This window comes from Telmatherina bonti, assembly GCF_933228915.1.
Source record: "Telmatherina bonti genome assembly, chromosome: 11".
Taxonomy (NCBI): Eukaryota; Metazoa; Chordata; class Actinopteri; order Atheriniformes; family Telmatherinidae; genus Telmatherina; species Telmatherina bonti.
The window spans coordinates 21,102,766-21,246,944 of record NC_136629.1 but is presented as its reverse complement, the minus strand read 5'-3'; the positions used below and the strand labels follow the sequence as shown (position 1 = coordinate 21,246,944).

Genomic DNA, 144,179 nt, shown 5'->3' with positions numbered 1-144,179 from the left:
CTTAAAAAAGAAGCTTTGACAACAACAAACACTGAAGAATCGTGACTATGTTCTCTGGGCACTATTACACCACCGTAAACGCTTTTATCTATTACGTAGTTTGCCTTTTTGGTGTTGAGTATCTTATATTTGAAACTTTTAAGAGTTTTCTTTATCAACGTTTCATCCCATTTTATGGTTGTTGCTTCACAGCCAGAACATCACACACAGCTCTCAGTCTTTCAATGATAAATGTAATGCCCTGCTCTCTGGTCTTCCCAAAAAGAGTATTTCTAGTTTACAACTACTGCAGAACTCGGCGGCACGAGTTCTGACAAGGACCAGGGGGCGGGAACACATTACACCAGTTTTAAAGTCGCTGCATTGGCTCCCCGTGCATTTCAGGATTGATTTTAAGGTTCTTTTAGTGGTTTATAAATGTCTTAATGGTCTTGGGCCTTCTTATTTATCTGATCTGTTTTTAAGGTATGAACCCTCGCGGACCCTGAGGTCCTCAGGTACCGGCCTTTTAGTTCTTCCTAAAGTTCGTACCAAAACATATGGTGAGGCCACATTTCAGTCTTACGGGCCTCGCCTATGGAACAGCCTGCCTGAGGGCCTCAGGGCTGCAGAGACTGTTGATGTTTTTAAAAAAAAACGCTCAAGACCTACCTTTTTAGTTTAGCTTATAACTAAGTTTTAACATTCTTATATTAACCCATATTTATTCTTCTTTTTAGTTAATTTTATTTATTTATATATTTTATATATTGATTGATCTTTTTAGTTAATTTTATTTAATTATATATTTATTTACATATTAGTATAGATTTTATTTATTTATTTATTTTTTTTTAATGGATTGGGGTCCTCTTCACCAAGGGCTGCCCCTGCTCTGACTGCATGGGTGTTGCTGTGGGGGCTGTCCCTGTCTGGTGGGTTGGGATCCAGCGCTGCAGCCTTACGGTTGTGGCGTGGGTCCTGTCTGCCCGGACCCGGGTGGCCCCCATGGTGATGGCCTGGGTGGTCTTGGTTGGGGGTAGCCCTTTGTGTAGAGGCTCCCTGAGAATATCGTTTCCTTATCTGGTGCACATCTGGTGCAAATGCACCTGGCCATTCAACTTCTTTTAACTGTTAAGGGCAAATAGGGCATAGGTGAGGGTGGTTGTGGGTGGGTAAAAGGGGATGTGCATGTGTGTTAGTGTTTTATCTATTTTTATCTATTTTGATGTAAATTGTTTTATAATGTAAAGCACTTTGTATAGTATTTAAGCACGAAAAGTGCTATACAAATAAAGTTTGATTTGATTTGAAAAGTTGTGTTATGATAAGATACCAGTGTCATTACATGAAAAAAAGCTTCTCACAGTTACCAGAACTAATACACGTATAACTGAAGCATGAATTTAGCTTAAAGTGGAACTATTATGTGCATTTCAGGCTAATTTATTTTTATTTCTGAGCCCAGAAGGGCTGGGATTGATCGAGTTATTGCCACAAATCGCTTTATTTACTTCAGACCGACCCTCTCCGTAGGCTGTCAGATCAGCCTGCGGGCAAAACGAGTGGATTGAGACTCTTCCGCATTAAGCCCCGCCTCCCGCCACTGCGCTACATCGCGAGCGCGTACCACACCTGCTTTCGCCGTCAGTGTAACGTCTCATAAACATAAGGATTAGGCTAATATGAACTCAATAAAAAACACAAAATACAATGTCAACACACAGCATACAGCCCTACATGTTGGAACCTGAATCAGACCCTGAAAACAAAGTGGAAAACAGCAACCCACAGCAACGAATGCAGCAGGATGTCTCTCTTTGGTAAACTCACCAGCCATCGTTGGAAATAACTTTATCCAACATTTTCCACCCACCTGATGTATTTGTACATGCCCTTGTTAACCAGTAGAAGGTAACCAGTCACCGAACCTTATCCCCTGGGACGTCACAAGGATTTCCAAGTAGAAAAAACTCAAACGATGCGTTTTTCGTTGCCATGGAAACCGAACGGAGCACGCGCTGGAACTCAAACTCAAACATGCGTTTAGGTGATAAAAAAAACAGTGCCGTTCACATGTCTGATGAGGATTCAACACTGTAACACTGTAGAAAGCTCAGAAAACTTGAAATACCATAATAGCACCCCTTTAAATCCTACCACTGCTCAGTTTGGTAATGTCTTCCTCTTGCCCCCACCCCACACCAGACACACACACACACTCAGTATGCACTCCACTACTACCTTGTCCCCCAGCTGTTATGTTTCTGTACCAAAAGCCCAAAAAGTTATTTTACTTTTATCTTTGGCATCTCTTTGAACTGAAATAACAGTTTTCTTTGTTTATTCTGCAAAGAAATATTTTTGATTTAAAAATGTTAAACCAGAGCTCAAGTCATGGGCTTCTTTCAAACACGAATCAGTAAAAATATTGAAGGGTAAATAAAGTCTTAAGTATTTCTCATAATAGATACCACCCATTTAATAGAATTAAAAATCCAATGCCTGTCCACTGTAAACTGTCAACATAGTAATTAAAATTTACCACTTTACGCCTGTTTGTCTCTGCTGAGTGAGGCATGTGTGTGTGTAGCACATCCGACGACAGTAACTTGCTCTTCTCAGTCAGATGCACCAGCTGCTGAAGAAGGCAATCTGACAAAGGAATCATAAATTGCCTGAAATCCCTGGAGATACCTTATGATAACACAAGATATCATTTTTCAATCCCATCTCTGGGCAAAATCAGAAATAATTCAAGTCCTTACAAGTCTAATTTTTTTTGGGTACTAATAGATAACTTCAGCTGTGTCAGTCTAAAATAAAATAAAAATAATTAGCCATTTCCAATGTTATCTCAGGCTGTCAGTAAGTAGAGAAAATACATGTTCAGTCAACACTTTATTGAATTAAAGAGTGTATTTTCCAACATATGAATATTATTTAAGGTAAAATAATTATATGTCTTTCACATAGAAATAGACACTGAGCCAATAGAAAATACTTAAGCAAGGTAGACAGCTTGTAATGGAAACCTTGTGGGGCTGCATCTGTGTGACAGGTTAATAAGGACCATCTTACAGAATTGCAAAAAAAAAAAAAAAAAGGCAATATGTGCCAAGCTTCATTGTGGCTGGCTCTGATTTATCCTCCATCCTTTAAATAAGTAAGACTAAGTAGTTTAAAACAAAACATTAAAGTCAGAATGAAATTTTATCCATTTGCTCATAAAGATGCCTTAAAAAAATCCCCAAAATGTGAATAAACTTCTTTTTTTAATCTGTCTAATAAGCTTTACCAGATAATCAATGTAAGAACACAACGACATGTTGATATAAAATGATTCTTGTGCCCTTTTTCTCCATTTGTGAAAAGTCAGTAATAAGGAGAGAATGTTTATTGTCATGCCTAATGTGGAAAAGCAATCGGTTTCTCATTATTAGGAAATATTCAGGGGGAAAAAAATCTGTTTTCCATTTAACATTAATGGAACAGTCTAAAATGTTATTAATGCTTAACGTTTCTCTTCTAACTAAATCAAAGTTGGACACCAAGAGAGAGACATTGAAGACAGACATTCTGTAAAACTATTGTGTTTGGCAAGAACACCCTTCTGCGCTGGTCATTCTTCTTCAGAGTGGAAGAAGCCTCGGGCAGTCAGCTCGAGGGGCTGTACAGAAGTCCCCTGAGCAAAGCCCTTCTTAATAATCTGATATATGTGTATGAATTTTTTTTTTAACAAGTCCTTTGCAACAAACAAAAAAGTCCCCTCAATTTAAATCAGGTCACAATATTTGCATACACTGAAGTAAAGCCTGCCAAGCGAGAGATTAAAGATCAGAGTTCTCTGCGAGTCTAAATATGGCTATTAAGGATTAAAACAGTTTCTGGGGAGACTCAAGTAAGCATAAAATGAGTGCCTTCATCTCCACCTGCCACAGATCTTATAATCAAGGAACAATCTGTGTAACCCCAGCGTCGACCTCCTCCACCCTGCTGTCACCACTTTTGTACACAACCATTTGACTAACACAGCAGCTGAGTTTAATGACTGGGCGGAAATCAGGATTTGAGCCTATCAGAAGTTAAAATATGCATGTGAGTTTCCAAACATCTTCTCTGTACATAGTTTTATTTAGGATCTCATTCAGAAACACCAAATATGTCCTGATATAAACCCAAGTTTCCAAACTAACATCCAACCATTTTCACATAATTCAGGTCTTTCTATTTATATGCAAAAGATCATAAAGAAAGTATCTAATTAGCACTCTACCATTAGGAGAGTAAATGAGTTGCAAAGCTTAATATCCAAGAATAAACCCACAAAAGTAAGGGGGAAATAACTTTCAACTGATGGCTAATATTTCTAACCAAAGTAGGTCACAAAGCTTGGATTTGTTAGTTAAAGGTTAGATGTAAGCCACTTGAAAAGCAACATGTCATAAAACAAAAACAGCTGAGTGGAAGAGCTCATTTCTTTGTCTAATGAGTCAGTATTGAAGTGGAAAGATTGGTGGCTGTTTCTGATTTAATACCTTGGAATGATTTTAGACTTTAATCTAACCTTCAAACAGGAGATAAAAACGGTGGTCAATACCGTCTGATTTAATTGAACTAATTTTAGACACATCACACCAGATTTAACAGAAGAGGCAGCTAATCTCTTTATGCATGCCGTGCTGTTTTCCCATATATTCTTCTACGTTACTAGCTGCTTTCAAACAAACAGGATAACTCTGAAACCAATAGAGAACCTTCATAAACAGATGCTGAGCTTTCTGGATCAAAAACCCACTTACCATCACTGCCATGGTGGAAAACGTTCATTTTGATCAAACTTTACAATTTATAAATGCTTGTCTTTGTCTTGTTATTTTAAGATATTACATAGGAATATATTATTGCAAAAATTTGGCGTGCTTGACCAATGTATAGCGTGAATGCAGCCTCGGTCTGAATGGATACACCCCCCTAAAACTGATTCGAGTCCTTAATCAGACAGAGTCTAGGGGTACTATCCTGATGTGAATGCACTCTAAAACCCAAAGATAGCAGCAATAGGGACACCAACAGAGGCCACAAGCTACTGGAAAAGTTTTCCCAGTGAATTAAGAAAAAGCACCAGCTATCTAGTTTTAAACACTAAACTTAAGAAATAGATTAAACCACAATTTCATTAGTGTCCCAGTGGTTTAAGAACAGAAGCAGTAAACAAGCATTTGCACCTCTCAACCACCGTCATATACAGCCAATTTGTTCTAACAGGCTAAATAAAGTGTTACAAAACAGAACATACACCACTAATTAACAGTGAAACTAGAATAAGAAAAAAAGAATCATACCTTTTGCATGGTCAAAGCATGAGTTTAAAACAGCCACACACAAGAAAAAAAAAAAAAAAACTAGTGCAATTTCATTTCTATACACATTCAAGGATTAAAGGAAGAAAATGAGCAAGAAAGAAGAGGATTTTGCGCATAAATTAAGGCAGCGTGGAAACAAAAAACACAGAGACTGTAAATGCACCTCAACAAGAAAGAGGCAAATTAACATGAAGCAAAATGAATGCAAATGTATGCAGATTTCTTCTATCAGCCTCTACGCTTTCCTTTTTTGAAAAAAAGAAGAAAAAAACCTTTGGTCTTTTAAAACTGCAGGCAGACAAACAGCAAGCTGTTTAAAATTCATGAAACATTTTTTTTTAATTTATCAGACAGAGACCTCTTCAGACAACCTTTTACTTCTCCCACTTGAGCTCTGCCAGGCTGACATTCGTCAGGACCACATTGGACAAAGATGTATCTTCCATGACAGATTGCTCTCTGGCAACAGTCCCATCAGTCTCTTGGGCCTGCTCTGATCTGGGGATAAGCATTAACATCACCCGTATCACACCCTCCCCATTCAACACAACTTAGTGTTGGACAAATAAGACCACAGGAGTGACAGAGACATAAACGAAGACAACAGCAAACAGATTTGTGCACATATTAAGCAAAAATCACAGGCGTTTATCATTTCCTGGTAGGGTTTTGTCATCCAGTTTTTTTATTGCACATCTATCAATATCTCAACATCTACATAGCCGGACTTATTTGAAATGATATTCACTTCTTAATATTCTTCTAGTTTTGACCACACACCATGCTAGCTCATTAACACACATGCCAAAATGCTCTTTAGTGTATTCTATTCTATTTTATATGCACATCCCATTGTCAATACATGGAAATTGTGGAGCTCCACACCTTGCCCAAGTACGATTCAACTCTTGGACTGTAATTTGCATCTAATAAAACAGGATGTTAACATCCAGCCAAATCCACTTGGCATTCCGCTCACAGAAAAGTCCTTTTCTAGGGAAATATACTGTAAATCTATTGATTCGGCGCCTATCTTGCTCAAATGTTTTTTCAGCTAGATTTAATAAATTAAAGTGAATATCATTTCAAATAAGTCCAGCTATGTAGATGTTGAGAGTTAGAGTAACAGACCAAACTGAAGTTTTCCTTCTATAAATGTCTTCTAAATGGGTAGAAAGGTGAGTTTTGAAGATTAATACACTTTTCAGGAGTTGATCTTAATAAAAAAAAAAAAGTCTATTGTATGTAATTTTTTTTAAATAGATATAATAAATTTTCATACAATAGTTTTGTTTTGTTTTTGTTTTTTTTAAATAAGATCACCTCCTGAAAAGTGTATTAATCTTCAAAACTCACCTTTCTACCCATTTAGAAGACATTTACAGAAGGAAAGCTTAATTTTAGTCTGTTACTCTAACAATCAAAGCACCCTAAAATCAGAGGAAGCTAATTTGACTGTTTATTGAGCAAAGTCAGAGGTCAGAATGTCAGAGGTAAGAATAATCAAGATCAAGTACAAATGCAAGAGGCATACAATTCAGTTACTTGTGATGTAAATATGAAAAGCTGAAAATTTTAATAAAATAAAACATTAATAGTAAACAGGAAACATTTGATTGTCTCTGTGGGCAACGGGCTCTTCCTTAGAGGCACCGCAATCAGGGAAGAGAAAAAATAAATTAATAAAAACTGAAGCAACTCAAATATTAGTTTGGATTTGGTTTTATCTCTCATGGCTGACCTAGCCAAAATGGAGCTTGAGCTAACCTTATTAACAGGCCTTTTTTTGCACATTTTAGACAGACATTCCCAGTTACATGCCAGCTGTATTGATAAACAAAAGCATCCAAAAATGTAATGGATGACACTGCTACATGAAACCACACTCCAACAATACAAAACCCCAAGACAATGTGATTGATTTTGGACTCAGTTGGATGTCCAGTTAGAGGAACAAGTGAGATTCTGCTGTAGAATTGAGAGGGGATTATTGTATATCCAGGAGATCACTGTTGCAGTTGACTGAGTTACTTCAGCTATTATGGGATACACCTGCCAGTCCAACTAAGAAAATGTTGTGTGCACTGGGCTTTTTTTGTTTTTCAGGCAGAGGAGTTAAAAACTTTGTAAAAGAAAAAAGTGGTAATATCATTTATCCTGTAAACACATAAAAAAAAAAAAAAACTGCTTTTCTAATTAGGCACTTTTACTAATTTCCCTGTTCCTTATTGTTTCAGACTGATAAAAGTCCAATTATTGTTATTTGGGAAAGTCAAGTATAACTGCATTCAATACATCTTCTACTCATCTGTTTTCCCCCTGCAGCAGGATGACTCAGGTCATTGCTTCCACAGCCCATCTCATTCCCAGTGAATGGCTGAGTCTAAGCCCAGCTGTCTACCAACTTTTTGTGGAGTGTGAATGACTAGAATTTGCAATGAAAAGCACTGAACCACAGAAGGTTGAGGAGTTCCTTCAAAATCCTTCAGGTTCTTTTCTTTAAGCCTGGTATGTGTTAAGTCCCTCCACGCCCTCTGTGACTTCCCTCCACCCTTTTGCACTAACCCCCTAACTAGTTCCTATTCTTACTCTCTGAGGTGTTCACTCTTCCGTGCACCTCTCTTCTGTAAAGAGGAGGTGCTTTCCCACAATTCCCTGTGGGTAGCTTTCAAATTCCACAAGACTATAGGTGGTATTTAATGGGGGTACGAGCCATTCTCTAACTTATTTTTGTGGATTTAGCTTAAACGCTGCTCCCTGGCCATATGGCTCTAGAAATACAGACACGTGGAGATAAATGCCGAGATTAACTTGAGGCAGCAAAGTATTTACAAACATTCATCTTGTCAACAGTTTGACCCAATGTCATCAGCTTTCTGTAAAACTCAAATACTACTTAGGATACCTTCAATAAATAAAGAGGGTATTTAACCCTGAGTGTTGAGCAGATTTCAGCCATCTGTTTTGAAGAGCTTAACCTCAGACAGTCCTCCAAAGTGTGCATGAGTTTGATGACATGGAGAAAACCAAAGAAGTGCGCTCAGGCGGTGAACAATGACATGGCCAGCTCTTGCTCTAGTCTTTGCTTAGTGCATTCACCAGAGATGAGCCATATGTTTCTGTTTTATTTTACACCAAACAGGGTTGGACAGACCATCTGGGGTAGTGGGAGTTTCCCTGGTGAGCATCTGAACCAGTAAGGCTTGCAATGAGCCTAAAGAAATAAGGAAACACTTTTTTTAACCAGCTCTCTGCCTGAGTATGCCAGGTACGTTTTGGGTTTGTGTATTGCATCTAAGACATCTTTTTACGTAGCTGACTACTCTCCTCATCAATACAGAAAAAAAGCTTAATTTTACAGTACAGTAAGTCATTACTGCTTTACTTATCTTGAAGGTTGCATCACATATAATGCCACCATGTTTTGGACACCACTGACAGGTGTCAGAGAGATTGTGTGCCATGAATGGGAAATGCCATGGTTAAGTGAGGGATTACACTGTATTACTTTCTGAATAATTCTTCGGTGCCAGTAGCGTCTAGTGAAGGAGTGGTAATCATCTGTGGTCAGACCCCATCTGGACTGACTGAAAACCTGACCTACCATGTCACAGTCCATCAGACGCCTGAAATTTGGCTATTCGCCTCCACTAATGACAGCAGCTACACACACCATCACCACACCATCTCTGGCGCACAACCAAATAACACGGCTCCGTTCATTATGGGTGAATTAAAGGACCCCAAGTTTGAGACCTGCCATGCAAAGAGCAGCAGAGGCAAGCTTTCAAAGATAGGCCGCTTGTTATTTCTCTTCAATTTCAAAACCATCTAGAGCCTCGGGGACATAATAGCCATATATTTGATGTATCGTGCCTTTTTTTTCCCCCGCTGGTACAGATAAAAGAAAAGAAATAACATCCCTTTTCTAGCAGGCTTATTTATTCCACCGGTCACACAAATATTAAAATACATATATTTGTTAGATCCACAGTTTGTAGGCTGTGACTTTTAACATTGCTTTGTAATACTACTGTGCTGTTCATCACACTTTCCATTTTCCAAGCTCTCCGCAGAACAAATTGGTGTCATAATGACAGTTATCTTTTTAGCAAATATATCTAATCTGAAGCAAGCTGATTGTGTAATTAGGTTGGATAGTATAAAAGGATGTTTTATTGACCAAAGTGTCACATCAGCCTGACAAATGGAAACCTAAATTGGCAGCTTTGGAAGGTGGAATATTGACTCTAGTCAAATGGCTCATTGATTATTTGATTATAGCTCTCTGTTGTGATTAGTTGATAAGAGGAGTGGATATTGGACACTATCTGTGAGGGTGGCTGATTGACTACAAGAAAGTGGATTCATTTGATTAGGTAAGTGGTTGTGAGAAAAGTGATGGAAGAAGAGAACTCTTTTGGATCTTACAATAACCAATCATGCTATTTTTATTCATTTTTCAATTGCCTTTAACAATATTTCTCTATGTATCATGTAAAATTGCTGAATCTCAGACTCCATCTAAGAATGGCTACAATAAAAACAATATTCCTGAAAGGAGCTTTCCTCGGTTCATAATGAAATTGCCTGATTCATAGGAATCTCTTCTGTCTGTGCAATTGATGCGTGTTGACAGTCACAATATAAGTTGTAATAGCTGCACATTCAGAGATCAAATTAATGCACTCGTGAAAACTTTATGAATGCATTCTGAGGAACAGAATAAAACGTGCACATTCTGCAGAGGTAGTGCACAAAAGAAGCAGAGAAAAGCATCAGAGTACCAACACGGTTGGAAAATGCTCTGATTTTTTTTTTTTTTTTTTTTTTTAATATGAATGAAATAGTCATATCTGTATTATCTTCTAACACAATCCAAGCTAAAATGAAGAAATAAGTGTGTGTAATAGTATAGACCCTGATTTGATAGCTTATAGGACCACCAATATAACATTATTAGAAGCAATAGTGTTCTGTATCATGTTATCAGTTTCGCAATTGTTAGGAAAGAATTTGGTCCAAATCAGCTTCGAAAGGTTACTTCTGTTTGTTGAGGTTTACAGTAATTTGTTTATGCACACACGGCTCTGCTGACGTCCCACCACAGTACTTAAATCCAGTTGAGGTTTGGACTTTGTCAGGGTCACTGCCAACATCTTTTCTCCTCGCTTTCAGTCACTCTGTTGTAGATTTGTTGCTGTGCTCGGGATCATTGTCCTATTCCATGACCCAATTTCAGCCTAGCTTTAGATGGACAGATGGCTCCACATTTGACTCCAGAATACTTTCTAACGCAAAGGAGTTTATGGCAATGCAATCACTGCTAGAGCCTGTGGCTGCAAAGCAAACTCAAATAATCACCTCACCACCAATAAGGCGATTGAAACTAAAGACTGATGAGTAAATTGACAATCAGATCTGTTCTTTCAACAGACTGAACCAAGTAACACATACAACAAATCCTGATAAGTGAAAAAGTACTTGTTCAAATGTCAAGACTCCGTGTTGTTTTAGTGATGATTTACTGATGATTATAAGGTCCAAATAATAACTTCCTTTTTTTAACCAACAAATGTTATTGGAATTCATACTACATAATCAAAAGAGACATTTTTCTGAGCTGCAATTTATGTCAAAGTATCCTTCTGCCATCCTTCCTTGCTTATGAAAGCGTCCGTAAAACCAATTTAATATGTATGATTTAATTATATAGAAACTATTTAAAACTAGCCATTTCAGCGTGACTCATACAATTGGTTTCAACTTCTTTTACTTAAGATCCATTTAATCTAGTGACGACTTTAATATATGTACCAATGTAAAATTAGTTTGACGAGCCTAAATACGTTGAATTAAACCCCAGTGAATATGTTGAATCAAGCCTAAAAAATTATGCTGACCCAACTCAAGTGCCCTGAATTAAAACTGATTTATCTAATGCTGAGAGAAATCTAATAAACTGTGTGAAAATTGTTCCATATTTTATTTTCATGCTGACTTGGTTTTTGTTCCTCCTATGAGTCTCCAATAGATGACAGACAACAAAATGTATGAATGTATTAAAACCCTGGAAGACTGGTGGACAACTGACAACTGCTTCTCACCACTGCTGATGTCTTTCCTATTCAGTGTTGTTTAAACAGACACCTGATTGGTCCAGAGCAGCATAATGCCAGAATTTGTGACTCCACCAAAGGGCAAAGTGAACTTTCTGAACAATTCTGAATTCTGAGCAGGACCACATGGGAATAATCTAAATTAATGTACAATATAACTGAAGCCTTGGTGGATGCATTTTGTACAGCAGAGTTTTATTCACACTCAAGATGCTCAAATATTACAGACATCATGTCTTGTTAATAAAAAGGCAAGTTAAGATCACATTCCAGCTGTTAAAAGCAAACTTTAAGAGTTGGGTTATTTCCTGGTTTATACAAATACTCAAGTCCAATTACCGCTGCATTTAAGCACAATGTGATTTCCACTGTAATATTCTGATTTATGTAGAGGAATCCTACATTTAGCTGTGAAATTTATTACCAGGTGTCCCAAATATTTTTAAAGAGAAAGGCAGTGAGTATAGCAAAGATGCAGTAATTTATGCAAGATGTTTCCAAACTTATTTGGGAAATCTCTGTATGGAGCATGCACAAATCCATCGTGATGTTCTGCTTTAAAAACAGATTGTGTGCATGAAGCATTACACTAAAATCATACCGCTCCAGTTACAAAATTCATGGAATGAGCACAGGAGCAGTTTTGTCATTTATTTTAGCTGCTGAAACCCAGGGTGGAAAAAAAAAAAAAGGAAAACAGGTTATGGGGCATTAACCTCTTCATTCACAAGTGTCCGTCTGCCTCTCTCTGTCTCTCTCTCTCTCTCTCTCTCTCTCTCTCTCTCTCTCTCTCTGGTTCTCTGTCAGTCTCTCAGTCTTGTATTACAGACCACTTAATGGCACCAAACTGACCAACACTCCCTTGAGGGGTCCTCTGACAACCAAGTGCCTGATGGTATTTTTTCACAACACCCCTCTGAATCCTACGAGAGGGGGTAAAGAAGCACCCTGATGATATCACTGATATTCAGTTTCAGAGAAGTCATCGCTCACCGTGTGAGGGGCAGAGGATGGAGGTGAGTGAGGACGACGGCTGAGCTGATAAGCATCTCTTTGTTTCAAAGTGATGACCTGCACTGCTGGGTCAACATCCTGGGGAGCTAACTGGTGTGAGGTATTTTTCAACCTTGGAAAGGTGTTGAGACATTGAAGGGTGGTGTGGAGAGAGCTATTGAATTACTCTGATGCAGAGGGTTGGGGTGCATGTTTGCCTGATGGCCTAAGGCGTTTATAAGGCAGTAATAGGGCCAGCAGCTCTCGACTTTCGTCCAATGGTGCCTAGTCTGTACCTCTAGCGTGACACCTTCTCACTCACACTCGAGTCTGAGACAACAGTTAAGGATTGATGTCGATCAAAATCTCAGTCTTGAAACACATCATTACCTGTAGCACAGGCAAAGAGAGGCTCGTCGATGCTATAAAATGAGGTCTAAGAGTGCTTTTACAACTGGATAGTCTGCTAGACTGTCCGATCGGGGACTCCGTTCAGTTTACGTTGCACTTTGGTGCACTAAAGGTGGTCCTGCTCAGACCACTACTAAAGGTGGTGCTGCACTAGTATTTAGAAAAAGAGGATAAGATCCATGTGAAGAAGAAAACTGTGTTTCTTCCACTTGCGAGCTAAACATGGAGCATGAAACTTTTACTGTTTTGGGTGTGAGGGGCAGAGGATGGAGATGAATGAGGCCGCACTCTGCGCCGGTCTGTCGTGGTGAAAAAGGAGCTGAGCCAGAAGGCAAAGTTCTCGATATACCAGTCGATCTACGTTCCTACCCTCACCTGTGGGTCATGAGCTGTGGGTCGTGACCGAAAGAATGAGATCTCGTATACAGGCAGCTGAAATGAGTTTCCTCCGCAGGGTGGCTGGGCTCTCCCTTAGAGATAGGGTGAGAAGCTCGGTCATGTGGTAGGAGCTCAGAGTAGAGCCTCTGCTCTTCCACATCGAGAGGAACCAGTTGAGGTGGCTCGGGCATCTGGTTAGGATGCCTCCTGGACGCCTCCCTGGTGAGGTGTTCCAGGCACGTCCCTCTGGGAGGAGACCCTGGGGAAGACCCAGGACACGCTGGAGGGATTATATCTCTCAGCTGGCCTGGGAACGCCTCGGGATCCCCCCCGCAGAGTTGGCAAATGTGGCTGGGGAGAGGGAAGTCTGGGCTTCCCTGCTTAGGCTGCTGCCCCCGCGACCCGACCCCGGATAAGCGGCAAAAGATGGATTGATGGATGGGTTTTTTATTTTGTCTAATGTGAGTATACTGCAGAAATACACTGTGACAATGACCGCAGTATGAACAACAGACCAGGCAGAGAACTCAATGCAATCGCTATGTAATTACCAAGAGTGCAGTACGACGCCAAATGCAGAAAGTGACTTTTTTCTGACTCTGTAGTTTGTTTCCTGTATTTGGTCTGCTTGAAACAGAAACAGAATTTTTCTTTCACACTTTAATTCTGCACCTTTGAGCACCTTTCTTTTTTTCCCTCTTTTCCTACCTTCCCCTCACCTGCTAGGTTCAGCATTGCCATATAAGGACTGATGATAAAAATAAAAATAATAATAAAAAGATTCAGATAATCAGGGGCAGTCATACATAAGGCATGTCTACCTTGGTAGAGTAAATCTGCCTGGCTAAATATGGCACACAGACTGCCATTCTGTATGCTACTATGCTGGACAGGACAGGGTAAAAAAAAATGAATAAATAAAACTAACAGACCAAGACCTGCATTTGTAGACGGACCGAGTCCACTTCAGAATTTGTTTGGCCCATTCATAACCATAGTTTATGGTGCTCCTGACAGTTGATAGCTTAGTCCTCCGCAGGGGGACTATGAATCTAAAGTTGGCCTGTTTGTGTATATGTGTGTGTATGTGTATGTAGATGCGTTTATATAGGTGAATGCGTATGGGTGTATATACGTATGTATAGGCATATGTCTGTTTTTTGTTTTTTTTCCTCTCTTTATCTGTCTCTTTTCTTCCTTCTCTATGAGGTGTTTTCTTTCCCTTTCCCTTTGTCTTTGTCTTTCTGTCTCTCTTCTATCCTCTCCGGTCTGGTCCAGCAGTAGAAACTCTGTATTACAATTATGCAAAATGAACAGAGAAATAAAATAAGAATCCAGAAAATCAAGGGGATCACCATACCAGAAATGCTCCCCTTGGTAAAGTAAATTTGCTCAGCAGAACACAGCAACCAGACCATCATTTTGCTTGCTTAAATGCTGGAAAACATGCTAAAATGCTTCAGTTCCATTAAACTGGCAAACAATCTTTTCAGTTCTTTTCTGACACCTAAATCTGATAACACCAAGTTACAGTAGAAAGTCTTTTAACAAGTTGTTCAAGTTTCCATCTCCCTGCAGCCAAATAATTCCAAAAACTGATGAGCAATGTTAACGCTCAAGTGAGCCCCTTTGTGCTACCTGATTGCAAATTCTTTGCATGTCTCTTTGTCCACTTGAAGCTAAATCAGCGGTTCTCCGGCTGAAAGCTGCTGATGACCTTCCAATGGTTTAAAAAACAACTTAGTACAACCTTGTAATTTAGCTGGACACCTGTTGGAATGTAGGCAGGGTCAGTATGTGATGTTAAATGTTTATGTTAAATTATACCTCAGTTCAGTCTTTCTCCAACACTATGCTGAAGATATTTTTGTTTGTTTTGTTTTTCAGGTTTTTTTTATAATAATTCAGTTGGTAATATTGCTCTGTTAAAACTACTTTCTTCTTTATATGGAAACCTGTCACACAAGGCTACAATCTCTCCATTTACCCAAAAAATAAACGAATAAGTTTCGATTGACAGACCTCTTGCAGGGTTTTATGTTGCTTTCATTTTTCAGTCTTGAAATGAAAATGACTCGTCTGCTAACCAAGTCGAATGTGTGTCAAGTGTGTTGCAGCAGAGAAACATTTGCACAACTGCAGCCCTTGAGGACTGGAAATGCCCCCCAACCCTGCTCTATAACCTAAACTACTTGTAAACTATCAATCTTAACTATCACTGCTAGAGGCACAGAAAAATCAGGTGAGGTTATAGTGACAATAAAGGAAATTGTAACAGATGTGCATCAAGCCTCCACCATCAACAATTTGCCAACAACATATGAAACAAGCACAACAGTGTTCCAGTGAATAGAATAGTTAGGAGATTGAAGGCATTTACGTGTTTTTTTTCTCCCCTTTTAAAGCAGCACTCTTACTTTAATTGCTGTGTGAATCAAACCAGTGAAACATTTCTTCTGTTCTCTGATCAATTTGACTTATAGCTAATGAAGTAAAAGCTTCAACAGCCTCCCAAGCATTGTGCTATTCTCCCTTTAGCCTGTAAAAATAAAGTTGGTGAAATGTGCAATGACAAACACTCATAATGCACAGTCTCATTTTACTGAGAGACCATTATGGTTCCATCCTGAGAGGTGCTTTCATTCTCTGAGAGTTAGCGAGATTCCTCTCATCTATAAAACATGGAGATTACATTGAGGAGTAGCAGTAAACTGCAAGTTTGTTCATTTACTAATGTCTGGGTAGCACAGCTATCTGGCATTCATCTCCCACATCCTGGCCTCTTGCTGTGGCCCTGACTCGGAGGATGCTGCCTCACAATCACAAAAGCAAGAAAAGATGTGTGAAAATCACATAAGGCACAGTGCTTACAAATGGTGTTTTTAAAATTGCCACTTTTCTGTATAAACAACTTCCATTTAGCTTCTCGTGATCTGGAAGATTAAATAGTCATGGCAAAACTGTCAAGTGGTGTTAGTGTTAGCAAGTGCTAATTTATCACCTCGCTCTTCATGTCCGCTGCATGATATATTATTTAGAAATGAGAGCTGGTTAGATAGTAAATTGGTAAATTTGGTACTAAAAAGGCTGAAAAACCACAAAATCTTCAACTCCCCCTCCATCTCATCTTCATTTAGAGCATTCAGCATTTCGTCATTTAGAGTTCCTGTTAATGAATTTAAAGCTAACGAAGCCTTCTCAAGGTTGCCTTCCTTTTGCAGTGTGCTCGTGGGACACATAGCCACAGATCCAGAAAAGTTTGCTAATTGAAAAAGTAGTGTCAAACGCACCGATATCCATCTTGCCTTTGTACAATAACAATGCAATTAAAAGGGTAAGTGAACGGAAGAACATGTTTATTGCTAATTGCTACTGAGTGCATCTCCTTGATGAAGCAAAAGCTGACTGATGTTTGCCTATGCACAACAAACGGTGTGGGCTTGTTGGCTTTTCTGATAGGTGAACTGCTTCAATCTATTCCTTTGCACTGATCAGAAACATAATTCTTAGCAGACAAAACTGCTGCAGATACTTTTCCAAGAAAGATGAGAAGAAGTGTGTAAAATGTGCAGTCAGAAAAAAAAAATGCAGACAGACATTCTCTCATGCACCATTTGGCAGAATAAGGCACAGCCTCAATTTCTTTTATGAAGATTAATCTGCAAGCCCACGCATTTTTCAAGACTTTTCCATCATCTCCAAGGGTGAGGGAACACAAGAACAAGGCTGAAAAACAGTGCGTTCACATGTATCCTTCTCCCTTTTAACAGCATACCATGAAAAAGCACATCTCACAAGGGACAAGGCTCTATGGTGTATTGTTCAGGTGGAGGAGAGAATACATCCAAATTGCTCATTTATAAAAACTGCTTTTCATCTTAACATGTCTATTGCAGCTGGGACTCTTACAAGCCCATTGATTTTACAAGCATGGCTTACACAAGCTACTTCTATGGAAAATTGCAATGCATCATAAGGTTAGCAACAAGTTCTGTTGGACTTCTGTAGGGCACATTTCCAAAGAAAAAAAAAACAACAGGATATGATACTGATCATTTAAATCCAACAACAGGATTATTGTACCCGGCAGAACCACCATCATCAGATGACTGCTCAAACCATTACTCAGTGCTCACTTAGCTGTGTGAAATGAAAAGCAACGCAAGATGAGGTCAGAGCAGCGCAGAGATCGGAGTGACAGAAAACCGCAGACAAATGAAGGATATCAACTTAAATTTGATTGTGCTATGGCTTGCTTTTCATGCACAGCAAAACAGCTGGCTTCTGGCTACTCCGTAGAGGAGTAATTGTGCGGATTTGAACATTAACAACTATCATCATCATTTTTGTCAACCGTCCTGCCACAGGAATTCCTGAGCTCTGTCTGAAAAGAAATTTAATTTCCCATCAACGTCCAGGTCATGCTGACAAATCATCGCTGAAATAAAAGTTGGAGCACCAAATTATTTCCCAGCATATGAGGAAACAACTATCATCTAAAAGAAATATGCCAAGTGAAATTTGTGAAGCTGACAACATTTAACATTTTACACCAGGCATTTCTTGTTCTGGCAACGGAACGTAAGAAACGGTAATAAAAAAAAAAAAAAAAGAAAGTGTTAACATCTAAATATGTTGACATACCACAACAGACGGTTGCGATTGAGACACCAGCTGGTGTTTAGAGTGAAAGAGTTTACCCCAATGGTGCTTCAGGAGGGGAGACGACGACTCTGATCCTGATATTTTGCTTTATTTGAATTTTTAACATATCCAAACCTGAAACATACAACAGTTTTTAGGACGAATACAAGATCTCCCTAGTCGTCACGACAAAGTGGCACTCTGTGTATTTGCACAGCTTGAGAAAGCTCGGCTGAAAACAAATGAGAATTTGTCGCCAACCTGAATGTGTAAAAAAATAAACAAATAAATCTTCAGTTTAGGTTGCCAAAATGTCTGAGGATGGGTAAACATAATTGTGCCCTGTTTAGTTCGACATTTTTTGTTTTGTTTGTTTTGCCAGGAGAGAAAGTTTGCTCCAAGACCATTTAACATAAACAAAGGGGGGCTTTTACTGCAGTTAACATGACGTACAACGGTACTGGTTCCAAAATGATGATTTTTCCAACTTGCTCTTGACTGCTGATATCTGAATACAATTTCTATCACATTTTGAATTATGTTGCAATAACCAGGGCACCAGCACATTTAATCTATTAATTCTGAATCATATTGTTCAACTCATGTCTCAGCTGTATTGTTTTTACCATTTCAGCTAAGCTTCATCACTAACAGTCTAGGGGATGGCACACAAGGCCGAGCCTCTCGATTGGGGTATAACTCAAAATCCGTCAAAACTAGCTTCTTCCACAAAGTCTTCTATGAAATCAGCAAAAGCCAATAAGTTGTTGTATCCCAAGACACAAAATCTATATATCTCTGGTTTTTCATAGTGACGAATCCCAGAACTGCATTTCACAGAAGAGTTAGAAAGTTTGTCCTCGTGTTATCAGCTGCCTCAGGCAAACCAACAAGTCTTGTTTCTGAACCTGCACAAACTGACTGTTAAATCACTTTATTACCAGTTTAAGCAAAGAAAAAAAATAGGGATGTTTATTCTCATGTCTCACTCACATTCTGTACTATTCTTTTTACCATTGTCATTACTAGTCAGAGGAATTTCTGTCCAAAACATACTGCTTACATATATTAGTAAAATTTCATACATAATCCTCAAAGTTACTGCAAATGCCAGCTAACCCCCAGCTGGCCTGCACAGATATGTCTCTTCAATAACTTCAGCTACAAAGGAAGCAGCAGATAAAGTTTTCTTCTGAATGGAAATGAACATGAAGCCGTTTTCTGACTCCACTGCAGCAACATACTACTGCTATTCTAAAATGTAAAACACTTTACAGGAGCAGTTATTATACACTGACCTATTGAGTTCATATTACATAACTGTACAATGAAAATTAAATGATGTCTTATCTATCAAAATGTTTTGGGAATAAAAGTCACTGACATCAGCAAGCTGGACACACAAACTTTGTTGTATTACATTACTTTGTTGCAAAAAATTACAGCTGGATCTAAAAATATAATACAGCACGCTTCATGAAATAACTAAGTCAATAAAAACATTACTGAGAAAAGTATGAGGAATGTGCAGATTACTGTTTGCATGGTTACACCCGTACTCTACATGCCACATTGAAATTGATTAAATTCAACAAAACTGCTGGCACATGAACCACATTGTAGTTTTATCTTGATGAATTCATTTCTGGAGTCATGACAGTATGATTTGCTATTTCATACAAACAAACTTATGTCAGAAGGGTTGACATGAAAAAAAAAAAGATAAAGATGGGAATGAAAGATTTCAAGCCTCCTATTCAAGGTCAAAGTGTGGTCAAGTTTCAAAATATCTACCTGGCCTGTACTTTCAGTATATGAAGCTCCTTGCGTCAAGTAGCAAATAATAAGTATTAGTATTTTAGTAAAATTTTTTAGTATTTTTATATGTATAATACAGGGATTTATCAGGCATAACTTCATTCAAAACATATTTTGCAGCTGTAATAATCCCATTTGCAATTTATAAATAATCAAACTTTAGAGGACAGTTCAGGCAAAAAGCCAACAAAACAATGACAAGAGTAAAATATCTAAAGAGTAAAATGAAGAAACTTACAGTTAACTAGTAAACTTTGTGACTTAATACATATCCTTGCTTAATCTCACAAATAAAAAATTATCTTAGTATCATGTCCATTTGCAAAACTAGACATGTTAATACTTAAGTCTGTCATTTGAAATTGCATGGAAAGTTGAATGAATGCAGGCAAACTGTACTCATATAAGATTTATATTAAAATACAATAATAGACCATATTACACATACATTACAAAATCACTGATTTTATACAATAAGGCTGTAAAAGGTAGAATTTAGTTTAGCATTTTCCACTACGGTATGTGAACCTCTGTTCCTGTTAAACTCATCCATTAAGACTTGTAGTGTCTATTCTGAACAAACAGATTTATGCAGTGGAACTTAATCTATTTCTCCTATCTCTTATCGAGACATCCTCTAGCATAGACGCACTTCCATCAGCTGGCATGTGATTCATGTTATCAATGTAGATTAACTACTTGAAGACTCGTGGCTGGAAGATGGACGTGTGGTGCTCAATTAACCAGAGAACAGAGAAAAATTTAATCTGTTAGGAGTATCTAACATTCCCATTCGAGTCTCCTGTTTTTAATCATTTCTTTTTATCCCTTAATACCCATTTTACTTTAACATGGCAGTGTTCAATTGTTCCATAAATATACTGTATCTTGCTTGACTTTATGGACATCTACACTACAAAATCCATCAAAAATGCGTGCAAATGAGAAGCACAAGATCATCTTTGGTCAACTTTTCCCCCTTCCTCATTCATCCAAATAAAATTACATGCATACCGACCATCAAATCCTCATGGAAAGAGACACAAGAAGATGATAAAGGAAGAATACTTGCTTGTTTTACGCAATTGTGAAAGAGAAGCCACTTGGACGATAACCACTTCTGTTTCAGTCACTCAAAATATTATTAGCCTCAATATCAAGCTTCAGTACAACAATAATAATGTAACCTGCATTTTACAGTTGAGATAAGTTTAATTAAAAAAATTATTCTCTTTGTTTTAAAAGGGTAAAAATCTATGCTCTGATTCTACCTATTTTAACCCATCCCTTCTGTCTTTAACCTGCAGTTCATCTACCTGATCAGATATCCACTGTTCAGTTTAATTAAGCTAGGCTAAAGCTTGGATTTCATTTACTAAGTAACATATGCACAAGAGAACAGGACTGGAACATTGGCATTGTGTTCAAGCACTAACATTTTCACTAGTGTCTACCCACAACAGACAAAACCACAACGCCACCCACAGTACTGGGAACTCAGCTGCATCACAGCAAGCCTTCATCTTATTGGAAACCTTAATCTGCTTTATTTGAGCGTGGAAGAAGGACTAAGATTCTATTAAAGAGATAAAATTGTTTCCATAGCCAACGGATGCATCAAAGGCCAGCCAAATTGCAGCCCTTACTTGAGTGGGTTTCACTAAAGTCACTTATTTGTCCATTTCATCATGCTAATGGCAGAAGCCATCATCCCATTATAGATCCACAGCTGAGTGAGGTTAAACAAATGCAGTTTGTCTGAGGTCGCAATGCCTCCAAGTAAGGTCCCACTGTTCTCCCCCGTACATCACAACAAATCATCAGCTTGTCTATAACTACTCTATAAATGCAACCTCTTTGAACTGTGCTGCATTAACCACCTCTGCACTCCCCGACATAAAAACACAAGCATGTGCCAAGTCTCCCTTTGCTCTCTTTTCATAAAAAAAAATTCTTTCCTTACAAAATGACAATAAAATCCTACCAAATCTTAAAGCAAACCTCAACTTCTTTTTATCATTACACGTTTGTAATATTGCATATGCCCAGGAATCTGCCACCATTAGAAATAGCCAAGTGACTGTACCAAAAATCAGTAAAGCACAACTATAGTTTCCTGAAATATTTTGCAAAAAAAAAGAAAAGCATTGACTCCATTTTGGCACAGCAGGGTTTTGTAAAAGTGTTCATTAGTTCTTGTTGGCATTCATTAGTACACTGTGGCATGGTGGCTTCACAGCAAGAAGGTCGCTGGTTTGATCCTTGACTGTGACATGCATGTCCAAAGACATGCATGTCCAAAGACTGGTTACTCCCCATGGGAGTAAGTGTGAGCGTGAGTGGTTGTCTCTGTGTGTCCCTGCGATGGACTGGCGAGCTGTCCAGGGTGACTGCTGGGATAGGCTCCAGCTTCCCGGCAACCCTTCCTCAGACTAAGCTGTTAGGATAAAGGATGGATGGATAGATGGATTCTAGTTGTTTGCAGAGTTGTTACATCAAACACTGGCTTGTATGCTGTAAGCACTGTTAAAATAATAACTCAATAATACCTAATAAAATCATGTCTCCCGGACATTTCACATGCAGTTCACCATTTATCACAGTCAACAGAACCTAGCCTTGTTTCTATTACCATTCCACTGAACAAAGGTCTTTGTATATAATGAGTCCACATTCTCTAAGCCCTGCAGTAACCACACAATCACTTGTGTCAACACAAGGGAAATCCATTTCATCAGGATGTCCAGTCAGATCCTCATTACCATACACAGGGGCAACATCTGTGCAAACCACACAGCCCTTAAGAACTCGCCGACTGCTGGAGTTCAGTTTCCTGCACTTTTCAGTGTACCAAACATACGGCATATTTATTAAAAACATCATCACAGGTCAATTAAACACAATGACATTCTGAATTAGTTTGTTTTGTTTAAATTTAAACACTAGAGCATAATTAGGTGTGTAAGAGTTACACACTATCCTGTTATGACAGGACAGTTTTTTATTTCTGTAGCTTATCTTTATCTAACATTCAAAGTAATGGAAAACTCCAAAACATATACGAATCATTTGGTAATTCCAGAAACAAAAGCGACTGGCAGATTTTCCCCTAAATGAAATTCCTTTTTATTTCTGAACATTCAGCAATGTTTTTTTTAAAAGACAGAGTCCACTTCTGTTCACAGCCCCCTGACAATGTACGCTAACTTAACTTCTGTCTTTCTTCTGTTCAGGAAAGGCTGCCATTGTTGAGCAATGGCTTACTATAGAGAGGTAATGTAAGCATTGTTACCCTTTTTTTTTTTTTTTGAAAGGAAAAAAAAACCTTATACAGGTATGAACAGGTCACAGTTGACCTTCACACTGTCAAACTCAATTCTCCAAGATAATGGGCTCCGCATTTTAACAGACGGCTTCTGACTGACACGTTGCAGCTTTCACTGCCAATAATAATTAAGTGCTCACTTGTAAGTCTCCAAAGAATGAATGAAGATAACGTCAAATATGGAGAAAAAAAAAGAAAAAAAAAAGATGAAGCTATTGGTAGAGAACAAACAGACACTCTGCATTTGCAACTGATCAGATCTGTTATACAAATCAAAAAGATTATTTTCTTTGGAGGAGATACAACTAGTTTGTCTAATTGTTAACGATTATTACACAAGGCTGTAATGGAGAGATCATGACAGCAAGCAAAACACTTACATAAAAATAGTATAGCTTTACATTAAAACAAGTTAACCTGCAGCCAATAGAACTGAATAATCCTTGAAAGAAATTACACTCAAAATGGTCTTTAAAAATAAGATATGCTATTGCTTAATTTTCTATTAAAAAGAAGAAACCTTTGATATTTATATAAAAATTATTATCAGAAAAAAGTCTTGCAGGTTAACATCCTCCAGCATGGAGGTGCCTGAACGTCCACTGAAGCTTTTCAAGCAAAACACATTTATGGAAGTGGCTGCTCACTGCGGATGCACTGCTGCTGTGTTCATTTCTATTAAAACTTGTTATATAGACATGAACCTAATAACTAAACCGGCTCTTTTTACTAAACTCATTTATACTCTAACATGAGGTGAACTGTTACAGTCTACTCCGTCCTCCAGCCTGTTAATCAGGATTATATATAGTCATGGTTTTGATTATTCCCTAAAGGGTCATTTATCCAAACAGCCTATGGCCTCTCAGTTTGGCCTTACAGAACTTACAAAGAAGACCCTAAAAAATCTAAAGTCATCCCTTTGAGAATTAGTCCCAATAGTTATTTTAGGCAGCATAAAAATCAGCAGCTGAGAGATCCTTTTATGAACATGGCCCCTGGTTCCTCTTGAGAAATTTAAGCATGCTCACAAATATTGCATAAACTGCCAGGGGTTAAAGGAATTGTATTGTCATTTAAAGCTCCTCAAAAACATCCCAGTCTTTCATTTCCACTGCTCAGAGTCCCTCTCATATGGAGTCATTTTTGTGTTTAGCAAAAAGGAGAAATGGTGGGGAGGATATTTCATATCTCAATAAAGCGCTGATGTTCTCTGTGGAATTTTGACAGAGACTTAGTCACAGTAACGCTGCCTTGGATTGTTTTATTTGTGCTACAACATGGCAACACACTCTATGCTGAACAGCAGAAATCTATCTGAATGACTGCATCCCCACTGAGGAAACTTGGACTATAAAGCTCAAGCATGAAATTATCAAATTGAGTGTCTGCTGTAACAAAATTGCATCCCTTGCCAAAATATGTGCTTTATATTCCTTTACTTACTTGTAACATTATGTTGCTCATTACCTGGACCATTACCATTACCTTGCCATTATAGAAAACCTTGCCAGTGCAGGTCTGGAACCAAGCAGCTCATCAGTATTTCTGCTAAGGCGCACACTTTTAAAGGCCGGCTGTGTACATGGCTTGCATTTGTTTATGTCGGCAGAGATTCACAGCATTTTCAGGACTAACTGAGATTAACTCAAACTAAAATGAGGGAACAGGGGAAAATCCTGTGAAAGGAGGGGGGGAGAATGAACCGAAAATCAAAGTGGGGTATTGTGAAGACCAGTGAATCATGAGCTTGCAACAATAAAAAGGCACACTGCCTGGGGATGGTGCAGAAACCGTCAACAGTCTGGGGTTGATTTCTACAACGCTCTTCATTCATCCTTGCTTCAATCTATGCGTGAAGAGCGAATCTCATCCGGCATCTCAGTGTATTGTCTTATAAAGAAAGATGTCACACCCTCTTTTTAGCATATCAATTCACACATGCTATTTCTCAGCTTCAATTGCAGTCATACTCTCACTTCCGTAAAAACAAAAAAGGTATATCAGCTAAAACCTTGCAATGAGCATTTTGTTATAAAGAGCTTTAAGTTTCAGAAACAGCACAATATTGGACAGTTTAAGCGGCTTCAGAGGCAGATGTTGAAAATGTGCAGCATGCCTTGGAATTTCCAGTTGTTACCACAATCATTTCTAAAGAAACATCTGTGAAGGGAGGGCAGAAAAGGGGGATTTATACATCTAACATGCACAACCAGTACAGCTATTCCACCTCTAAAACTGGGTAACTCAGTGATAACTTAAGTGGAGCCACAGTGCCCCCTACAGGTGAACAGATACCAGTCTTGAGAAAATGAAATGCATTTTCTAGGAGTTCTGCCTGCAAAAATGCCCATTTAAATTGAGCCTGTGCCTGATTTACATCAATGGGGAAAAGCCAATCTACTTGAGAAACTCATACTCCAACTGAGCATTTAAAAATGGATAAATAATTTTTTTTTTTTTTTTTAAAACACACAGAGACTCAATGACAGACCACCTATATGAATGAGACAAGCCTCACAATGAGTTATTTTCTAAAACTATGACACTTTAGGATCCTTAAACTTATCATACTTTCTCAGTATAAATATAATGATCACTTTCATCATTCCCATCATCATCTTCAAGTTTCTTGCTGTACTCAAATGACCTCTACAGAAAAACATTTGTAGAGAAGCTTTACTTGTGTGGAGCACAGAAAAAGACAAAACCCTTCTCTATTTAGTGTCCACTAGTTACTCACAGGATTGATAGATGGGAGTAAGAGCATCATAAGGTTGGGTGTTTTGAGACATTTCAGGAGAGAGAGCAGCTGTCAGAAGAGTGGTGAAAGGAAGGAGGTGGGAACAAAAACAAGGATGCAAACACTGAGACATTCTGACCTTGACAACAATGACTCAAGTTTTCTGTCCACTAGGGAGACAAGTGAGGGCATGACCTGAGTGATGGGTCTCATCGTGAGCACTGACAACGCTCTCTAGAAAAACAGATTCAGTTTCACCGACTTTCCTCTCTGTCAGTGAGTGTGTTATTTATGTTGTCAAGAGAGTGTGTTAATGTAAAAAGAGGAGAAGTAGGCTGGGACTGAATGCGTAACAAGGAAGGAAAGGTTTAGGTTCATTCTCCCAAACACTCAATACTGTCACAGATCATTAGCAGTCCAAAACACAACAGATAGGTTCGGAGTACCCAAACAGTCACTCACAGTCAATATAATACAATTTAAAATATAATAACATAACATTCGGGGTGGGACTTTAGCACATTAATTATTAAATTAATCACAGAAAGAGTCATTATTAAGAAAATGAACATATTAATCATAGTTTGCATTCCAACAACGGGGAACATTTGTCACTGCACAATTTTCTGGTATGCCGTTTATCCTGGTGCACATGTTGGAACTGGAGGAATAACTCAGCAGCACGGATGCTTTATTTACAGAGTTTTTCAAATCACTCTAGTGGCTATTTAAAAATAAAAGAAGTAACTAGCGACATATCTAGTTTTGGAGACTTTTGGTGATTGATGTGTAAGCATGTATGATTTATTCTTCTTAATGAGCCACAGGTACAACCACATCCCCCTCCCCCATCCAAAAACCTTCACAAGAAGCTGTGAAGCGGCAGTCAGAGCAGATGATCGCCTCTGCTCCTTAACCAGACTTAAAGTGAAACAAGCAAAGCTGCCACTGTCTGATCCCACATAGGCTTACAGTCATATTAATGCCTATCATTGAAGAGCGTGGATGAAAACTAGGGTACCTTGAAATTGATGAGAAGAATATCATTAAGTTTATTTGCCTTTTACATTGCAAATATTGTGCAGCTCTACTGTAACATGTTGTAAAAACACACATTGTCACCAGTAACAGAGACTAAAAGACTGCCAACTGTAACTGCAGGACAGGAAGAAAACAATGAAATAAAGTGGATATCAGGATTGGAGAAAGTTCACCGGCAGGTTTGTCCCTTCAGCACACGTTTACAAAAGGGATGGCAGGGAAAACCATGTCCTTCTGGTGTACCCCTCCCAAAGGTGATCAGATTAGTGGGACCTTTTAGTGCAGGACCCAGTGCAGCCCACTCACCAGAGTCATTTCACTGTTCATCAGAGCAGCAAGTTCTCCCAGCCAGGGGCATTGATTTTCAGTCTCGATGTGGCACCGCAACAATCACAAGTTTGTTCAAGAAGTTACCAGTCGCTTGTCATGGTTTCTAACACATCTTGGTGTCTGTGCTTGTTTGTCTGCTTGTCAAGACCGATGTGTGTGTGAATTAATGTTTCTGTAAGAAAAATTATGGATATCACTGTTTAAAAAACAAATTTATGAAACCTGGTGAAGAGCTAAAAGTCAAGTATAACATTTAGGCTGGTTTTGGTTGCATGTGGTAAAAGTAAGTATATTCTGAACAAAAACAAGCAGAGAACCACATTTCATTGGCCAGTGGCCACCACAAACTCATCTGCAGACATATACAGTCTCATAAGGATGCAACGATTTGTCGACAAAGTTGACAACGTCGAAAATGAAAATTCGTCGACGCGAAATTTCATTGTCGAAGCGTCGCGTTATAAACGCCCGTAAGTGCTTTGCTAATAAAACGCTCCGCCAGGCAACTTAACGCCATTTACCAACCACGGCTTTTCAGACAGTATAAGAACTCTAAACACCAAGCCAATGACGCAAAGCATCACAGGAAGTGCTCAGGGCAATGTTGTCATTTTGTGGAAGAATCCAAACAAACTGACGTCGACAAACTGACGGCGGTGCAACATATTTCCATAGTTTGGGGATTTTTCATGCTAAACAAAGTGTCAAACAGGTGAAATGTGTAGTCTGCCACGCAGAGTTGGCGTACCATGGCAGCACGACAGTCATGCATTAGCATCTGAAACAAAAGCACCCCGGAGTCATGGTCTCCAGCATTCCGGATGGCATTAGCGAGTAGTGATGTGCTGTTGGTACCTCTGCCAAAGAGGTTATGTTTTTATCTGTTTGTTTGTGTTCAAGATAACTCAAAAAGTTATGGATAGATTTTCATGAAATTTTCAGGAGTTGTTGGAAATGTGAAATGGAAGAAGTGATTTAATTTTGGTGGTGATCTGGATCACCGTTTGGATTTAGGAATGTTTTAAAGGATTTTGGCCTTTGTTTACCTTACAAAACAGGGTTTTTCAAGATGTAAATAATCATTTTATTGCAATTGTATGAAAAGTAAGATGTTAAAATATTTTATTCATTTTGTTTTCCTTTTGAGGCAAATCCTATATAGCTTAGATATAACACTATAGCTAAGTTTGAATGTTTCAAAATATATTAGTAGTAAGCTGTTAAGCTTAAATTTAATATTCCACTGGTTCAGGAGTCATTCTTTTAACAAACTAAAGGACATTATGTTGTGACTGACTGGGAATCAGGGTGGCATTCATATAATGCAAATGAAGAGAGTGGGGTAAAACATATTGGAGCCTGTAAAAAGAGCTGCGTCAACTGGAAGCACAGATGGTGGGCCTGACAGAAATAATCGTGACTAATCAAAAAAATGTACATATTTGTCGACTATTTAAAGTAATCATTAGTTGTAGCCCTACAGTCTTATAAACATTATCTAAAATATCCACATATCAGAAGTCCTGAAATACCTCATTTAGACATTACAGGATGGGATTTTTAGAGTAAAGAGACCTTAGGTTTAGATTAGCATAAATTATGGTTAGGGCAGAAGGTACATTTTCAGGAAATGAATACAAGTTTATGCAAAGTTATCTTAAGTGATGGAAAGACAGTTGTGTGTATTTGGCAAGTGTACTTCTATGTACACTGGCAGCAGCGTGAAAGAACAAAAATATTGAGAGAATAAACTGCATATTGCTGGAAGCATGGCTGCATTTGTCAGGGAGGTTTTGGCAGAGGGTGTGAATCTCCCGAGAAAAAGATGGACTCATTGAGCCAGACTCTCCAGGGGATGAACATATTGTGTAGCATGTTCATGCCCCCACAGAAAAGTCTAATAAAGTCCCTGCACTGACAAGATCCTATAAGAAAAAGAAATTAAACCAGAAACTATAGTTTGGTTTTTGTTCACTCACTTTGGGAAATGAAGAAGTCAAAATTGTGTTGGAGGTTTGTCAGGAGTGAATCATGACATATGCAACCTATTACAGGGAGAAGAACTGAAAAATTATATGAACTATATAAAAGCCCTGGCCACCTGGCCATAACACCTAACATACATGCAAAAATGTAAGAAACTGCAGCAAATATATTTCACTCTGCTAAGGATAAGTGTTTTACAAGTCAACACTTTAAAACAACTTTCAAACTGGAGAAAGCAAGACTTTTTAAAAAAGTCAGATGTAATATTAATTCTAGAAAGCTGTGAAAGTTTGCCAGCTATAATATTACCAGGAAACTCGGTCTGTCTGCTATAAATAAAGTAGTACTCTCCATTATGGCTTCAGACTCAGAGAAGTAGATTTTCTCGGTATTACACACCATTACCTTGCAGTCTTTTTGTTCCCCCACAACGACACTTTCCAATAAGCTGGGAAGGCAAAGCCAGAACCATTACATACTTCCCTTCAACCTCAGGAATGAATAAATAAATAAATAAATTACAATCTGAAACGTCCTATTGGCTAAGGAGATCAAGATAATTACAATTTTGTGGTCATACAAGTAATTGTGACTGACTTTTTAACCATTAAATAACCATTTAACCATTTATTCAACCAGTCATTATTCAAAAAACATTTCACATAAGCCTATTATTAAAATCAATCATTTAATTTAATTCTTATAAAGAAAAAAATAAAGGAAACAAATACAGACAAAATCAAAGCATGCTTTTGTGGTTTATAAACAAAAATAGACATGTTTTTTTTTTTTATTATTTTGACAGGCACCAATTATCATTTAGCTTTTCCCACTTTGCACATTTTTCCAACCTCGACTCTTCTTGCATCCTAGTTGCTCCCGTTCCCATTTGTAGCTGACAAACTAAGACACTGTTGTTCAGAGGCATGATTTTAAATTTATTCAACTAAAACTTACTGCAGGTTTTTGCTACATTAGCACTAATAGTGTGTTGTGACAACATACATTTCTCCTTTAAAATCAATTTGCAATGTTTATTTGATGCGTCACACTCCCTTTAAGATGTTGCAGATGCTGAAAAGACAGCTGTACTGGTGCCTTTCGCCTCCTTACAGATACACTGTAGGAATACAGATGCCCTACCACAGGTTTACTTTAGATCATTTTCCAGGCCACATGCAGGAGAATGAAGGAGACAAAGGAAAAAAGGCACAAATTAGGCAAATGATATGAACTTTTGCTGCAATGGTGGAAGACAATGTGTTAATGTGACATTTCTGTTAGTGACACCCAGTAACTTTCTCACAGCTTAATTAAGAGTATTATACAGCCGTGATCATATTTAGTCCAAATGTGATTATATGATTAATTTATGCAAATAAGTGCCAAGCATTTCAACTCAACAGAGTTGTTTATTTGATATCCATACATTCCATTTAGTCAATGCTTTTTCCTCCATCATGCAAAAAAATAAAATAAAATCAGAAGTATGGGAGGCCTCGGCTTAACTAGAGACAATCCAACTAACTGAAGAGGATTGGCATCCATGTTTTCTCAACCGTTTTTTATAATTGATAAATTTGAAGTAGTCAGTTTTCCACAACATAAATAATGATGTCCTGCGACCCTGACTTGGACTAAGCAGTTTAGAAAATGGATGAATATATTAATGGTATGTGATTCAAGTTTGACATTTTATTGACTATTTGTTTTATTAAACCACAAAACAAAAAAAGGTAAAAGATGTTCACTTTCACTGTGCCTTGCTTTGACCACAGAATAACACTGCATTCAGTTTGGACCAGGGCAAGTAGGGCTCTGTACCATAAATTATGCATGACTGACCATGAAGGTAAACAATGCTGCATTTTTGCCAAACAACCCTGCAGGCAGCACTGTTTGAATTGACTGCATGTCAAAAACATACAAAAGTCAATCTCTACTGGATCATGGCATTCTTCCGTCTGCAGGTCAGTGCTCTCATCAAACTCATGATGACTGCACAACGAGAGGCTCCACTTGACTCAATACCAATTGAATGTGTTGAACTCATCTCAACCCCTACAGGTTCTTTACAGCATTCATAACCAGATTGACTGGGAAAAAGAAATTGTCTCTGGTAAAAGTAATTCAATACAGAAGATGAGAATAGTTTACAGAATGTAAAGGACTAGTCAACTGCTGGGCATAACTACCACAGAGAGCAATCTCCTTCCAGTTCACATCTCCATAACCTCATTCTTATCCAACTGGGATGGCAATACTCAAATGAACTATACACAAAGACAGCAGGGGAAAGGTAAGGCATCTTGTGTTTGTAATGTAAAAGCAAAAGCCCACTTTTAATTTCCCTTTAAATCTTAGTAATGCCTTTCAGTAGCTATGGCTCACAGAGAACTCTGTCATATCCTTCCATCAGTCTAATACCAAGCCAGTTCTGCTCAGACCAGGGCATGCCTGGTTTGATATGTATGCTTCATTCAAAAGGAAACATGTTGTCATTTTCTTCAGCCAACGCCCCAGAAACCTGTTCTAAACATCATTTAGGATAATTTAAGAATTACTGAACTTTTTTTTCTTAAAACTACATGACAAATCATTACAAATTGCAGTGTGTTGCTTGTCAGTGAAATGTAGCCTCTAAAGCATGAGTAGGCAACTCCAGACCTCAAGGGCTGCAGTCCTGCAGATGTTAGGAGTTTCTCTGCTGCAACGCACCTGACTCAGATCAATGGGTAATTAGCAGACAAGTGCAGAGTTTGATGTCAAGCTCTGCACCAGTCCTAAATAAGTCTGATGTGTGTCTGGTGTGTTGCAGGGCAGCAGAGAAACTCCTAACATTTGCAGGACTGTAGCCCTCGAGGACCAGAGTGGCCAACCCTGCTGAATACAGTGAAACTAGGTGGCTAAACACAAATATGTCATGGTATGTGCACCAATTAGTTGTAGCTTAAAATGATACATGAATGCAGCATTTTCACAGTAAACCCCCAATTTTCTTTTCTTTAATAAAAAGAAAAAAATGTGATTGTGATTCTTTTGAACCACTTAATCTTCCCCGCTGGCATTTTCATTATATAAATAGGTTAGAAAATGGTGGCAAAAAGCAGACAGTTTGAGATTGACAGCATGTTGTTACAGACCTAAGCCTTAACAGTACCATTTGTGGGAACTGGATGCTGCAGTTTGAGCTCCCTTATCATCAGTTTACTGCATGTCACCATAACCCCTCCTGTTCTGCTTTCTCCAGGCTCACCTAGGTGACAGTTTGAGCGCCTCTTGTGCAACCTCCTTAACAAAATTAAGAAAGAATTAAAAACTCAATGAGCCCAATAATTAAATTTTAATGGAGGGCATAAAGCAACCTGACAACCCCTTAAAGCTATAGGTTAAAACCATAACTGCAACACCAAGCTTGATCCCCATTTCCTCTGTATGTTACACTCAATGCACTTGATGAATGCTGGGGAGTGTAATACTAATGTAAAAAAAAAAAAAAAAACCCTGAATTATTAGTAACAGTAAATAAAACTAAGCTATGAAAAATAAATATAGAAAATTGTCAATAAAGAAATTACTGTGCAGTATGGTGTAACAATACCATGTCAGTGTGTTAAACTGACCTTACTCTGCCAACCTATTATAATTCATATCACATTTAAACTGAACATTCAGAAGGACATAACCTGTTTAAATTTGCGAAAAGTAAATGATTAGCTGCTTTTACAGTGTATGCACACCCACAATTTGTACAAACAAACATGCAATTCATGTTTGCTTCATATGAGGAACAAAAAGGCGTTTTAAAAGTTGATTAAGCTTTATACCAATACGGCCACAGTGCTGAAAAAGTCCCACAATTCATACACAGTGGTCTACTTCTGCCAAGCCTAAACAAAAAACAGCATGGGAAAATGGAAGTACTGCAGGCTAGAGATTGAAAGCAATGAATAGATGAAAGGCAAGAAGTCGAGCAAGCTATCCAAAGATCTTATCAGAGTCTGTTGCTCAACGTTCACAATGTCCGGTCCGAGCTGTGTTACTCATGACAATTTGGACAAGAGCCACAAAATCCAGCACATCCTGTTGACTAAGTAAATAGATTTTAAACATTCTGTATAAAACATAATGCTATAAGATGAAATTAAAGTCTTTTGTAGCCAATGACAAAACAACATGGCCTGGAACACAGCATCCTATTCACAAAATAGTAAAGTGCAGAGCTGGTAGACATGGTAAACAAAACTGGAAAACAAAGTCCCCCACTATATCTTCTTATCGCTTGTAACACCTGTAAAAAAAAATTGGCTGGTTGGGAAGTTTAAATAGAAAAACAGGGACCCATATGCTAAGAACTAAAATCATACAAACCTTTCTGTCCCTGACAGTCTGCCAAACAGAACAGTGGCCAGAATAATGCTGCATCACATCCTGACTGCTTGGAAGCATTAATAGGTTAAGTAAACTACATGTCGCAGTGCTTTCTTAATAATAATTTTAAAAAAAAAATTTTAAAAACCAATACATCTTCCATTTTGAATACTACTCCCCATCTCATGTGGAAATAAGTCCAAAATCTTCATTATTCTTCTTCTCTGATCAAAAGAAAACAGATACTATGACACACGCTTCACTTCAATAAAATAAAAGTTTCTGAAGTGTATATTTAAATTGCACCGAAAGTAATTCAGCCTCTATTATAAAGCTTATCAAACTATATATTAACTCTATTGTTTGTAAAGCCGTGTTAATTATATATTCTACATGACACTGAGGATTCTGAAAGCAATGTTACCCAGTCTGCTTCACAATATGCATTTACATATCAAATTTAATAAATAAGCCAGATCAAACAGAAAAGTCTTTTTTAACATGTTTTCATCTTGCATAATTTAAAAACCATTCATTTGACTCAAGATTTTCTACATAACTATACTGTAATGTGCAAATGTACATTCTTCCTCGTGTACAACATGAGGAAGAAAGACTTCAGTGACAAATACAGGGAGCCAGAGTAGAACACATTAATACAATGCGGCTACACAGCTATCTTGACATTTAATCAACTCTGTAGCTGCAATGTTGTCCTCAAGATCAGCTGGAGATCCAACAGGTAAAGCAATCTCATAGCTCCTATAACTATGTGTTTAGATTGTGGGCACACAGCAGAAAATTACATAGCAGTGGTGTGACACTGGGGAAAAAAAAAAACCACCCCTGCAAACCCTGCCTGCTGCTAATTTCATTCACCATGTGAAATCTCAATCTTTTTCTCCCTCACAGCAACAATGAATAATCATTAAAGAACATTTGCCACAGAGAGATAAATCTATTTAAAAACAATGCAGTCACAAAACTTGAGATTCCACTGTGCAAAGTAAGTGAAAGAAGACGTCTGTCATTGATCTGAATGTCAGATTAATGAGAAATGTCCACTTTCACATTTGTCACAGTCATACTCAGCACTTTCCTCAAGAACAGTCATTTCCTGAATCTGAACAGTAGAGGGCAGGCAAGGGTCACATAGTGGCTGAGCTGTCTTCAAATGGAGGGAAAATTCTCTAAACACACAGCACCAGTTTTCATAAGTTTAAAGTTCTTACCAGCATTGACTATGGCGTCCACTTCCAAGACAGTAATGTCCCCCTTGTAGAGAGATACTTTGTCACTCAGCGATCCTCCAGGAGTCAGCTCTTTCTCCTCTCCCTTGTCCTTGGCTAAAACAAAACATGATAATCAGTTACATCACTTTTTTTATGTAAGTATGAAACTGTCACTAAATAAAAATTAAGCTTATTTGTATAAAAGGGTCTATAGAAAGAGATCGATGATTTTTTCCCCCTTTTTATCAACTGTCCATCATCGTAGCAAGGAAATTGGTGGTAATAAAATAACAGCATGACCTGTTCAGTCTACACAGGGAGAGCCAGACAACCAGCTGTTACACCTTTAAGAAAATACAAAACCACCTTCAACATTATTAAGACAACAATACTGACAATCACCAGGAGCACCTACAAAAAGAAAGACAAGCTGGGGAAAAAAAACTTAATCACAATTAAAACATGAGAAAAACTATGTAACTGTAGTTTGGCCTCTCTTTCTGGTAGCGTGATCACTTTTGAACAGAGCTTTGTGGAAAAATGTAACGCTAGTAAGAGCTGACAAATGAGAATGTCAAAAAACTGAACACTGGTGACAGAAAATAATGTTGCAAGTTTACGATGAGATCTATCAAGTGAGACTGAGGATTTATAATCTGGAGTGCAAGACAATCATTCTTTTCTTGAAATCCATGCTAATAACAACAATACTGCTTCGCCTTGTTCATTACTGTTGACTGACAGACTAATCCTCCTGTGTTAGTATCCCCTGAACTTGTATCCAACCAGACCTGTCATGAAAATACAGAGAATCAGGTAGTCAGCTCTTTCACGCAAGGGCCAGGACACATGTCAACCACTCAGAGACATAAACACTATGCCATACTTTTCCCCAAGCAGTCCTAAAACCAGGACAAGATCGTTTGCCATCTGAAATCCAACAAGCCCTGCCAACAGAGTTTTTTCCTAGAACTGTTTCAGGATGCATGGTCTCAGATAGATGTGACAGATGTGTCAACATAGTTGTGAAGTGGCGCGATACAAATAAAAGCTGAATTGAAGCTACTCTACAGATTTTACAGATTAACATCTGTTTTCGGGTACCTTCCCTGGGACCCCACGATGAACGGCCATCATTAAGTCACAACTGAGAGAGAGGAAAAAAAAAAAAACATGCTGATATCAAACTTCCTCTTTCTTAGGAAGACTACAGAAAAGCTTTCTTTAAAAAAGTTGCTCAACTTCCTGCCACTAAAAACTATTTTTTCAGCCATGCCACAGCACTGAGACTGGTCTAGTTAAGGTTTAAAATGACATCTGCTTGAGCACATTTAGAGGCAACATTTCAGTCCTTGTACTGTTGGATCTCAGTACTGCATCATGGTTGTACATCACATCTTGCTAGACCGGCTGAAAAACTGGATGGGACTTTCTGGAACTGCACTTAATTGGTTGGAGTCAAACTAAAAAGACAGGGACTACTTTGTGTCTAAAGGCAATTATAGATCTGACTGAACTAAAATAACCTGTTAAGTTCTCCTGATGATGTCTCAGCAAGATTTACAAAATTTTGTCCATGCATTTATGTTTAGTGGACTAGACTACTGTAACACCGTCCTTAAAGGTCTCCCTAAAAAGTCCATCAGATGGCTGCAGTTAGTCCTGAAAGCTGCTGCTCACTTTGAAAGTGGACCATACAACTCCAATCCTCAGATCTTTCCACTGGCTTATTGACCATCAAAGGATTTACTTCAAAATTGTTGGTTTACAAACAACTGGATGATTTTAGAGCCATTTCATTTTGACTTTGTATTTGTCTGGTTTGTTATGACCAACCACATTCCTCAGGTCATCAGGGTCAAATCCACTTTCTGTTCCCGGAGTAAGAACTAAACATGGAGAGTACTGGTTCAGTTTTTAAATTCCTGACATGCAGAATAAACTCTCAGGAAACTGCAGATCTGCTGAAACTTTCTGCAGTTTTAAATTAACTTTTCTATTTGACACTTTTTATCAACACTGTAACGTTCATTCCATGCTTTTTATTTTTAACTTTTTCTGTTCTTGTTTCTTAAAGTTTGTTTTTAATGTACTTTTTTTGGTTCTTCACCCTGCTATGAAGTTTTTAATGCTTTACATAAAGTACTTTGAATTGTCCTGTACATGTAAATGTGCTATACATACAAACATGCCTTGCTTCAGTAATAAAACCTGCAATACAACACAGTAACGGTTTCAGCATGCATATAAGAAAAGTTGGGGCAAAATGTGATCAGCGATCATACAAATACAACTCAGTCACTGGAAAGATCAGAGGCAGACCAGGGTGGCCCTGGGACCCAGGGTCGCCAGCCTCCAGAGATCACACCCCAGCTAGCCTACCTCAGAGACGATTATGTATTGGCTCGGCAGGCGTCATATGAATGCTCCAGTCAAAGTGCCCTGTGGCCATGAAACAGATCCAAGAGGAGGCCAGAAACAGCAGTCACCAGCCATTCCAGATGGTGACCGCCAGAAGTGGACAGGCCAGAGAACCCAGAACCCAAAGAGCAGCCCACCCCGCAGGCTCAGGAGAATAGGTCCTCAAAGACAGCCATTCAACATGGGCCAGCTCCCACCCCAATGCCCAAGTCAGGCAACACCAAGGACCTCCTCACCACCACCAGACAGAGTCAACAAGAAGGTATTTCTGCTCAGCTGATGCATTGAGAACCAGTAGCAAGTTACATCCAAACACAAACGAGACACCAAAATAACCTCATTTTGTTTATTGAAGGAAAATGTTCTCACAGAGTAACTAACAGGCTTATGTCAAATGATATTAATGCTGTGCTTAAAATGATATCCTCCAAGGGCTTTATTCCTTTTTTGATCAGGATTTTATTTATTTTGCAGGATGTCAGGATTGTTCTAGATGGGTGTAAACTTACATGGGAAGAGTGCAGACTTTGCTATTTGAAGGAGTTCCCACCAAGCTGTCAGATTGAAGGTAAAAATGTTTTCAAATAATTATGATGTTTGATAGGCCTTATCCAGTTCATCAATGGTGATCCAAATCCAAATTTTGTGTAAAGTTGCGAATAAAAAATGACCAATTTACCCTGTGTCAAGTTTTGTTTGTTTTGTTTTTTTTTTTTTTTTTTTTTGCATTCAAAGAAAATACTAATTTCTCCTCATTTTTAATGGTGGAGTAGTTCATCATATGAATTTGTCCCTTTATGAAACCGACTGGTCAGGACGTATGATGGAAGAGGTTATCAGGTCTAATAGTCGAGAAAAAGCTTTGCAGATTATTTTGAGATCTACATTTACGGGTGATATTGGACGAGAGATGGATGGTAAAGTGGGTTTTTTGTCTGGCTTTAACAGGAGACTATTGTTAGTGGACTTCATATTTTGTGGTAATCTAACACACTGTGTTAAAAAAAAAATTCAAATCAACTACTTCATTTAATTCTTGCTTAAACTTTTTTTTCCTAATCAATCTGAGTTAATCTGAGGAGGCAACAGCACAAGCTGCCATGAGTAATTTGATTTCAATTTCAAACTAATGCTCATTATTTTGCCTTCTCTTTATTACAAGATGAATAATAGATCATTTTGTCTCCCACTATTGCTTATTCCTGCTTCTCACACAACACTTACTGATGTTCCTGGAAAGCCATTATTTGTGAAAATATATCACTGTTTTTTTTTTAAAGAAACAAAGTCAGTTTCTTTAAGTAATTATGTATCAAATCTCAAGTTTCTAGCTGTTGGTGTGACTTTCTAAGTCCCCAAACTGAAAGAAAACGGTGTGCTGATAGTGACTGGGTGGATTTTATTGAAATAATGCTTATCAGAGAGCTGCCAACTAAATAGAAACTCAACTTGGAATAAATTTGGTGAACTGAGAAGGTGTATTCTCGGGGAGTGTAGCTGTGAGAGCAGCATGCATCACAAAAACCAAATCCTTTATGAATAGTTTGACAGTAATAATTAGGGGTGTAGCAGAACCCCAAAAACCACTGTTCACACTTGTGTGCAAGTAACACTAGTGCGACTTGTTGCACTTGCTGCACTAGAGCAGATAAAACTTTGGAAATCTCCCACCAGTAAACTAGTAAGGAAATGTATTGGTTAAATTGCACTGGTGTGACTAGTCATATCAGTGCAGTTAAAATTTCCTGCACTTGTTTATCTCAAGGAGGGAATAGAGCCGTTCAAGGAAAGAAACTTGTTTCATTATTGCTTTAATCAACTTCTCAATGTGGGCTGTTTGTGAAGTGCACTGAGTATTTTACTGAAGATCGGAGCTGAACTCGACTTATAACTTCATGAAAACCACTTTTAGTTGTTCCTTCTTGATTCATTCAACTTTTGCATGTGATAATAAAGTAACTGAACAAGGTGGTGCCACCTCCTGGTCATATTAAAGTAAAATCAATGTAAAGATGGACTGAATACTGAAATAAAGATTAAACCACAAAAAATAAACAAGATGTTGCATTTAAAAAAAAAAAAAAAAAAAAAAAAAAAAAAAAAAAAAAAAGTACAGTACAATAAAATACCTTTGTAGGCTTTAGGTGAAAATTGCACATAAGGTAACTTTTTCCACCATATTTATTTTCATAATTTTATTTTTGTTTAGAAGTCTGCAGTTATCTTCCAGTTAATCTGTCAGTTTCTATTTAATTTGTTTTCATTTTGTAATAGAAAAAAAATCTAATTAGAAAAGGGCCCTTTAAGGCACGGAAGCGCAGTTTGATCACTGACCAATCAGAATCTCTCTCTCGCCTTTTTAATTTACAAGCATTATACAAACGAACCACGTGAAGTTTCATCTGAGAAACATCATGTCATTGCAGCAGAGTTTTGCTTCATGCTAGAAAACACATTGGCTGTTTTGAACACAAAACGTCGCCGATTCAGCAAAGAAATGCAAGAAGATTGAAAGAGAGAAAGGGACATAACGTGTCATCGTAAGATTGTCTTTTGCTGGCTGGAGAGAGCTAACAGGTCAGGATGCCATAGTTGACAGTGGTGTATAGCGGGGAAAATGGTAAAAGCTCTGTAGTGTGTCTTTAAGACTACACAGGTTAACTAGTGGCAGCTTTTTGCTGTTTCCATGTTAACGACAGAGAGAAAAATCCTCACTTATCACACTAGTTGTGGTCTTTTTAGACTGACCAACTAAAACGATTAAAGTGGAACTATTATGTGTATTTCAGGCTAATTTATTTTTATTTCTAAGCCCAGAAGGGCTGGGATTGATCGAGTTATTGCCACAAATCGCTTTATTTACTTCAGACCGACCCTCTCCGTAGACTGTCAGATCAGCCTGTGGGCAAAACGAGTGGATTGAGACTCTTCCGCATTAAGCTCCGCCTCCCGTCACATCGGGAGCGCGCACTACAATTGCTTTCGCCGTCATTGTAACATCTCATAAACAGAAAGATTAGGCTCATATGAACTCAATAAAAAAAATAAAATAAAATACAATGTCAGCACATAGCATACAGCCCTACATGTTGGAACCTGAATCAGACCCTGAAAACGAAGTGGAAAACAGCAACCCACAGCAAGGAATGCAGCAGGATGTCTCTCTTTGGTAAACTCACCAGCCATCGTTGGAAATAACTTCATCCGACGTTTTCCACCCGCCTGATGTATTTGTACATGCCCTTGTTAACCAGTAGAAGGTAACCAATCACCGAACCTTATCCCCTGGGACGTCACAAGGATTTCGAAGTAGAAAAAAACTCTCTAAAACGACAACGCGTTTTTCGTCGCCATGGAAACCGAATGGAGAGAGTGCTGGAACTCAAACTCAAACTCAAACATGCGTTTAGGTGATAAAAAAACAGTGCCGTTCAAATTTCTGATGAGGATTCAACACTGTAACACCGTGGAGAGCTCAGAAAACTCGAAATACCACGATAGCACCACTTTAAGTTTTTAAAGAGGTTATATGCCAACTTTTTTACCCGATTTGATGACACACCCGGTATGTGGGATTACCAACATAGCTATTTTTCTGTGTGTAGCGTTACAGTCGATCATCAGCAGCAATGTTAGATCTTGTTTCTGTGATCTACCTTTGATCTGAAACATGGTATCGAGGCACAAGTCATATTTTGATACTGGGTAGTATCTTTATATATATATTTTTTTTTTTTTTTTATTAAATATTCTAAGATAAAGAATTTCTTCCTTATGCCTGGCATGTGTCAAACCTTCAATTATGTTCAAGACAATGATGCATTACTATCATGACTCAAAAGACATTCAATTTCTAAAATAATTATTAGACTTACATATATTTTCTTCTCTCCAGGTGGGAATCTTGTCCAGAGGTATAAAGTCTTGGCGACGATAATCTTTGCGCCTCTCCTCCCGATCTAGACGGAGTAGTCTCTCTGTAGAAAAAAGCAAACACAAACATCTGAGAAAAATCTTCATCTTCTAATGAATAACGAGATCCATTAATTAAAAAGAAAGAAATACAACAGATAGTTTTAAGTAGAACATTTATTTCACTTAAAGGTACAAATGTTTTAATCCAGCTGTTGTTATAGAACACCCTTTCCTTCTCTTCATGTCATACCAAAGTTGTCTCCCTTTACCCTTTCCTTACTTTAAATACCCCCCACTTATTTCAACAGTTGGCTACACATTTCAGTTAAACTGTGGTTTCTTTCATTACTGTACTCCTACAAAACTACTCTAGTGATACTGCCAGTATCAGGCACGTCCTGTTCATGACTGATCCTGTACCAGTCCATCTTTTTTTTTTTTTTTTTTATTATCATACACTGCTCAAAAAAAATTAAAGGGAACACTAAAGTAACACATAGATCTGAATGAATAAAATATTTTTATTAAATACTTTGTTCTTTCCATCGTTGAATGTGCTGACAACAAAATCACACAAAAATGATCAATGAAAATCAAATGTATCAACCCATGGAGGTCTGGATTTGGAGTTATCCTCAAAATTAAAGTGGAAAAACACACTACAGGCTGATCCAACTTTGATGTAACTTTCACTTAACTTAAAATGAGGTTCAGTAGTGTGTGTGGCCTCCACGCCTGTATGACCTCCCTACAACGCCTGGGCATGCTCCTGATGAGGCGGCGGATGTTCTCCTGAGGGATCTCCTCCCAGACCTGGACTAAAGCATCCGCGAACTCCTGGACAATCTGTGGTGCAACTAGGCATTGGTGGATGGAGCGAGACATGATGTTCCAGATGTGCTCATTGGAATCAGGTCTGGGGAACGGGCGGGCCAGTCCATAACATCAATGCCTTCGTTTTGCAGGAACTGCTGAAACACTCCAGCCACATGAGGTCTAGCATTGTCTTGCATTAGAAGGAACCCAAGGCCAACCACACCAGCATATGGTCTCACAAGAGGTCTGAGGATCTCATCTCGGTACCTAATGGCAGTCAGGCTACCTCTGGTGAGAACATGGAGGGCTGTGCTGCCCTCCAAAGAAATGCCCCCCCCCCACACACCATTACTGACCAACTGCCAAACCGGTCATGCAGGAGGATGTTGCAGGCAGCAGAACGTTCTCCATGCCATCCCCAGACTCTGTCACATCTGTCACATGTGCTGTAATGTACTGGCCTGTCTCCTGGTAGAGGCCTCCATGCTATGGACACGACGCTGACAGACACAGCAAACCTTCTTGCCACAGCTTTCATTGATGTACCACCCTGGATGAGCTGCACTACCTGAGCCACTTGTGTGGGTTGTAGACTCCGTCTCATGCTACAACTAGAGTGAAAGCACCGCCAGCATTCAAAAGTGACTAAAACATCAGCCAGAAAGCATCGGAACTGAGAAGTGGTCTGTGGTCACCACCTGTAGAACCACACCTTCATTGGGTGTGTCTAGCCAATTGCCTAGAATTTCCAACTGTTGTCTATTCCATTTGCACAACGGCATGTGAAATTGATTGTCAATCAGTGTTGTTTCCTGAGTGGACAGTTCGATTTCACACAAGTGTGGTTGACTTGGAGTTACATTGTGTTGTTAAAGTGTTACCTTTATTTTTTTTTTAGCAGTGTATTTACTAATAAAAGAAAATAAAATAGCAACAGTGATAAATACTTTTTGCATCCTGAAAATTAGCCTATGCACTTTAGGCAAAGCAAGGCAAGTTTATCTGTATAGCACCTTTCATGTACAAGAAAATTTGATGTGCTTTACATGAAACATTGAAAGCTTTACAGATGGTGTAAAAACAAACAAAAAAAGCATAAAAGAAAACACAAATAGCAAAATCACAATAAAATCGTAAATTGTATTAAAATAATTAAAAGCAGAATTGGTTAAAGTTATTGTGCAGATGTTATGCGTAGGCGCATGAGAAAAGATATGTTTTTAACCTGGATTTAAAGTTTCTACATTTGGTGAGAGTTTAATCTCCACTGGCAGTTTGTCCACCTGTTTGCAGCAGAACAGCTAAATGCTGCTTCGCCATGTTTCGTCTGGACTCTGGTCTGGACTAATTGACCAGAGTCTTTGGATCAAAGAGCTCTGCTTGGTTTATATTCTCTGAACATATCACAGATATATTCTGGTCCTAAACCATTAAGGGATTTATAAACAATCAGCAGGGTTTTGAAATCTATCCTGTGATTGACTAGAAGCCAGTGTAAAGATTTTTAAATGGGTGTGATGTGTTCAGATGTAGCTCTAGCTACAGCGTTCTAGATGAGCTGCAGATGTTTAATGCTCTTTTTAGGAAGCTCTGTTAAAAGACAGTTACAGTAATCCAGTCTGCTAAAATGCATAGATAACCCATTTTTACATTTACTAGAGAGAAGTGGGGTGTCATATTTCAGGGGGTTAAAGGTCTTGCACAGGGCCAACAGTGGTCCACCTCTGTCATCAACCGAGGGACATGAACCTGGGTCATCCAGCCTCTTGGTCCACCTTTCCAACCATTCTACAAAATGGTATTCTTTAACCAAATAAATCATTCAGAATAAAGTGATTCTGCTTAATGCAGGGGTGCCCAAGTCCAGTCCTCGAGATCTACCATCCTGCAACCCAGATGCAACCCATGTCCAACACAGCTGGGTCAAATAGCTGAATTCCTCTTCTGCATGTCATTCAGCTCTGCAGAGGCCTGCTAACGAGCCACTTATTTGATTCAGGTGTGTTGGAGAATGGTTGCACCTAAAAACAGCAGGATGGTAGATCTCGAGGACCAGACTTGGGCACCCCTGGCTTAATGCAACAGGACTCTGAAAGTTTGTTCAGTAGGCATCTCTAAACCAAGTAGGGACTTTTAGCCCTATTGCAATGAGTTTAGTGCAGGGGTCACCAATGGCGGTCCTCGAGAGCTACCGACTTGCAGGTTTCCCTGATACAACACACTCATCTTCTGCACCTGCCTGTTAATGAGCCACTGATTTTGCTCAGGTGCATTGTACCAAAGGAACACTAAAGCCTGCAGGATGGGAGTCCTCAAGGACCGGAGTTGGTGACCCTTGGTTTAGAGCTGAGGTGACCAGCTCCAATCCTCGAGGGCCACAATCCTGCAGGTTTTCCATGTATCTCTGTTCCGACACACCTGATAATTCATTGTGCAAACTTCATAGGTTGCTGGATCCATTTACTGGAAGCCAGGTGTGTTGGAGCAGGGAAACACAAGGGCTGGAGTTGGTGACCACTGGTTTAGAGCAGCTTCTTGCAATCCAAGTCCTGGGACTAAATTCTCAGCTAAACACACACAGCATTACAGAGAATGATGTAAATCTCACACAACTGACTGATTTGGCTTCTCAGTACCTCTTTGTAAATAATAATTGTTGATGTCTACTTAGTTGTTGTCGGGACTGGATGAAGCAGAACCACAGAATCAAGACACCATTTTGCCTAAACTAGGTTAAAGCATGCATTTTTTCAGTTCTCTGGGAATGCAATGGGTTCTACTGACAGTCCAAAAGACACATGTAGGATTTATTAACAGACTGTAAGCCAGAACCTGCAGGTGTCTTAAAAAAAAAAGCTACACTGCAGGATGTGTCTTTTGCAGGGAGTTGGAGCTGAGGTCAGTTTGAGTGCTGGACAGTAAAAAGTTGGTATAAATGATTGCGTGATGAGCCGAACAAACAATTGGCTTTGCTGTATTTTTTTACATGAAAAGCCATCAATGCTAACTCCATTTAAACTCCTTCTGATCTGTGTTCAAGAACTTTGAGGGTTTTATTAAGAGATTCCTATGAACCAATACAAACTCCATGCTTACGTCACAAAGCTGTGGTATTCTTGGATACATGGTGTAAAATAGGTTCCCCTTGCAACTATTTCATGAGACAGCATCGGACTAGTTCCTAATCAGGCACTTCAATGTGAAATCATTTTCAGATAAATGCAATTTTCCCACAGACCTTCAAAAAATATCTCTGTAAAACCGTTTAAATGGACCTCCACCCCCACCCCCGATCATACATGTGATAGAAACTGACAAGTTTCCTCAAATGAGCTTTGAGTTATGAGACCTTCCTCTCATAAAAGTAAGGCCAGATCCCATTTTAGTAGGAAATGCAAGATTCCAGAAGTCATCCAATTGAAACATCTCAGAGTAAGTCAGGCTTGAATTATAGGCATTACTGTAATGTGGGATATCTATTGTACCCCTGATGTATTTTCCCACTTTTCTCCCACTTGCCCCCTTCTGTTATTACCAAAGCTGCTTTTATTCTACATGAATGAATACAAAAAGGGAATTGAACGCAGCTAAGCTCCCTGGTCTACATTAAAGTGCTCCATCCCGATGCTGAACTGTTAGTAAGTGAAAATTTCCAAAGCTCAGTTTAGCTACCATGAGAAGGGGATTGGCTTGAAATCTAATTTATGCTGGAAGGACATGCTCAAAGCGCCGGCTCAAATTTCCAATATTTTCTGAGTCCAAAATGGGATGGTCCGTCAGTAATTCTGCAGACATCCTTAAACCATTAAAGGTAGTTAATAAACTAAAAAGGAAAAAAATAAAGAAAAAGTACTTCCTGTCCCAAAACATGTGGTTAAATGAAAAGTCTCCAGCTGATCCAAAATGCTGCACCGAGAGTTCTGATTAGAACTAGCGGGAGATATATTTCTCCACTATTAGCATCTCTCCACTGGCTCCTTCTTACATCTAGTTTTTTACTTCTCCAGTCTCAGAATGGTCTGCATTCATGTTATAACTTCAAAATAATTAATAAAAACCTATGATTAAACAAATATCAATTACTTATAATACTAACTTTGGTGTTGCCAAGTCTACGAACACCCAGTCTACAGACCAGATCAAGGCTGAACCCACAACAGAAATATTCATTCATTCATTTTCCGAACCGCTTATTCCAATTCAGGGTCGCGGGGAAGCTGGAGCCTATCCCAGCCGGCTTTGGGCGACAGGCAGGGTACACCCTGGACAGCTCGCCAGTCCATCGCAGGGCCACACACAGAGAGATGAACAACCACACTCACGCTCACACTCACTCCTAGGGGCAATTTAGAGTGACCAATTAACCTATCATGCATGTCTTTGGATGGTGGGAGGAAGCCGGAGTACCCGGAGAGAACCCACGCATACACGGGGAGAACACGCAAACTCCACACAGAAAGGCCACTGACCAAACCAGCCAAGGATCGAACCAGCGACCTTCTTGCTGTGAGGCCACAGTGCTAACCACTGCTCCACCGTGCAGCCCACAACAGAAATATAACCATTTAAATTCTTCAAGTTTAAGAATATCTTTCACATTTTGATTTACCTTGATCTTCTCTTAAACCAATTGCACCTAGAGCGATAAACTGCCTGTTCAGAATATCAAATCCGATTTACTTTGATGTTTGCCCAGTGCTGCAACCTGCACACACTGAGCGTCTGAAATAAACTAATAATAATCTTGGCGAAGTTAACTTTAATAACCATTGAAATATTCCCACCAGCACCCCAAAAGAATCTGTCATAATTGCTTTAAGATGGGAGAAAACCTAAATAACTGACTAAATATATTAACAATAATGGGTTAGAAGCAGTGGAGTCATTTCAAAGACAGTCAGAGAGCAACAGGAATGTAACATAGTGATGAAAACAGTTTACATACATACATGCATGCATACATTCATACATACACATTTACTTTTGAAGACAACAGATATACTGTCTTAAAGGTGCAAAGCACAGGTGTGAAAAATATCTTTAACGGTGGCTGCATTCAGTTTGGTGTTTTCTTGTTTCAAAGACTCATAAGAGAATATATGCATTACTATTTAGTGTGATTTATTACACCTGTGCTGTAACTGTTATGACTAAACCCAAGAAAAGGTGGGGGTCTCCATAAAAAAGATAAAAGGCTCCTGTGTATATATGTGTGTGAAGAGGACAGTAGATTTAAAAAAAATAAAATAAAATAAAAAATTAAAAAAAAAACAATTTGAATTTTTCTAGCTGTTTAACAGTCAACAGGTCCTTGTACTGGGTGTCTGAGACTAAACGCACAAAATTAAATTCTCATAATATTGCACTTTTACTCAATAAAGACCATTATTTCAGCTTATATCGCTGTTAATTAAAAGTAGTCATGTTTTCTGGGAGATGTGACGAGTCTTTGTGCAGCGGAGGTGTAAAACAGGCTGCAGCTTAGTTGCAGAAAGCTATTTCCAACTCGCACAGAAACTGTTGGCGTATCATACAGGTGGGAAAACAAGTGCCCGGACAGGTACAGCAAGCTCCTGGGAACCTCTGTGAGTACGGCCAATGTGAGCTAACGAACAGGGAACACGCTCCAAGTGAACAGAGCTGCGAATGTCAAGCGTATATTACGGCATTCCTACAGAGGCGCGACGCGTAACATTTGCAGCTGCCACCGCATGGCACTGCCAAACAGTCTAGAAAAATATGTAGCATCAGAGATATGTGCAGAAAACAGTCAAAGTGTCTGTCAATCTTCTAGCATGCTCAGAATTCATGCTGTCTGCCACTGAGAGGATGATAGCCTCATTCCACCCCAAAACAACCCTTACCTTTTTCAGTCCTCCAATCCTTTTTCTTTTTGCTCATGCTGCCGGAGTGATCAGACTTCGGATGGCTGTTTTTTGACTGTGGCAACCCCAGGCTCACAGTGAATGGGGGTTCGGGGGGAAAAGAAACAGAAACGTAAAGCGAAACAGCCTCTGGACGGTTGTCTCACCTGTGAAGCTGTCAAAATTTCTATGGAGCTCAGTTGGTTCAACCTACCGTGATTGCACCGTAAATTATGTGTACAAATCCTAGCCAGACGATTGGCTCGCTGAAACAAGGAAGTGAGCGTATGATTGGTCAGGATTTTGAGTCAATCTAGAGAGGGGTCACACAGAGAGGAGTGAAGGTAGGTTGTTTTCCGGCAGTTCATGATCGTCCTCCTGTCGTGTGAGACTGTAGGCGTGTTAACCGGGCAACTCGAGTACGAGTCACATAGTTCAACATGATTAAAATCACAATTAAATAAGTAACCCTCTTAGTCTAAAATAAAAGTAGTGTTTAAGTAAAATACTTTGTCATAATTTGCAGGTCAGTACATGCAATTATAAAGTACACGTTGTTTGTCATGTAGCTGAAAACATCTAAAGCTTTCACTTTCACATACTGGCAGAATATGAAATATTTCCATAAATTTGAACCAAAACGACATTAAGTGATTAGTCAATTGAAAAATTATAATTAAACAAGTTAATTTCAGAAATGAAATCATTTAGGATAATATAGGTAAGGGTTTCTTCTCAGAGCTATGATTTTTATTCATTATAGTGAATGGATATAGAAGCTTCATATCCCAAATGGCAGAGGACAGTGTCTCACAGGATAGACCAGATCAAACCAAGTCAGGCTGTCATATGTGAGAGGCTGGTTCCAGAGACCACCGTCTGTCATCTGTTATGTTAGCACTGCTCTGGTCCAGACCCATCTGCTCCTAAAACTGCTGACATTATCTGAGAGTGGAAAATTTCTTTCATCCAAGCTGTAGCTACAATAAATCCCATCCAATTTTTTCTTACTGAAATATAGCCAGTATCTGAAGGTAAATTTTTCAATGAATACATTAACATCAAACCAGCATGCTGTGGTTCACTTTGAATCTAAAAGTTACAGTGAAAACTATTCCCTATACAGGCAAATTAAAAATGGTCACACTGAGCTGCTGCTTTTTTTTTTTTTTTGTTTTGTTTTGTTTTTCGTTTGTTTTTTTTTTTGTTTTTTTTAAATGAGGATATAAACACAAAGTAAACATGTCTCACATCTGGCCCAGAAATGAGTAATTCACCCATGTGAAATTATTTAGTTTCCACAATAGCTTACTCAAACTGGTTTCCAAGATGGTGAATAATATGAAAATAAGTAATTTTGAACCAGTTACTTTTCTATTCAAAACAGCAGTAAATCACCTAAATCATCATATTTTTGTGAAAAGGGGGGGGGGGGGTTATGTACATCCCCCCCCCCCCCTTTTCACATATGATTTGAATGAAAAGGCCTTTGCCTTTTTTCTTTTGTACTGGTCCCATCAAACCACTAGATGTCAGTCTTTTAGCACTTTAAGCTGTGGTTTACTCTACATTAAAAGTGATTCTGGATTTCAACCTGAGTGCTAAATTTAAAATCCTTTAACAAACATCCAGGATGAATTGGGTGAACCATGTCTCCCACCTGGTCTGGGAACCAGTTAGGATTCCCCTGGAAGAGATGGAATAAGCCTTCGTGGAAATGGAAATTTGGGCTTTATGCTTAAACTACTGCCCCTCCAACCCACCCCCAGATAATCAGTAGAAGATCCCTTTGAATTTATTACTACACAAATGTTACTAATAATTACAAGTGATTATTACTGTTCTGTCTTTCATTTCACACAACTGAATCAGCTCAAACTAAACAGCTTTCAGATGTTGTTTTGGGGCTTTTGTTTTCAACTGCTTTCAAAGTCATTTCTTGTTTTCTATGATAGGGTCACTGTTACAAAACAGCTGACTACAGTAATCAGTCACCTGTGTTGCTAGTTTTTGTCCTAATTCAGCATAATTTCACATAATTATATGCAGCTTTCCAGTTTCATTAAGTATATTTTGCAATTGTTTAATCCTTGTGTCCTAGTCATTTTTCAGTCAAGGACAAGGAAGACAATGTAAAGTCTTCATGAGAGCCACTGCAGAAAAAAAAAAAAGAAAAGAAAAACTTGGCTTGCCGGCTTCAGTGAGCTTGATTCTGCAGGGCAATCTGTATACTCCAGACAGAGGAGGATCTATTTGTGTAAGTTTGCGTAGGCTGTTGTTACTGTCATGGTTACAAGGAGATTAAGTCAATAGTTGTACCTACAAGTGACTAGCCAGAACATTGCCTCATTTAAGCTGTTTGCTTGATATGCATGTCTTTCATTCCCCACTTATGGTAATAGCAACATAATGCAATTATCTGCTCAGAAATGCACAAAATTATCCCAGACATAAAATGAGCCCTGAAGCGCTTGGAATAATAGTTCCAAAGTTAAGCAATTATATGTGTTCTTATGTCAATATCATAAGCACATTTATCATTTTTTAGACTGTTTGGGCTGCTTTCTTTAAAGACATTACACAATCGTGTATTTTACTAAGGCTGTGTATTATAATAACATCTATGTCTGGTAAAAAAAAAATTGAGTTTACACAAACAAAATACATGTATTTCTGTGAGATATTCAGTCAAAAACTTTAACTTAAAGCATCTCTAATATGCATAAGACCCTTGAGGCAAGTTTGCTGAGACTACTATACTTAACAAATTTTTCAGATGATGTGAAGAACAAAAAGGAATGTTGTAGGCAAACGTCTCTTACTGGCATCTGCGGATAAAGTTTAGGACAATGTCTATTGAATAAATAGAAGAAATTCAACCAAAAACAATTTGTCTTCCACATAGAAGTGTGATTGTACCATCTAAAATATTTCGTTAGAGGTAGAATGGTTCTGTAATCCCCGCGTCCGTCTTTCGCCTACACTGACCATGAAAATACAACATAGTGTGGTAGTTTTTCCAAACTTCTCAGTTTACAGCCCATACAGTCCAGTGACCTGTCATACATTACGCTCATCTGTTTCGCAAATGTGACGATCGACTTAATCAAAAAGAGCCTGAAATGTACATGAACTATGTAGAATTTATTCTTTTGTACACAGATATAGTTTTACACAAATCTGTACCCAGTTTTAAAATGTTGAGTTTCCACTTCTTCAACACACTTGCCAAAAACTCTAAGACTTGCTTGTTTCTGTTAAATATACACTTGAATATGAATAACTTAAGTATCCTAGATGAAAAACATAAAACACATGGCAGGAGAGATTTTTGAGTCATCTGGAAAGACTAACTTGTCCTTAAACAATACAGTCCCAAAATCTTTGCAGTAAAGTAGAACTTTTATTGAAAAAGAAATGGGATGCTGCATAAACTTTAAATAAAATCAGAACACCATACTGTGATTTCCAAATCTCATAAGCACATGCATAGATAAAATATATCATGAAATAAAAAAAACTTTATTCTTTCCTGAAGGAAACTGCAATCAGAGAGAAAGTGAAAAATATCGATGATATGGAAATGTTAAACATTTTACTATATAATGGAAAATATTTGCATATTTTGAATGTGATGGTGACACATCTGAAAAAAGTTGGAACAGGTTGATGTTTACCATGGTTTAAATCCTTTCTTCTTTATACAACTCTCTGTAACGTTCTGTGAAACAAGTAGACAATTTGGAGTTTCAGGAGATGACTGATGTCCCATTCTTGTCTAATGCAGGATTCTAGATGCTAAACAGTCCTGGAAGTTTGTAGCCATATTTCCCGTTTCATGATGTCCCAAAAGCTTTTTGTTGATGAAAGCTCTGCACTTCAGGTAGGTCAGTTCAGCTCTCAGTCTCTTTTCCTTTAGAAGCCATGCTGTTGTGGCGGATGCTGTAGGGGTTTAGCATTGTCTTGCTGTACCTTTCAGCGTTGATGGAGCCTGCAGATGGAATGGAAGTTGCCCCACTCTATAGGTATGAATGCAACCCCACACCATCAGAGATTTAGGCTTTTTGAACTGTCTGCTTATAACAAGCTAGATGGTCCCTCTCTTCTTCAGCGCACAGGACATGTCATCATCATGGTTTCCAAAAGAACCTTTCAAATTATTATTCATCTGATCACTGAAGGATTTTTTCACTTTCCATTTTAAACCAGCTTTGGCCAAGAGAGGACTGCAGCATTTGTTGATCATGTCACATATTTCTTCTTCTTTGTATGAGTTTTAAGCCGCATTTGTGGATAGCACAGCAAATCATGTTCACAGCCATGTCTATAAGTGTTCCTGAGCCCAAGCAGTAGATAATCGTGCCTATTTTTGATGCAGTGCTGCCTGATGAAGATCATCAGCGTTCAGTTTTGGGTTTTTTTTGGCCTTGTTTCATGCCAGAGATTCCTCCTGATTCTCTAAATCTTTCAGTAAGTTTTTACTCTGTAAATGATGGAATTTCAAAGTGTTTACAATTGTACATTGAGGAACATTTTTCTGAAATTGTTCCACAATTTTCTGACTTAGTTTGTCAAAAATTGATGAGTCTCTGTCCATCCTTACATTAGAGAGGTTTTCTGAAATGTCCATTTTATAGCCAGGCATGTTACTAACCTGTTGCCAGTTAACATAACTAGTTGTCACATGGTCTTCCAGGTGTTTTGATTTCCAATTTTCCAATCTTTTGTTGTCTTGTTCCGTGTTTTTTTTCTTTCTTTTTTTTTTTTTTTTTTTTGAGAAACATTGTCTCAAATTCAAAATGAGCATAAACGGTTCATTAAATGGTAAAAACAAAAATCTCAATTTCAACATCTATGATTTGTGCTTTGCTGGAAAATAAAATATGTGTGTATGTTATTTGCATAACATTGTGTTCTATTTTTACATTTCACACAGCATTCCAACTTTTTGGAAATTTCATAATAACCATGTAAATACATGTAAACCATGAAAATAGTGACAATATTTTTAATGTTACTCATGAAGATCTGGGATGCAGAACACACAGGCAACTTGTCAACTATTATTTATTTTAAAAAAAAGCGTGCAGCATTACAGTTTTACTGCTTCAGTAGTCATCTAATTCCCCACAGTATCTCCAGCTGCTTTAATAAATGTTTCATCCATAAATTCCCTGCTCATAAATGTCTTATATGTGTATTTGGTACCTGACTTGTTCGAGGTTAGTTATTCAACTGTTAAGTACAGTTTAGCATGAGAGTACACTCTCATATACTCAGGAGAACATGGTGGTTTACCGACTTGTACTCTGTTTAGTCTACATCCTCAGAACAAGTTTGAGGTTGAATTAAAAAAGTACCACACTGTGAGGATTCTTTTCCTGCAGAATTCTTGTGGGTTCCAGCTTTGGCAAAATATGAAGCAACTACTCCCTCTGTTTATTTTACTTCATTTAATAAAACCCCCATCCAGCGTGTCTCCTCGCAGCAGAGCGTGCCTCCTCCCTGCCTGCTCAAAGCAGCAGGAATTCCTTCTTGATCGCTGGTTGAACTCAAGTTGAATGGATTTGGAGTGGATTGATGTTCAGATGTCACAAAGCAGACATGCAGTAAAACCGCTCCAGATTGTTAAAGGTTTTATGCTCATACAATGTTGATCTGTTACTATGCATTTCCTTGCTTCCAACACAAAAGAACAAAAACCCTGTTGTGTTGTAAACTTTGATCATGCCCGCCTCTGAAACAAAAGTCTTAAGTTGAGAATCTCTTCAAACTTTTACTTTGTTCTAAAATAAGTTTTAAAAAAAAGAAAGAAAGAAAACAGCTCCCTTTGACTGTAAAAATGCTACCATTGCTCTTTCAAGCACACACCCTCCCTGCTAGAGGTCTGAAAAGAATGTTTTAAGAACAAATTAGAAAAGAAAAATACCATCGTCTAAATTATCCAGGATGTTTACCCAGCAAGACACTGGGTAGATATTGACCAATATTTTTGTCCTTTAGACCTAAGATAATGCAAAATAATGTGATATATCACAATCTGTTGACTCAATTAATGTGTTTATTTCTTTGTACTCAATCTACCCATTAAAGGTGCAATTGTTTTGGATTTTTTTTCTTCCAAGATTTCCTCTAGTTAATGTTTGACTCCCCCAGTGCAAGTGTGAGTCTGTCGAGAAAAAGCAGAGGAGGCATTGGATGAATCACATTTTTGCAGTCTATGGGGTCATAATAGAGAGCGCATCTTTTAAAATCAAACAGGCTGCTTCCCTCTACATATCATTAACAACAGCTTGAAGAAGTTTCCACAGAGATTTGATGGCATGCAATACAAAAGCCACCCCCTGAAGGCTGGTTGGCCCCCTCCTCAGCACTATGCACCCTGGCCCCAGCCCCTCTTTACATTAATTGGTCAACAGCACTCTTTCATCTCTCCTGACTTGATCCAAAGCAAACACTGCAAATAATGACTGAAGTACTGCGCCTCAACTTCTTTCGGCAAGCCCCTCTTCAGAAGCTGAAAATGTTCTAGTTAAAGAGAAATGGAGATGTCAAGAAAAATGAATGCACTTCTACTTTTGTGGACCTCCGGGGACAGATTAAGTGATCTGCCCTATCTGGAAGCTGGGAAATTTGGTACTTAAAGAGAAAGAAGATGTGCAGTTATGAGACTAATAAATCCTACAGGTTGAAAAGTGAGAAGCACAAAAGAAACATTGAATAGTTTAACAAGATTTCGTTGTTCCAGTCTTTGTGAAGCTTTTGCCTTAGTAAACTGGCAAAGCCATTTAGACAGTCAGTGATGGGGATATGTGACGTTTGCTTAATGGATGCATTGGTCCTGTGCTGTCATTAATGATATACTGTTCCTTGAAGTTGATACTCTGTCATTAAAACTTTAAAAACGTCAGCCATTAAGGCACAATTATTGGGAGGCCAAAAAGAAAAAACAAAGGAGATTTAATAGAAGGATAGATATAAATCTTCAAACAGGGTAAGTCCAATTAAATATTCCAACTGGGATTGATTCAACCAATAAACTAGCATTTGGTTTGCAGAAAATCTTCCCAAAAGTAACAGAAAACTGACCCAACAGGATTGGTAAATAGTGTCTTTTACTGAGTGCAACGTGGTTTCTCATAATTCCCTCTGCACAATATTCTGGTCCTCTTGTCTCAAACAGGTCGAATATCTTTCAACATTTGCTATGTCTATGAGGAGAGGGATGGGTAACGGTGTATATCAGGTACGAGTTATTATTTAGTGACATCAACAACTCATCCAAGCATCAAAGGTCCCATATTAGACCAAAATTCACTTTCAAAAGGTTTTCTAACAATCATACTTGTCCCCATAGCCTCTGTTTGATGCACAAAAATGAGAAATTTTTTTCATCTCTCTTACTTGCTTGCTCCACTTTTTAGTGAAAAATGTCCTCCTGTCAGAAGCAGTGGTCTGTAATGCTAACTGGGGAGGAAGAACACATCTGGCCTCATATACAAAGCTTTTTTTTTTTTCAGATAAATGGGTTTTTGGTGGATTCTGTTCGCCACTGTGAGCAGACACTCAGCCAAAATCAACTTCTCTCACTGATATAAGATCAAATTCAGATTTTTGAAATAGAAACATAAAGATATTTGTTTCTGGACACCCATGAAACCTGCTAGCATCTTCATAAATAAGGAAGACAAAGTGGTTCGGTGTATTTTCGGGGCCTAATTTGTCAATGAAGTGAGAAGAAACATAGCCAAGCCAGACGGTTTTTGAGATAATTGACCCCCATCTTCCCTAAGCTTATACTTTTACACAAATCATGTATTTTTGGGAGCAAATATTTGTATGAAAAAGCTGTTCACTACCATGATAAGTCAAAGAACAGGCTCAAATTTGTTGATCAACATATTTAATCTATACTGAGGATCTCAACTGCTTCCTACCTGAAGCAAAATAGGACCCAATTGTGTGAACAGTAATTAATGTCTTTTATATGGCTGTTTGAAGGGGCTAGCATCTAAGTTTTGATTTAAGAGTATAAAATTTTCATTTTTATATACAAATAGTGACATTTTGACATCTCAAATGATATTTCAAATAAAGTTAATTTTTCTTTTTTTTTTTTTTTTTTTTTTTTTAGCTTATATGAGTGTTTTGGTGTTCTTAACCATTCCATAAACTATAGTACACAGTGTGCAGTCCAATCTGACTGCCTCACATCTCGGTTATGTGACAGAATGGATATGTATGCTCATTACAGCATGTGAGGATTTATTTATCCATTTGTACTTTCTGGGTATTTGTCAAGCTTCTCTGCAGTGATGGTGATAGAACTCTTAAAAATTAAGACCATAATCACAAAGTGCTTCTTAGCATACACATACATGCACAGAGATAGAGAGAGACTTAAAGTAGTTGGTGAAATATAATCAGAAAACAAGGAGAAATAAGATATTACTTTCGCCATGTAGTGTCCTTTTTTCTCCCAGCAAGCGTACAAAATATCAAATGTTTGGCTGACTTTTATAGTCGTGGGAATGGTACAAGTGTATTGAGTTAGACATAATTTGGGTTTTCCCGCATAAACAATAATTTAGGTTATTAAATTGAAATCATATATAATTTGATTAAAGCAATCAGCATGGGAATAAATTAGAGATGGGTAGGGTTGAGCTGCTTCCAGCATTTTAAAATCACAATAACATGGCTGCCTCACAGTGCAAAACACATTTAAAAATGACCAAATATAAAACAACATTTAAAAAAGTTGTTTATAGAAATGAAGAAAAGTTTGAGCAACACATATATATTATGTAAATATATTAAAAACAAAATTCAGAAAACACACATTTCAGAACAGTTCTTTTTTTTCCCTTTCCTTTATTATTTAACATTGCATTTGTTGAAACAGCATGTTTTCTGTGGAATAATCTTGGAATTTTGGCTTTGTTTGGAAAGTTCTGGTTAGTTTTATGTTCTTATGCTGGTTCTCAAAATACTATTTTCTCAGATTGATTATAATATATTGTGAAAAGCCGTTTAATTTTTTTTCTTCTTTCCTCATCACTGCAGTCATTTCTGTTTTAGTTTCACTCAATGTGGTATTTCCCCTACTTAAATGACCTTAATATAATTTATCAGCAATGAATGAAAGAAAGAGAAAATGAAAAACATGGATAAATGAATAAATAGCAGTGATTTGTGTGTCTGGAAATCAGGCTGTTATGTTGAATAAAAATGAAATCCATTGGTCACTTTGGCTCAGCATCTTAATTTTGCATTTGAAACAGACACTATAGGGAAACCTCAACTTTCCTTATCTTCCCTTTCTTTACTCTGACTGTCAGAACCAGCAGCTTTAACACAGCCCTGATAAGAGAAGAAACATTACACCAATTACTGAGTAGCTTTGTGTTTTTGTCTTAAACAAATTAATGTGAAGGTTGCATTGGTTCTTATTTATAAACTCCTCAAAGGTTTTCTATCAAATGATGATCCAGGAAGGGGATGAGTTCAAAGAAGACACAATATAATGACCTATGCAGACACCAGGTCTCATATTAGAGACAATTACGTGCTGGGATGCTTTAAAGCAGGTTGTTGAATTTCCTTAAAACCACCATTATGACCACAGACTCTACACTTAGCCAAATATTGTTCAGAATTCATTGTAGTTTATAGGTTGCTAGTCTGTCTTTCTTTTGTTCTTATTTAAAGAAAACATTGGGTATTATTTTCATTATATAATAACAATAATAATAATAATAATAATAATAATAATAATAATAATAATAATAATAATTCTGACATTTTATGCACCTTTGTAATTCCCTTTTGTTCCATTGTAATTTTAATACCTTTAAGAAAAAAATATTTTTTGACTAGGTCTTATAGGTCTTCCTAATTTTTTTTTATTTTTTTTTTTTAATATTTGATAGATTATATTGACTTATCTAAAGAAAAAAAATCATACAAATTTCATTGAAGGTGTTTGCATCCGTTCCTCTGTATAATTGTGAGGTAAATTATCTACAAAAATATCTCTGTTTGATCTGTAGAAAAAAGAAAAGAAAGAAAAAAAAGAAAAAGAACTTTAGAAGTGGGGAAAATACACTTGACGTGTTTTCAGTCGTGTTTGTGTTTTGTTTTGTTTTGTTTGTTTTTTTTTCTTTCACGTAACGATACAATTTCACGTGTAGTCGTTTTGGCATTGAACGCACTTCCTTAGCAACGTGTTTCTGAACCAGGAAGTACTTGTGTATGCTATAGCTACCTAGCCGCTGATAGCACAGAGCAGTGAAAGTGTATGTCAGTCAAGTTTGTTTTTATTCAAAGTACAAGTGCAATTATAGTTTAGGTTCATTAGACACATGTCAGGGTGCGGGATAGTTAGCAAGCAGTTCTGTCGCTGTTAAATGAGGAGAGAGAACTGTAAGGTGGGAGGATTTTCTTCTCGTGTTAGCAAGCTTTTAGCTAGCAGGCTAACGAAAATACAACTAGCTAAACTTTAAATAACTTATTTGTACTTTACTTTTTGTATATTTACTTTCTATTAATCAAAATGGCATTTAACATAAAGTAACAAACACTGGTCGTGTTTGTAAAGTCCCTGTAATAAAAGCTATGATACAGGTAGTTACCTAAGCTTATCTGTTAGAATAGAAGCTATTAATTTGCCTATAAGTTATCCATAATATGAACTTTATTGTGTGTGTCTGTAATTAAGCAAACTTACGTTGGTAGTTATCTACTTCTTGTCTGCCGACCGTGACATATTTTAGACATTAAGTTTATGTTTCTGTGTGTGTGTGTGTGGTACCAGTAGTGTCATTTGCAGCATCTGTAATAAACAGAGAGGATAGAAATGCCTAATTGTAAATGACTATTTCTTTTCCCGACATAGGTATGCCAGGAAAATGATTTTCTTACTACTGTCTGTTAGGCAGTGAAAGGCTCGTTGAGTGATGCAGGGGTTATGGAAAGTCTAATGAATTCTGCTGAAGAGCTGCAACCCTCTTCCACCCTGACCAACTCTTGGCCCAAAAACCAAGATTCAAGCAAAAGTCAAAAGTCAAAATGTGTTGGTGGATTTGTTTTAGTGCATGCAGGTAAGGTAATAAAGTAAAGGAAAAATGTTTTGTTTAGTGTTTTGCTGCATTAACAGAACCATCCAGTATTATCAGTTCAGTAAACATAAGCTGAAAATTTCCTTCCGACGTGATATGATTGAAAAATGAGTAGAGTTGCACTATTTGAAATGGAAACTCAAAACAAAGTGCATTATTTTCAAATAACTTATGCTGAATATGCAATTAAAAACTGTACAAAGAGAATAAACTATGTTAATTGGATGTTATTTGTTACTGAAAAATATCAAATGATTTTGAACTTGATGCAAGCAAGACAATTGGAAAAATAGGCACTGACATGCCAGCACTATGTTTAACCGCTGCTTGTTTTAACAACACTGTGTTTGGGAACTTATAGTTTAGAAAGCTAACTATGCTATTATTCTTACTTGATGGCAGATTTAATTTGCTTATAGTTTGGAGCCTCCTTTGTTTTTACTTTTATATGTGGTTTTTTTTTTTTTTTTTTTGTTCATAATATCCCAGACTATTAAGTGAGCAGTGTACTTAAACTCTGGATGTTTTTCTCATGTGTAGTATAACATGCAGAATGTGTTTTAACACTGTTGTAAGGAATTAAGCCGTCTCTGAAAAAAGACATTATCTTAATACCAGCATATGTTTTTCCAAAACCTGCATACTCATTAAGCATCACTGATGCCTGTGCAGATTTTTGTGCTACCCTGACATGCTATGTGCATGAAGCCATACTAGGAAAGATTTTGGTTTTGAATTATGATCCTGTGGGTTTTCTTCGGCTTCCTCCCTCCATCCAAAGGCATTCATGTTTGGTTAGTTGGTCATAAAATAGGAATAATGGTGAGCACGAATGGTTGTTTGTCCACGGTTACTGGGCTGGCGACGGTCCATGGTGTAATCTGCCTCTCACCAGCTTCACTGTGACTCTGAATTGGACTCAGTGGTATACAAATTAAATGAATTAATTTCAACCAAGCAGAGGTTTTTACACTTTGGTTTAGTTAATCTTAGACGAGATTTACTGATGAACAGCATTCACTGAAGATGGCGCTGCTGAGCCCTTGCAGTGGTTTGTACAACACAATTGCATCTGGTAATGCCACACTGCCTGAAGATCAGTAGGTAACTGCTACTCATTATTGGTTTCAGCCTTATCCTTTGTAGACAGAAATTTCTCTGAATTCTCTCTTAGTCTGCAATAATGACAAAATCCAGATGCTCTTTGTAACCATGTTGATAAAAGCTATTCCTAAATTGTTGAGATGTTTTCTTACTAGCTTTGTCTTTCCAAGTATACTGAACATCCCCATCTTAATCTATGAAAGTCTCAGCCAGTATGGGATGCCCTTTTAAGAAACCAGTTATGTTAATCAGCTTTTACCAGTTAGTTTAAAGAAATTGGTGTTAATAAACTGTTTTTCTGTTGCTTATTTTCAGGAGCAGGATACCACTCTGAATCTAAGGCAAAGGAGTACAAGCATGTGTGCAAAAGGGCCTGTCAGCGAGTGAGTTATTTTAATAAATGTTATAGAGGACAACTTTACATACATTTGTACAAACTATTTACATTATCCTCCTTTTCTTCATGTAAAGTCTTTACATGTATTTCTTAAAGCTAAAGGATCTGCTTACTGGTAGTAATTACTGTGAAAGATTGAATATAAATCTAAAGATTTTTCTTTGAGAATAAAAGAATTATGCATATTTGCTAATTAAATATGAGTTAGTTTCTAACTAACCAATTTTTTATTACAAAATAATTATGCATAACAATAATGACATCCATGTAAAGAACAAATAATGAATATTGTCTTCTTTATGTGATGACATGTCAATAATACATTTAGTTTAGAGTTCATGTAATTAAGTCAGTTTATTTTGTTGGTGTGATAGTTCAGTTTATTCCAATTGCTTCGATGAAACAACAAATAACGCTGATTGCTAAAGACTGCTAAGGGCTGATGTATATCTAAGCTTCAGTTCATTAAATGTATGCACAATGTGATGTTCTATTGATCTATTAATGTTTTTTGAAAGTACATGAACACTTTTGGTGTTTGGTGCACAGAATATTTTGCAAACCTGTTTGTTTTTTGGCTTCACCTTTAGCTTGAAAAATCAAGATACTGGGATTTTGTTTAAGTTTTTTCTCAAGTTGACTCAGGTTAGATAGGGGAGCATTTGACGACAGCTGTCATCCCATATATATTCTTTGATATTCAAAATAAAGTTGTGGCTGCATTACTCAATCACTACCATGATTTTTTCTTTTTAAGTCATTTCAGTTGTCATTTGGCGGTATTGAATTAATTAGCTAAGATTTAATTGCAGGGTGTTTTAAACAACAAAATCATGTTTACCTTCACCCATCCCCACCACTGAAAACCAACCTCATGGCTACTATCTATGAAAAAAAATTAAAGTCTTTATTCTTGCATGTATTATGGAGTTTGTGAATAAAATCAGAATTGTTTTAACATGTTATATATGAGAAAAATATCTGTAAAGTCAATGTGGTCATGGTGTTTTCTGTCACAGAAACAATTAAAAATACTCTGTGACTCAATTCAACAAAAATATTTTCATATGTATTTTTCAAGATTGAATATGACGGAGAGAAAATACAAATTCTTTTTCACCTTTGCAATTTAAATGTTGTGTTGTAGCGATTAGCTAGCCTTTAACTATTAAACATGACTCAATTTCTTTAACTCCCTATAGTTTAGATCAACATTTTGGTGTATTTTCAAGGGAAGTGTTTATCCTGATTTAACTTTTTTTTTTTTTTAACTCTAAACATAAAAATCTGCCTATAATGTGAGCATCTGCATCACCCTGCTCTGCAATGGTTTTGCAACTTTTTTTTATGTGGGCTTCGTTATTTGACACGAAGGGTATATTTGGCTTAATTAACAAATTTTACCAACAAAAAATGATTATTCCTGTGCTTATGTTATCAGCTGCTGACACATTCAGGTGAAGTACAGTAATGATATCATTATTTTGACTGCGTATTTATAACTGTGTCTGTTTTCTGCAGGCTGTGGATCAACTCAAAGCTGGGGCACTTGCAGTGGAAGCAGTTACTGCAGCACTGGTTGAACTGGAGGTTGGTTGATCTTGAATCAGCGCCAGTTACTTTATTTATGCTATTAAGAATGTTATAATTTGGAGGGGGGTGTACAAATGCAAGATATGGGTAAGGATATGATAAACAGAAGACTTCAATTGAAGAACTTTTATGTGAAGGAAAATAGTTGAAAGAGTAATTAAGATAATCCTCAGACTTCAGACCACAAGAAAGTCAGTTTGAGATGTTTTTGCTTTAAAGTTATTGAGATGTATCAAAAATATTGTTTAATACTAGACTTTATGTATTTTAAATGTTCCCAGGACTCCCCCTTTACAAATGCTGGCATGGGTTCCAACCTGAATTTGTCTGGAGAAATTGAATGTGATGCGAGTATCATGGATGGAAAGTCTCTCCATTTTGGTGCAGTTGGAGCGATAAGTGGTGAGTTACTACACATATACTGGTACTTCTGGAATAATGTTAATTTCTACTGTTATCATTATTTTCTTTTAACTGAAGGACCACCAAGAAATGCAGTTTACATGTATTGATCAGCAGTTTGATTTCCTTCAGGGCGTTGAACCAAAGTGTTTTCTTGCCAGAGCTAATTTTATAAACAGGATTGAGAGCTAACTTTTATGTTTATTCCAAATGGGAACAAACTGTTCCCATTTAGGATGTCCACCATATAGGGCTGGGCGATATGACCTTTTAGTAATATCCCGATATTTTTATGCTATGTCACGATATTTACCTTAGCCTTGAATTAATGCTTTGGTGCATACAATCACATCAGTAAGATGATTTTGTGTCTCCATTAAAACATAATTGCTCATACTGTATTAAGATATGCTGATTTTAAACATTCATGCCAAAAGGATTAAATTGTAACGAAGCAAACTGATCAAAACCGTATTTATTGAACAGTTAACGCAGTGGCACAAACATGTCATTTTAAAACAAAATAAAGTGCCTTTGCATGATGTAATAAATGCAACGTATGAAAATAGGTGCTCTAGAGGGTGACTTTTCAAATGATGAACTATTATAAGGCTTTGCTTTATGGATACGTTTTTGAGTTGTCGTGTATTTTTTTTAATCGCAGAGTTTAGCATAGAAATCAGTCTTATAATACAGGCAGAATGTCCTCGTATCGTCTCCAATAAACGGTTTCAGACAGTTTTTAATTCAGGATTTGATTCCCACTCCTTTCTGTACTTTCTAGAGACATGACGAGCTAGATAAATATGCTTGTGTCACACACACAGTGGATGAGGTGAGTAAGTGACAGAGGTTGTGAATGTAATCAAATATAATGAATTATTTTTGCGTGACGTGAAAAACTTTGCAATTTACATCCCACTCTGTAATCCAGAACGGGATCAGTGGCGGATTTGGCTGTTCATTGTGACTGTAGGTGGAGTCGTGCAGGAGTCCTCTCTGCTCCTCTGACTGGCTGCAGCTGCAGCCGGAGCGACTGAGTGCTTTAGGACGTGGAGAGACTCTCGTTCTGACAATAACTTTACAATATGCGCTTTAAAGTCAGTCGCCAAAACACCAGGAAAGTCTCCAATAACTCCTGTAAAAGTTGCTAGATTTGTCGCTAGTCGCTTTTCACAAAAAGTCGCCAAATTTAGCGAGAAAGTGGCTACACGCTGCCTCTCATGACGTAGCACGTAGCTCACGTTATGTACGTAACTAGGTGCGCTTGCTTTAACTCACTGTGCAAAGCGGTGCAGTCAAGGAGGAGTGAGAAAACCCCGCCCACAGCTAAAAACAACTGCGTGACAACAGGATACTCGAATATGACGAATATAGGCATTTTCTATATTCGCACAGGGGACTAGCAACGATATATTGAGTATATTCGATATATCGCCCAGCCCTACCACCATATAATTTTTACACAATGATTTGCTTAGATACCAAATGTGTCTTTGCCAAACAAATATGAATTTTTAGTATGTTACAACATAATTTAGTTTTGGGGTCTTGATTTGTTTTCATTGTTATACCATATCTTGGAATAATCTTTTGGCTTTGTAACAATTCTGCCTCTTCCCTCAGGTATTAAGAACCCAGTCTTGATCGCAAACCGTCTGCTGAGTGAAGCACAGAAAGGGAAGCTATCAGCTGGCAGAATACCACCATGGTGACTAGCATGGTTAATAGCCCCTGGTGTTAATATTTCTGAGTCCCTTTGGCTAATTTTTTCTCTTTGCTTTTTAGCTTTTTAGTGGGGCGAGGTGCACATGATTGGGCAGTCAGTCATGGAATACCCCCATGCCCATCAGAGAAAATGACCACAAGTGAGTATTGTTGCACTAACTTACAAACATGCAACAGTTGAGTAATGAAACCGACACAAAATGTTTTAATAAGAAATATAGACATATATTTGGTAGACATGCTTTACATGATGTGGATGCAGTAGGACAAGAATATTTTGTCATACCCAGAGTTCAGTTTATCTGCGTACAAGAGGAACAAGCGAAAGATGGAGCTGGCAGAGAGAATGGACACAGGACATAATCAGACAAAGAAAAGACGACAATCAAGTGAAAATGTGAGTTCCATGTTATCAATTACAAAATAAATGATTATTATTCAAATGACAATGATGGAGTCCGCTTCACCTGTGTCGCCTCAGTGAGTATCTTTTTGCTAATTTTGAGGCATTTCCCTTTCAGCAAAGAACCATATTTTTCCTTCTTGGACAATAATAAGATATCAGAAAAAACAATCGCGTGAAGCAGTGAAGTGTGTTGTAACAGAATCAGACGCTACCAAATACACATTTAACATTGTAGAAAGGAACTAACCAGAAAGTAAGGAGACAATATGATGTCGTCTCATATGCTTCACTAAGAATTCAACATGAATGAGATAAAATGTCATGGTCTATCAAGCTCATTATTAATGATGAAATGCTTGCCGCTCAGTACACAATCTAGACCAGCTGTTGTGCATAGAGTTGCACCATATGGCATCAGTTGGAATTTAGTCAGACAACATCAGGTTTTTATACAGATAAATAAGTGTAAAAACCCAAATCCAAGACGAGACGTTTATTTCCAGTTAGTAATACCATCAGACGCATTACTCAAGGGTTACACAGAGTTCCATTTTCTGCACCCATAACAGCACACATGCAAAGTGGCCTCGTGATGACTTCAGCTGAATGCGTTCGAGAGCCAGCCGAGTTACTCTGCTATAAACTCGCTGGCAGTGAAAGCAGCACAGCAAGAGGGTGGGAAAGTTTATGTTAGTTTAAATAGGAATTTTGTTCAATGGGATTAAACGTAACCAGCCATACTTCATTTGATTGCATTTTGGGTAGTATTTTGTTTTGATTAGTTCAGCTACATGAATGCACAAAATTAATGATATATATATATCAAAAAGAAAGCAAACAACTGCATTGGACTGCTTGTTTACTCAAATGATTTATGATTCAGTGACGGAGATTTCTGTCAAATGACTGTTTCCCTTAATGAAACAGAAATAATTGTTTTTTTAAAAGGGCTTGGTGATATTTGACGATATGTTTTACCTTGTTCATAATCTTATCTTTGCATTTAAGATGTTGGATCATTTAAAAGGAAATAGCCCCATGTAGGATCAAGCTATTATAGTGTTGAGTTCAGTTTAAATAAGAAAAAAGAAACCCTATTATTGCTACCTGGTTCTAATTTTTTATACTCAATGTTCTTTTTATGTCTTTGTCATATTGCCAGGCAATGAAATGTTTCCATTCCTCTTTCAGTGCAGTGTAGACACCTGTACCCTAACTGTTGAAATATTTAAGGAAATTTAAAGCATATTAACATAACTTAAAAGACACCCCCATGGTTTCCAGGCATTTTTTCATTTAAAGGCTTCGTTAATATACAACGCCATGATTTTTCATTTCAAAATAGCTGGCTGTGTTCTCCTTGGCCTCAAAAACCTGGAGACAAGGCTGATTTGGGAGAGCAGAAGATGGATGCGAAACACTTTTTGCATTTGTTTTTTATTAATTTTTTTCACTTTGCCTTTTAAGTCCAAAGTTTAATCAAGGTCTTTAGTGTCTGCTACAAGTGGAGTTTTGATCATGCATCATCATGCCAATTTGCACATTTACCATCCAGATTTCTATTCATCATGCTGTCTGACTCACGATGGTTCACAAACAAATCACTTCCAACACAAACTGCAATCAGGGAAAGAAACAGCTGATTGAAATTACACTACATTTTTTTCTATGAAAAATGAAGGGCATGGAAGAGTGATTCATAATTTCATGCAGTACTTGTTAAATTGTATAAATATTCTTCGTCAAAGATGACATCTTTGGCTGGGTTTATATTTTGCAACTTGTGACTTTTCTTTCATTTTTTTCCCTCTTTTCACTGTGATGTAGGAAAATGGCTCAGGGTGCCTGGATACAGTCGGAGCTGTTGTGGTGGACTTGGAAGGAAATGTAGCTGCAGCAGTGTCCAGTGGAGGCCTAGCGATGAAACATCCCGGCAGAGTTGGCCAGGTATTGAGGCCTTCCTCTATGACTGATTGTTTTCTATTTTTTTTACTTTTAAATACATTCAAAACTTTTTTTAATGATACAGTTTCATGGTTCTGAAAGTGTGTCCTCTCTGTAAAGACATATTACAGTGCAATAAATTTTCATTACTTTATGACCTGTTTATTACTCTCCCTAATGAACAATAATTTGTTCACAGTTTAATTAAACTTAACTTAAAAGTGTGGAAGTTACATCTACATGCAGCTTGTGCCGAATTTAAAAGAATTTACTGCATGAATTTCATTCTTATTCAGACTAAATTATCAGAATATTGGGAGACAGTTGTGATATTATTCACAAACTTTAACCTTCAAATACAGGAACTATTTCACATTACCTTTGGGTTCAGGTTACTGGTGTCTGGTGGTGTCCACTAGGCCTCCATTGGACACCGCTGCAGCTACATTATTAATATGAATAAATCTCTTTTAAATTAGCAGCTTTTTCAAAATATAAATAGTTAATGATGTATTTTTTCCTCTTCAATTCACTGGTTACAAATTGATGTGGCATACTGCAACAGCACCACAAGAACAGTGACTGTTAAATTTCATGTCCCTGGGGAACAAGTACACTCTGGAGTTGTTTTTGAAACCTTCCATATACTATGCGGGTAGTGTAGATTATGCGATATATACTGCCTACTTCAATTGTTGCCCTAAAAGCAATAAACTTTTAGCCAGTTTCAGGTTTAGAAAACCTTAAGTAAACAATGACAGAGCTGCAGGTAGCGTGTCAAAAATCCCATAAAAGACTAAGAAATTGTCAGATGTGCTGTTTGCCATAGGAAATGATTTTCAGTGTAAAGACCAGTGTGGTCCATTGCATTATGGGGTACAGCATGTGCCTTAGATTAGCCATATACATGATAGAGGATTCTTCTGTATTGTATACTTTTTGCATTCTGCATAGTTTTGAGTACTTTTCCTAGTCTAGTTCATGCACAGTTGTCTGTCAGTCTCTGACATCAAGCTGCTGAAATATTTTTTTAACCTGTTTTCAGTGTGATTGTACTTTTAAACGGGCGAGTTAGAAAAAAATTCACAGTCATCATGAAGGCAAACCTGACCTATTAAACCGAAAATAGATTTTTGTACCAGGCTGTAAACATGTTTATTTCTGCCGTGAAGTTGGTCTTTTTAACATGGGAGTCTGTGGGGATTTGCTCTGTTTTGGAGCCAGCCCCTAGCGGATGAAGGGGGAACTACAGTTTTTTGCACTTCCACATTGGCTCCGTCCATCTTTCATATAGAGTCTATGGTGCCACTGCAATAGTAATCACTAGTGCCATTTTCATATAACGCATCATGTGTAGTTAAATGAGCCATCGCATGCTGGCTTGAACTGGTGGCAGCATAACCAGACATGTGGCCAAACAACTATCTTTGAACCATCCGTCCAGAGCATGTTATTTCTAAAGGTTTGATCTTTGCTTATATGTTCATTGGCAAACTGTTTTCCTCCATTGTTCTTTTTGGATGGCAAAGTTTTCATTGTTTTATTTCAGCTACACCTCAAATGCAGGTCAAATAGCTCAAATCTAGAATTTTTTATTTTTGACAGGGGTCTTCATTACAATTACCTACACTGAGCAAGAATGACATGAATTTCTTTATCTAATATGGCATGGAGATGTTTTGTAAAATCCCTTGCCCGGTTTAAAGGAATTCACTCTTTTTCTTGCTTAATAGCTCTTTAGGACTTGGCTAAATGACACCAAATACAGTAAAGGAACCAGAAAATCTAAAAGGTTTAAGTCAGAAAAGTTCCATCTTCAAAGCCCTAATATTTTCCATGCCGAGAGTTACTTTTATTTCTTTAGAACTATCTTTTGGTTTATGCAGGCTAACCTGCTTAATTCTAAAATAATCAGCTTAGGAAAAACACAGAGGTAAAAGGACGTAATCTAATAACGATTCATGGAAAAAAGTATTGACTTAGTTTGCTGCTCGAGTCCTTACTAAGACTAAGAAAGTGAACCACATCAGGCCAAGTCTTTACACTGGCTGCCTGTCTGTCTGGGGATAGACTTGCCGGTCTATAAAGCTCTGAATGGTTTATGACCAAAATACATCAGTGACCTCTTGACACATTGTACACTTATTGGTCTCCTCAGGTCATCTGCGTTTCGTCTTTCATTGGTTCCCAGAACCAGACATGAAGAATCTGCATTCAGCTGCTATGCTCCACATATCTGGAACAAACTGCCAGAAAGCCTCAGATCAGCTGAAACACTTGGTTTATTTAACAGGTTAAAGACTAACTTTTTCTCAGCTGCAATTCAATAGTTTGTATGTACAAGTCAAAATCTGCACTGTTCAGTTGATAACATTTTAAAAAAAATTTATTTAATGTTCTTTCTTTCTTTTCTCTTTTGTTTTCATTTTTAATTTAAATCCATCTTTTTATTTTCTAACATTTCATAGTCTCTGTAAAGCACTTTGAATCACCCTGTTGTTGAATTGTGCTATACAAATAAACCTGCCCTGCTAGAATCTAATGAAAGTAGTCGTTTTTTCAGTGGAAGTCACGAGTGTTTTTTTTATTACTTGTTAATGCTTTTGGATCCATCCCTTGGGGGTAATTAGGAGGGTTGTACTTCAAGGCACTCAAACAGAATAAGACTTCACTTTTCAGACGTTGTGTGATGTCAGACCTTTACACAGTCTCTGCCTGAAACGCATTACATGAGAGGAGAATGTGTCTGCTGGATGTGTAAATGGGTGAATACTTGCCAGTGCATTAGCCATTGAGCAAACAGCTGTTACCATTGAATCACAATGCTCATATTGAATCCCTCTGCTCACTAATGCTTAGTGTAATTAATCCAGCTAACCTCCTAGGTCTTAATACAACTAATCTTTATTAATGAGGCATCCTACAAACGAGGAATTCTGGACCCCAATATTAAAAGTTAATGCAGATGTCTGGGCAGAAAATAAACTTTGAGGTGGCTATGAGAGTTCTGGGTTTCTACAACATGGAACTGAAGATGATAAATGAATACCATCTACCGTCCTAATTTAAATAATCACTTTTAGTGTTAGGAAAAGGAAAACTTTATGCACACAGCAATATGCTGTGAGTTTTGCATGCCGCAACAAGTTGATTGAAGTTTTAAAAAATGTTAATTATGCTGAAACATCCAGCCTCATATCTTTGTTTTTGTTTTGTTTTATTGTACTTTAATTTCTATTCGAGCAAAAACAAAAGTCTTTTACCATTTTAATTGTAACTTTCCTCCTTGTGTTTTGTTTTAGGCTGCTCATTATGGATGTGGCTGCTGGGCGGAAAATGCCTGTAATATGAACCCCTACTCTACAGCAGTGAGTACCTCAGGTATAACTGCATTTTCTCTAAAAAAAAACCCCACTCACTGCTTGCAAGTGTGTTTCCAGTGAAGTGTCTGTACAGCGTTTCCTCCCACCCTTGGAGTTTACCTCCAGTCTGCCTTTTGTGTTGGAGACCACATGAGTCAGCCATCGTGAGTCAAGCTTAAAAAAGCTGGATAAGACTTTCCGATGACCTCCAGCTGTTCCTGCTTAGTGATTCTCATCGGTCACTTCCTCAGCTGATTGAGTCATCATACTCTACTCTTTGTTAGCCAGCTGCATGCCAGGTGCATTGCAAAGCTATTTGGATTTGCTGTGCCATTTGACATGGGACACCTGCTGTAGATAAAAGAAGGTGAATGAGTGTGAATGCAATGCAGCAATGGCAATTTTGCTAAATACTTTTGTCAAGATTTAGATGGTTGAAATAAATGACTGGTAACCTTCAGTTTAGTTTATCTTTTAAGATATTGCAAGGAAATTCAGATTAATTATTTTTTTGTAGTTTATTTTTCATTTGTTTTTTCATTATGGATCATGTGTGGTAGATGAAAAAAACAAAAGCTAGTGCTGGAAAAAAATGTTGTTTTTTTTCTTATAAAAACTTGAAGTTTTTTGGAAGACCTTACTGATTATTTTAACAATCAGGTTCCAACTTTTTGGAGTAACACTTGACAGATCAGCTTTACAGGGTGAAGTCTTTACTTAGACTCTCGCCTTTAAAGTAATTTTCTCCATAGATTTGAACTCTGATTTAACACGTGTTTGTAGTGGCTGATATGTTTTCTAAAGAAAAGTTTGTTTTGCTGATCTTTCAGTCAGCAAAGTATGTTTATCATCAAAATGAAATTTATTCAGTGTGATAATGAAGGTCTAAAGTTTCAAAGTCTGTTTTTGCATTTGTTGTAGGTGAAATGACTGCCATCTCTCCTGGTGCGTCAGTGATTCTGGATGTTTGTCATACTTCTATGCTCAAAATAAAAGTTCTGGCATAATCTCCTTGCCAAATATAGATTTGGGAATCATCACTCAGTACCACTTTTATTCATTGTTATGCAGCCCATTACAGCTTCCCTTTATCCTGCTGTGACTTTGTTTTCTTCTGTTTATATGTTAATGAATGTTTACATTTGGCTTTTCTTTTGATAAATCCCTTTTTCTGTAGCCGATTTCTTACAGTTCAGTAACAGACACAGACTACCTTTTATGTCCCATTGTTGGACCTATTTGGATAGAGTTCAAAGCTTCTCCATTGTTTCACCTTTCTTATTGAAATTTAAAATCAGTTAGTCTGGTGCAACAGCTTGTTAATCTCTGCAAGCAATTGAATTTCATTTTAGGCTAATTTGTACTTAGACTTGTGCAGGTATTTGTTTTAGAAATCCAAATATCACGATAAAGGTTTTTTTCTACTTGACCTGGAAAAGATGATAAAAATTATATTGTAAATATTTATGTAATATTTGCTCATTTGCTTAACTGTTTTTTGAGCAGTTTCCTTGAGTTATCAGGTTGTGCTGTGTTTGAGGCTGGCTTTAGGCAGTGGCAAGAGGGGGTAATGCCTCCTTCAACAAACAAATTACCCCTTCAAATCAAATAGTAGATAAAGGCACTACTTTCCTGAACTTTCGCTCCTGTCCACCCTGAGCTGTTTGCCGGCTGTACAGGATCTACTGTAGTGGCTGTCATTAACATCTGGCCCACCAGATTATATTGATAAGAAATTATTGCAAGAGTTATTAGTGAGCAGACATGGTGTTGTTTACGGCACTGTGTTGAAAGAGCAGCATGGTCCCTTTAAGAATAGTCAAACTAGAGAGAGAGGCCCACAATCTGCAGCTGCTCTTAAAGCACAGGTAGTTAGCTGTTAGAAACTGGTTTTGTTGGAACTGAACACTCTAGTAGGCGCAGCATTTAGTTCAATTGGTAAAAAAGCATCTCCTTTCACGTAGCCAGGTGTAAAGTTCAATTCTGACGTCTCCCTGATGCACTTTCTCATCTACTGCTGAACAATAAATAACACTAGAGCCTTCACAATGTTGAAAATATTCAATTCAATTCAACTTTATTTATATAGCGTCAAATCACGGCAATGCCATCTCAAGACGCTTTACAGACAGAGGGGAAAACATAATGAAGGCCAATTCATAACAGCCTATATAAGGAAACCAACAGATTGAGTTGAGTCCAACTCAATCTCCCATCCTGAGCAAGCACACTGGCAACAGTGGGAAGGAAAAAACTCCATTTTAACAGGAAGGAAACCTCCGGCAGAACCCGGCTCAGGACAGGCAGCCATCTGCCTCTGCTGTGTAGGGGGAAGAGGACAGAAAGACAACAGACAACAGGAACTGCTACTCCCGGCCAGGGAGACCTGCTGAGACAGGAGACATACATGTTAATGATGCAACACTGTTATGGGGGGTAAAAGAAAGAGATAAAGAGAAAAAGAAAGAAGCTCAGTGTATCAGGAAATGTCCCTCAGCAGTCTAAACCTATAGCAGCATAACTAAGGGATGCTAACCATCCCTAGCTATAGGACTTATCAAAAAGATAAGTCTTCAGCCTAGTCTTAAAGGTGGGGAGGGTGTCTGCTTCCCTAACACTAACTGGGAGCTTATTCCATAAGAGAGGGGCCTGATAACCAAAGGCTCTGCCTCCTGCTCGGCTCTTTGAGACTCTAGGAACCACAAGTAAGCCTGCAGTCTGCGAACGAAGTACTCTACTTGGTATATAAGGAACAATGAGGTCTTTGATATATAGTGGTGCCTGGTTGTGGAGGGCTTTATATTTAAGGAGAAGGATTTTAAATTCTATTCTAGATTCAACAGGCAGCCAATGAAGAGAGGCTAAAGCTGGAGAAATATTATCTCTCATGCTGGTTCTGGTCAGGACTCTGGCTGCAGAATTCTGGATCAGCTGAAGGCTTTTCAGGGCATATTTAGGACAGCCCAGTAATAGAGAGTTACAGTAATCTAGTCTCGAAGTAACAAAAGCGTGAACCAGTTTTTCTGCATCACTCCGAGACAGAATGTCCCTAATTTTGGCTATATTACGTAAATGAAAGAAGGCTGTTTTAGTAACCTGCTTAATATGTGGGCCAAAGGACAGGTCAGGGTCAAATATTACTCCAAGGTTTCTAACTGTAGCACTGGAAGCTAAAGTAATGCCATCCAGGTTCATTACAAAACCGGAAAATTTAGCTCTGAGTTTTTCAGATCCAACGAGAATTACTTCAGTCTTATCTGAGTTTAAGAGGAGAAAATTTCTAGACATCCAAGTCTTTATGTCTATGAGACAATTTTGTAGCCTATTGGGCTGATTTGTTTCATCTGGTTTAAAGGATAAGTGTAGTTGAGTATCATCTGCATAACAATGAAAGTTTATTCCATACTGTCTAATAATTTTGCCTAAAGGGAGCATATATAGCGTGAAGAGTATTGGTCCAAGTACAGAACCTTGAGGAACTCCATGACTTACTGTAGTTTGGGAGGAGGACTTGTCATTTACATGAACAAACTGAAGTCTATCAGATAAATATGATTTAAACCAGCTTAACGCTGTACCTGTAATTCCAATCACCTGTTCTAGTCTTTGTAACAGAATGTTATGATCGACTGTATCAAATGCAGCACTAAGATCAAGCAAGATAAGTACGGACACAAGTCCTTTGTCTGAGGCCATAAGAAGGTCATTAGTAACTTTCACCAATGCTGTCTCAGTGCTATGATGAGCTCTAAATCCTGACTGAAACTCCTCACATAAATTATTTCTGCTCAGGTGGGCATGTAGCTGAGCTGAAACTATTTTCTCCAGAATTTTGGACATAAACGGGAGGTTAGATATAGGTCTATAATTTGCGATCACCTCTGGATCCAGAGATTGCTTTTTAAGTAAAGGCTTGATTAGAGCAGTTTTAAATGATTGTGGTACATATCCTGTCACTAAAGACATATTGATAAGATTTAGTAGTGATGTATTAATTAAAGGGAAAATGTCCTTAAAGAGGCTCGTTGGGAGAGGGTCTAAGATACAGGTGGATGGTTTAGATGAAGCTATTATTTTAGTTAATTCAGAGGGTTGGACAGGACAGAAACTATTTAGACACAAGTCAGATCCTGGTTCTAAGGATGCTTCGGAGACCACAACAGGCTCAACATTATAGGTAGAAGGAAGAGTATTGTGAATTTGATCTCTAATAGTGTCAATTTTATTCCTGAAAAAATACATGAAATCATCACAGCTAAGTGAGAAAGGAATACATGGCTCCACAGCGCTCCGGCTCCTAGTAAGCCTAGCTACAGTGCTGAAAAGAAACCGAGGGTTGTTTTTGTTTTCCTCTATCAATGATGAATAATAAGCTGTTCTTGCCGTATGTAAGGCTTTTTTGTATACGATTAAACTTTCTTTCCAGGTTAAGTGAGACTCCTCTAGTCCTGATGAACGCCATCTGTTTTCCAAACGCCTTGATGCCTGTTTTAGAGCTCGAAGCTGGGAATTAAACCAGGGAGCCTTCATAATCTTACCTAATTTCTTCTTCTTTAGGGGAGCAACATTATCCAAGGTTGTACGCATTGAAGCTGTTATAGTATCAGCATGTTGATCAATCTGAGCAGGAGTAAGGCTTAAAGGGGGACTCTCAGTCATGCTAACACATGGTAGATGTGAAAAAATTGATTCAATTGATTGTTTAAATTTTGTAATATTATTGTCTGATAAACATCTACTATAGTAGAATTTATTTTTGGTCAGTGAGTAATCAAATAAAGTGAATTCAAAGGTTAACAAGAAGTGATCGGACAAGACAGGGTTTTGAGGAAATACTTTGAGCTTATCAGTCTCAATACCATATGTTAGAACAAGATCAAGAGTGTGACCATGAGAGTGAGTGGCTCCATTGACATTTTGTGAAAACCCAATTGAGTTTAGAATAGAGCTAAAGGAAATGTTTAAACTATCATTTTCAACGTCAACATGAATATTAAAATCACCTAGTACAATGACCTTATCAGTAGTCAGCACTAACTCAGACAAGAGATCAGAGAATTCGGTCAGAAACTCGGAGTAAGGTCCAGGTGGGCGATACACTAATGCTAAAAGGAGCGGTTTCTCTGAATTCCATTTTGGATGAGATAAATTTAATGTCAGGAATTCAAAGGATTTATAGTTAGTTTTGTGCTTAGGATTAATTAAAAATTCTGACTTAAAAATAGCTGCAACACCTCCTCCTCTGCCTGTAGTTCTAGGAATGTGAAAGTTTAAATAGTTAGCTGGCGTAGCTTCATTAATACTAACATAATCCTCTTGCTGTAACCAGGTTTCCGTAAAACAGAATAAATCAATGTGGTGATCACCTATCAAGTCATTGACTAATAAAGACTTATTTGGGAGGGATCTAATATTCAGTAGGCCACACTTTATTGTCTTATTTTCAGATTTTATTAGATCCATTTTTATGAGGTTTTCACGATTAACCCCAGAAGTGTTTTTGTGTTGTTTAATTCTTACTGCTGGGAAGTTGTATAAGGTCGGAATGGGGTTTTGGGTGGGCGACGGCAGGTGGGAAGCTGCAGAAAAGTGTGTAGGACTACAATTCTGCCTCCTGGTCCCAACCCTGAGTTGTCAATTTAGCTGACTAATAAAAGAGTCCATATTGCTAGATAAGAGAGCGGCTCCATCCAACGTGGGATGGATGCCATCTCTCCTAATAAGACCAGGCTTTCCCCAAAAAGCGCTCCAATTATCTATAAAACCCACGTTGTTAACAGTAAACTGTATACAAATAACATTTTTTACAGTTTCCATTTGAGTATAACATGATAAAATATATAAATAAATATATAAATACAATAAAATAGAATTTAGTAGGGGAAAAAAACTGGTTTTAGCTGCGAAGTGATAATTTTGTCACACCCTTCAATTGGTCAGAAAATGTTTGGCCAGACCAAATCTAGTTGCAGACTCTTCCCTTAAAAGCAATACAAGGAGGAGCTATGGTTATAGGTAAGACACCCAAGCTGAACAAGTCTTGGGCTAGAGGCCTGGCAACGCACAATCCATTTTTTGGTAGTTAAATACTTGCGTAAACTTCCTCCGAGAGTATTGTTTCCATTACTTTTGCCAGGGGTTGTAATGTTGCTAAAGACAATTCTCTCATTGAGCCACCATTGTATGTACAGATTGATCAGTTTTGGTGTCATTACATCCAAAATTGTTCCTTCAAACCACATTACTGGTGTTTTGAAATTAATATGTGAAATTATACACTAGGTAAAAGCTTGTGTGACATGTTCCCTTGTGCTTCCTTACACACTGCTATTGATTTGCCTCTGTAATACTTCCTCTGAAGGCTCAACCTTCTTGATTTGCAATAAAAAAAAAAAACTTCTTAAATCATCTTAAAATTGGGTTGTTATAGAATAAAATGGGAAGAAATTTCTTTTTTTTTTTTCAAATTTGAAGTCTTTATTTTGGCCTTTAAGAAGATGTAATAAAAAAAGGTTTGTCTCAAAGCAAATATACATTTTTATACATATATATATATATATATATATATATATATATATATGTGTGTGTGTGTGTGTGTGTGTGTGTGTGTGTGTGTGTGTGTGTGTGTGTATACACACCTTGAATAACTATGCAACACCTCAAAGTTATTGTAGTGCAAAAAGCATCCACCAGGGGACAGAAAGCAAGTATCACATTTTGTTCAACAGGGCTTTGAGCAAAGTTTTTATCTTCCTCATTTGCAAAAAGGAAGAGTAAATAATCTTATTGGAGTAGAACATCATTATTTTTTATGGTCTAAATTGCCTTTTTATAGACACGTTTTTATATCTTCAGCAAAACCCTGACTCCCTATGACTAACCCCTGGCTTTTTATGGTTTGAATTAATTCAGACAACTTGAGAAAAACATCCTTCCCTTTCAGGACCAATCTGCTGTAATGAAATCAGTTTGCATTCTTTCTGAGTAAATTTATGCAAAATATATAGTCATGCCTCTGTGTTTTTACAGAAATTAAAATATGCTCCTTTCTCTCCCTGAAAGCAGCATTGCCTAGTTTTAACGGTGAGGTAGAGAAGCCATATAAACCGTCTTCTTTAAGATGTGTGGACGTCTGCACAATAGCTTCTGGGGAATATTAAAAAACCTTTTGAAGTGGATCTGTAGCATAATGCATTTCTGTGCGGATGAACTGATTTGATCAGACAAGCTGAAGCTCGAGTTATGTGTACTTGGACTTCGCCTCCATTTTTTGCAACCGTAAATGATACTTAAGTATATGATCCACAGCATTTACTGCAACATTTTAAAGGTGGCGAAGCAACAGAAAACATATCAAAGCTAATATATCATAACATTAACGATTCATTGTGTGGATCTGTGAAGATGTCATTACTATAGTTTTGTAGGCACATTATGGTCTGTGTTTTGGAGACTAACGTATGCTTCTGTCTAAAAAATCTTGAACAAAAAATTAATTGTATTTACTGATTCACATTGCAACAATGAAAGTTTTTTTTATTTGTATTGATGACTTCAAGTTGCTTTTTTTTTGAAGGACTGTAATTTTTTTTTATTGCAGCTAAAGGGCTTAAAGGTGACTCAGTTGAGTTCCTCTGTCTTGTATGTGTTGCATTAATCATGGATCACAATACCACTGAGTTAATAACTGTCTGCTGTTCATCTGTTACCTCAGTGGATCAAATGTAGATGTTTGATCAGTATGTATTGTCACCTCAGCCTGTCTTTCTATATTGTGGCTCTGCGCTTTGATGTTACCAACAAAAAGCTTGCCTTATGGTTTTGGAAAGCATAATGTGTGTTCCAGCACAACACCTGTTTTTAATTTCCGAACATGAAAGGCATTTCCATCAAAAGAAACATAAAAAAAGGGGGGGGGGGGGGAGAGAAAAAAAACAATCATTTTTACTGTCACAAGCAGAATGATCCCTCGTCCTTTATGTCACCCTATGTATCCTTCCACCTCTCAAGCAGCCACGCGCACACTCGTCCTCTCTCACCCCCTTTCCATTGTAGTCACTTTTGTAGTACGCGGCTCATGTTGGTCTCACTTTGACGGCTTCTGCTGGCCTTTGCTGCGGCCCACTCAAGCGAACAACTCACAAACATCATGGTTTATTTGTATGGCTTCTTATTGTCTCAGACTGTGTCTGCTTTTCTTGGCATCTTTTCTTCTACATTTGTGTCCTGTTGTGTTTCTGACTTGGTTCGAGTTCAGCTGCATTAAAATCCAGTTCCTTTCTGACAAAAGGGTTTCTGGTAAACGGTGGAAACACTGCAGTGCGCGGCCAGTCCAACTCTGCTTTGCTTTAAAACGAACTTGAAATTGCTCCAGGCATTTGGTCTCCACAGTGACTGACCTGCATTCAGTTCTGTTGTAGTTACCTGATGTTTTATGGGGGCCTTCATTTGTGTTTACAGAAACAACGAGGCCATATTGCCTGTCTTTATGGCTTTTCTCAAGAGCTTTGCCAGACGTGTTTTGTTTGCACAATTTTCCTTGCTATGGGTAAATTTACTATTCATTTGAAAGCATGCATTGAGGTTGTGTATTTTTCTCAGTGTGATATTGATTGTAATCATACAGCTATAAGCAGTAATTTGATAAAAGTGAAGCGCACCTGTTGTGCAGCATTTGCTGGCTACCATGACTCCTTGTTTTCCAAAATGTAAAAACATATTTGTTGCTCTCTTTGAACTAATTACGACATGCAGGTTAAATGTAGATTACCAGATAGATTGAGATGTTAAGTAGAGTCACCTGAAACAAACACTGGTGGAAGTTTTCTCATGTTTTTAGTATTGACTTAGTTAGGTTGGTTTAAAAAGAAAAATAAACATTTAGATGCGTTTTAATTGACAACTTTGGTATTTCAGCATTACATTCCTCTACTTCAAGTTGTAGCTCTCCTTTTAGCAGATAAAATATTCTCCACATATAAATAAATTAAACCCTTTATTTGAGCCCAACTAGGAAAATGTGACTGATAATACCTACTGAAGAATATTATAACTTACAGTAGTGATACTTCTTACAAGCATGCACCCTGCATGAACCATGGGCTATTTTTTTACATTTAACTATCAGAAATTTTTAATGAGAAAGCCTGGAGAATTTAGCCTGGTCTTTTGCCGCTTTGCTGTTTTCACAAACACTTCACTGTAGGAGGTTTGTGCTGGGGATGCGCTCTCCCGGCTGCAAATGCCAGAGAAAGTATGTGGGGTAACAATTGCCTAAAATTCCCAAGAAGCGGCGTGTTAATTACTTGCTGTTTTAGTCTCAAGACTTTAGAAATAGCAGTCGAGGTTATTGTACTGCTATGAACACTGCAAGTATCGATAAGTATCCACAATTGCAGAGATCGAGCCGAAAGCAGGTCAGCAGAAAGTAAAACGTTTTCCCAGTGTGCACGCACAGCAACAGCAAATGTCCAGGATATTTGTTGACATATTTATACATTGTCTCACCCCCTGATGAGCTGGGTATTTTAGTGGTGGTCTAGTAAAAATATCCACAGAGAATCCAGAGTAATTATGGCTGACGCTTGCAGTCTCGTCCCTGGAGCATCTACAGGATATCTGACTACGCAAGTGTGAAAGGTGTGTGGGATTAATGCTGTGTGCCAGACCAACTGGGATCAGGACTGAGAAACTTAAGAAAACAAATGTTTCTTCAGCAAGGTTTAAGGAAAGTCATTAAACTTACGAATGACTGGAATTGCGATTTTTAGACTTTAGCGATCTTTAATGCTCCTCAGAGTCTTGAGGGACTGCCATTTTAACTACATGTCTGACACCTCTGTTTTATTGTCATGTGATTTTCCTTTACATTTGTGTGTGTTTTGACAGGATGTGGAGAGCATCTGATTCGCACCATGCTGGCTCGGGAATGCTCCGCTGCCATGCAGTCTGAAGATGCCCACCAAGCACTGCTGGAAGCTATGCAAAACAAGTTCATCAGTGAGTCACCCACATGTAGCTGGATCACTACTGCTTTCCAAACACACATTGCTGCAAGCCAAGAACGTGTTTGTGAGAAAAACACAGCGAGAATGAAATGAGCAGATCTTACTTAACATCAGGAATGAGCAAACAACTCGGAACACTGGAAATAATTGAATCAGAATAGACAGCTTTTGATTTATGTCCCCTTTTCACGGTATAAACAGGACTTTCAGATGTTCCACACATCATAGCTGGCAGCCACAGATAATTTTGGAAAACATAATTGTTTGTCTGGATGTTTATTTGAAGATGTAATTTTGCCGTATTCTCAGAAGTGGTCAGTTTTGTGAAAGCCTTGTTAAGCGTGTTTGCTGCGCCTGAGAATGACCTGTGGGATAGCTCAGAAGAGAGGAAGAAAGAACAAATGGGAACATGGTGGTTTCTGCCTTGATCTGGCCCCTAGAAGTCCATCCCAGTTTGGCTCTGTATTGGATATCTGTTGCACCAAGGACGGGCTGAATGAAGTCATTTAGAAGTTATTTCTTCTGTTGTTGCCTTTCAAGATGCACGTCTAGTTGAACAAAGCTCCATAAATCCTGTTTTAGCAGAACCAATGATGACGGTGTCTGTGGCGGTTCAGTAAGAGGCTCACGGGCCACAGCACTTCCAACATTTGCCTGTTTCTCCTACTGTACATCACTAGGATCAGATTTGCATGTATTTCTCTCATAGACCAGTACTTTACTGAATTTCACTCACAGTGTCAGGCTAAGTAGTGTAATGTTGTAAAAAATATCAAATTTCTCTTGTTTACAGCGTGAAAGTAAAACTGGACTATTTAGCTATAGAAACAAGATTTGGTTTAAAAGTCTTCCAACCTATAAGAACAAAAAGTTTTTATTGAGTGAAGGAAACATTGTAATGTGGAAGAAGAAAAATTTGTAATGCAGACACAATATTTTCATCAAACGCTCCATTTGGTCCTGTTTTCTCTTTACTTGTTGCCGTGTTGAGGGATTGCAAGGCATGCTACAGCTGTTAGTAGTTTATTCATGTGGGGTTTTTTTTCTCTTTTTCTTTCCATTTTGTTTCAAACCACACCTTTTTTAATTTTATTGCACCAAACTAATCACTCAATCAAACTGTCACTTTTTTCGTTTGACTTCTTATAACAAACCAAGATTGTTTTCAGGTTTGTTTTGTTTCTGTGAAAGGCAATAATATTGTGACACAGTAATGTATCACAATGTGGATAATTAAAATGACACCACCTGTCATCAATCTATTATGTAACCCACATAGATTGGGTGAAATATTTGTATTTAACGGTCTGCTAAAAGGATGAATACATCAGTCAGAATAATTGCTTCCAGTTTAAGTGGACTGCAACTTCAATGGATGGTTTTTTTTTGTAATTTTTAATTGAGTTGGGGGTTTAAACCACGTTCACTTCATGTTCAGTCTGTCCAGTTGCATTGTTTGCTTTACTTGTCCAGGTTCACCCTTCCTGGCCAGCGAAGATCGTGTCCTGGGTGGAGTAATTGTCCTGAGGTGCTGTAGATGTGTGGAAGCTCAGTCATCTCAGAATATTCAGGGTATATTAGGTAAGACATGAATCAAGTCTCTAACTTCCATGTCATTGATGATTGTAGGCTGTGAATATGTGAAAATCTTTCATTCGATAAATGGGCAGAGGGAATGAGGCAGTGGGGCTTTCCTGGCAGGTGGTCTGTGCTTTAAGTTGTGCAATCAGGCTCTGGTTTCACACCCTTCATCTCAGATTCAAACAGAGACCTCCCACTATGGAATCAACAGCTAATCTTCAGACAAGTGGCTCCTTCTGTATACTGTCCAGTTTGACTGATTGCAGTGGTGGATCTGGTTTCTCTACCTGGAGCTGAAGAAAGCTGCCAGCATGGAGTTCAGATTAACCAAAGTTTTGTCCAAAGTTTGGACCACAAAACTCGTCTCTGGCCTTTAATGCCAACTGTTTATCATTTATATTCATTTTATCATGTAAACTGCAGCCATTGTAAAAGAAGAATGGATAAGTAATTCGTCGTTTTAAACTTGACAACAGTGTAAGTGTTTTTTATAAACTGCTTCATGTTAGTTTGATCCTTCCTCTCGCCTTCTAGTTGCTGGGATAGGCTCCAGCTTCCCTTTGACCCTGAACTGGATTAAGCAGTATAGAAAACAAATAAATAAATGAATGATGTAAAATTTCTGTTGGTGAAGCTCTTTTGTGTGTCGTCCTTACACTGACACTTTGTTGTACTGGACTAAGATTAAAACTTTATCCAGTACGTCTAATGGGTGTCCAAACTTCTTCCCTTTTTCTTTCTACACCATCCAGTCATGTATTTTCATGTCAACCATCATGCTCTCTCTTTATTACACATGTGAAAAACCTTGTTTGACTCTTTGCAAGACTTCTGACTTGTCTGTTTGGGGAAATTTACTTATCAGTCAGTAACATTGTCTGTTTAGTCACTGAACCTTTCCTTTGCAAGCTTTGTATTATGAAATCAGCATGCCCTCAACTCTTTTATTACTCTTGTTTTGTGTGTTTCTTCACAGTGGAGTTCCTATGGAGTCACACCACAGAGAGCATGTGTGTTGGCTATATGTCGGCACAGGATAGCAAGGCAAAGGTGAGATTCTCCGTTAGCCTTAAAATTAAACATGTTGATGTGACTTTCAAAGGTCCATCCTCTACTTTTTCCTTTCTTCCTTTTTAGAGGTGTAATAACAATAACATTGATTTAATTATAACATTGCATTGAAATGATTTTGTTGCCATTATATGTGGGCACTTGTCTCCTTTTTTTTTTGTTTAAAAGTTATGAAAGCAGATAGAAGTTATAGATATTTCTGTGTATTTTCATTCAGAAGGATGTTGTGATTTAAAGAAAAATAAAAACATGTTAAAACATAGTTTATTTGTAAACTTTGCCAAGTAGCTAAAGTACATGTTTGTGTCGAAGAATTCCCTCAGAGGAAGGAGTAGAAGTGATATTATGTGTTGTTTTATTCTGGGTTTCCACCTTGACAGGTTGAAGATGTGTGTGAAGCAAACACATACCTGCATCAGATGCCACATAGCCTCAACAAGAGAAAGATTTTATGTCTCATTATTTACAAGCAAAATTGTTTTCCTCATGCTGTTCTTTGTTGCAGGACCTTTGATCTCCTCCTGTATGAAATGCTCCAGTTTAGTGCTCGTGTCTGTCTCCGCTGAAACCGGGTGTTGTGTGATAGGTCAGTGTGATGTTAAACATGGTGTGGTGTTGAGCTGCTTCTGGTTGTGTGTTTAAGGGCGTACCAAATAAGCCACTAGGGAGTTTTCACGAACAAGTGGTTTATGGTGATGTCGTCAAGCTCAGAAAGAAAAACCGGGATTACAAATGGAGTGTTTCAGCCAGGTCAGGAGCAGTGTCCCTTGTAAAACAGAATAATTACCATTGGTCAGGATCTTTTTTTTTTTTTAAACTTTGTAAATCTTTTAAATGGAAAGAAAATGTATAAAAGATGAAATGGAGAATGCAAAAAGCACCACAATAAGTCCTTATAAGTCTTCACAATCTGTTCCACAAATGGCTCTGATGACAAACAATTGTCAGTAATCTGCTAAACTGGTTGGATGTAAACTGGAGCCCATTATATTACATTAGCTAAAATGTTCTTTTTTCTCTGCAGTCATCATGTGACTTTAACCTCTTCAGCAAAGGGTCCTAATAATGTGGTTTTAGTTCTAAGTTTAATCTCAGCTCTGATTTATTTGTTTGGCTAGCGTTATCTCTGTATGAAGAGAAGGCACTGTTATTCAAGTCTGGTTCAGATTTCAAAGTGTTTGTCCTCTCTCCCCCCTGTCCTTGTCCCCCTTCCAACCCTTTCTTTTCATTCACAGTCCGACTCTCTGATCAGCCCATCTCTGGCCACTACTTGGTCCGAAAATGCAAAAGTGTATTAAAAGTTGAGCATAATTGTCAGGTGTGACTAGTCTGTTTGCTTTTCTGGAGAATCTGAGCCTGCGAGTCGTCTCGTCCTGTACGAACTATTGCTCAGTTGCATTGTTACCTTAGATATTGTCACCCACTTAAAATAATGACCTAAGTCATTTTCAAGGTTTTCTAAAAACACAAACACTCAACCAGAACAAAAGAAATTAATCTTTTGTGTTTTTTAGAAAAACTCCCATCTCCCAGCATCACTTTAATGAGATTTTTTTTTTGTTGTTTGTTTTTGCTAAATGAATATTCTCAGTGGCTGCAGCTCAATATCATCTGTCAGCAGTGATCTCCAGATCTCTTGGGGGAAGGTATTCACTTCCTCTTAAGGGGCTGTGGGTGATAGTGATATAGAAGCGCGCAGCCAGGATCACAGCTGCTCCACCAAATCTCACTCTGCTGTGTTTAAGAGTAAGCAGCTAGTTGCTGTGAAGCTCTAATGTGCCTCTCTGTGCTTTGCCATGTGCACACCAGAGCAGCTGGCTGTTCTGTCTGTCATGCCTCCAAACTGGGTGCAAAACAAGGCTTCACTCATTGATCCCCAGCTGGGGCCATAGCTGCTCACTACTCACTGCCTACATATGTCAATTAAGAGAATGCTATAGTGCAACGCATCTGTTTTCTCTCCAGTTGGTTGAAGTTCAAAAAACCAGAGATGGGACATTTCAAGCCTTCATTTGGATGTGCTATAAGAGCCCATGAAGTGCCACCTGCATGTTCACAAGCTTTATGGTAAATCTGTGGTGAAATTCTGCCTCAAAGACAGAAAAGAATGGAAGAAGGTGCTCCAGAAACTCTCCATCTTCTTCTGCAGCACTTGGAATAAAACAAATGAACTAGATCTTGTAGTTCAGTCACATATTGCTTTAAAAAAAACTTCTGAAGTCTCTGTTTCCATTCAGCTTTATTTGTTCTCTGAATAATTCCCCCCATTTTAAGGCACATGCATTTTTTAAACTAAGCATAAAGAGGCAAAGTAATGCACAGCCTCAGCTGCTTTTCCTCCAACATTCCTCCCATTCTTGTTAGCTGGCTGTTTCTACGTAGCCAGAGTTCATCTTCCGCTGCTTTTCTGCGATAAGAACATGAAAGGGCTGATACACAGTAGCAAGACTAGGACAGAGGTCACATTCAACTTGTGCAAACTTGTCTTCCCTTCAATGGTGGTTTTATTCTCAGGGTGTTTATGTTTATCATTTCGCAGGAACCTGACAGTGATCTGTAGCTGAGGTAAAGATGGGGATTCAGCGTGGATAGTCAGATGATGCTGACAGTCTTTATTTCCCTTGTTTTACAACCACAAGTTGGTCAGTGGAAATCGAGTTGTTTGTCAAAAAGTTTTTGACATTTCACTGAAAAATAAAACAGTATTGTTGAGGAATGGCATGTGGTGTTGCTGCAGCATTCACTTGTGTTTGCACCGAATCCACATCAGAACGTCACGCTATGTTTTCCAGAACTGCATGGATGAGCCAGTGGTGGAACGTCTGAGACAGATTAATGTTTTATGGTTGTCACGATTGGACTGAAGAAAAGCAAATGTAGGATTCACAACACCCCCGCCATGGCTCTGTTTCCTCCTCGTGGACGTTATTACCACTATAAAGATTTTCTGCTCAAATTTTATAAAGCCAGAGAAAATCAAATGGCAAGCGATTCAGGCTCCCTGCTTATTGTTTCTTTTGCATATGAAACAGCAATTGTCTTCTATTATGGTGGATCTTGTTTTTATTATTCATCTTGTAAGGAGTATAAATAGCATGTGCTTGTCTTTTTTATTATTCTAAAAGAGAAGAACGTAAAAACCACAACAAAAAACAACTGCACAGTCACAGAGCTACATTTATGCTTTGGTCCACACTGTGGCGTTAATGTGTGGCTTCTCCAACTCCTAAACACATTCATATCACCAAAGAATGTTGTTTTTTCCTCCACAGATACAATGGTACTGTGTTTTTTCACGTTATATTTGGACTCAGTCAAAGTCCTGTTATGTGGTTTGTTTAGTCGCCGTGTAACAAGTTGTCATGCAGCACAGTGCAGGTTTGCATGTCCTTATGCTGTTCTGTTATAGCATTTTGTACATTTCTTTGCTCTCCTTTCAACTCTGTTGACTGTTTGAGTTGTTTATGATGCTTCTAAAGGAGATGTTTAGATGTACAGCATGCCTTTCCATAGGACATCTCAGATGGGTGAAAGTAAGTGTTCATGTTCGAAGACTTTAATGGAAATAGAAAAACTTCTATCATTAAATCAAAGTAACTGAGATCTTACTGTCACGAATACACCAACAAGGTAACTGCCTCAGTTCAGTAACTACTCTTTGTAATGTATTGCTGAAGCCTAGACTTTAAAATGTGTCCTCATTGTAATGAAATAAAAAAAAAAAAAAACATCATTTACTAAAATTTTAAGCATAAACTCAAAATGATTGTTGAAGTTGAGGTAAATGTAGCCAAAAATCCATTCATATGATTTAGTAGCTTGGGGCTTGGTAACATCTTGTGCATTTAGGCCTGAAATGATAAAAGACATGTTCCAGCAGAACTGTATGTAAAATAAATCTAAAAAAAAAAAAATTAGATGTTCACAACATTTATGCTGCTTCGCATGTGGTGATTTTGCCAGATAACTCTATTGTAAGAAGTGTAGAAAATACAGCAGCAAACCCTCCAGAGAGCGAGCGCTTATGCCGATGCATGTTGCATGCATACTCATCTGTATGATACAGTACCACTCACACAGGGATGTAGGGAGAAATGCTGTATTGGTTTAGAAATCAAACCTGTCATTCACTGGAGGTCATCTGCCATCAAACACAACAGTTCCCACAGAGTTCTTTTGTTGCTCTGTCTTGTACCATTTCTGCTCTGTATAGACACCACTCCATGTTTCCAGAATTTGCAATGCATCCTCAGTTAAAAATCTCCTCCTTTTAAGTGAATGTGTAAAAAGCCACTGTGGAGGAAGTCCAGAGCTAATTCTCCAGATACATTAAAACAAGAGAAAAACTGCTTCTCACTCAGGAACAAACAGAATATTTACTATTGTCTGAAGAACTTCATGTCATTGCTTTATCATTCACCCCATTATGTTTGCGTCCTGTGTCTGAAAAGTCTTTGTCAGGCAGGCATTAGAAAGCCACGCTGCTAGTAGTTAACTGTGCCTAGTAGTGGTTTTCAGCTGTATATCCAGTGTGGCAGGGATGTTGGAGAACATCGCAAAGCTCTTTCCATCTGGCGTACAAACATCAAAAGAAAAACATTAAACATGTCACCAGAAGTTGATTATGACTCGACTATGAGCCTCCTCTCAAACAGTTTAAACAAGGCCTTTCCTTAACCTCATCTCAGAAGATGAAGGGAGGAAGATGAACCCAGAGATGTGTACTGGAGGCATAATGGCCCCTGAGAGCATTGCCATGTGTGCTTGGCCTTATCTGGCTCTTGTCCCGTTGTAGTGACAGCTGCCCTCAGGGTGCTCAGGGCCATAGTCTGAGCCAACACAAAGAAGGACCAGTCGAGTCCCGCATCTGGAGGAGGGATGTCAGGCCAATTCAGTGGCCTGGTTGAGAAGTGGATATACTCTTTCCCCCACGTTGGAGTCAGTGTTACCCTCTGTGGGGGTAGAGACAGGGAAAGGAGGATGATGGCCATTAATAGCACAGGGCAAGTCAGTCACCTTTGATCCCCAGTGGAAGTATCACTCCCATCTTCACAGCTGTGTTTGTACCTTCCCCCTCCTTGTACTGCTTTCTATTTCTTCTCACACAGAAAACACTAGCAGTCTGTTCCTTCTCCCCATTTGCTCTTTCTCTGCAAACTTTGGGCTTTGAGGTAAAATGTCATAGTTCAACAACACAAGTGCATATTCATGCTTTCTCAGGTTGCTATGATTATTTTCCTTTTACACTTGGAATCACCTGCAGTGCATCTGTGTACAAACCAAGCAGTTAAAACCATATTTGTAGATGTGAATGTGGGGTCTCCCTTGGAGTTGGTGAGTGGTAGAGATAGTGAGTCATGGGACAATCTCCCAATCAGTACTGATCTTCATCTTCAAGTGCTTCAGTGGAATTTTTTTTTTAACATGATAGTATCCTAACAGCATGACGTAACATGCTGCGTTCTTGCCTCTATATATCTTTAACAATATTCAAATTTACCATTTATGACCACGTGATATGTGTAATCTGCTATTTTCTGGCATCTATTAGGGGACAGAAGTTCAAAATTTTCAGATTACATGACAGTTTTTCACTTTACCAGAAATGAGCTCCTAACCCTGCATCTGCAGCGGTATCACATCAGTCTTTTCTGTGATGTGTTGTTGAATTTAAACAGGGATTTGTGGATGCTGACGGTGAACAGAAATGTTCCTGAGCCAGCTCAGCGATTCCCACTACAAACTTGTATTTGCTTTTAAAGCAGCGCTGCCTTCAGACTTGCACATCAGGATCATTCAGGAAAGTCATATAAAGCTGTTTATTCGATCTTCTGTGTTTGACCATGAAATCATCACATGATGTTTCACAGCAAGGTGCTTGACAGGTTTCCTATTCGGCTCTAGTTTTTTTTTTAATGTAACTTTGATGTTTTCTAATTTTGTTTGTGTGCATGTGTGTGTGTGTGTGTCTCTTTTTGTTGCCTGCAGACACACATATCCAGATTACCACCTGGAACTGTTCCTGGACAGTCTTTGGCCATCGAAGGAGGGGTATGTCGGCTGATGGGCATTGTGGAGTGAACGCCATTCTCTCCGCGCTTTCTCTCTCTCTTCTCTGCTCTGCTTTTTTAGCAATACTCCTCTACAAACTCAACACATGCACACGCACTCACACCCACGTGCACATCTCCATCACCTTCACCTCCCCATAGCCTTTGTGATGCCAGAGGAAATAAGCTCTCATTGTTTTAACAGGTGTTCAGGAAGGAGCAAGGAGCGTTTGCTTCTGGTTAGTGCACTTACAAGACTTCCTTTTGCCACTTCTGCCTCCAACATGTAGTCTATGCCAACGTACTCCCACCAAGCTGTCAGTGTCACCTGGACTAAACTTGATGCATCATTGCCTTCATGCACCATTTTCCTTCGATACTTTTTTCAGCTAAAAAGTGGCGTCCTTCCTTTTGTACATAAGCTATAATTTAGGGAAACAGGGTGGATGTTAATGTTATTTTCTGTTACTGGAGAGATGTGACTGTTTCTAGATGTTTAGAAATTTCATGAGCAAGATGTTAATTTCTTCCAAAAAATACTTTTCAATATTAAAAATATGCCAGATTGTACCTTATAAAATGCCTGATTCTCAAGATTATTATTAAGAATTTATATCTGTGATGAGTGTGTATGCATACTTAAACATGCATATTAGTCCTCCAGCATAGTGTGCAACGTAGCATTATATGCATCTTAAATCATGATAAATTTCTATTATCATTTAAGCCACAGAACGCTTTGCTTCTCGTTTTGAAATGTGAATACATATCTACTGCATGTAGAAAACCTTTCCTGATGGTTGGAGTGGTGATCAAGAAGGAGGAGGCTATGCACTTCCGGATACAAAATGCTCAGGTAGCAGCATTGAAATTTACCACCAGATGTGACTGTTAGTCATCATGTAAAAATCCCAATTTATATTTGTACAGTCCCGTTGTAAAAAGAGATGTATTTTCTTGATTTAGAAAAAAAAATACATCTAAAAACTAATTTATGCATCAAGCCCATGAGATGGTGCTTTTGAATTTTACTTGAAAAAAAAAAAAAGAAAAAAAGAGTAATTGACTTCTTAACATCTGTTTGGGTAATGGGTTCCACTTTTTCACGCAGTTAGGAAGAATTCCAGTCCCAACAAAACCACAGTTGAGCTTCTTTATTGTTTACATGAAAATGCAATGAATAGAAACTTGTATAAGCTATGGAGATCATATGTGCACCACTCTCTGCAGTGCTAAGAAACTAAATAAAGCCTATGTTGCTACATTTTTGTGGCTTTTTTTTGTTTGTTTGATGACTTAACTCTAGAAGGGCACACATTCATAACACTGGACAACACAGCCTAAAAGTTTGTGAACCTTTGTTTTTATTTGTGGGTTTCTATATTTATATCCCAGTTCCAAGTTCTAAAAAAAAAAGAAAAATTCTGTTATATAAAATCAGATGATCCATCATTACCTGCCTGTAAGTAAAATGTGTGCTTTTTATGAGAATCTAGAGGACATCCTGTCTTCAGCAATAGTTAAGTATTTCCTTAAAGTCGTCCTGCAATTTTGTACATCCTGTACATCTGTGTAGTAAAGCCAAACTCTGAGATGTGGATTGATGCCCTTCACACATTTACTGTTCAGTTTACATCTTTCCACAACATGGAAGGCGAAAACGATGTTTTGCAAGAATTCATTGCTGACCAGCTGTCCCAGTGCAGATGCAGTGAAACAGGCTCATGACATTACCGATATTATCATGTTAAAGAAATGGGGTGATGTCTTTTTAGACATCCTGTTTTGATTTGTCACCATAAACTTCAGCAAACTGCAGACTTTGACAGATCCCCGTCCTTCAGAGAAAACTGAGCGCCCGCTCACACCTGACTCTAATCCCGTTGATTGAAAACACCTGATTTTAATTCCACCTTCAAACCAACTGCTTTCAGAAAGTCACATATTTTGGTCACTCACTCATTTGTCATATTTTATTGGTTTTTCTTTAAAAGATATGATCTATTATCATATTTTTCTTAAACTGGTTTTTCCATTTCTACTCTTTAAGGTTGTGTGGAAATCTGATCATACCAGTAAGTTGTGTTTATATAGAAATACAGGAAATTCCAAAAAGTTCCGACAATGTTGAGGCTCACTGGAAGTTTTCCTTCTGCTCAAACAGCCGTGCTTGTAGCCGTGTAGCAGAGAGCATAAATACAATCTGACGAGTGGACTGCTAAAAATAGATTGTCAGGAAAGATGTGACATGTCGGGAAGTAATTGGAACTGAAAGCAAACACAATAGTGGAAATAGTCAAGTCTGTTTAGAAATGGGGAGGAAAATAAATAATGCTTTTATTTTGTAATTGCTTTTTGGTTGGTTCACAAACTGTATCAGTATTTTGGGCAGGACTTTGTTCAGCTGCTGGGTCTGGACTGTGGCCGCTGTGATGTCTGAGAGGAATGTGCAATAGAGCTGTGAAAAGATAAATGTTCACTGTTTGAAGGGAGAAATGCCTCCCTGTCAGAGGGTTCTGCCTGACTCTGAGATCAGGACACATATCGATGATTTTTCAACCAATTTGCTTCTCTGGCATAAGATACCACCGTTGTTTGGTGTCAATAATGCACAGATCAGGAAAGTCATGAGACAATGTTTACATTATACATATATTTTTATACATGTATATAATATATGTATATATCACAGCAACCTGACCCTGGTTTTAACCTTGCGAGTCCATCCAAAGGGAGATGAATTTTACCCTGCTTCTAACTGTGTACATAGTCACCCTTCTCCATTGGTGTGATTATGTGTTATTATAGAGCACCCTCTTTTCATCAGAGCTAATCTGTGCTGCCAGGAGACCCTGTTCCTTATTCAGCGTAGAATCTGCCACTTCAAACATCATCCCTCCCTGTTCTGGATCCCCTTAGCTTTGAAAAAAGATCCCGGGTATTTAAAAAGTGGACCGGGTCCTGAGCCATTCAAGGTATATCCATTGCCTTTCGCTCAGCAAAGCTCTTAAATGCAAAACAGACGGTGAAGCAAATTAAGATCAAAGGCAGCAGCCGTGCCTTTCTGCGCTGCTGTCCTCACATGCCAAGCGGTGCTGTCACCGTGAGTCACGGCCATGCAGCTTCCATGCTCATGTGGACTTCTCTTCCTCTCACCACCTCAGGACCACCAGCCCTATCAGTCACACCGACACACACTGTGGCAGTATCTGCTATCTACACTCAGAGAGTTTTTTTTAAAAAAAAACCCAAAAAAAAAACAGTGTTTCGAGCTCCTTTTTTGTCAGACCAGGCAAGAATCTCAGCTGCGTCACTCTGATCTAGAAAATGTTGATTTACACTCTTTACACTCAAAGTGCTGAGATTATGTCCTGCAACTTTGTGTGTGAATCTGAACAGGTGCATGCTATTTTTGCTTAACTTTGAACTATAGAGGACGTGAACCAGCGGCAGGTGCCGCTCAGTCCAGCAGACACATCTAACGAGGTAACATTCACTGCACGGTGATATTATATGTCTAAGTGAAGCAGGATGTCCATTGTTTTGCTGTAAATGATGTAGCTGCAGATCACTGCACCTCAGCAATGTCCTGGCAGCAGGGGTTAAGTAAGGAACCGTGCCCTCTCAGATGTTCCACATGTACTTGGCCTGTTTGTTCAGCTGTACACGCAGACATACTTGCCCCCACCCCCACAACCTACTCCTCTGGTTTGCTGTGCCAGAGATGTGAGATTATGACGTGCAGAACACCCCTCGCTTTGTCAGGAGAGTGCAAAGGGGGGGCGAGGCTGCTAGATAAGCAAACTCCTGGTCCAGGTCAACTCTTTCTGATTAGAAGCCAAAAGAAAAACCTTTTAATTAGGTTTGCCATGCTGTTACAGCCCTGCGGTATTGTGGCCCAGACACTTCCTGCATTGTGCTACACCACCCATAAAGTACCAGCACGGGGGAGGGAGTGAAAGAAAGTGAAGGAAGGAGGCTAAAAATGGCTGTGCCACATCTGCACCACACCACAAAGCACGGAGATGTGTGATTGGCACTGTGCAGCCTGCTTATTTACCTATTGCAGCTTTGACGGTGAACTCCAGAAACAAACCACCTGCACTTGTTTTATTGCGTCCTATTTTTTCACATTAACAGCAGAACCTTGAGAATTTCTTGGTTCCACGCGCGTCCACATCCAAAAAACCGACTGCTTTTTCTCCCCCCCCCCCCATTGTTAGTCCTCTTATGGATATCTCCAGAGAGCCAGCACTGTCAACCTCAGGGCTCTCAACTCTGAGAGTACATTGAACATGAGTTCCTTCTCATAACCAAAATAGAGGCAAAATACCAAAAATCATATCTTAGTGATGCTTAATGAGCCCTTTCAGATCCTTGACAATATACCACTAATATGGTGCTTTGCAGCCTTTGAAACGCACCAGGGTGAAGTCCTGGAAATAGTAACACAAAAGTAAAACCTCACTGACGCCTTTAAGGCAACACAGCAAGTTTAATCCGGACTCTCTGGTCGAAGGTTTGACTGCAATGTGAAGTCTTTGCAAAGGACTTACAGTGCAAGTTGTGTTCGGTGCTGGTAGGGGAGGGGAGGCAAGGCAAGTGAAAAAAGAAGAGGCCGCGCGAGTAATTGCCTGCTCCGGAGACACGTGGAGCCTGTCTGGAAGAAGAGATACTGGGTGGGGGTGGGGTGTGGGGGAATGGAAGTATGTCATCAATTTGAGCTTGGCACTAATGTTACAAAATAAAGATGAACACCTCACTTTGATCTTCGTGGCCTGTTCAGCATATGCTGGGCTGAGATACCAGTCTGGTTACTTTAATCTTTGCATTAAACGGCTTTAACTCATGGACAGGCCAGAAGATGGAGGGGGAAAAAAAAGGGGGGTCTGATTAAAAAGAGGGTGAAGTCCAACCACACCTTAAAACAAAGTGTGATTTACAGTGAGCGGTGGAAGTATGTTGTTGGCAAAAAGGCTGTGTTTGGGATAAATGGGCTGAAAGATGCCAGGGGAGGAATTCTGTATGAATAGTAAGACAAATAATTGGTTGCAAGTAGTGCCTCGGGGACGCTGAAACGTGCCGGGACCTGCTGCAATATAAAGACGAGCCCTGCACCCGACCAGCTGTGCAGCACACAGGACTGCAGGAATGAGGGCACCATGAATGGCTTTCTCTGTGTGACAATAACAGCAGCCCTCAGCGCAGAGGGAATGGTCAGAGGTCCCTGCTCCGGACAGGCAGCGGTGAGTGTGTGCGAGCGCATGTGTACACTGAGAAATTACTCAGGAATGTGAGGACACATGCCAAAGACAAAGAATTTGAGTCGCATTCAAGGGAACCTTATTCTCCTCACCCTGTGAAGAAATATCACAACCCCATCAAAAGGCCTGGCTTGACAGTGACGCTGCATGGAACTAATGGAAGTCTTGTGCACTGGCTTAAGTCTGTCAGAGGACTGTAACTGATGAGACGAAATACTTATTCTTTCCCTGGATATAAATTTTCCTCTTACTGCAGGAGAGAAATCTAATAGCAGCAGATTAACCTTGAATTTTTTTTTTTATTCATTCATACCTTGAAGAGGTTTCCCATGCAGGGAAAATGTCTTTTCTGTCATCTGACACGGTCACTGACGTTTTAAACATTTATTTATAGAATTATATCTCAAAAATCTTTCCTTACATTTGAATCCACACATTCTTAATGCTCTATGCAGGTTTATTCCTAGCTTGAGAACACAGATACGCACGATGATGGCTACTCATGAACAAGAGAGGAATCTCACAACTTAATAAATACTTTACAAAAATAATGCAGGCTTTTTACAATGAAGAACCGCCTCAGATACACAAATGGCAAAGTTAAATTACAAGAGTAAATTAATGGAAATAAAAAAAATAAAAAAAAAGATCTGCATGCTAAATAAACAATAAGCTTACAAGATGACCTGGATGAGATGAAGTGAGGAAAGCCAGGCGACCCTGTTCATGTCCTGCTTTCTTCCAACACATTACTGAGGGATTTTATTGTTATCTTAGCAGGAGCCCCTCCAGATTCCCCGAAAATAAAGGCTCTAAATAGAGGCGATGTAAATAGACATCTTTAAAAAAATACATTTCCCTTTTAAGAATATGATGTCATTTCTCCCTTTTAGTGACCAAATCTGAGTTAAGCTGTGCAGCTAAATTAGTCCAGGCATATAAAAACAAAAGCGACGTAAGAAACACAAGAAAAAAAAAAGTTTTTGTGCCTGCTTTACATGAAGTCAGAAAAAAGAAGCTGCATGGTAGCATGCAAGAGTTCCGGCTGCATTAGATTTTTTTTTTTTTTTTGTTTGTTTGTTTTGGTTCAAATAAGTCTTTTTTTCAGAGGCTAAAAAAATATTTTTGAGGTTTTAGCTGAACTTTTCTCTCACATTGGGTTAGAATTCCCTGGCTTCCTCAAACTGTTTGTAGTAGTCCTCATCCTGAGGATTGTCCGGACACTTCTGGCCATTGTTCGGTGGCCTGGCCTGGTTGTAGCGGCTCCAGTCGCCTTTGCAGATGATCCAGGGCAGGATGTCCACCTTGTAGTGTAGGTCGGCCGAGAACTCGGTGCTGATGAGGTTGGGTGTGCCGGCGCCTTTGCCGCGAGTGATGAGCTTCATGTTGTCATCGTAGCAGCAATGCTGCGCAGCCAGCGTGGTGGACTCGAGGGTCAGCATGGAGCGGATGCAGTAGCGGGCCGTGGGCTTGTAGATCTCCAGCTTCTCTTTTGGGCCGCTGGCGTCTTTCCAGCGGAAATCTCTGCGCGTGGCGGGATCATGTACGTCGGCCGTGCTGTAAGCCACCTCAGTCGGGTAGGAGCAAGGGCAGCTGGGGAGATCATTGGCCACTTTGGTCATGTACTTCTTCAAGAAATCACTCTTGCAGTTCATCCAACGCTCACAGCTGTCCGTGTCTGGAAGAAATGACGACTCTATCAGATGCTGCGTCTCCTCTCAAGCACTCCCGAAAAGTAGAGGATGAAATCAGCAGCGTGACAGGAATATTTAAACATGAAGGTGTGTTTTTAACTGAGGTTATGAAAAACAGACAGAGAGACCGGCTAGCCTCGTTTCTCTGCTGCACATTTCTGTTGCTGCACAGCGGATTAACTGCCTTTAATAGTGCAATTATGTCTGAAAGAATAATAGTATGGAATACAAGAAGAGCAGACAAAATCTTACCAACGCCAAAGAGCTCTGTGGCATTAAACTCATTCGTTCCAGCTAACAGGCTCACTTCAGTAGCTGCCGTCTTGAAGGCATCTTCAATACCTTTAAAGAGATGAATGCACGGTGAAAGGAGGGAGAAATTATTAAAGAGCACAAATTCAAATCATAGACTTTGAGTCTTTTTTTTACAGCCAATAATAATGTGGATTTTTGTTTCTTTTATTGTACAGAGAAAAACAAAATATTACCTGGGCAGTTGGGCATATCACAAGTTCTGGACTCCGTGGCTGTGCAGGCGTAACCACAAGACCTGGTTCTCTTCTGGTTTCCATTCCCACAAGTGACACTGCATGCTGACCAGTTACTCCAGTCCCCTTCCCCATCCATGTAGTCTGGGATCAGAGAGAGAGAGACAGATCCTCAGCTCTGATGCGAACCACACACTGAACTTTACTCAGGCCCGCAGGCACGTCTCACTAACGCCGAACGAGGTTAAGACATGAAAAGGGAGATGGGGCAGCTCTCTCTGACTTTGCTCCTTAAAGTAGACGCCACAGAAGCTTCTCTACAGACACACACAATATGTTGCACATGCTTACACAATATTTTGGAACCAGCAAGTTCAAGGCAAAGGCCGCAGAGTGTGTTCAGTTAGCGAAGTGACTGCAAAACATTTGCCATATTCCAATGAAGCCACAGGGAATCATGCTTTACAAACAGAAATCTTCTGCACACCCCTGACAGAGTGGTAAAGGAAGCAGCTCAGCTGTTTATAAAAAATAAAAAAAAGCTATGTGAAATGGCAAGACATCCTCTCAACTCCAATTATCACTGAACATTTTGCTGTAATTTGTATTCACTACAATAGTTGCAGAGGGCTCACCTCGCTTTACCACCACCATCGCTTTACCACACACATGCACACACATCTTGAAAGCAGCACTCCATCAATGAGAAGAATTAATGTGGGCATTTTGGGATGGAAGTATTTCTGGAGAGGGTCCAAACCACCAAATACACCCCCTTGTTGCCATCTGCCCCTCATTATGAACATTTTGCATTAATACAAGTCACACAGCATCCTCTCCCCTACTTCTAATGCACATCATTGACGTATTAGCAGCTAAGATGAAAGTCAGAATACATAAAAACTTTGTATGCGGACCACCAACTGCATGAACCATCAGTGGATTGTGATGAATGATCTTTGCTGTTTGTCTACAAATATGATGATTAAGTTCTAAACTATGACCGTAATGATGTTAAAATGCATCCTTGTCCGTTAGTGTGGTATAAACTGCAGGAATACTTTGAATCTAACCACGGTGATAAGCCAGAAACATTCAACACGGGTTACGGTTTTACAGAACATATCAAATCTTCTTGCCAAACGTTGTAGTGCAAGTGAATAAAGTGACATTTTCCACAGCGCATGCATTCCTGTTCAGCCATATCGGTTTGGGCATGCTTCAACATGGGTCCCACTGTATGACAGTGAGCGTAAATTCTTTCACGGCAGATTTATCTGTGAGGTTACTTTTGGAGAGTTCAGTGCGAATTGCCCAACAGTCCTTCCGGCTCCACAACTGCGATTTAGCTTTGATGTTGTCAGGCGTGGAAACCGTAGCTAGCTCTGCAACACGGAGGAATTTATCTCATAAAAGAGTGTTAAGGGCTTCAATCAGGGGTTGCCAAAAGCCTCGCATGGGATGACTGCACTTATTATGGTGACAGCTTAAATCAGCAAATCTGCAAATTACAGATTTCGCATAAAACTGTGGCCATCTGGGGCTCAAATATGAGCCCACAGAGCCAGCAAAATACCCTGCATTGTGCCTTTAACTCCCGCCTGTCGCTCTTACCGTATTCAGTTTGAGCTTTGCTTCCCTTCCGGTCCCAGTCTGCCGGTGGCCTGAGGAAGTTGCTGTCCTCTGTTTTGCTCCTGTAGGAGCGATCGTGCTCCTCTGTTTGAAGAGTGGACGAAGAGGAGGAGGATGACGAAGTGTGGGGCCACCAGTTTCTCCAGTTCGGGGTGGCCCAGTTGGGTTTTCTTTCCTTCCGGAGGCCTTTCTCTGGTTCATGACCCTCCAGTCCATCCACCACTTCAATGGTTACCTGGTTTGAGAGAGAAGTCACATTAAACTCCATGTACATGTACGGCTTTAAACAGAAACAGAAAACTGGATGCTGTAAGGTGGCACTTTGTGTTTCCCCCTCCCCACCCTCCCCCCTTTCTGTCCTAACACATGTGCCTCCCAGATGAGGGGGGAACACCACCCCTGCTCCGCGGTCGCCCTCCCACCTCTCGGGCTCTCTCCACCTAAACACAAAGTTCAAAGGGCTACTCAGCCTCCTTCAGACCATGAAAGCCAGATGAATCCCAGGATCAAAGACACCCCCTCCTTCTCCTCTCTTGCTCCCACAGCCTCACGCCCTTGCTCAATTGCTTGCTTTGCTCTCTTCCCACATCTTGAGATGTTAATACACTTTGTTCGTGCTCAAATTTAGCAGTGATGCCCTCAGAAATGGAAAGACACCCCCCCCCTTGCTGGATTAGACAGGAGAATGATTTAAACATGGCAGCGGTTACTCAACCATCTGCATCACGGAGGGACTTATGGGCAAGGACTTGCCGCACATTTACATAAGCTGCCAACCATGTTCCTGCACATGGGTTAGTATCAAGGCATTAGCGGTTCGTCTCTGCCTGTCAGCGGTCATTCTGATTGGCGTGGTGTCTACGCTTCTACCCTGGGCTTTAATGGGAACCAGGAAGTGTGAAAACAGACAAGGGAGGAAAGAAAGGAGGAAGAGGGGGGAGAAAAAAAAGGGTGTACTGATGTGCACCAAGCTGTTCTCCATCTTCCTGCCTGCTCTTCCTGTCGTGCATGCTTGAGTAGCCATGTCTTAAGTGAGCCGGAGCATCAAAGTGGCACTGGCAGGTGCACGGACACACATGGTCACCTGTATGTTGGGATTCTGTCCATTGATATCGGCTTTGGAGAGGTCTGGGAAATTGTGCAGATCTAGGAGGAAAGCGCCGGGGCCATCCTTGTGTACGCTGCTGCCTTGTGCCCAAGGGAGGGTTGCAGGCTGATGGGCCAACCGGTGCTCTGGACCAGACCTCCGGTCTTCATGAGCCAGCTGGGCAGAAGAGCTACTTCTGGCATTTATGTTTTTCTGCTGAGGAGAGAAAAGAAGATAACGTTAATTTCACTGCTAATGCGTTTGTTTTTCCACGACGTTTGAATGTCTTTCTGAAATGTTTCGCCGTCTTCCTTGCGAATGCTCAAACAAAGACTCCTGTTTGTTGCTCGATGTTGAATGAGTCTGCACACTCAGCAACTTTAGATTGATCTCATGTGTTGACAGAGGTTCATGTGGCCATGACCTCTGTCGTAAATCCTTTGGACGGAGGACTCTTGACTGAGAGCCCAGAAAAAGAGCCACCGAAGCGGTGAAACAATCATGCTGTATTCTTTACGTCTGCCTGCTTACATTAAAACATAAAACTTCCTACAGCTTGTACTCAGATTACAATCCGCAGCCATACTATGTATTTTTCCGGTTCTAACTGACAAAATATACTGTTAGTTTACCGTAGTAATATGTTGTGGACATTTATAGCATGTTCTGGTGCTGGCTGCTAGAAGGGAGCTAATGTAAGATTGATGGTTTTCCTGCATGGAGCTATACAGAGACACCTAAGCAAACATTGCAAAATAATTACATCTGCTTCTTGAGGACATAAAAACATTTGGTCTTCTGACAGGGTGTTGTAAATCCATCCCAAAACGACATTTGAGGCATATGTCCTCTATCAGGTATGCACAGAAGGAACAATTATTCCTAAATTGGACAGACAGCCATAAGTAGTCAGCAATCATCCATTCTGGGGTGGCAGAAAATAAGATCAAACAAAAGCATCAATCATGCTCCTTGCTTTCTTTTTTCATGTCCCATTTCTTCCTCCCCAGTGTTTTTGTGGCCGGGAGGAGACCTGAGAATATGGAAGCATTCTGAATGGTTGCAGCGGCCAGTCACAGACAAAGTGTCAGCTCAGCCACATTGTGGTGGGCATAAAAGCCCCCAGTAGAGCTGTTTGTGTCCAGCCAAGGTGCACTCTGGGGCAATATAGGCGCTGTAAATGGAGCTGCCCAGCAAGGAAGGAGGGATTATAAATGTACATGTAACATGTATTCAGTGGCCGGGGAAGGAGGGGGTGACAGCAGCTGCACAGCTGCTTTACGCCATTCTTCATTCATAAGCAGAAACCAGATGGACATAATATGATGATTTAAAAGAATGCAAAAACGTTCACATCACATTTTCTAATGCAAGTTTATGCTGTAATTAAAATAATTACACAACCAGCCATCATTTTGGGGAAGAAGCATTGATGGTTTTGCAGCCACCAAAAAAAGAAAAGAAAAAGGAAGAGGTTTTAATGTCAATAAGAGGCCCAGATTATGTGAATTTATGTTCAGAATCATAATATTTGAAGGGGAAAATATTTACAAAAAGAGATTCCAGTTAAAACCACCAAGGCCTTGTTTCTGTAACCACTTAAAGCTAAGAGCTCTGTCCAGAGAAACATTTCAGGAGCACAATTTATGCATCAGCTATCTACTCTTTACACGAACATCACAAAGCTCTCTTTGCTTCTATCAGAAGCTTTTGGACTTTGAGATGCCCATGTGATAACTGTGCCTTTCAAGTTCCCAGTCTTCAGATTTCACTCAGTGGTTGTAACTGAGCTCCGCTGAGGGAGCGACCCCATCAGAACCCTCATTGGTTTAAACATAATGTAAACGCAAACATACAACAGGTGTCTCATACGGTGGGTGGGTTATAAATTTCGGTACTTTTTGACAGCAGAATACATAAGCACTACTTTTTTAACGCTAAAATTACTTTTTTTTTGTCTTCAGCCACCATTTGAAACAATGAACTTGCAGGAATTTCAGGGCCGCAGCAGATATGGTAAGATTAGGAACAACTGTCATTAAGGAAAAGTCCAGCAAAGTGAAGATGAAAGCAAAACAGCACTGCTAACTGCAGTTTTTCTGTGATTTCTCAGAATAAACTGATTGGCAGTGAAACTCACCCGCAGCAAGCAGATTATCCTGTAATATCCTCACATGCTAATCTCATCTTGATTTAGCCATGTGACATATTTGGCAGTGTGACACACAACAGATTAATCCTGAAACTAATTGAGCACATTTGAAGTATTCTGATTAATCCTGATGCAACTCTCACTCAATATGGGAGGTAACAGAGCTGAAGCCTGGAAACACACACAGTAGTTTTGTCAGTTTGGAGGCAAACATTGTTTGCAGAGCAGCAATAATCCAGTTTGATTTACGTTTCGGTGATGCATTAAAGACTAAAACAACCAGCGTTCCTTCTAGGAATCTCATGGATAAATGATTGCAGAAGTTGGTGTGACAATGTGGCATTCATATTAACTACAGTGTTTCTTTATTCCATCTTTTTTTATGTTATGCATCCAGACAGTGTTCAAATATTTAATAACCTCAAATTTTTAAAACACTGAAAGGTGTTTTTTTTTCCCCCACTGGAACAATTATATAAATTATTTCTGTTGTTTCTGCACTCATTAAATATTGAAGCAATCTGAACTGATAGGTTGAGATTGAATCTTTTTACTTATAAAATAATATTTTTGTTGGAAAAAATAACCAATTACCCAAAATGAAGCATAATAAAAAAAAGGAAAATTATTTATATACCTTGTAAGACAAATCTGCCCTATGAAAATAAGAAAAAATATGTTTTTCTTCTCATAAACATGAGTTCACCAAAAAGTTGTGTTTATTAAAGCAAACAAATTGAATGAAATGGAAAAAAAGATTAAATTTCATCAGAACGTTAGCAAACAGACAGATAAAAAAAAACAAAACAGGGAAATGCAGTTATTATGAGCGGCACAGACCAGTACCTTCCTGCTTTTCCACATGACTCTGACTGTTGTTTCACAGGCAATTTTAATAAGAAAAAGTACCTCGTTTTAATTTGTCCTCCTTTCCTAAACACAAGCCATACATTAGAACTGCACCAGAAAAAAACTCATTCAAATGTTAAATAATCAGTGTTGGCTTTGATGGTGGGCTGCTTTACGGTCCTTATCGCTCATCTAAGAGGAACATGCTTTAATTTGGAGATCAAAAGTGACACACTAGTCCTCAATTCATTTGGGGCCTCCCAGGATGCCACCCCCCCCCACTTCTAAAAGCCATGAATGAGCACTTGCACACACAAGCCACATCCCTCTCCCTCCTCCCAGTTTCTGCTCTTCTTTTCCCGCTTCCCCCTTTTTCACTTTGTGAGGAGCTCCTTAAAGGGCCATGACTCTATTTTCAATTGGGAGCAACTCAGGGGTCCCCCACCCCCCAGGGAGGCTTAGAGGAAATGAAGGCAGCCCACATTGTAACAGATGCTTTTCAGCAAAACACTTACGTGGGTGAAGGACAAAATCATCCTTTCTCTGTCACATCCCTCATATTGGGTGTGTGCAAATGTTTATGTGCCCAATTAAACTGAGAAAAAATAGTGGTATTAAGGTTCTCTTGAAATGTGAGGACATCAGTTTGCCTCAGGGTAGAAATTCATAAGTAATGTTGGGAAGTTACCACTTAATTTGCATTGTCACGGTGCCTGAATCTCCCTTCCTGAGCCAAAGCGCTTTTTTTATTCACTTCAGGTGCAGAGAGCTGCATCCTGACTTTTGTGTTTCTGTGAAAGCCATTTCAAACATGACACCTTGGGACGACAATACACACCCCGGGCTCTGACAAGCATGGCTGAAAGATGACATCACCGTCTTCAACAGACAGTGAAGCATATCTGAACATAGAGCTAAAAAGAGAGAAAACACCATCCAAGGCTTGTTTGTGGCTTCTTTGCTGGGAAGAATCTCGATGTAAATTTAGACAAATGACAAAGGGGGATATTGAAGCTGGGGTGAGACGTGCATTTTCTACTTTAAACTGTCAGGAGAAATTCCCTGCTGCTCCTCATCCTGCTCATCCAAATCAACTTTTGGCAGGGCGACAAATATTCCATAAATTCCTGAAATATTTCCTCAGCTTTGCATGGCCAAACATCCAAGAAAACACAGGCTTGCATATACTCAAGTCTGTCTACAGTGATGGCAGCAACAGTGGAGATAAGAAAAATGACCTTTGCCAAACTTTTTTTTAAAAGTAAAACATTCTTTCTATGCATTTCCCTTGAGTCCTAATAAGGCATTAATGATGAGACACCGTTCCAGTGAGGATACATGCCCATTTATCACTGGAAGCAGAAGAGAATTTAAGCAGTTTACTAAATATACACCAAAAAGCAGCAGAGGGATGCTTAATACTCTTTAAAAAAAAAAAAAAAAAAAAAAAGCCTATTGATCCCAGATCAATCTTAATCCTCCGACCATGATTTTAGGCTCTGCTGTGTGTGTGTGTGTGCTCGATGTAGATGTTGAAGTGGTCAGTTAAACCATTACTCGTCTAAAGGAGTGTCATGTGGACAAAAGTATCCCATGTGACATTTCATGCTTTAACTTGGATCACAGCTCTTTGAGTTTGCATTGAAAGCTGTGGCGTGAACATGTTGCTGATCTGTTTATGTGTCACAGCATAGATCAGCAGGAGCTAAAACATGTTAAAGATTGATCTGGAAGAGAGCGAAGGTCAGGATGATGCCAGGCGGGTCTCCAGACACCCCAGGCAGGAAAAGACCACCTTCAGCCATGACCCTCCTTAATTTATCAAGTAAGCACTTGGATGAACATAGATGAGCCCATGATGACAGAGAAACGCCTGCAGCTCAGTTTTAACCCCCTATAATATAGGGAGGTGTGTCTGATGTCTGTGTTTTGGGGGGGCTGATCCATAATCCTGGATCTTCTTCCCTTTTGCTGGCTCACCACCATCTTCAGGAACTACTTCCACGTGAATGACAAGTCACAAACCCTCCCCAACGCCCCCACCTGGGGTAGATATGGCGTGTTTCCTTTAACTGAGCAACTGGGTCACATGAGCATCTTATCTTAGACATCTTAAACATCCCATTTTTTAATCAAACTCCCAAGAAATCTCCCCCTGACAGCCAGCAGCTGAGCTCCAAACTCACCTCTGAACGTGTCGTGTCCTGATCCAGGCTCACAGTTAGGTTTCCTTGAGGCAGCGGATTGCTCCGCAGCACCGTGATGTGCAAAGTGAGCAGCAGGAGTCCCAGGAGCAGCAGCAGCTCTGCCGCCAGCCGCACCATCCTCTTCACGCGCGCGCTCTTCGGAGCGAGCGCCGTGGCCGGAGCTGCGGCTCCGCCTCCTCCCGGTGCAGGGACTCCAATCTCCGGATCCGCCGGGGACGAGGAGCCGCAACACCACTTCGAAGCCACTTCGGGAATCAGAATTACAAAAATGAGGGGAAATGGAACCAGTGGGGGGAAGATGGCTGTCAGATATTTAAAAAAAAAAAAAAAAAGTAATTTAAGTTAATTTGAATCCAGTGTTTGTTTTATTTTCTTTGTAAACGTTTGGATTGTCTTAAAAATGAATGTTCTTTTCATGTATATTCAAATAGTTTGATTTAAGTTAATTCATACAGGGGGGGCTGATCCAGCGCGCAACATTCACACTTTCCGCTCTTGTTGCGCCTCTTCACAGCTCCAAGCTGCAGGAAAGTTGCATCTGCGTGGCTCCCCGCCACATTCCCAGCCTCCTGCCACAACTTTCCCACTTCCACTTCATCCGCTAACACGCATTTCTTGCTTTGTCCACATTCTTATCGACCTAATCCGGCGCATTATCCAGCCGCACTGCTTTTTCAGGTAAAAGTGAACTGCAGGTAACAAAAAAACAAACAAAAAAACAACAACAAACAAAAAGCCCAAACAAAACAAACTAAGTAAATCTTCAGAGGTGGTACTTAACCCTCTGGTTCAGTATTCATCCATTGCTGCGGACTGTGGGTCCACAGAAATGAAGACGCTGGCTGGCGCGCGCCTGCAGGAGGAAACGAGTCTAACCATATCAAACTACGTCTCAGACACACGCTGCTCTTGTTTTGTGCTCTTGAGGTGGTTTTATACCAAACGCCCCTGTCAGGGGCCCTCCCCCGGATTAACTCTTTCGTCCCTTTCAGCCTCCTCACCAACCTGAAGCCTGTTGACGGTTTTAAAGTCAAATACTTGTTTTGGAGGATGAAGAGGAGCGCGCACCAAAGTTATAGTGCTCCTTCCACAGTAGATGGGAGTGTTTCATAATAAGATTTTTAAAAAAAACAAAAAAAAAACAACGTAAGATTTAATTAAAAAAAACAACAAAACTAATTGATCACTAGTTATACAAAACAATTCAACAACTACATGTATGCGCAATATTTGGACCCCCGGCTCATGGTGGTCCCTGGAAGCCTCACTGGATGCGTTGCAGAGGAAAAGGCTCTTGTGTGCCTTCCAGGAGGTCTGTCTCTCCTGTTGAGGTGTGTACAGCAACGGCCCCATCAGTCTGCCTGTAAAACGGATTGTGCTGTTACACTTCAGTTGAGCAAGACAAATGGTCCTTAATGTGATTAGTCGATGTGAGACATTTTATTGTCCTCTTCAAAGGACAGGCTGCTGTGTCAAATTATGCACCAAGCAGGGATGCTGCTGCCTTAGCTGGATGACAGTTCACCGGTTCCTGGCAGCCCATCTCCTCTGATGGAGCCCTAAACATTCATTTATAACAGAAGTGGGTCAAAAGTTGTGGATTGTTATATGTAAAAAAAAAAAAAAAAAAAAAAAGCCAGGGTTTAATAGTATAAAGAAAATGAGTTATAGATATTAAATGTATTTAAGATGAGGCTCATTTTTCCTCTCAATTATGCAAAAGAAAAGTAAAAGAAAGTAAAAAGCTTCAATTTTTTTTAAATTTATGAAACATCCTGCCACCTTGGCCTACTTATTTATGCCCTGACAAGTACAAGCTCCCCACCACCACCCATCTTCAGTCTCACTCCAAGCAGAGCACAGCTGTCCAAACCATGTAAATCTGTGCTTTGTCTGCTTCACTTCAAAACCCTCTTCAGAATAGAAAAATCACTGTCCAAATAGAAAACAGAGTACAGCGAGGACGGCTTGCCTGCTTTGGACACACTGGTGGACATCAAAGGCGTAGCAGAGGATCCCCCTTCAGAATAGCAGCTACATGCCATTCCAATAAGTGCAGTGTATTTGGATCTGCAGTTCAAAAGAGGCTGGTGCAGGCAAGGGAGGTCTCTGGGGGGGCTTACCAATAGTAGTCTGGCTGCACAGATGTTTTGAATGCCAGCGTGGACCATTTGCTGCTTCAGCTGCAGCTGAAGGCAGTTACAAGTGACTGGGAGGAAGTTTGGAGAGATTCATGCTTCCCACCTTGCCTGACTGTCATCTGTGTTATCTGTCACGTTGCCTCAGAGGTCTGTTTTGAAACGGACACTTCGGAGGTAGGCTGTCATTTACCATGAATGCTAATGAGGCGTTAGCTTTCATAATCCATGATAATCAATGAAAGGGAGGAAAAATGTTTTAACTTGAAATCAACAATATAATGTTTAACTATTATGGAATTTATTTCTCAAAATGAATTCAGAAATATTAAAAACAACAACAACAACAACAACAAAAAAAGTAGAACAAGATGTTTCTTGCTGTTCAACTGTGTAAAAAATACCACTAAGTTTTAGCAAGTTCAAGTCTGCTTTTCTCTCGGTTGTCACAGGGGAGTTTAGGATGTGAACGCTTTACATCTGTGACTCACTGCTCTGATGTTTAAGAATAAATTCCACGTTTTTCAGTTCCCTTCTCGGCACATCTGCTTTCTGCTGCAAACCCACAACGAGTTTAACAATGCTTACATTTGGACTAAAGGTGAAAATAAACAAAAAATTAATAGCAGACATCCGGAATATCTTAGTGCACCCTGATGCAACATATGAGTCCAACTTCCAGCCCCTCCTCCGCATCTTTATGGACCACCATTAGTATGATGTCACAGATTTAATGATTAAAGAAGCTGTTTCTTATTGTTTCTGCCTATAGGAGCCAGATGTGAAGTATTCACTTACAGAACAAAGCAGTCCAGTATAGTTTGTTTTCCTTATTTGTAGTTTTTTTTGCAACATCTAAGTAAGATAAACTACTAAAATACTTTCTGAATATCAAATTGTCAAATTTTTTTCTTTATTATATCTTGTAAAATGTTGTTGCCATGTTGTTTATTGAGAAAAAAAGGCACAAACATGGTCACATCCTGAGGGAAAACAAGTGTGGACTAGAACCAGCCTGACAGATTGCGAAAACACATATCATCCGTCCATAATCCTTCCTGCGTTAATCAAATGATTACCCTACACCGCGAGAATTTAAGGTTCAGAGCTAATTGCTAGGTTAGGTTTCTGTTGGCTCAGGTGCTGAATACTCTGCATGCTTACCTTCACAACTGTTACGCAGGCTGTGTGTGAAAAAGAACAGCAGGTCTTTAAAACATCAACAATTAAGCTGTTTAGACTGGGTAAGTATGAGCAGTCTTGCCGCAAAACAAGCTGTGACACCTTTTTTATTTGTCTGGATTTAACTACATGTCAAAGACGTAATTGCTGCAAGATCTATTATTTACAGGAAGGCTGTCATTTATTCTGGAGATGAAAAGAGAGCATTTTTTTTTTTTTTTTTTTTTTATAACAACAATTCACTGTGAAACAGTCATCTTTTGCTGGATCCATTCAGCTCTAGGCAAAGTAAATAATCACGGATCAGGAAATTAGAACGGTTATTAGAGCACAGCTCAGGTAAACACATCAGTAAGACAGTTAATCAAACTTTCTGCTCCAAAAAAGATTCAGGAAGTATTCGTGTACAGTGTTTCTTGTTAAAAAAAAAAAGAAAAGAAATCAGCAGGCTCAATTAATCAACAGTCTAACAGCAGAATACAGTAACAAATGCTTTTCCTTTCACATAAGAAAGCAAAAGGCCGTCGTTGCATCGGGTTCTAGTCTACACATATCTAATTATTACCATTCATTTCTTAGCTATTAATTTACAAGAAGCAAAAAATGCTTCCATAAAAAAAAGAAAAGAAAAAAAAAAGAAGAGTTTCCAACGTCTAAATATAGACATAATGACACAACGGTGTAAAAAATGCAAGCTCTCCTCTGAGCTAAAATTCTCAAAACTGTCTTCAAATGTAACTGCATAGGAGCTTATCTCATAAACCGAGCTGACAATGTGGGATTTATCTCAAAAGTGGCATAAACACAATACTCTACAAATTACCTGAGGTTGTAACTGTGCAGCAAAATGTGTGTGCAAATAATTTCTCATAAGCATTCATAAATAAAAGTAAAAAGTAGTCATGTTTAAGAAAGGCATGTAGTTTCTTTTTAAGAAGCAAAAAAAAAAAAAAAAAAAAAAAAATTAAATTGAATTAAACTTTGTTACAAACACTTAAAAAGCAGCTGCCAAACTTTTGGTCCCACCTCTGTTTTAAGGTAAAGGTGTTACGTCACAAAGCGTGTTTATGAGTTTACAGGACGTTTAGTTTTGACACTGGGAAGTTCGGGTGTCAAGGGTCAAATTAACTGTCCAGCTCAAAGTCTGTCTCGTCGCAGAGGTCAGGCAGGGAAGAACGCTTCAGCCGGGAGAACTTCAGGCACAGAAGATCCCCCACCTCATTCATATGGTGCAGCACCTGGGACAGACAGAAACACTCAGTACCTGACCTGGATTTTTTATGAAGGAGACAAAAAAGTTGTTATTCTTTTCTGTGCTCACCTGGTTCAGCATTTCTCTAGTGTGCGCTGCGGACACGCAAAAGCGAGCCCGGGCCTCTGTAATCGGTGTGGCTGGAAAGCCAACAACAACCACTCCTATTTTCCTCTTTAGCATTTCCCGAGCAAAAGCCCTGGTTTGAAACAAGGAAAGAATTAGCCCTTAGGTTAAATTACCAAACACCTTAAGTTGTTTCTATGTAAAACTCATAAAAAAGCCGCCACAATGCAACCTAGTTACAGTAGTGAATGTTTAATCCAAGCCATGCATTGATGCAAACCATGACTGAGAAGAGAATTCTACCTGGACCTTTAGGTTCATGTCTGAGTTCAACAAAACTACGGAGCAAAATGAGACATTTTAACAATTTCAAATCAGAAGTCTCCACAATAGCAGGAAGCGTTGTTCTGCTTTGCCTCATTAAATCACATTACTCTCAAATCCTGAATCATTCAGCTCATATGTGTGGTTTAAGTATCTAATGATCATTTCAGGTTCATTCTTTCGTTGGTATCAGCAGAAACATTACTTCCATTTGGGCCTCAGACTGACTGTTTAATAGTTAAAATCCTGATAACCATAAAAAGCATATTTTAACAAGCAGAGTAACTCTTTTTCTCCAAATAATATGTCCTGCTGGTAAAACGTGATGCTCATTCTACCAGACTAATGTAAGATCTGAGGTTACGGCACATTACTGATCAACTCTTTCATGATCATCAGCTTTGACTAGCACTGAAAGACACTTAATACCTAATGGATTATATACCTGAGCGGCTCAAATAATCTACAGTTATGTCTAATCAATACCTGATGTTGCCTCTTAAGTGGTTACAGGCTGCATTGTTCTACTCTCTGCTGATTCTTGGAAAACTTTAGAGTAAAGTAAAATGACCTCCATCCAAATCTATTAGAGATGATAAACAGTGAGCCGAGCTGAAATTGCTTGTGACAAGGGAAGGTTAACGTTTACCGTTTCCGAACAAGTTGGAGCACAATGAAAATCCGTATTATTTCCCTTTCCTACTGTAGGTGAGAGTTGAAGTGCACTTACACCACTTTGGCTGGCATGTAGAGCAGAACCGGCACTACAGGTGAGTCATCGTTGCCGTAGATGATGAAGCCCATCTCCTTCAGCTTGGCCCTGAAGTACCTGGTGTTCTCTGCCAGTTGGCGGATCCGTCTAATGCCTCCAATTAAAAAACAGCACCAGATGTACATGAGTAAAAGCAACAATTTACACCCCCCCCCCCCCCCCAGGGAGCAGCGTTAGCTTATGTAGTGCTTGTTTTTTTGCAATGGCATCTCATTTTGAGCCCCGCACCTCCATCTGGGCCATAGTAACCTCCACTGTGAAGTCCCTCATGATTACAACTCAGCTGCAGCAACAGATGGTTCATTTAGTCAGACTGACAGCGCAGTATACACGTTTATTGCCAAAATGAGGGCTCACAAATTAGCTATGATGGTTTTTGCACACTGCCACTGAAGCTTAGCCATGACGGAAAGTGACTATAAATAATGCTTAATGTACAGCGTTTCAGATGAACACACGGGAAAACACATCAAAGGCAGCAGAGGCAGCGTGATCTGCCGACCCCCTGTGATTCCCAACAATGTGAATCACTGGGGCGCCTGCTTGCTTTGCTTGGCATGGCATGGCCCGGCCTTGGAACACAGCTCTGTTTCTACCTGGGAAGAGATTGGCAGTTCTTTCAAAGAGATGTAAGAGAACACTTTAAATCCCCTTATCTCGGCAAAGCAAGAGAGAGTGAAGGAGGGGAGGCGGGGGAAAAAAACATAACATTCGGACATCTGCCAAAAAAGCAAAGGCCCCCATTTTGTAAATTGTTCCTCTCTGCTAAGATAGAGGTCATGGAGGTCAAAAACCCGCTGCCAGACACACAAATCATCAAATATGAGACGGTGTGGATGTTGCTGTTCATCAGCGTGATGCAAAATTCAACATCAAAGCGATAGATGAAGACAGAGGCAGGCTAAGAGGAAAAAAACATGGAAAGTCTTATCAGGCAGATATTCAAACAGTTTCTTGTCACAGCGAGGTGTTTTAGTGTCCTGATGGACGACGGAGCCGAGGTTTTGCGAGCCTGCTGTGTTTGCTGTGTTGCCGTCTCTCTGTAAGACAGGTCGAAAGTGATTTTTCCACAACAGCTATTTTACTGAGCTACGTCAGATGCAAAGCATGTCTGGTGCAGAGCCAGATGAACGTTACTCATCTCTGCATGAACCCTCAATACACCTCAACCATAACACACTCAGCTTTAGTCCTCATGCTGATTAACCCTTTACAGCACACGGGCCCAGACAAATTCCTTTTCACGAGCCACACAGCATAGCTGCCTATTTTTCCTCCCATGATGCATGCCGTAGGTTCCACAAACATGTGTCAGGTACTCATCATCACGAGACAAACTCATCCTTTTAGTGATGCATCAGTTACCAGAGGTACAACTTAAGACTTGGTGTTGTTGGGACTGTGACTGGTGGAGGAACAACCTCTTCCCTGGCCTTGTGTCTCATGCCATTAAAGCAGTAACTTTTCAGCAGAACAGCATTCCTCTCAGCACACACATGAAAATGCTCCGGGTCTGCATGACTCCCCTTTCCTTACCACTGCAGACCTCTGTAATTGTTTCCACATTTTCTGACCAAGCAGCTGTTTGTATTTTCCTGCAGGTCTTGCTCCTAATGTTAACACTGGCATTGTTCTCTGGATTTAGTTTGCTGTTGTTTCCATGATAATGTAAAAAAAAACAAAAGAAAAAAACAACAACAAAAAAAACTGTCTAAACCAGACATATTTGTCAATGTAAAGAGCATTTGACATGTGCAGTCTGTGGATAGTTGTTTAATGAAAGCACAGACCTTCACCGCGATCGATTGTCTTGTCACAAAATGATCACAACTAACAAAATTAAAGCTCTAATCCAAAATGTAGGTCGTTTCTCCTTTGCTCAAGCTCCACCTCCCCACCACATTTCATGAAAATCTTCCTAGTTTTGATCAGGAATGGACACACAAACATCAATACACATCATTCATTGGAGAGATTCCCAGTATGAGCATGGATTCTTACCTTCTGTCCTCCAGTCTTTTCCCATGATGCACTTCATAGCACGAATGATTTGCTCGGTGACAGCAGGGGACATGGCTGAGGCATACATGGCACTGTGAGAATGACAACGCAGGTAGTCTACCAGCTCCTGTAGAGTTACACAGACATCAGATAAATGTTTCTACAGTTACATCAAAACAGTAAAAAAAAAAAAAAAAAACTTTCTGCACTGACAGATATAAACGTTTCGTTTCACGTCTCACATGCAGCAAAACCTGCACTTGTGTTTTTGCACCACTAGAGAGCGCTCATGCATGCTCAACACCTGAGCAGCAATTAAAATACCTCAGGTCATTTTTCTGTCACTATGACTATCTTGGCATGGAGTGAAACATAGCTCGGGATTCTTGCCCACCTCCCACTCAGAGGGAGCTGGCTCTCTAGTTTGAGAAAGAACCAATGACAAAATGAGCCAGAATGAGGATTGTCATGCTCATTATGCCGAAATGTCAGCAGGAGATTAAATTTGCCAGTGGTTGACAAGAGAGAAGCAACATTTCAGGGAAGTCTTTTGGTCACGTGTCCTAGAACACATGTGTGTGAGAGGTCTGAGGTTTGGAGCTGTGATGTGCTGCTGCTCAGTGGTGGCGAGCGGGTGCAGGGTGATGACACATAGCCGGAGATGATGTCTGGCCACCATTTCCACTCACCACCATCTGTCCCCACTGGGCGGGAGCGGTTGCTCCCTCAAGCACATGAGGGGAAGGGAGTTTTTTTTTTTTTTTGTGGAAATACTCAAAATGTAGGATAGAAACCCTGGAAGAACCTGATATCTGCTGTCATTTAAGGCAGGAGATTTTCACAGCTTTGTGGTTCTGCAGGATTTCAGCGCAACCAAGATAAGCTAGTTAAGACAACATGTCCGAAATCCATCTCATGCCTGGGGCATGGAGCGACATGTCGGAGTGCTGCCAAAGCCACACAGTGGTCACGGCGCTGCTGTGGACTACAAGTTCAAAAAGCCACAGAATGGAAGTGGTTTCCAAACGGAGTGCACACTTGTACATACTTGGCTCTTCACAGATTTATTTAATAGTCTGTATAATTCCTATTTAGTTAGGTTTTGAGAATAGGGTTAATTCGGTTATTATAGCCTCCATATGCAACGTTGAAGTGAATTAGAAGGTGCTTGGGGAGGGGGGGGGGGGTTTATTGGCTTACTTATTTCTGGTGCTCTCATAAAATAGCCGTAACATGAATGTTTTCCAGAACACATCTGCAGAGTCTTTTGTTGGTAAACCCGAATCCACCTAATGCAGGATTTGAGGGACTTTGCCACAACAACAAATACGTCAAATCTTAAGGGTTTCTCTTTCTTTTCCTGCCTTTTTCTTTCAGGAGTTTTACTACAACCAGCTGTCAAACCAGGCAGCGTGTTCATACTTCAAACATTGTCATGCTTGTTAAAAGTCATCCTGTTAAATCTGGGGCGCAGTTCCGATGCCTGCCACAAGAAGGGGCTGGCCCTCCGCCAGCTTTACCTTCTTATTAAGGCAGAGCAGGACGGAGCGAACAGGCAGGAAGGAAGGGTCCCCTTCTCGCTACCTAATTCAAACAACATTCAGTTTCCTCTGTTGCTTTTTAATCAACTGCCACAAAACCAGTGTGGTTATGTACTTAAGTGTACTTTTTAATGGAGTAAAAAGGAATTAAAAAGGCACAAAGTTACAGCTTGGTGAACATTTGCTGGACACATGAGGTGGTTAGTGATGGAGTGCATCAGCTCCCTGATTCATATTTACAAACACACCCGCCCCAATAGAAACTTCCAATATTTCTAAATATACAAAAGTAGGTTTAAAGCACTTTGCATGATGTGTTTAATTTTGCTTTAATCCTGTTAGACACCGCTTTCCAAGTAATTTAAATGTCAAGAAAGTATCAAAGAGCTCGGTTATTTGATTGTCTGCAGTGGTCACCAGTGGCTAGTGGAAACATTTCAATATGATGAGTTCTACATATCTATCTGTAAATCCACGGTGACCCCATGCAGGCTCAGGAGGATCATTGTTGCATATAAACGTGACTAGTCTGCTTGACTGGAGAATGAACAAGTCTACTGGAGTGTTTCCCGCTTTCATCTGTGCGCTAAAAGCAACAAAAACAGTGATGATGGATGATGACAATTTTTAGTGGAAGAAAACACACTTTTGTCTCAGTCTGTGTTTGTAGTAGTCTCTTTTCGCTGCAACACAACACAGGCCTGGCTGTGTATTGAGACAGTGATATATGGTGAGAGCGCTGCAATGTCTGAATGTCCTGTTGGTGCTGTGAAGCAATGCTGTTTGTCAGCTCCCTCTCTGGAACTGACTCTCAGAAAATCCTATTTGTTTTATTAAATTGTGTTTTGTTTCTCGTGTGTATTGGTTTATGTACAGCACTTTAAATGATGCTATACAAATAACCAGACCAGCCTGCCCGGTTCTATACTGCAGACTATTTACAAGGAAGTAAAACTGCTCTTTACAGGCCTTCTTTGAGAACAATGACATATAGTTTTATATACTTGATAAATTCGTAGAGAAAACAGTAAAAGAAATGCATAAATGTTGACAACTGATAATATAAATAGAGAAATAGCTATAACACAGAATGTTAAAATCCATTGCAACCTTTTTTCCTGCGATATAGCCTCCAGCAGCCCCAAAGCTCTTTGTGAAAGTCCCCATCATCACGTCCACATCCGCTGGGTTCACATTAAACAGCTCAGTCACACCCTTCCCAGATGGCCCCACCGCTCCGATACTGTGGGCTTCATCCAGGTACAGATACGCTTTGTACTTTTTCTTCAGACTAATGATTTCAGGGAGGCGACCCACGGAGCCCTCCATGCTAGAGACAGAAAATCATAGTTAAAAATGGGTGAACAGGTAAAAATGTTTCACTGTTGGAAACCAAAGGAAACTGTCCTGTGGAGAGCATCTACACATTTTCCGATTGCATCTTATTACATAATTTGACAGCTTAAGTTTTCTGAGAATCTCTTGGTTGGCCTCTTTTCCTTCAGTCCCACCTTTCTCTCATTTCATTCTTCCTCTCTGATGCAAACCTTTTAAGGCTACAAACAGGCAGGATGAGTGATTATACAGCTGGGGAATGGAGCAATCATTGACCTGCTATACTTCCTATGGGTGAGAACGTCTGCAAGACAGAGTTGAACCAAAACCGTTGTGGACATCAAAGGCAAGGCCGGGATACAGCTAAAGCATGCTTATCCGGCCCTTTTGAAGTTGCAGGAATGTGATAGATGGAGCATTTATTCTTCCAGAGCTCTCCTGAAAGGCGTCATTTGGCTCTGATGTCTGAGGTTGACATTATACATTATTACCTGATAAAGGCGGCCTGATAAAGTGGAATTAATTTTGCCGTGTGCTGTGGAACTAATAATTTTACTAACACTGGCGCTCAGGCTGTAGGCTTTCTTTTTAATAGATAAAAAATTGTCATAAAACAATAAAGTCAACCTGACAGTGTCATATATTAAAGTAGATTAACTGAAATGTAGCGTCCATGCAAGTGAGGGCAAAGCGAAGCGAGAGAGAAGGAGAAGAAATGGCTGTGATAAACAGTTGGAGTTGGGGGTGTAGCCAAGTCAATCTCAGTGGCTCCATTTGGCCCTGATTTGGAGCTAATGAGCAGATGGAGAGGGTCACTAAGACCCTGGATAACTCACTGCCAGGAGAGACACACAATACGTTTCCCCTCTCCTTGGTAATCAAATGCTACCCACACAAGCATGCACCCACTTGCAAGCACACACACGTACAATCTATTATTCAATGGGTAGGAAATGAAAGGGCTGCGAAGCCCAAATTTACCTCAGCTTATGTGGAAAGATTTCTACCTTAGTCTGACTGTGCAAAATCATACCAAAGACCACCTAAAAGCTCATGAATACAAAATCTGATCAAACTGAGTAGACATGTGTGTAACAGAGTAACTGCGTATGTCTTTTATCCTGACCTGTAGATGCCTTCCACCACGATCAGGATTTTTTTCCAGGGCCTGTGTGTTCGAGGCTGCCCTGAGCAAACCGCCTCTTTGAGCATCTTCTCCAGACTGTGCATGTCTGACACAGATAGACACACACAAACACGTAGCACAGAAGAATGAGGGAATAACACTAAATAAAAAAATAAAAAAATAAATAAAAAGAAAATCAGTCAATAGCTTATTTGTGTAAATACATTTCAAACAACTTGTGGTATGTCTGCAACAATAGACTATAAAAGTATATCAGAGTCTCAAACAGCTCCACAATGAGTGATAAAAAATACAATTCAGAAGAGAGAAGCAATAATAACATTGTATCTTGCAGGGAACACCAACACTAAACAAATAGTTAGACATGCCGCAACAATTTCTACAGAACAAAGCCGTTCACAGAGCAAACAGGACACTACTTGATTTGACAGAAACACCCTCTACAAACTGATAACAGTAAAACCATCTGTTCTCAGGCACCTGCAACGTCTATCAGATAAAACTGCAAAGCGAGCTAATTTAATAAGGGCTTTTTCAAACATGTGTGCAGTGTTTTCAGCACTGTTAAAAATCGGCTTGATAATTTAAGCTGCAAAGCCTTTAAGCTTTACAACACAAGCATCAGTCATGAGCTTCCGCTACTCACCAGCAGGTGGCAGTATTGACTAGCTGTGGTAGTTATTTAATAGTATTTAAAGTATGAATACAATTCAACTGTTTCCTGTCATTGCAGCAAAGAAACCTGTCACAGCTAATAATCCGTTTAGATGATTGATATCACCACCTCAACACAAAAGCAGGTTTTGATAAGAGGCAGCAGAGGCTCTGCTGGTAATATCCTTTATTGGAGCTTCAGGGAACAAACCATCTGTTTTTTTTTTTTGTTTTTTTTAAAAATCTTTTATTACCAATATCTGGGTAAAGGGCCGCAAACAAGAATAAGGGGGTAAATTCTTTCACAGCTGAGCTGCTCCTTTAGATAAGCCGTGACCTGATTTAAGATATTGTATGTCTGTATGGTTATCTTCACCTCCACGTAAGATGTGTGTACAGTTATGAATATCTATAAAATGGGAGGATATTATCTCATCTTTTCTGTGACCTCAAGGCGCATAAATACTATTGGTTCAGCACAAATTAAATGTATAAACACGTAAACTTAAACATGACATAACTCGAAATCCTGTCATTGCTTTATATCATAATAAAATGTGCCAAGAGGAACATCCAGGAGAAAGTCAGATCCGTTCATGCTGGCCTGTACAAACCAGTTTTCCTTCCTACTAGTACAAAATTCCATCTCTGTTCAAGACACACCTCTTAAACATTTTATATGCAGTGCACACGTGATCTCTCTAAGAGCACTTGCACCAATAAACATTACAAAAAAACCCCACTTTTTCTTTTTTAATCTTTTAATCTTATAACCCTCTTATTGAATATCGCACTAATAAAGCAGCACGAGTGGTGAAGCAGTTTTAGGGCAAGGAGCGGTCAGCGGCTCAGGAGCCTGAGGGTTTTTTTGCCTTTGGAAAGGTCCCTGGGGTCTGGTTGGATAACCCATAACTGACTGAGCTTGTACCTGTCAGGACACATTTGCAACCAGAGGACTGGCTTGTTTGTGCTGCTGCTGAGAGAAAAAAACAAACAAAAAACCCACAACAAAACAAGAATCATCGATGCCTCAGTTACATGTGCAATGGATGAATCGCTATTTATACTTAGCAGACTGTGATCTAACACAGCAGGAAGAGTTTATGATAATAAACCCGTTTTGATTTTTCTGCTGCTTATGCATACATCACAATAGTGACCATAAACAGAGCCTGTCTCATTAAAAGCTTTTATATTTACTGCATTAAATGAGGAATGTTAAGTAGGTCTTTCCTTACAGCAAATCCTGCACTGCTCTAAAAGTAAAGTGCTTCTCACAACAGCAACACTTTGGAATGAAGAATAACCACACTGACCGCCCACAGGTACTGAAACTTCATCAACAGAAATTCACATGACAAAGTTTGTGGTACTTTCAGAGAATCTGACAACACCTATGATGTTGGAAAACTAGTTTGAATGATGCAATACTTCTTTTGGAAGGCGAAGCAACGTGAGTCATGATCAAATGAGAAAGCTACAGGACTTACTGTTATGTTTGAACACTCGAATAGTTGCTCCTGACAGCCGGGCCCCCAAGATGAGAGATGTGTGATTGAGCTCATCGCTTAGTATCAAACAACCCTGGAAATGATTGATTTTAAACATAAGGCTTTAATTTCAGTGATAGCAGAACATCTGCAGGCTGGAAATGAAATTTCTCCCAAATCTGAGTTAGTTTTATTGTAATATTTGAATATTGATAAGCTGAGGAAGTTCACAATGGCACATAACACACAGAGATGGGCACACTAAAAGGACTACTTTTTTTCTTTTACATGTTTCAACAGAGAAACAAGAAAATCCTGTTTGGCAACGTGTCCTTGCAGAATCTGCTGTGACACAAATGAATTCGCAAACCCACTGAGCTGTTAGCTCGTTTTTTTTTTTTCTTGCTCTGCCCCCATTCATGTCTTAATCAAAATGGCCTGTGTCTAGGTCCTCCATAGATAGAAAACTGTATATGCTGCACAGGCTCCCCCCCCCCCCCCCCCCCCCCCCCCCCCCCCTTTCCTTTGATGTCTAATGAAATTCTGAGCGAAGACGCAGTTTTTACGAAGAGAGTACAGTGCTTCATATTCCATAAAAATCAGCATGCAAATTAATTCAGTTGTACCACAAACTTCTGTCCAGAGCATTAGCATATATAACACTAAAGCTCTAAGCATTTGACTGCATTAATTTGAATGAAGACTTGTAGAGGTTGTGTTGACACCATCTCGGTGACAGATATGCTCTGCTTGGCCTGGGGTCCAGCTGGCCTAGTAGCCAGTCTACCAACAGCTGTCACTCTAATGCGTCTCTGCCTGCACAGTAAGGCCTGTTCCGGCACACCCTGTCCCTGATGGACAGAGTTGGCAGTGAGGGTTCTCCACCCCCTCCAGTCTGTCATGGTTAACCATAAAGGCCACAGCCTGAGGGGCTGCTGCACCTCTTGAGTTGCATAAATGACCCTGCTCTCATCACTTAAGCTGCCAACCTCCCCTTCCTCCTGTCCAGTCCAATCACAGATATTCATGCTTTGTGTTGCCTCCAGTTACTTTGACCCTGTGCATGAGCCAGGCTGGTGTGTCCAGAGGCCAGAGGATGGGTAGTCACACCCTTAAGTATTGCTAATAGAAAACCTGCCTGTCTTTGTCTGAGCAGCCATATAAGCCCAAAGCCTTCTCCTTCTGGCTACTGTAATGTTTAATTATCATTTTAATTAACCGAGGTGGTCGAGAGTTGTTCACAGCAGAGTTTAGCTGGCTAATATTCATTTAGGCAATAGGCAAGAAAGGAGCAAAAGCTGAGTTAATTAGATTAAAATCAATTGTGTTCAAATAAAATAGGAATTATTTTATCCAGTGTGCAACAGTCAGTGTGCAAAACTACATACCTTGCCAACAAGTGCTGGAATGTTCATAGAGTTGGTGGCAAAACCCATCCCAAAGGTCATGGAGGACTCGACCCCAAGGAAATCAGCCACAAGTTGTTCCAACTCCTCATGTATGCTCAGGTTACCTACAAGGCGTAAATCACAAAATGACATGACCACTGAACCTCTTCATATAGAGATGAATGCTTTAGTCTTCAGAAATCTTGCTGGTGTGTTATTCAATCACAAGCTACGACAGACATAAATGAGTGCTAATAAAAGCCCAAACACACACCCCACACTAGCATCTCTAATAGGATGATTTTTGCTGGTTTTTGGCTCTAAGTACTGTTATGTATTAGCATAGCACCTAGTGTAAACCAACAATTAATATGCTCATCTTTACTGTGATGCTGTAACTAGCAATTATACGACTTAGCTACTCAGAAAAGAATTTAACTGTAATGATTATTTTAAGGACAAAGAATCCCAGTAAATATAATCTGATATTCATGCTGCATTCATACTGTACATTAAATGTGATTACAGTCAAACCAGTAACCAGACAAGAAGGAATTTAATTAAAAGAAAAGATAGATGTTTCTGACAGCTCCATAAAATGCAAACTGAGTGATGGGAACAAAAGTAATGAAGTGTAGCCGCTCTGTCTATATGATGATTCCCATTCACTGCCTTCCATCAGGCCTTGCGCCAAGTTAAATCGATTCAAACATTTCCTTGACTACCCAGGCTTACAGCCCTTGCTGGCATGTGGAGCTTTTCTTTATTTAAATCAGACTGCACTGGAATTTGCTCTCTATAAAAGAACACTTTCTTCAACTGTGGCTCTGTAGGCACGCTCTACCTTGTTATTGATAAATTAACCATTAGTAGCATTCTCTTCCGGCCTGAACACTCTTCAGGTTAGAGACGTTACCTTAGATTAAGCTCACATTCTTTAGCTGAGTAAGCTGAAAAACAATGACACGTACACCTTATTAGGTTGATCACTTCCTGTCAGCAAAGACACTCAGTGAAAGGATTAAATACCTGGTGCCCAAATATGAAAATCATAATTATTTCCGCCTTTTCTATTGTACACGTGACTCTTTTTTTTTTTTTTCTTTTTCTTTTTACACAACATGTCCGGAAGAAAAAGACAGCATAAAAAGGTTAATCATTTCTACCATTAACCTTCTCTCCAGTTTCTCTACACAGGTTTAGCACTTAGTTTTAACATCCACACATACAAATGCTAGTATGTTAATTGATACGCTGTCATATTTTTTTTTACATCTATTTGTTTAGTAGCTACACTGAATCAGTCGTATGTGATTCAAAATATTATCTCCCTGGTTGTGTGTTAATGATTGGAGAACAAGTAGATACAATGAGCTATCTATTTAAAAAATGATCCATTAATATCAGGCATGTGTGTTTAACAGGGTGTGCTTTCAGGTGCACTTTGTGCCTACTTTTACACGGCTCTTTGCGAGTGGTACATTCTGATAGCTGGTAACAACACGCGCAGAACCAGAAAACTAAAGTTCAACTGCCTCGATCAATCTAATTGCATTTTGTACAAGAAATAAATATTATGTCATATAGAATGAAGCATATATGCTTTTTGAAATTATGTCTGTGATTTTAAATAAATAAATAAATGAATAAATAAATGAACTAGAGCAATGATGAAACCGCTTCAAAGAAAATGGGATTTTTGAGGATTATCTTTGCAACACCAGTACAAAATGTTGTGGTGATGGCAGCGCCACTGCTACTACAGAGATGCTGGGATCTTCAATTATTTCTCTCATGTTGTGGTCTCATGAGAGCATTGCTTGTTTTTCCTTAACCCTCATGGTGAGTCATCTGAAATGCACATTAGAAACCCAGACAAAAACAGCCCAATTTTGAAAGAGAGATAAACATATAAATTAATCACATAAATTAATAATGGATGGTTTGGGAGTTTGGCTGTGGGTGGGGCAGGGTGCAGAAGTGGGACTCTGACAAACACGTGTCTAAGAAGCCGTTGCATGCCCTTCAATTTCCCTGGTTTTCTCTGTCAAACTACTGATATCACACAAGGTGAGAAATCAACTCATCTTGCTCTTAGTTCATTTTCCAGCTCAGCTTCTACTAGCCTGCTCTCAGCAGACATAACACTGATAGGCAGAGGAAGTGTCATGTACTAAACATCGCTCACCGAGAGTAAAAAAAAACAAAACAAACCTACTCTTTCTTAAGAAAACTTCACCCGGTGCGGCTTGTACAGTGAGCTCCTTGATGTTCGCCCATCCAAATCTTCTGATGAATTACACACAGCTGATTGCCAATTATGAGATTTCACTGCAACATTGCTCTGCCAGAATATGAGATTCACGCATGTTCGCTTAATCACCATCTGAAGCTGCACTGGAGTTCAAAGGATAAAAGCGTCATTCAAAATTCATCAGATCCCAGTTTCTGATCCTTACTGTTACAACACATCCATATAGATTTTGTTTGCATCCTTCTTAATGTTCAGAGGGTTGTTTAAAGACGTTACACGTCCTGCTATAACATGGCTCCAACTACTTCTCTGCGTGGACTGATATGTATCTCAACTCATGCCCATAGTACATTATTAAAGAAAAGCTGAATAATTCATATACCATTGGTGTCGCTGACAGATAATTAAATATCCGAGCAGAATAATTTGCAAGAAATAAATCAAGTGATTGCATATAGTATGTGATGAGGAAAGTGGTGTTTATTTTCAGTTTGTTTTTAAACTCTCTCAGTGCTTCTGGGCTCTGACATGAACATGTTTAACAGATGCATGTATAAGAGCTTTAAGTAATGTATACAACCTTAAACCTTAAAATGGCACATGTAACCTCATTTACATGGAAAACTAAACACTGACCACAAACTCACCAATTTCCTGTCTTGTGCTGCAAACCCCAGCACCATACTGCTGCACTTTCTCTGCCACAGTTTTCAGAAAGTCTGCATTGTTTTCAGCAAAACCAAGGTAGTTGTAGGAACCCATGTTGATGACATTATGTATTGTCTTCCCAGTCAACCTGCAAGCACATGTCCAAAAAATACATTAGGTTTCCTTTAGTTTTGTTGTTATTAAACACAATCACATGTAGACACGAAGGGAAATGATGACAAAGTAATGAGTATTCATTTAAATATGCTAAATGCTATTCAGAAATATGCAGTGCAGTCAAACAATGCGAATTCATGTTAATGCATGCTGAATATCCATTTCATGATATTTGACACTTTTTTCCATGAATTTACAAGACTGAATTGAGACGTTAAGTTGCATTATACTATGATATAAGAAATATATCACAGTATAATGCAAAATGTGTGTGTACTTGCATGTAATGTAGAAGTACGATGACAAAGCAAAAGCAAAACAGAAAGAAATAAAAGGACAAAAGAATAAGGTGAAAACTTCTTGGAAATATTAAGTTGAAGAAAATATCACCTAAATTCACAACTAGTCAAAAATGCACATTCCATCCAGGATGTACTTTCACTGAATTTTGAAGTATTTAAAGAGAACTTCTCCATTTCATCACTGACCCACTTTTCCTCACAGCTCATGTGAACCTGGACACTACTTTACAAATTCACCACACTTCACCACAAAAAGTCAAGCAGGCTACCTCATATCTGCCTTTTCCAGTAGCATTAAACCTCTTTAAACATGTAATCCACGCTTACCTCTTAACCGATTCATAAAGTCATCTCTCTACCCCATGGCTCTGCTCATACTCTTTTTCATAAAATAACCCTGCTGAGCAGCAGAAGAATACCAATTGTGGTCCAGGAACATACCACTGTATTTGCATATGCCATAATTTGCTATGACAAATATTCATGCTACCATCATCACATTTATTTAATATATTATATATATATATATATATATATATATATATATATATATATATATATATATATATATATATATATATATGTATATATATATATATAAATAAATAGCTATAGATATATATAGATATAGATATATCGATAAATATATATATATTTATATATCTATATATATATATATTATATATATCTATCTATATATAAAAATATATATATATATATATATATATATATTTATATATATATATATAGATATAGATATATATATATATAGATATAGATATAGATAGATAGATAGAGAGAGACAGACAGACATATAAATAAATAAATAAATAAATAAACAAACAAACAAACAAACAAACAAACAAATAAATCTTGGCTTTCTACTCTTGATCCCGACTTGAAAGAAATTACAGTTTGAAAACACTTGTTCTCCTGTTCAAAGCAGGAGAAGCATTCGTGCATAATAAAGTTGATATGTACACATTGACAAGCCAAGACATTACATCCAACATGCTTTTGGTTGCATGCTGTTAACCCAACAATGTACATACTATAACATTCCCTTTAGAGGTGTCTAATAGTATCTGGTGCCAGGATGCAGAGCATCTTTAGGTTCTTTTGCGAGTTCAAGTCACCAAACCTCAGAATTATTCCAGCAAATGCCCCAACACCCAACAAAAGACACTCCACAAGCCTTGTTATGAAGTCACCTGGTCTTAAATGTGATTAGATTGGTCAGTTTCCATCACACTAAATGCTCAAATACAAATACAACAAGCTAATCACATTCAAACTACTTTTTTATGTGCCACCATGCGAAGTAGTCACTGTTTTTCCATCTAATTATTAAATGATGATGAGCCTAAAATATATCACTTCATGTTTTTGTTACAGTACCTAAAGGTCCAGTTATAGTCATCAGACACCCTCTCCATCAGGTCAAAGACGGGTCCTGGCAGGCTGCATATTGGACGGTTCCAGTTGTCTCGTACTCTCATGTACAGGTTTCGTGTGTAAAAGTTTTCAAAATCTTGATAAAGTGGAACAAAATCCTTAAAACAAAGAGAAATAAGTTAATGACACCAAGTTAAAATGAGGATACATTCTATATCTTGAGGAGCTGCATAAAAATAAATCTTCTCATTCAAACAACAATTTTAACGGTAATCGAGTTTGCTCTCTCGCTGTCTTCATGTTTTCATCCTCGTGTCCTCACATTGTGCAACTGATGATAACTGTCAAGTAAAATAAACATTTTTGTGTGTTCATGTGTTTTAGCTGGAGATGACTGTTTACACTCAAATCGTCCTCTGATAGTTACCGTATCAAGTGCTACGGCTCCAGCTGACTATTTTTCTTTCGTACTGTCTGAAACCATGGTAACCAAGGCTACATTTCAGGATAGCTTACAACTTATCAGCCATATCATTTCTTTAGCCTTTCCTCCTTGTAAAGCATCGATGATGTTTGAGATCACCCCCCCACAAGCTCTGACCTGAATATATATGCAAAACAAAAAAAACCAACATGTGTTTCCACTCTCATTTTTTTCATCTCCTCTGAAAGGGATGCTTTAAATTTCACAACAGTTATCTTTTCTTTGAGATTATTTAAGAACTTTGTCTCACTTAGATCACCGTATATCAAATAGTAAAGCTTCTTTTTCATTGACTTCATGTTGTCAGTGACTCCCGTAACACACAGGGAACACACTCCCATCACTGCATTTGTCTACAGACTTTACAAAAAGGTTAAAAGACTGAGTTTTTTTTTTTTTTTTTTTCAAGGGAATCCATTTGGCCTTCACAAGTAATTTGAAAGCTACAAACATTTAATGGCAGTTTTGGATTTAAGAAATCAAATCCATGGTAACGCAAAGGCTCTTATATGGCAGTGCTAACACCTTATGTAAAATCTGAATCAGAGTAACAAAGAAAGAGCCTGAATCCTCTGAGATTTAATTAGATCTTCAACTCATATTCTCTTTGGTGTTCTCTTTCACCCATGGCAACCTTAGAGTGCATACAAAAACACGAAAGATGAGGAAGAGCTTAAGGAAAAATTGAAATAATTGGAGGAAAACAAAATACATTGATGCTTTGGGAATGTTTTTGGTTTATGTGTGCGCCCAGTGCATGTGTGTAAGCTTGCAACATCTCTTTGTGCGATCTGACTGTTTAACCTACCTTCTGTTCCTCTCTCTCCTGTGCAAGGTGGCACTTCTCTAAGCCCACAGCTCTGAGGAAATCTCTGAAGTATCCAAACAGGGTGACAATGCCAAAGCCAAGGTATGTCAGGACCGCCACATACATGGGTGCTTGTTCAAAAGACTCATGATTGTTCTGCCTGGAGGTGACGCCAGTCGAGGGGGTAGTTTTCTGTTCAATAACAGGCCCAAATAAGATGGAGTACATAACTTAATGTAATATTTTCTTTTTTGGATGAAAATGGAAGACAAACAGTGGCCTATAAGTCACAAAGTAATATTATCATCATTCAAAGCAAGTCACAGTATTGTTTCATAATAATACCGTTCAAAGATCAATTTTTTAAACACCTTTGTTCAGAATAAACCAGCTTGACAGCTTTCTACCCAAAAAAAGGCCAGTTTGCGCTGCAGACATCCTTGTGTATGACTAAAAACAGTGGTGAGATATACAGATAAGGAATGAAAAATACTTCTTTGCAGGAGACAAAGAAAAGTCTCTTTGTTGGCTTCTTCTAACTTACGGCAACTGTGGAAAAAAGCCAGACCGTTCCAAGAAATAACAATGCTGTTCAGCACTGGTAATTTTGACCATAATTAGCTTATTCTGTGATTTCTAAAAGAAGAATTGAAACTAAGGATTGAGACCATAATTTTGGGAAGAAAAATATTAGTAGAGGTAAAAAAAGAAGTGCCATAGTGTCATTGCACAGGTCAACTTGGCATAGTTATTCCTTGCTTCAACGTGATCAATGTTAAACTATTATGAAAATGTGGTGACTCAGAGACAAAACACACACCTCTCTGCATATGTGCTTACCCAAGATTAATATAGCAGATGCAAAATGGGACGGGAAAGGAATGAAAAGTGGCTAATCAACTGAGTCAGTGTGCAACGAGCTTTTGAGATAGATTTTCTCTTCTTTAGGAAGTGATTGCAAGAACTGAGTGCTTCCAAAGTGCTAGTCTGGTCAGCTGAGAAAATATATCGATCAGCACGTCCATACTTGGAGTTAATAAACAGATCACTGGATTCATTATTCATGCACACAATGTTACAAATAATTCATGATGTAAACTGTGAGCCAGAATTTCAGCTTGATGGAACAATAAAGTGAGTCTGGGTGTGTAGAGATGTTGTTTAAACTACAGGTGATTAATCCCTGACCAATCACTGCTACATCCTGATCCACGCTGAAGTAACTCATAACACATAAAACTAATGTTTTAAACAACCTGCAACAACCATGCATGTACAAAAGGGTTTTCATGTTCCCTTTTGGAAGTTTTTGAGGTAAAATAATCTTTTGCAAGTGCTGCAAATGTCTCCATTTTGTAGTGGTCATCAAATTTGGCTTGTTGATGCTAATAAGTTAAATATAGCAACCAAATCTATTATAATAAATCTATCCCTCCCATCATGTACAGGGAAATTATACTGGATATTTAGGCAAAAATAACTTTAATTGTATTATCTAAACATACCATTTTATCTAAATGTGCATGGTTTTTACCTAAAGGTTAAACTTTTTAAAAAGTTAATCATATAAAATGCTAAGCTAACTAGTACTAGCTTTAAACTAACTTTAGGGCAGCTGTAGCTAGCTTGAATAAAAATCAACATACACATTTTAAGCTAGTTGTAGCTATCTTAAATACAAAATAATTGAACGAACCTTTTATGCTAGCTGTGACAGCTTAAGTAAAATAGCATGTGTTTACAGTTAGCTTAAAATAAACATTTGGATTAAAAATGGTGATTTTGATCATCTCACCTATCAATCAATACACGTTAACAATGTAAAAGGCAGCACGACTGTCTCCCCCTGGCACCTTGCTTTTAGGTAAATAAATCCTACACTGTAAAAGAGGAAGAGGTTTGGGTGGGGTCCTTAATTATTTCATATAATTTTAAATGAATTAGCCAGCCTTGTATTAGGGTATCCACAACATCAGTGAAGCTGTTAAAGCACTAATAATAATTTACATGCACACTGCTCTTCAGTGTGGGGTGATGTTTATTTCTTCATTTCTCTTCCTTATTAAAGGAGTGGGTTATACAGGATACAGTCGGTGAAATCTCAAAAGTTTACAAAGTTTTCCTACGTCAGTAACGTCACCTCAGGTAAGAAGCCCCCAAAAGAGGATAAAACGTTTAACACGGCAAGACTTTGCCGCACCTCAGGTCAGGCACACTTATGCTGTCTGAATTAGATGACATATTTCCTTAACTTCATTTTAGCCTATTAGCTCCTCGCAGACATACCTCTTTCTTGTGATAGCCATTCTTCCCGTTTTCATTACATTTCACTCCATTCTGGTTGAGTTGAGGCTTTAAGTTTCCGTCGGCGGCTCTTGCCATATTCTCAGAAGCGCACGAGCGACTGTGTGTCTCTACAACGGTCGGCTACATAGCCGGTGTGCTTTGCTCAACTTCCAAAGGTGACTTCCTCCTTCTGTTGTTTCGGTTCAGCCTCTTTAGAAATGCTTGGCAATTCGCAGCTGCAGTCGAGGCTTCTCCTGGACAGTCACCATTGATTTAACTCACTGTTTTCACTTTCTATTCTGTATAAATATGACTATTCCTCATTTTGACAAGTCAAAGTTCAAACCCATGTGATGCTACTTATCACGTTAATGTTGACATCTTACTTTCCTTGTTTTATTTCTTATATTGAGGTAAAATATTAAGAAGGTAAAACTTTTCTTTTTTGTTTTTGTTTTACATATAAAGTCTAAAAAAAAAAAAATGTCATCATAAAGAATTCACAGCTTCGAGGTATGTTACTTCTAAAGCTGACAGCAGACGCCTGCTTGCACAGGAGCTTAAACTCATGACAAACTGTAGGTGTTTATGTGTGTTAAAGTCCAGCTCATCCCAACAACCCTCTTTTATAACCTTATAACTACTGGTTTTGTTAGATTTTCCAGTTTTGCAGCATGCCATTGTATTCGAATGTGCAGTGACTGCAGTTAACCTGTCTAGTGGATGATTTACTCAAGTGTCATAAATCAGACACACTGTTGTTGACATAATTTAAATCAAAATAGGCTGGAAAAGACACTTATATATGGAGGCTGTTGACAGCTCGGTGTCCACCAGCATTTTGGAGATTTTCCTTTTTTGGGCAAACACAAAGAGGTTGTTTGTTTGTAAAAGGTCAACACCCACTCTGTGGTCTCGTGGTGCACTTAGTTTGTGGGTACACAGTAAACTGAAGTATGCATAGCACTTGAGTGTCTAGTGTGATGAGAAGTGTAATGAGGGTTTTTTTTGGCTCCACTGAACATGACCTGTTTCTTTTAGAGAGGCTAGCTTGGGAAGCATTTGCAAGCTGATAATGAGAAGCAGACAGACAAAAAAAATAAAAAAAATAAAGAGACAATACTCAGAGGACTGACGTTTGGGAAGTTTGGAATGCAAGTGCATGTCAGAACATTGCACTATGAGAGTAGGAATCTTCTGGAGGATATCTTCCACATGATCTGATTACATTCTTTGTAGCTTCTTTGCGGATGTTATCTGTCTTGCATCTTCCATTTTCATATCATTTTAAGACGCTAGTTAACAATAGTTAGTAAACTCTTGCCCTTGCAACTGTCCACTATTGAATTGACACCTCATTTCCTCTTTTTCCAAATCCAACCACTGTTGGCAATTGTGCTGTTTTTTGACACGTGTCCAGAGTTCTTAAATGTTCATTTAAAGTGCAAGACTGGTGTAAATTTAGAGAATGGGTTGTGTGACCCTTCTGTAGAAAACACTAAGATCCTGTGGCATGACAAATGTAATCCGCCATCATTTCAGAGCTGCTTTCACTTTGCGCTAACTTATCAGGCTTGGAGGTGTCATATAATTCTAAACTGATGGGAGGCAGGGTGAGGGCGGGGGAGCGAGGGAGGGGGGGTGTGGGAAGGCTGATACATGCTTACTGCATAACTTGGAAGGCTGACTTTGGTGCGTTAGGTAAAGAATAAATAAGTGTTGATGATGAATGTGGATAAACTGGCCTCCATCCAGGACAGCGTGCAGAAAGTCTTAGTGATTTAAAGGTGTTCGCAGCTCTTAGTTTAACTTGGAGTCTTGAATGGAGGTTTACCAGCAGCTGGTTCCTCTTTCTCTTCACCACACGCTTGCCCATGGGAGCTGATGTAACCTACATCTGTCAGGCTTGATAGGCTACATCACTCTGGACAGTGCTGCTCATTTTGGGTTTCACAGATGTTTTTCTTCCATTTTAATTTTCCAGATTCACAGTTTAAATATTCTTCTGTTTAACTTTAGCTTGGATTTAATCTGGCAGCTAAACACGCTGTCATTTTGTGTATCAGTCTTCAGGGTGGATCAAAAAAAAGAAAAGAAGAAAAATGGAGCTAATTTCCACAGGGATGTTCTCTCTTTTACACCTCAGTGAGCATATTTCATGTCTAACAGTTTGACTGAAGATTGGACTCCACTGCTCTGCTTGAAATGTATCCTGTTTAATATTGATTGATGTCATAATTTCCTGAAAGGATCCTTTTTATTTCTTACTTAGGCTTCTAATCTCTGTAGTTAAGATTGTTCTACACTGTCAAATATGTGATAAATAATTTTGAAACCTCAATCAAATAGATTTCCATGAATACAGATGAATGGTGAAACAGTCCATATGGGGAATAAGCTCCCTACAGCACCCAGTGGGACATCTCCATCTACATTGCTTTCATGTGGATGTCATGTTAAATGGGTTTTCCTGAAATACACAATGAATGATAATCCATATTTGATCTTCTTGCATGTTTTTAATAGATTTACATTCACAATGTTGTTAATTATTAATATACCTCATGGATTTCTCGCTCTTACGATGTTGATTAAAGAAGAAGAACATTATGTTTGTTCATCAAATGCTTTGTAGAGTCCAGGATGTTCATACCAATAAAGACTTATGATAAGAGGCCAACAATAGATAGTAGGTTGTCCTGCCATCTTGTGGAAGTGTAAGGGACAGCAGTCTCCTCCCGTCTTACACAGCACCTTGTTTTCTTTACAAAGAAAAGCAGGCAAATACAGCACTTTTCTTGAAGAGATGGACATATTCATATGGAAAATACTGGAATTTCATTGTGTAAACACTTAAAGCAGGGTACATTGAGGATTTGAGGAGTTGTTTGTGGATGAACTTCTGTCATGCCATAGAAGCCACTTGTAAAGCAGCGCTATATTTAACTTCCCCTGGGGTGCCATTAAATCATGTAATTTCTTCGTCAGGACTGGCTGACCTCATTTTAATATCTACATAGACAGCACTGAGGGGGAGAATAATATTAAAAGTTAAATACTGACTTTGTACTGACTGTGTCATCTTAAGTTTACATTTTAGATTCAAACACCTCATGCAGACTTTATTATTACTTAAGTCTTGCATTAAATAAACTCAAATTCTTTAAATTTGGCTGTTAGATGGGTTTCACTTTCTATATCAGCCTGTGCCAGTCTTTCAGATCATTCATTGTAACCCTTATTTTTCAATGCCATATTGAGCCTGGTGATAAAAAAAAAAAAAGAAAAAAATGTGAGGACCTTTCTTTATTAATTACTAAACCACTTCACAGACTGGGAAATAGAAATCCCAGCAGAGAAGAAGTTTGCGACTAAATGAACAGCTTGTTACTTAGGCATTGTTCTTGCAGTGATTTATGTCTCAGAACACATCCGCAGCCAAGACCAAAACATCTGGGCACTGTTGAAGATTAAAATAAAATCACAGTGCAATGTTTTGCAGATCTTATGAATCCATATTTATTCCCATGAGAACATAAACAACAAATCAAATGGTAAATGTAAGACATTTTACCGTTTTAAGGAAACTGTTAGTTCATTCAACTCAAAGTTGGAACAGGTAACATCCTTTCTTCACCCCCTCATTGGGCAAAGTCCCCTCTTCCTTTAAAACTGTCTGTAGAATTCGGGGAAATAAGGAGACCACTTGCAGCAGCTTTAGAAAGGGAATGATGTCCCATTTCAATTCAATTTTCAATTCAATTAAACTTTATTTATATAGCGTCAAATCACGACAATGCCATCTCAAGACACTTTACAGACAGAAAAAAAACATAATGAAAGCCAATTCATAATAGCCTATAAGGAAACCAACAGATTGAGTTGGAGCTCCAACCCAATCTCCCATCCTGAGCAAGCACACTGGTGACAGTGGGAAGGAAAAAACTCCCTTTTAACTGGAAGGAAACCTCCGGCAGAACTTGTTTGTTTCATGAATCGAGCTGCTTCATACTCCTTCATTGCCAGATTATTTATTTCATGATGCAGCAATTGTTTTCTTTTGGGGAAAGGTCTGAACTGGAGGCTGATCTGAATCTTTCACTGCAAAGCCGTGCTGTGGTTTAACACGGTCTTGCTGAAATATCCAAGGACTTCCCTGAAAGACAAATTGTCATGATGGGAACAAATGTTGCTGAAAACTAGAATACGCTTATTTATATGAACTGTGAAGAGGATACAGTTATCAGTGTGTTTGATTTAAAGGTCCAACATCAACTTAATCCCTGCGTCAGACAAATTGTCTGAATGCCTCAGCTTGTGAAGTTCAACTTAAAAATCAGGTTTGTAAAAGAGAGACTTTTCTGATCTGCTGTGGGTGCCTCTTAGTCCATTAATAATAACTGGCATAAAACAACATGATTTGTAAATCCATGTTAAGCTTGACAGCAACATGGAAACACAAAATTTATGGATTAGTTTTTGTTTTCTTTATGTGAAAGTGAGCTATAAATGCTTTGGACTGTGTAGATGTCCTCAATTCACGGTGTGTGACAGTTAAAATCTTGATCTATTCGCCTCTGCAGCTGCGGCACTCCTAACCTTGAGTGGGTGTTCAGATTCACAGGGGGTGGAAGATTCCTCCGTTTCTATTCTGAAACAAGCAGAAGAGAGGAGACGGATATTTATAGGAAGAGAGGAAGAGGTGCAGTTTAGCTTGAAACATGAAAGTGGAAGGGAACAGCAGAATGATAAAGGAGGATAATGGCGGGTGGAACAAGAATGGTGAAAAAGGACTTGGAAATGAATGGTGCTGAAGACATGACTAAAGGCTTTGTGGACATTGCTTGGTTAGCACTTCATTGTCCACGTTGACCTCAATTAAGTCCTGCAGATACAGTGAGTAATCCACTGAAAGGCTATAGAAGGCATCATCTTACCGTATATCCTCGGTCCATGTTTTTCCACTGCACTTTCACTCACCCTGTAGTACATAAACATTATTATGATGATTTTAAAAGTACATTATTAAAACTATGAGAGGCTTTCAAACAGTGATACTATTGCTGACTTTCTTTGCACAAGTCAATTAAAGTTAAACTTAGTTTTAGTGTTAAATCTGCAATGCAAGACAGAATGCAAATTTAAGGTCCAAAAATGGCCATTTTAAGATTTATGTCATTAAGCAGACAACTAAACGGTAAATTACCTTTTCCGGTTTAAATTACCCCATGAAGCAACCATTTCCTCCAAGCTCCAAGGAATCTATTGGCCTTATGACACTGAGACTCTGCAAGACTCCAGCATCCCAGCAAGCCTCGCCCCTCAGCTGTAATTATTGTTTCCCATCTACTGAGAACGTCCCAACCAGGTCCTCTGAGACTCTGTACTAAATCTCCTTGATGTTGTCAGTTAGCCAGGTAACTGGACAGGCAGGGGGGAAAAAAGATACCAGGCCTCCTGGAAGTGAGCTTCGAAGCGTTGCTTCAGGGTAATTGATGTATAGTCCACAGTGGGTTGGTTTTAACGGATGGTTTCTCCTCCCACACTGGGCATTTGTGAAATCATTGTCACGCTGGGCAAATGTGTCCAGGAGGATAGATGGGAGTTTGCTGTGCTCAGGATAGGGTGGAAAAAATGTTGTCTTCTCTGATGGGACATAGTAGTGCAGAGCAGATAGCCATTTTCATGCTGCAAAGGGGCTGAGGTTGTTGGTAAGGTGTTGATTCCAGCTGAGTTATCAGCAATCGTGAATTCATCACAGATGATAGGCATGCATATTTATGATGAGTATTTCTTTGCAAGGAAAAGCTGCTAATTGTTGAGAAATCAGCAGCAGAGAAATCAGCAGCAACAGATAAGGCAGTCTTTTAAAAAATGAGTCAATAAATCACTGTCAATTTCAACCAATGAACATTAAATCCTGCCATTTAGTTAAAGTGAAATGACTTGTTTTTTTGTTCGGAGTTAACTATTTTCAAATCAGGGCACAACTTTTGATGCAAACAATGAAATCTGCCCACATTTTCTGGGGAACAAATGAAAAGACGTGTGCATTTTGCACCAGACACTAAAAAACCATATCAACAAAAAACATAAAGCCTGCGATGGACTGGCGAGCTGTCCAGGGTGTACCCTGCCTTTCACCCAAAAGACTGCTAGGGTAGGCTCCAGCTTCCCGCGACCCTTTAATCGGACTAGGCGGTTAGGAGAATGAATGAATGAATGAAAAAAAAAAAGCAAAAATGCAGCATGGAGCAATGATAAAGCAAAACTGTAAGATTCATGTTATAGACTCATACACAGCTGTGTGTATTACTGCGTAAGTCTACATTTTAAGTGGAACCAGTTGTGCTCGGAGCTCGTCTACCATGCAATCAAAACGAGAGAGAAATAAAATGAGCACAAGGGACAGATAGCTGAAGGGTTCTTTAAAGCCTGCTTAGTAGAGCACAAGTATTATGAGGGTATCAATCTACATTACAACACACTGCTGTTCCACTCATTTACAACACTTTGCCTTTCCTCAATGGGAATATTACAGTTTCTGTCACGTTCAGCTGGAGCTGGAGGTGAATGGTAAACTATGCAAAGCTTTGACTCCTTGTCACTGCTTTGCAGTGTTTATATTTGTTGCTGGGAGGCAACCCGTGGCGAGAGTCGACACTGGTCCCTTTTGTTTTTCTTAAGTTCCATGCTAATGCAATGATTAATGTAATCTGAACACACACACACACACACACACACACTAGCAAACCAAGAAATTATGGCAATTTTGAAATTAGGGAGAGAGATGGTTATGTAATTACATAGAAGACTGTATCAGCAGGTGGAGTTCTGAGAGGATTTTTAAAGAAGCTATTACATCAGCTGTCTATTATGGCTTTAAACAAACATCAAATTTAACAGCAATATTTATGTAATTTGCCTCTTTTTGTGAACTTTTTAGAGTCCATGGTCCCGGAGAGGGATAAGTCGATTACAGGAAACTCCCAGAACAAAGAAAGAAGTTAATGGTTCACTTCAAGCTCATGAAAAAGAAATCAATGAAACAAACAGATGAATTTAACTCAACATTTCTCAAGTGTCTGGCATAAACTTAGATAACTTACTCGTAGGTGCATGTCTACCATTTAGAGCTAAACAGGTTTGATTTTAACTACAATGTGAAGATGGCAGATTTCATACAAATTTTACAAGTATAATTGATATGCAGAAACAACAAACTTTAATTTAGTACTTTAAGTACTAGTACTATTTGTGCTTAGTAAGAAGAAATGAAGACATCCAGTCTGCCGCATATTATGTTTTAGCTAAAGCAGGTAAAAAAAGCAATAAAAGCTTAATTCAGTCTTGCAAAAAATGGTTCCATACAAATGATTTGTCTTGAAGAAAGAATTAAAGTGGAAAAACTGGACTGTTTTTATTTCATGCTCTTGATTTAGCATCTCTCGGTGTGGAATTGAAAAACAAGAAATAGGAGAGTGATGTCGGCTGGCTGTGACACTGGTGGCAACAGGCCTGTGAGCTTGAAGGCAAAAGCGGGAGGGCCATGTGCAGGATGAAGATGGGGGGGGGGGTTTGGAGGTGAGTGACTGACGGGAATATGTCAACTCTGCTACAGTACTAAATGCTGAGGGGGAACAAGGTTGGCTTGTTAATTGAGATGGGATGGAAAAGTTCCCGTCACTCATCATCATCTTCACTAATATGTTTGGAGGCAAAAAGCAGCTGAAGCATAGAACTGAGTGATTAGTCACATTAGTTTGGGGGGGGGGGGGGTGCATTTCCACTTAAAACATCTTATCTAGGGTTAGCACCCGTCTGTGTAGCTGAACTGAAAGATGTCCACTTTTATTATTGGAAATTCTTTCACATCACCTGTGAAAAAAGAGCCTTTCACTGATTTTTTTTTTTTTTTTCCTAAAGAGGAAAAAAGTCTCTTCACAACCCATCCAACAGTGAATGATTTTCTTTATTTTAGCAATGCAGTGCATTGTCATAATAAAGTAGAGGTCTTGGCCTTCCAGCAGCTATGATTTTATTTTCTGACCTTCATTTGTTTCCATCTTTCAAAGCCCCCTCATGTTGGTGTCCTGGGGGAAATAACGGCGAAGGGAAGGCGAGCGGAGTGCAGCCTCTGGAATTGACTGTAAAATTAACAGGGGACATGTTATTGCAGCATGCTGCTTAACCAGTGTGAAAAACAGATAGTGACAGCGATAACAAAGCTGGGGATGGCACAAACAGTCCTCTTGGTACTGCTGTGTTTACCACGTTTTTTATTTATTGATTTTGTTCTTCTGTATCTTTGCTACCCAATACAGTGGAAAAGCACAGTTTCAGCAGCTGCAAAGAAAGAGGACAATGTGATGACAAGTTCATTTAACTCTGTGCTTATTATTTAAAAATAAACATGGAGTTTAAACTAGTGTAACTGTGCTAGATTTACCTCATGATTAAACTAATGTGGTTCCAAATGTTTCAATTTAAAAAAAAAAAAAAATGCTGCAGGTAGTGTCTCCTGTGATTATTTTCTGTCTGTGAATGCAGCCGTCCTGAATGAAATAGTCCAAACAAAGCTGACTAAATGGTATAAATTGAGTGACTTTTAAGATCTCATTTCCATAACACTCTAACTGGGAACACAATGACAATTATAGTGGTGGTATTAGCATGAAATGACATCTCTGAACTGCAGTCATGCAGCAGGTGGGTAATTGGCCCTGAGCTGAACAGTGGGCACTCTGTGGGACTGTCCTTGTCTCTTGATGGGGGCAACGTCCGCTCCACAGGGCAGCCTTATCAGCTCATTGCCCTCTGAGACAGATGCACCATTTTATAATTAACCAAGTGAGACCAGCAGGTTCAGAGAGATGCTGTAGTTTGGTGCTGAACTAGCTCTGCTGAAGCTAAAATTACACATACAGAGGAAGTGTATCTCGTCTCTTTAGCTTGTTTGCTTTTGCTCTCATTTCAATAGAGGTAAAGTAGCGAGATTACTAACGTGTCAGTGAGAGACCCAGAGTTTTTATTGCTGAAAATCCAAGTGGACCACAGAGGCCTCACTGGTGTTAATTAAGGTTTAATTTAGTTTGCTTTGTTGGTGCCTCCTGCAGCCCTTCTGCAGTCCACTAAATCAGATTTCCTATTATTGCTCTGTAATGGCCTTAGTCATGAGTTGTGTGAGCAAAAGGAACAATAATGGAGATACAAATTCAAAAAGTACACAAAAAGACTGCACTCTAAAACTCTTCAATTTCAATACATTACATTTCTAAATGGCAGTCTTCACAATAATTGGCTTAACACCGTCACATGTTTCTATGTGATTTGAAAGAGGTTGTTAATATCAGAGGTTATTCAGCCTCATTGGGTGATGAAGCCCAAAGCACCACATAAAGAAACTACATAAAGAGTCATGCATATACCCTTTCTAAGTAAAAACACTGTTGCTCATAGAAATCTATGCAGCTCCACTGTAGTTATTTGATCTATCTTCTAGATAATACAGCAGTCTGAAATGAGAATTACAGTTACTAACAATCATTTCTAATTTACAAAAGAATGATTGTTTTCACCTATATTTATTGCATAAAACTTGAATATTATAAACTTGGCACAGAGTAAAGATTTTGTGTTTAGTCAATCACCTTTCAGCTTTGTTAGTACCAACTAGGGTTTGTATTATACATCACTGGAATACCTGATTAGTTACCTTTTTAGGGATTGTGTTTCTGTGAAATGAGTAGCTCAACTAAATGTGTGGATAGTGACCTCTAAAATGTGACAAAATCTACAGCCTTTTCTTCTGCTTGTTTTCTCATTTTTTAGGATTATTTTATGTTTTGTTTTCCTCAGTGTTTACCTCATTGGGATCCTACACACCTGGGCCGGGTCCAAATGGTTCAGGGAATCATCGCTGCGGAGATTCCCATTGTCGTGGTGGGGTGGTAGTGTCCTCTACTTTCCTAATGGGAATCCTGCCTTAGACTGGGTGGGTCTTGACGTGGTGACCTCTGTGGATGGATTCCTAAGATTGGTTGGATGAGAGTGTTTTATATGTTTTATCCATGTGAGCGTGTGTGAAAAAGTGAGTGTATGTGTTTGACTTTGGATAACTTCTATGCTTATTTTTAAAATCTTGTTTTAGCTTTGCTTTTTATTCTGTAAAGCACTTGTGCTACTTGTGTATGAAAAGTGCTGTAGAAATAAACATTGATTTGATATTTTAGAGGAACTATCCCATTATTAGTCCCTTAACTATCCCTTTATTACTACAACCATGACCCCCCCATTTAAAGATGCAGGAGTTGGATTTGGATGACAACAAAAGAATTTTTTTTTCTATTATGAAAAGATAAGCATGCTTCCAGGTGCAGCTTTGGAGATAATTGATTATTTATTTGTTTTGTTTTGTTTTTGTACTGTATAGGTATGTTGATGCACGGTGCTGCAGTCAGCTAGGCCACTCCTAGGTGACCTTCTGCATTGGTGCCACTGCACTTCAATTCATGAATGTTTAATGAAAAGCTGTCTGTTTTGGGCCTGCCAAACAGAAAAATACTAACTCAAGGCAAGGCAGTTTTATTTGTGTAGCACATTTCTTGTACAACTCAAAAGCAGAGTAGAGGTTAAAAGCAGTGGGTGCTACTAACAGAGGAAGCCAGACACAACCTCTGACAAGTAAACATCCTTTAGACCCACAGAAATCAACTGGGTGTCGGGTGAGAAAGGCATACAGTTGTGCACATAGACACACACAAACCAGCCTGATTTTACCATTCTTACTCTCATAATTGATAACAGGCTGTTTCTTAGCTTTTAGAGACAGTATAACCCTAAATTACATTTATGTCATCATATGTCAGCCAAAGACAGTACACTGATAACTAGATGGCTGGAATGATGAATGTTAACACAGAATGAAAAGCCACTAGGAAGAAAATCAAAAAGTGGCTTTGAAATCAAACAAACAGGAAGTGGTGAGAAGTTGTCATAGAATTGTCTTCTTTTAAAGTCTAACTTACATCCTATGTTCTGTTTCTGTCTGGCATTCTTATAAAACACTCTTTAACACTAAAGATCCCTTCTAACAATAGAAAATACCCAGGAACAAAACAGAGAATTTATATTAGATACAAAAAGGGAAAGGGTCATTGCAGAAAGTGAATTGTATTATTAAATTAAGTTCCTAAACCTAAACATCCTAAGCTATTTTTCATGGCATGTTTGACAAACCTCAAGAAATTAAAGCCTTGCACCTTGTTTGCAAAATAAGAACCATCAGCTCGTCTTATCTGTCTGACAGATTGTTTTTTTTAGCTCCATGGAGGATGCTAAAAAGGTTCGAGTGAATGTGTGCGTTAATGAAGAAGAGGCCAACCGGAGCTACCTTCAACAACTTTTTCCTGTGGAGTTTTACGTTTTCTCTGCCAGGGTGGCATGAAGAGATAAGCCATGAGCTGCGAGAAGGAGCAGATCAGTGAGCTGAACTGATGGCATATGAATGTACTTTGAAAAAAACTGTAATGTATCACTCCTATGCACTGTGCCAAGCAGACATATTGGGCCTCTTTAGCATACCTTCTTTTCTCATCTTGCATTTTTTTTTTTTCTTTTCCCTGTTTAACACGTCGGTCGTGGGCTGTGGTTATGCAGCCTACATATTGCATTCTTGTGCTGCTGCATGTCTTTATAGTGTTTGTTACACTGATGTTTATGCTCACTCTTGAAGGTAAAAGCCATATTATAGCACAGCCGTCTTGAAGTCAAACCATGGAATGTTAGTCAGACTGAAATCTGGACTTCGACGTGACTATAAGTTATTTACTGGAAATCTAACTAGAAAACATGTGATTTAAATGTTTTGGAGTGAAAGCTAGTGTTTGTCCACATGGAAAAAAATGTTGTAAAAAGGCTGAAACAAGGCAACACTTTAGGTTTATCATATTTGTTGAAGCCATCATTGAAATGTTATGGCAAACAGCTATAATGTGTGTATTTTATCAGTTTTAAAATAACTATTGTTTTGTGTGATTTAATAACAGAACTAAGCCTAATGATTCAGGAGCAAAAGCAAAGTTAAAAAAAAAGATCCTTAGAACTACTGACTTGAATTGGGCTTAAACTCTGAGGTGTTACCTGACTGTTGATGGACGCCATTGATAAAGTCTTTAATTCTCATACTTACTTTTGTTTAGAATTTAGATTAACAAACGGGACTTTTTTTTAAACTTGTCACATGGTCAAAAGACTAACATAGGTAGTTATTAGAGATGTCCAATATTACCAGCATATCGATATAATCAGCCAATATTGACATTAAAATACAATATTGGAAATTATAATAGTTTTTTTTTTTACTTTTTAAATGACTTGTATACACAACATGCACATATTGTGGATCAAACTCTTCAGCCAAGTCTCCATTAACTGAAAATGTCAAAATGTAAAAGTTGTCATAGTTTTCCAGGTATTTTACTTATTTGGCACACCTTGGTCCAAAAATATCGGGATTGATTTGTATCGGTATTTAAAATTAAGAGCTGGACAAAATTAGTATGTTGAATTTTGGTTAAAAAAAAAGCCAACATTGTACATCCCTAGTAATTAATGTTTTATATTACAGGAGTTTATAAGTGTGAGCCCAGAGGATTACCGCCCTGTAGATTGTAGATGCTTGCCTGCTTCCACTCACTTGGCTTAAATGATTGGTTAACATGCCAGGGAAAAACTTGATTACAAGCTGTCAAGGACATCCATTTAATTTGAATAAAGTGTGTCAGAGTAGAAAAGAAAGCAAACATCAAACGGCAAGAAAAGACTAGATTTGGACACCCCCTGATTTTGAGAAACACACTACAAAAGTTAATTTTTTTTTTGTCAAACTTGCTGTTACACACAAATCTGGTTTTCTAAGGTGGTACTTTGTATCATACTTCCTGTTTTACTGAGGTACTTCCAGATCGTAATTTCAGTTGCATTGGCTGAATGAAAACATCTGTAATCTACAGGGTGAATCTTTAAAGGCCCCTGACTAAACTCATACAGCAGCAGCACTACATTTTGGTAAAACCCTTTTGCTTTTGGTTTATTTTTGTTTTTCCCTTTCCTTGACATTTAGAATAAAAATAAAAATAAAGGTTAAAAAAACCTCATCCTGGGTGTAGTGTCTATTGTTACGTTTGGTGCTTGAGCCAGCCAGAACGCATAAATGTGCCATGTTAGTGTGTATAATTAGGAGATGTTGCTTCAACAGTATGGGTCCCAGTATGTTAAAAGTGAACACCAGTCCTCGTCTTAATTGACTTTACTGCATGTATCTAAGGCTTAAACAAGTTTTTCTCTTGAATCTGCAGGAATTTATCATTCCCTCAGTTTTAACTGATTTCCCAGGCCCTGCTGTGGGATTTTGTAGCTCCTTTAGGGGTTACTTTTGGCCTCTTTGCCATCGCAGTTCTCTGATTAATGCCCTTCTTGCCTGGTCTGAGTTTCTGTGGTGTGCTATTTCTCTGCAGTTTTGTTGCATATTATTCTACTTAAGATTTCTTAGTGTTCAATGTGATACTTTGAGTTTTTAGATATTTATTAAAACTCTATTACAATCTACTTTTCCAGAATTTGCACCATTTGACGTTGTCCATGCTTAATGGTGGTGTAGACTAACATTGATTTTCACAGCAGATGAGTAAAACATGTCTGTGACTCTTGGATTTGACACAGGTGGATCAAACTGAGCAGATAAAGTGACTTCTGATGGTAACTGGGAGTACCTGATTTGACTAATCACCAGTACAAGGAATGAAAAAATATTCATGCATCACTTTTTTTTATAAGAATTGTTTGGCCACTACATTGTACACAAATTTTAGGAGGTTTTTTCCTCACATATGCATGGGTGTGAATGGTATATTTGCAAATTAGCCAGTTCATTCCACATTAGTAACACCTCCAATACAGTGCCACTTACTGAAAAAAAAATATTATAAAATTTAATAAATGTTGTAATTAATTAATCTGTATCAGTATTAAACAAGATAAATTTGATATAACTGTATTTTTACAGAATAGATAAAACTGAACTACATTAAAATTTAAGTACGATTAAAAAAATTAAGGGCATCAGTTTTGCTGGCTGTTGTTTTTTCTTTCTTTTTTTTTTTTTTTGTAAAAATATATAAGAAGGTTTTTATCCTCAGTGATTATGACAGTTGTCTGATGATTATGAAGGGTAAGATTATGAAGGCTCCCTGGTTTAATTCCCAGCTTTGAGCTCTAAAACAGGCGTCAAGGCATTTGGAAAACAAATGGCGATCATCAGGATTAGAGGAGTCTTGCTTAAACTGGAAAGAAAGTTTAATTGTATACAAAAAAGCCTTACGTACGGCAAGAACAGCTTATTATTCATCATTGACAGAAGAAAACAAAAACAACCCTCAGTTTCTTTTCAGCACTGTAGCTAGGCTTACTAGGAGCCGGAGCGCTGTTGAGCCATGTATTCCTTTCTCACTTAGCTGTGATGATTTCATGTATTTTTTCAGAAATAAAATTGATACTATTAAAGATCAAATTCACAATACTCTTCCTTCTACCTATATTGTTGAGCCTGTTGTTGTCTCCGAAGCATCCTTAGAACCAGGATCTGACTTGTGTCTAAGTAGTTTCTGTCCTGTCCAACCCTCTGAATTAACTAAAATAATAGCTTCATCTAAACCATCCACCTGTATCTTAGACCGTCTCCCAACGAGCCTCTTTAAAGACATTTTCCCTTTAATTAATACATCACTATTAAATCTTATCAATATGTTTTTAGTGACAGGATATGTACCACAATCATTTAAAACTGCTGTAATCAAGCCTTTACTTAAAAAGCAATCTCTGGATCCAGAGGTGATAGCAAATTATAGACCTATATCTAATCTCCCATTTATGTCCAAAATTCTGGAGAAAATAGTTTCAGCTCAACTACATGCCCACCTAAGCAGAAATTATTTATTTGAAGAGTTCCAGTCAGGATTTAGAGCTCATCATAGCACTGAGACAGCATTGGCGAAAGTTACTAATGACCTTCTTACGGCCTCAGACAAAGGACTTCAGTCCGTACTTATCTTGCTTTATCTTAGTGCTGTATTTGATACAGTCGATCATAACATTCTGTTACAAAGACTAGAACAGGTAATTGGAATTACAGGTACAGTGTTAAGCTGGTTTAAATCATATTTATCTGATAGACTTCAATTTGTTCATGTAAATGACAAGTCCTCCTCACAAACTACAGTAAGTCATGGAGTTCCTCAAGGTTCTGTACTTGGACCAATACTCTTCACGCTATATATGCTCCCTTAGAGCATTTATAGACAACATGGAATAAACTTTCATTGTTATGCAGATGATACTCAAATATACTTATCCTTTAAACCAGATGAAACAACTCAGAGCTAAATTTTCCAGTTTTGTAATGAACCTGGATGGCATTACTTTAGCGCCCAGTGCTACAGTTAGAAACCTTGGGGTAATATTTGACTCGGACCTGTCCTTTGGCCCACATATTATGCAGGTTACTAAAACAGCCTTCTTTCATTTACGTAATATAGCCAAAATTAGGGACATTCTGTCTCAGAGTGATGCAGAAAAACTGGTTCACGCTTTTGTTACTTCGAGACTAGATTACTGTAACTCTCTATTACTGGGCTGTCCTAAATATGCCCTGAAAAGCCTTCAGTTGATCCAGAATTCTGCAGCCAGAGTCCTGACCAGAACCAGCATGAGAGATCATATTTCTCCAGTTTTAGCCTCTCTTCATTGGCTCCCTGTTGAATCTAGAATAGAATTTAAAATCCTTCTCCTTACATATAAAGCCCTCCACAGCCAGGCATTACTATATATCAAAGACCTCATAGTTCCTTATATACCAAGCAGAGTACTTCGTTCGCAGACTGCAGGCTTACTTGTGGTTCCTAGAGTCTCAAAGAGCCGAGCAGGAGGCAGAGCCTTTGGTTATCAGGCCCCTCTCTTATGGAATAAGCTCCCAGTTAGTGTTAGGGAAGCAGACACCCTCCCCACCTTTAAGAATAGGCTGAAGACTTATCTTTTTGATAAGTCCTATAGCTAGGGATGGCTAGCATCCCTTAGTTATGCTGCTATAGGTTTAGACAGACTGCTGAGGGACATTTCCTGATACACTGAGCTTCTTTCTTTTTCTCTTTATCTCTCTCTTTTATCCCACCCCCAATAACAGTGTTGCATCATTAACATGTATGTCTCCTGTCTCAGCAGGTCTCAATGGCTGGGAGTAGCAGTTCCTGTTGTCTGTTGTCTGTTGTCTTTCTGTCCTCTTCCCCCCACACAGGAGAGGCAGATGGCTGCCTGTCCTTGAGCCGGGTTCTGCCGGAGATTTCCTTCTTGTTAAAAGGGAGTTTTTTCCTTCCCACTGTTGCCAGGGTGCTTGCTCAGGATGGGAGATTGAGTTGGACCCAACTCAGTCTGTTGGTTTCCCTATATAGGCTATTATGAATTGCCTTTCATTATGTTTTCCTCTCTGTCTGTAAAGTGTCTTGAGATGGCATTGCCGGGATTTGACGCTAAATAAAGTTGAATTGAATTGATAAGGCCGGCTTCAGCTTTATTTGTATAGCACCACTTCACA

The 144,179-nt window shown here is 38.8% G+C and overlaps 4 protein-coding genes across 6 annotated transcripts in view; 1 reads left to right on the top strand and 3 right to left on the bottom strand.

Annotated features, from left to right (window-relative positions):
* The window catches only part of macrod2 (mono-ADP ribosylhydrolase 2), a 393,923-nt gene extending 345,999 nt beyond the window's left edge, over positions 1–47,924 (bottom strand). For all 3 annotated transcript variants that reach the window (XM_079248912.1, XM_079248913.1, XM_079248914.1), the window contains exons 1-3: positions 47,753–47,924; positions 41,033–41,134; positions 34,737–34,850 (exon numbers count right to left, since the gene is read on the bottom strand). In XM_079248912.1, coding sequence (XP_079105038.1) covers positions 34,737–34,850; positions 41,033–41,134; positions 47,753–47,789 — 253 coding nt within the window. In that variant the 5' untranslated portion in view covers positions 47,790–47,924. The remainder of the gene's footprint in view (positions 1–34,736; positions 34,851–41,032; positions 41,135–47,752) is intronic.
* Positions 47,925–58,028: 10,104 nt separating this feature from the next.
* tasp1 (taspase, threonine aspartase, 1) lies at positions 58,029–89,660 on the top strand. The gene is made up of 14 exons (XM_079249406.1): positions 58,029–58,182; positions 58,650–58,854; positions 60,292–60,359; positions 61,895–61,963; positions 62,248–62,368; positions 63,995–64,079; positions 64,157–64,236; positions 64,387–64,493; positions 66,330–66,449; positions 69,749–69,827; positions 79,697–79,807; positions 81,289–81,396; positions 82,373–82,446; positions 88,456–89,660. Exons 2-14 carry the CDS (start codon positions 58,722–58,724, stop codon positions 88,546–88,548), a joined length of 1,248 nt encoding a protein of 415 aa, XP_079105532.1. The 5' UTR covers positions 58,029–58,182; positions 58,650–58,721; the 3' UTR covers positions 88,549–89,660.
* A 5,281-nt stretch (positions 89,661–94,941) lies between these two features.
* ism1 (isthmin 1) lies at positions 94,942–104,124 on the bottom strand (the record flags this gene model as incomplete). The annotated part of the gene is made up of 6 exons (XM_079248594.1): positions 103,870–104,124; positions 98,680–98,898; positions 97,578–97,830; positions 95,964–96,107; positions 95,728–95,817; positions 94,942–95,459 (listed from the first exon to the last, which is right to left on the bottom strand). The coding sequence occupies exons 1-6, from the start codon at positions 104,005–104,007 to the stop codon at positions 94,942–94,944; spliced, it is 1,362 nt and encodes a 453-aa protein (XP_079104720.1). The 5' UTR covers positions 104,008–104,124.
* Positions 104,125–108,317: 4,193 nt separating this feature from the next.
* On the bottom strand, positions 108,318–127,657 carry sptlc3 (serine palmitoyltransferase, long chain base subunit 3). Its single transcript, XM_079249462.1, has 12 exons — positions 127,535–127,657; positions 125,249–125,440; positions 123,960–124,114; positions 122,082–122,230; positions 119,181–119,305; positions 117,793–117,886; positions 115,628–115,733; positions 114,277–114,496; positions 111,626–111,752; positions 109,583–109,718; positions 108,532–108,661; positions 108,318–108,448 (listed from the first exon to the last, which is right to left on the bottom strand). Exons 1-12 carry the CDS (start codon positions 127,628–127,630, stop codon positions 108,335–108,337), a joined length of 1,644 nt encoding a protein of 547 aa, XP_079105588.1. The 5' UTR covers positions 127,631–127,657; the 3' UTR covers positions 108,318–108,334.
* Between the last annotated feature and the right edge of the window lie 16,522 nt (positions 127,658–144,179).

Bases quoted from the DNA above. Each gene is read 5' to 3' on its own strand.
- sptlc3 (XM_079249462.1), bottom strand. From the start codon at position 127,630: ATGGCAAGAGCCGCCGACGGAAACTTAAAGCCTCAACTCAACCAGAAT. The intron at 119,306-122,081 runs GTGAGTTTGTGG...TACGCCTTGTAG, and splicing joins CAGCACAAGACAGGAAATTG to GTAACCTGAGCATACATGAG. The intron at 108,449-108,531 runs GTGAGCACAGAA...TGTCTGTCCCAG, and splicing joins CTAGAGAAATGCTGAACCAG to GTGCTGCACCATATGAATGA.
- tasp1 (XM_079249406.1), top strand. From the start codon at position 58,722: ATGGAAAGTCTAATGAATTCTGCTGAAGAGCTGCAACCCTCTTCCACC. The intron at 69,828-79,696 runs GTATAACTGCAT...GTGTTTTGACAG, and splicing joins TACAGCAGTGAGTACCTCAG to GATGTGGAGAGCATCTGATT. The intron at 81,397-82,372 runs GTAAGACATGAA...GTTTCTTCACAG, and splicing joins GAATATTCAGGGTATATTAG to TGGAGTTCCTATGGAGTCAC.